Consider the following 123,879-nt stretch of genomic DNA (forward strand, 5'->3'; position numbering starts at 1 on the left):
TCAGAAGCTAACGGAGACTGGTTCAGTATCTGTGGAGGTCAGTCCTGTCCCCACTGTGAAGATAACAGAGACTGGTTCTGCATCTGTGGAGCTTGGTCCTATACCCACTCAGAAGCTAATGGAAACTGGTTCTGTATCTGTGGAGGTCGGTCCTGTCCCCACTCAGAAGCTAACGGAGACTGGTTCTGTATCTGTGGAGGTTGGTCCTGTACCCACTCAGAAGCTAACGGAGACTGGTTCTGTATCTGTGGAGGTCGGTCCTGTGCCCACGCAGAAGCTAACGGAGACTGGTTCTGTATCTGTGGAGGTCGGTCCGGTCCCCACGCAGAAGCTAACGGAGACTGGTTCAGTATCTGTGGAGGTCGGTCCTGTCCCCACGCAGAAGCTAACGGAGACTGGTTCAGTATCTGTGGAGGTTGGTCCTGTCCCCACGCAGAAGCTAACGGAGACTGGTTCTGTATCTGTGGAGGTCGGTCCTGTCCCCACTGTGAAGATAACCGAGACTGGTTCTGCATCTGTGGAGGTCGGTCCGGTCCCCACTGTGAAGATAACAGAAACTGGCTCTGTACACAATGAGAACACAACCTTTACTGGTTCACTATTTGTGATGTCCAGCCTCCTCCCTACTGCAAAGATAACCGAAACTAGTTCCGTATCTGTAGAATCCCACCCTGTCCCCACTGAGATGACAGAAACTGGTAATGTGGTGTTTAGTCCCGTATTTAGTATGACGCAACCAGAAAGTGGGTCTGTATCTGTGGAGGTCGGTCCTGTCCCCACTCAGAAGGTAATAGAGACTGGTTCAGTATCTGTGGAGGTCGGTCCTGTCCCCACTCGGAAGGTAATAGAGACTGGTTCAGTATCTGTGGAGGTTGGTCCTGTCCCCACTGTGAAGATAACTGAGACTGGTTCTGTATCTGTGAAGGTTGGTGCTGTCCCCACTCAGAAGCTAATAGAGACTGGTTCAGTATCTGTGGAGGTTGGTCCTGTCCCCACTCAGAAGGTAATAGAGACTGGTTCAGTTTCTGTGGAGGTCGGTCCTGTCCCCACTCAGAAGCTAGCAGAGACTGGTTCTGTATCTGTGGAGGTCAGTCCTGTCCCCACTCAGAAGGTAATAGAGACTGGTTCAGTATCTGTGGAGGTCGGTCCTGTCCCCACTCAGAAGCTAACTGAGACTGGTTCTGTATCTGTGGAGGTCGGTCCTGTCCCCACTCAGAAGCTAACGGAAATTGGTTCTGTATCTGTGGAGGTCGGTCCTGTCCCAACTCAGAAGCTAACGGAGACTGGTTCAGTATCTGTGGAGGTCGGTCCTGTCCCCACTGTGAAGATAACTGAGACTGGTTCAGTATCTATGGAGGTCGGTCCTGTCCCCACTCAGAAGCTAACGGAGACTGGATCTGCATCTGTGGAGGTCGGTCCTGTCCCCACTCAGAAGCTAACGGAGACTGGATCTGCATCTGTGGAGGTCGGTCCTGTCCCCACTCAGAAGCTAGCGGAGACTGGTTCTGTATCTGTGGAGGTCGGTCCTGTCCCCACTCAGAAGCTAGCGGAGACTGGTTCTGTATCTGTGGAGGTCGGTCCTGTCCCCACTCAGAAGCTAGCGGAGACTGGTTCTGTATCTGTGGAGGTCAGTCCTGTCCCCACTCAGAAGCTAGCGGAGACTGGTTCAGTATCTGTTGAGGTCGGTCCTGTCCCCACTGTGAAGATAACTGAGATTGGTTCAGTATCTGTGGAGGTTGGTGCTGTCCCCACTCAGAAGCTAGCGGAGACTGGTTCTGTATCTGTGGAGGTCGGTCCTGTCCCCACTCAGAAGTTAATGGAGACTGGTTCAGTATCTGTTGAGGTCGGTCCTGTCCCCACTGTGAAGATAACTGAGATTGGTTCAGTATCTGTGGAGGTTGGTGCTGTCCCCACTCAGAAGCTAACGGAGACTGGTTCTTTATCTGTGGAGGTCGGTCCTGTCCCCACTCAGAAGCTAATGGAGACTGGATCTGTGTCTGTGGAGGTCGGTCCTGTCCCCACTCAGAAGCTTGCGGAGACTGGTTCTGTATCTGTGGAGGTCGGTCCTGTCCCCACTCAGAAGCTAATAGAGACTGGTTCAGTATCTGTGGAGGTCGGTCCTGTCCCCACTCAGAAGCTAGCGGAGACTGGTTCTGTATCTGTGGAGGTCGGTCCTGTCCCCACTCAGAAGCTAGCGGAGACTGGTTCTGTATCTGTGGAGGTCGGTCCTGTCCCCACTCAGAAGCTAGCGGAGACTGGTTCTGTATCTGTGGAGGTCGGTCCTGTCCCCACTCAGAAGCTAATAGAGACTGGTTCAGTATCTGAGGAGGTCGGTCCTGTCCCCACTGTGAAGCTAGTGGAGACTGGTTCTGTATCTGTGGAGGTCAGTCCTGTCCCCACTCAGAAGCTAATAGAGACTGGTTCAGTATCTGTGGAGGTCGGTCCTGTCTCCACTCAGAAGCTAATAGAGACTGGTTCTGTGTCTGTGGAGGTCGGTCCTGTCCCCACTCAGAAGCTAAGGGAGACTGGATCTGCATCTGTGGAGGTCGGTCCTGTCTCCACTCAGAAGCTAATAGAGACTGGTTCAGTATCTGTGGAGGTCGGTCCTGTCCCCACTCAGAAGCTAGCAGAGACTGGTTCTGTATCTGTGGAGGTCAGTCCTGTCCCCACTCAGAAGGTAATAGAGACTGGTTCAGTATCTGTGGAGGTCGGTCCTGTCCCCACTGTGAAGATAATTGAGACTGGTTCAGTATCTGTGGAGGTCGGTCCTGTCCCCACTCAGAAGCTTGCGGAGACTGGTTCTGTATCTGTGGAGGTCGGTCCTGTCCCCACTCAGAAGCTAATAGAGACTGGTTCAGTATCTGTGGAGGTCAGTCCTGTCCCCACTCAGAAGCTAATAGAGACTGGTTCAGTATCTGTGGAGGTCGGTCCTGTCTCCACTCAGAAGCTAATAGAGACTGGTTCTGTGTCTGTGGAGGTCGGTCCTGTCCCCACTCAGAAGCTAACGGAGACTGGATCTGCATCTGTGGAGGTCGGTCCTGTCCCCACTCAGAAGCTAAGGGAGACTGGATCTGCATCTGTGGAGGTCGGTCCTGTCTCCACTCAGAAGCTAATAGAGACTGGTTCTGTGTCTGTGGAGGTCGGTCCTGTCCCCACTCAGAAGCTAACGGAGACTGGATCTGCATCTGTGGAGGTCGGTCCTGTCCCCACTCAGAAGCTAATGGGGATTGGTACTACATCTGTGGCGTTCAGTCCTATGCCCACTGAAAAGATAACAGCGACTGGTTCTATATCTGTTGGATCCAGTCCTCCACATGCTCAGGCTGAGAAGGTGACTGCATCTAGTCCTCCTGTGTTGAGCTTTGTCACACCCGAAAAACTAACTCTGCCTAGTACCCTCTCTAGCCCTCAGCCTTCCTTCAGTGCAGTTGCCAGGCCTCTGCCAGTTGAGTCAGCTTCCCATTCTGGTCAGTCCAGCTCTCACCATTCCAATGTAGTTTTGAAGAGGTTGAAGTCTCGTCTTTACCCTGGTGAACAATCCACTCAAAAGCTAATTGCATGCTTGCGTAAACCAGGCTGTGCATTTAAGGGTGTACGTTTCTAAACTTTGTTTTTTTTTTTTGTGTGTGTTTTTAATAAACCAGTCTACTTTCTAGAGTTGTTTTGGACTTATTTTTTTATTTTTTAATAATTAAGTTAAAGGATTACAAAAGTTTGCGTGTGCCTTAAAGTTTACTTTGCTCTCTGAACTCTAACTTTTCATTCCAGAAATGAGCTTGAGCAAGTTGATGTTTTAGTGTAAACAGTGTATCCTGCTTAGTTCGTGGTTTTTTTTTTTAATTTATTTTCCTCTTGCGAAAAGCCTAAATTACAGTATTTAATATTAAATGGGTTTTCAGCTCAAGAGGTGTGCTCAACCTGATTTGGCTGTAGGGTACTGGCTCAAGTTGTATTTTGCAGAGTGATATGCTCCTCTCTAGCATCCTGACTAGATTAGCCTTAAGTCAGAATGCTGACTTGTGTGCAATGGAAACTGCTGTCTGGAGAGCTCAAAATACTAGTTATACTAACCTGTTTAAAAAAAATCCTTGATTTAATTTATCTGTACAGCAAATTAAACCTAAATCAGGGTTATTTTCCTCTGCTTGGGCTCAGAAAGGAAAACTATGTTCACCGAGTTGAATGCTGAAGTTAAAATCGTGAGCTTTCCAATGAGGCATTGTTGACCTGGTCAACTGTACTGTATTTAATGTCTGTCTCTGAACCAAAAGCTCAGTTGATACACCAGAAATTCAAGTCCTATTTAAAGTCTGTGTGCACATTTCGGTCTAATCCTGTGTGATCACAATGTGTTGCAATTTGAAACTAGTTTAAGTATTGTCAGTTAGGATTAATTTGTGCAGTTTTGACATTTCCAAGACTTGCATTACCTCATGCATTACATTCATTAATCAACATTTTGACTTGTGTTCTTGCAGTGCTGACAGTGTTTTAATCAAAAGCTCTTATATCCAGCCTGTCTGATCACCATCTCCATGCCAGATAAATAAAATCCAGCCCCGGACACCAAAAATGTCAGTTTCTGCAGGTATCTGGACAAGTCAGCAGACTTTCCAAAACCCAAACCTATTAACTAGTAATTTATTGGTAGGACAATTAAGGAGTTGACTGAGAAAGCCAGAGAGGAGCAGGTGAAGTAATGATGATGATAAAGAGCAGAGTTTATTGAATAATTTTAGTTGCGTACGCTTCAAAGCTCAGACTTCGTCTGATCAGGATAAATCCAACTAGTGTTATTAAACCACAATCAACAGCAATGGAAAATTACTGCTTCACAACATTGTCTTCATTTCAAGGTCTGTATTGTCTCTGGATATTCTCTTACTCATGAAAACAAGTTTCGCTTGAATCCACAGTTCTAAGATTATAACAATATGGAAAAATAATATTAATAAAACAACAATAAAATGGCAAATAAAATCAACAACTAATGACCAAGTAAATTATATAATGATAATTATAGTCGCTGGTTCGAGTCTCGGCTGGGTCAGTTGGCGTTTCTGTGTGGAGTTTGCATGTTCTCCCTGTGTTGGTGGGTTTCCTCCGGGTGCCTCAGTTTCCCCCACAGTCCAAAGACATGGGGTACAGGTGAATTGAATAAGCTAAATTGGCCATAGTTCGTGCAAGAGTGTGTGTGTGTTTCCCTGTGTTGGGTTGCAGCTGGAAGGGCATCCGCTGCATAAAACGTGCTGGATAAGTTGGCGGTTCATTCCGCTGTGGCGACCCCAGATTAATAAAGGGACTAAGCCGAAAAGAAAATGAATGAATGACATCACATTATTGTTCAAACATATGTATATATTCCTCTTCCATTCTCCATGCTCAATTTTAGTAACATCTTACTATAAATGTCACAAGATAATACACCAGTTTCAAACATAAGTACAGCGAGTACTGAATTCTGTAGTACTGATAGTTCAATATTGCCCTATCCTAGCAAACCATACAACAATGCAAAGCTTATTTATTCAGCTTTCTGATGTATACTTTTCAATATCAAAAATATTCTTCCCCATCCCGTCATCTGTTTACCAATATTCCTCATTGAAGACTAAAATGTATAGCTATTTATAGTAAACATATTTATTGGACTAATAGTTTATACTTATTGCTTTTTTTTATTGTGGTTCCAGCTGATTGGTGTGCCTACAGTTTTGCAGCAGAGTGTGTGCACACCTGATGGCTGTGTTTAACCCATTGGTTCATGTGTGTGTTCATTTGAAGACCTTTGATTTGAAATTGCAAGGAAATGACATTGATAAATTTGTGTGTCAAAAGCATCCAATTGTGTTTAGTGTTTTGCAAAATGTGTGAAGCTGACAATGTGCTTACAGATGTGCAGATCCAGCCTTGTGTTTCGCTCCTCGAGTGTAAGGTTTTGCTAATTGTGGGAAAAGTTTCATTTTAGTGTGTAAGCAATCATAAAAAACTCTAAAAGTTCTTCCCAATTGTTTTTTTTTTTTTAAGCTTAATGGCATTTGGATGAGTTGTTCTTAAGCCTGAAGGTGGTTCTATTTGGTTCTATAAACCAAAGCACCCCGAGGAAACCCACGCCAACATGTGGAGAACATGCAAACTCCACACAGAAACGCCAACTGACCCAGCCTTCTTGCTGTGAGGCCACAGTGCTAACCACTGAGCCACCATGTCACCCCAGGCATAAATAATACAGCATAAACTATATACTTTTACACTAATCTTGCTTCATACTCATATTGTATGAGCACTGACTCAAACATACACACACACACACACATATACACACACATAGAAAACTCTTAAAAGGAGAGTAATGTCATAAAAAGAGTTATTTATTTAGATAAATGATGGTTTTTCAAACAATATTCAACACAAGTACGAACAGTGAGCAGTGATTGGGGAACAGACAGTGAATGTGAACAGAAGCTGGTGATGTTTTATTGTGATGATGAAGGGATAAAGGGATGTGGGCTCATGCAGCGCGCACACTGAAGAACGGTAGTGCTCGGATGAAGGAGTCCAGCTTGGAGTTGAAGAGTTCGCTCTGCAGAGACTCACCCAGAACACACAGCGGGTTCTTCACGATCAAATCCACATACAACTAGAGCAGACAGAAGAGGAGGAACAGTTACTACAGTGGAGTACTAAAGTACAGTGCCACAGTAACTACAGTAGAGTGAAATAGTATAGCACCACAGTTACTATAGTACAAGAGCAGAATACTTGAGTACTAAACTACACCAAGTACTAGACTACACTATCAGTTACTAGTTATTATATAAGACCAGAGTACTAAAGTATAGATCACTATCATAATTACTATACAAGACCAGAGTACTACGCTACACTAGTATTAGAGTACATTATCGGTTGCCTCAATACTAGTCTACAATGAGTACTAAAGTAGAGTACATTATGATTTACTATAGATACTATACAAGACCAGAGTACTAAACTGCACTGAGTACATTATCGGTTGCCTCAATACTAGTCTATACTGAGTACATTATCATTTACTATAGATACTATACAAGACCAGAGTACTACACTACACCGAGTACAAGAGTGCACTATCATTTACTATAGTGACTATACAAGACCAGAGTACTACACTACACTGAGTACACTATCAGTTAATATAGATACTTTACAAGACCAGAGTACTACTCTACACCGAGTACTAGAGTACACTATCATTTACTATAGTGACTATACAAGACCAGACTACTAGACTACACTGAGTACTAGAGTACACTATCATTTACTATAGTTACTATACAAGACCAGAGTACTAGACTACACTGAGTACACTATCAGTTAATATAGATACTTTACAAGACCAGAGTACTACTCTACACCGAGTACTAGAGTACACTATCATTTACTATAGTGACTATACAAGACCAGAGTACTACACTATACTGAGTACACTATCAGGTAATATAGATACTATACAAGACCAGAGTACTAGACTACACTGAGTACTAGAGTACACTATCATTTACTATAGTTACTTTACAAGGCCAGAGTACTAGACTACACTGAGTACTAGAGTACACTATCAGTTAATATAGATACTATACAAGACCAGAGTACTACACTACACTGAGTACTAGAGTACACTATCATTTACTATAGTTACTATTCAAGACCAGAGTACTAGACTACACTGAGTACTAGAGTACACTATCAGGTAATATAGATACTATACAAGACCAGAGTACTAGACTACACTGAGTACACTATCAGTTAATATAGATACTATACAAGACCAGAGTACTAGACTACACTGAGTACTAGAGTACACTATCATTTACTATAGTTACTTTACAAGGCCAGAGTACTAGACTACACTGAGTACTAGAGTACACTATCAGTTAATATAGATACTATACAAGACCAGAGTACTACACTACACCAAGTACTAGAGTACACTATCATTTACTATAATTACTATACAAGACCAGACTACTAGACTACACTGAGTACTAGAGTACACTATCATTTACTATAGTTACTATACAAGACCAGAGTACTAGACTACACCGAGTACATTGTCAGTTTCCTCAATACTAAACTACACTGAGTAGTACTAGACTACACTATCAGTTACCATAGATACTATACAAGACCAGCATACTAAACAACACTGAGTACTCCAGTACACTATTAGTTAGTATACAAGACCAGTGCACTATACTACAGTACACTATCAGTTACCATAGATACTATATAAGACCAGTGTACAAAACTACATGAGTATTAGAGTACAGAATCAGTTACTAAACATGACCAGAGTACAGCATGATGGTTTCAATTGTATAACACCTTAGTAACAGACTACACTTAGTAATGCTAATGTACAGCAACTGTCATGGTTACTATAGTGCTAGGCTACGCTAAGTACTAAAGTACAGTATCAGTTACTATAGTACAAGCCGAGTACTACAGTATCAGTTACTACAGTACAAGTCTAGACTACTAGAATACAGTATCATGGTTACAACTGTATAAGTCCAGAATACTATATTACAGTGAGTAAAGTGTCAATTACTAGTAAAAGAACAGAGTACTAGACCAATGTTTCCCAACCCTGTTCCTGGAGGCACACCAACAGTACATATTTTGGATGTCTCCCTTATCTGACGCGCTAACTTCAGGTCTTGGAGTCTCTTCTGATGTGCTGGTGAGTTGATTCAGGTGTGTTTGATTATAAAGATGTAGAAAATAAATGTGTTCTGTTGGTGTGCCTTCAGGAACAGGGTTGGCAAACACTGTACTAGACTACATTGTGTACTAATGTACAGTATTACAGTACAACAACAGAGTACTAGACTACACTGCATACTATTGTACAGTATTAAGGTACAGGAGCAAAGTAGTAGACTACACTGCATACTAATGTACAGTATTAAAGTACAGGAACAAAGTAGTAGACTACACTGCATACTAATGTACAGTATTAAAGTACAGGAACAAAGTAGTAGACTACACTGCATACTATTGTGCAATAAGTATTACAGTTATTATTGTACAAGACAAGAGTACTAGACTACACTGTATACTAATGTATAGTATTACAGTACAGAAACAAAGTAGTAGACTACACTGGATACTAATGTACAGTAAGTATTAAAGTTATTACAGTACAAGACTAAAGTAATAAACTACACTGTGCACTAATGTACAGTAAGTATTATAGTTATTACAGTAAAGGACGAGACTACAGTAATAAGTTGCTACAGTAGTAGATCATTACTGAGATCATTAGAGTAGAGCAGAGTCTTACAGTGCTGTAGATCTGCTGCAGGGTTTCTCTGCAGTTCGGCACACTGAGGTCTGTGTTCATCACCAGCCTGATTCCTGTGGGAGTTTCATAATAATGCAGTTTATAGCGGCTGGTCTGGAACGACAGGAATCCGTCTTTCCTGATATGCTGAGTTAAAGAAATACACAGATCCTGACGGACAAACACGCTTGTTGACTGGTTAATGAGAGGAAGGATACATGTCCAGGGGACTCATCTTACTGACGAAAGAGCGGATGGAGAACAGCATCCCGTACATCAGCTTAAACTCCTGACAAAGCACACATCATCATCATCAACAATGTCTTGGCCAGATTAGCAGGTAAAACATATTGTTTGGAAATAAATCGACTGTCATTTGGTGCTCTGATAAACAACCAATGAAACAACAATCTGAATATTCTCCAAAAACACTCTAAAGGTTTCAATAATAAATAATTATTCACAGTATTTTGGATGATCATTATTAGGATATATTGAATTACTGAATATCATGTCTCCTGAAGAAGTCATTATTATAACAAGGTAGGGTTGCACGGTTTACCGGTACTATGATGGTATTGTGATATTATGGCTCTAAAATACTGGCTGTGCCAGTGTACTTTGTAAACGGTAGTATTGTCATTAATTGTCTATCTATTAAATACATAATGTTGCATGTGGAAAAGTCACTAAATTGCTCACACGCTTGTGCAACAATAGACTATTTTATTTTAATAGTCTGTGGAGCCCTGTAAGGTTGCAAAACTGTGTAGAATTCACGCCTTCATGGTAACCTATCAAACATTTTCTAACGCAAATCTGAATCGGTTCATTTCTGTTCCTGTCAATATGATTTAGTAGCTACAACAATCGTGGCAATCTCTTAAAAAGAATGAATAACGATGTGAAATTTTGAATTACTTTGTATTCTTACCTGATAAAACTAAAAAACAATAGATGAAAAAGAGCAACATGAAAGATTGAAATTCATTTTTTATGAATTTTTGACCACTTCATATTGCCTAATTTAATCTTACATCGAATTTCATTCGATATAATTTGTATCTTGATTTTAATGTATTTTTTGTTGGTCAGTTATCTACAAAATAAACAAAAAGAACTAATGCATTTTAGGTGAAGTAATGTAATAAGGGAATTATGAATTCAATTCAAGTTGGCCTAACATAGCATATCAAATATAGTGTTTCTGACCATTTTCTTTATTTCATAGATTTAAGTTATGAATTACAGTCTCGCAATCCTGAGCTGCACGATGGCGCAGTGGGTAGAACGTTCGCCTCACCGCAAGAAGGTCGCTGGTTCGAGCCTCAGCTGGGTCAGTTGGCATTTCTGTGTGGAGTTTGCATGTTCACCCAGTGTTGGCGTGGGTTTCCTCCGGGTGCTCCGGTTTCCCCCACAGGTTTAAAGACATGCGGTATAGGTGAATTGGGTAAGCTAAATTGTCTGCATGTGTGTGAATGAGTGTGTATGGATGTTTTCCAGTGATGGGTTGCAGCTGGAAGGGCATCCGCTGTGTAAAACAAGTACTGGATAAGTTGGCGGTTCATTCCACTGTGGCGACCCCGGATTAATAAAGGGACTAAGCTGGAAAATAAATGAATGAATGATCGAGTATCGCAATACTACTTGGTATCATGATACCTCAGCTGGTATAGTATTGTAAAGTAAATTACTGGTATAGTGACAACCCTATAACAAGGATTTCACATCATGCATAAAATCAAGCAGGAAAACATCACAATGAAACAAATGAGTAACAGAACAGGCTAGAAAAGAATATGAAACATTAACATGCATCTATATATTATTCAATACCTCTTCTTTGGAGATTCCGGCCTGTTTCTTGCGGTTCCACTCGCTATAGTGAAGGCAGGTGCCATTACGATCAAATATATACAAATTATGAACAGTCATCTGAGAGAAATGACAGATCAGTTAGTAAGTTCATGTAATAATAAATAATGAGAAAATACACCATCGACATCTAGCAGGAACAGCACACACACATAGATCATCGGTATAACACACCATCCGTGAATTACACCAAACACCATTTCGGATATCTTTGTTATATTAATATGCTGTTTATAGAAGTTAATGGTAAAATATTTCATTATTTACCTTCCGCAGGGCTGTCTGCCTGAGACTGACGAGTCAGCTGCCTGATGCGGGATCAAAAAACCCGCAGAGACAATATACCCGTGTAATGAGATTCAAATGAACACGGATGAATAAAATAACAGTAATTTTAACAGCTTAAAAATCTCTACTGTATTTCTGCAGTTTTCTGGTCTGTCAGGCGGCTGTGGATGCTTAACACAGGCACATATGCGGACTCCTGCCGCGGGGTCCTTCAGTGAGTAGTTCATGCAAGATGGCCGCGACGTTGCAGTTTCCAGCTATGGCTTCAACTTTAAATAATTATAATGATTTATGTCCGGATTGGACGCAGAGAGAAGTCAGCACAGGGGTGAGAAGTAGTCATAATCATATTAATAATGTTATAATGCTAAGTTATGATGTAGAAAAACGCGTTTATCTGGTCGTAGACGAGGAAAAGGAGGCGAATGATGCAGCAGATCGTGACACAACAGAACCGGAGGATGAGCGCCTTCATCTTTCTTGTTTTATGCTGTATATTTACATCAGGTTCATGTTGTAAACATTTGTATTTGCAACATGAACAGTATTTTGTATTGTTTTATTGTGAAGCTGCTTTAAGTCAATCTGTACTGTAAAGCGTAATAAAGCAGATTGAACGTAAATAACGTTACGTTTCTTTTAAAAATAAAGTGTTGTAATTACACGTTAACTCTATAATAATACATTTAATATAAGTGAAATATATACGAGGGAATAATGCAGAAGAAACTAAACATTAAATTGAATGTTTATCTACTTTAAATGACCAAAGTTTAACGTAATGGTGCGAGAATAAAGAGAATTATTTGACAAATAATGATTTGTGTACAAAATACATTTATGTAAATACTTGTATATAAATATTATATTTTAATTTATATAAAATTATATTATCCTACATTATATATCATATTGTTCTAATATAATTTAGTGTATTTATATATATATATATATATATATATATATATATATATATATATATATATATATATATAGCAAGGTATATCACACACAACATCTCCACTGAATCCACTAGAAAGCCTAAATGCTTTGTAGCAATTTTCACAAATAGTTTTTAATAATTGAAACTAAATAATTTGATGATGTACTAGAAGACTAGCCTTAAAAGTTGGCCCTAAAATACTCATCAATTATCTTCTGAAGTCTTTATTCTTTGCCGTTGTCCCTCAAAAATTTGACTCTGTGGTTTTTCATCATTTCAAACAGAATCCCATTTAGTATCATCACTTATTTTTTTGCAATATACATCACTTATATTTCATAATAGTGCTGTAACTGTGGTTGTCTTGTGTTCAGACCACCATCATGGCAGTGGAGTTTGACGGTGGAGTTGTGATGGGTGCAGACTCCCGCACCACCACCGGGTGAGTTCAGTGGAGGCATTATTAGATGTTTTGAGTGTGTGTGTGTAACAGATGGCTGATGTGATCTGTGCAGGGCTTACATTGCTAACCGGGTGACGGATAAACTCACACCAATCCACGACCGCATCTTCTGCTGCCGCTCTGGGTCAGCGGCTGACACGCAGGCCATCGCTGACGCCGTCACCTATCAGCTGGGCTTCCACAGGTAAAGTGTAACACACACACACCTACAATGGAGACACACAGTTCACAATCAGATGATCAGAGCAGTAGAGATGTCTGGTGTTGTTTCAGTGTGGATGTAGACTCTGTCTCTGTGTGTTTTCAGCATTGAGCTGGATGAAGCTCCTCTGGTCCAGACCGCAGCCAGTTTGTTTCGGGACATGTGTTACCGCTACAGGGAGGAGCTGATGGCCGGCATCATTGTGGCCGGGTGGGACAGACGGAGAGGAGGACAGGTACGGCTTTAGCAGGAGACATATATCTGAATGAGCAGAGGAGAGAGAGAGAGAGTGTGTGTGCATGTATTTATGCATGCATGTGTGTGTAAATATATGTGTGTGTGTGTGTTCAGGTGTACACGGTGCCGGTGGGAGGGATGTTGACCAGGCAGCCGGTGTCGGTCGGTGGATCCGGCAGCAGCTACATCTATGGATATGTGGATTCAAACTACAGAAGCGGAATGAGCAAAGAAGAGTGTCTGAAATTCACTGCAGGAGGTCAGACCAACAAAACACACACAAACACACAAGTTGTGGCTAATTTTCACTAATCAGTATAGTAAGCATAGAGTTCCACTTCCACAGATCAGAGTCTCATTTATAAAACTGTGTTGAAACCTTCCTAAAAGTGAATGTACGGCAGAATAAATTATATTTACTAATGATTATGCATCATATGATGAATAAATGTGGTTTAAGTCGGTATTTAAAGTGTTTTAGCTGTTAATATCACTACGTTAGTTTTAAGGAAAAGCTAGTGTGCTACAAAACAGTGACAAAATTAGCATTTAGAGGATATAAACCTCAAAAGCTTGTCGTTTTATCACTTCCACCTAAATGGATCAACGTTTTTTTTTTTTTTTTTTTTTAACGTCACCTCATAGTTTAGTTTCCCATAGAATCTTTTGATCAATCAAATGCTCTCTTGTAGTTGGCGCCAGTGGTGTAGTGGTTAGTGCGTCGACACATGCACTCTAGTGCTCACGGCGACCCGAGTTCCATTCCTGCCTCGTGGTTCTATGCCGATCCATCCCCTCTCTCTGCTCCCCTTGATTTCCTGTCAATACTCTACACTTTCCTATCCATTAAAGGTGAAAACCCCGAAAAAATAATTATTAAAAAAAATGCTGTCTTGTATCTGACATGCTCCGCCCTCCTCAAGAAGCTTCTTATTTGTTCCAGTTAAGATTACTTTAAACATTAAATACAAAATGCTCATTTTAAAACACTTCATTGGATCTTTAAAGGCCCAAGGTGTTTTTTACATGCATTTTTTTTTCTTTACTATTTGGGCTTATTGGAACTTAATTAGAATAAAACCTAAGTATCATCTTTTGATATGATGTACTTTTAGAGAAAAGTGATGTCCATATATGTGGACTCGTGGTCCAAATTTACATAAAAAACTTTTTGCCTGATTTTTTTTAAGCATATTTAACATAGAATTTTTTTTAACTTGCTTTAACTATCAGAGTAAAAACAACATTTTTTTCCCATTTAGGATGACACTGTATGTCTGTAGCAAAATCTAAAATGTTCAAAGTATTTTAAATAGCCACTTAACAGCTAAAATTTGCCGTCCACATATGTGGCCACTCAAGCCCTAGGAGGTTAAGTTAAATATGTTCACATACAGCTGTGCACAACCTCCTGTCAACTTTGCTTGTTTAGTGTGTACGCCATATTTATAAACCAAACCCCTGTGCAGAACGCATTTAGACCCAATCCCAATTTTACCCCTTAGCCCTTCCCCTTACCCCTACCCCTTGTTTTGTGTGTTTCTGTGAAGGGGTAGGGGTGTCCCAATTCTGCCACATTAGATCATTATGATATAATAATATATGACTTCAGTGATTTCCTAAAGATAAAAACTAAAAAAAAAATAACCCAACTGGAATAACTACAGCAGTCACCATCGTCTGATCTCATATGAAGAAAGAGATCTCGATGACATATGATGACGTGTGCAGGTGCTGTAGTGCTGTCCCAATTCTTACGGGTAAATTTTGAAGCCCTTCACACTCAATTTTAAGGACGAAGGGGAAGGGTTAGGGGTACAAAAATAGAATTTGGATTGGGCCTTAGTTCCATTCCCACTGTCAAAAGTACCAAAATGGTGAACTGGACTGTCTGATTACTTCACTAATAGGTATGCAACGATTAACCGATTTCACAGTGCTTTAATTCGTCACAATTATTTAATTGTAAAGACTTCTCAACACCGCGTTCCTGCACAGAACAAAACATCTGCAACTAAACAAAGTTATGCCAACTGTGTGTTAGTTCAAAGTTCCAAGCTTGTACACCAAGGCGAATAGACACGCACACGATTAAACATGGCTGAGGCGATTAACTAAGGGCCGTTCAAATGTCACGTCTTTTGTGTGCGCAAGTTCATTATTTCTTTTCTTGCATGACGCACGACGCACTCGCGCTGGTTGAAAGAATGGTGCGAGCGCACCGCGAGTCGTGTGACAAGAACTGACCAATCAGCTTCGTACTTTGTCTGGAATACACACATTTTTACTCCAAAAATACAAAATGAAAATTGCCAAACAAGTTCATAATCTAGTTGGTCAAAAGTGCCTGTCAGACAGAGGTTCAGCAGCCTTTGTCCTCTTTTAAAAGGGAAATACTTAGCTAATATGATGATTAGATTTACATTAGACAAATGCTCTTTCTTTAATTTATTTTATACTTATTCTTTATTCATTGCTCTGTCATTTATTTTCAGTGTAAAACTATTACTTCTGTTCAAAGTCCAAAGGGAAATGGACTATTGTTTGCAGCAATAAATAACACTTTTAAATATAAGGAGTTTTCGTGTGATTTACTAAACTAGTAGTGTTTTGATGTTAAAATAATGAATGCATAATAATCATGATAACCGTGAAAACATGATTATTCCTTAGACTATAATCGTTGCATCTCTATTCACCACAAACTCCAAATGATTTAATACTCACCCTCATGTTGCTCCTGTCCCCCGAGACCTTCGTTCACCTTCAGAACACATATGAAGGTATTTTAGATGAAATCCTGGAGCTCTCTCATCCTCCATAGACAGCAAGGGTCCCGAGACGGTTCTCACAATAAATCAATCTCACATTTAAAATTTATAGTCCATGAGAAGCAAATAATCGAACTTACACTTCACACGGATTAAGCAATTAATTGTGAGTGATTTACATGTTAAATTTATGCAAAAATATGTATGTTCTGAAGTAAATTTCACGTGAGTGAAGTGAGTAAACTCAAAATGTTCAAGCTAATAACATGCGAATAGCACTAGCGCAAGCCTCATCCGGTGTGAATGTCTCATTACAAACACATTTAAAAGAATATGTCACTGATGTAAGCTACATTTTTAATATGCAGGATATATAGCGGAAAGGTTATTTTTAGGCCCACACAGAATCTGTGCGCAGAAATCTGCAGAATTTTCAGCCCATCATCGAGTTTATTTATTTACTTGTGTAAATGCGTGTAAATTTAGATGTTTATTCAGTTTTTATATTAATTTCAGTAATATTATTGACTAATATCTTGGCAGTGTATTTTAAACATGGCGGGTTTTTTGTTTTCATTCTGGCTTGTTGCGTAAGTGAATGACCTATCTCTGTAAACCAATAGTGTTCAGCTGCGTGTGTGGCTCCGCCTTTTGTTACCCGTTCTCGTGTTTGGTACCCTTTCGAAAGAGTGCTGAAAAAGTGGTTCGGTATGCCTTTTGACAGTAAAAACGGCCATAAAAGCGTACCAAACCGACCCGTACCGTACCACTCAGTGGAAACGGACCATAACACTACTCTTGAGCAGTGGTGTAAAGTAACAAATTGCATATACTCAAACCATACCTGCCAACATTTGACTCTGAAAATCCGGGGGTGGGGGGTTGAGGCAGAGGCCGAAGGGTGGGAATTACAAAAAGTGGGGGGTTGGGGGGGAGGGAGGGGTGGCTGTTATGCACCAAGTTTCACAGGCGGCCGCCTGTCTAAAATACGGGAGGCTCCAATGAAATCCAGGAGTGTTGGCAGGTATGACTCAAACTGTAGTTGAGTAGTTTTTCTCAGGAATTGTAATTCAAGTAGTTTTATAAATGTGTACTTTTACTGTCGCTTGAGTACATTTTTAATGCTGTATTGGTACTTTTACTCCACTACTTTCCTTCAACCTGCAGTTACTATATATTTTTTGTCTATGATAATTGGCTAAAGTAGACAAATCAGATCTGTTATTCCCATCCAATCAAATCGCACATAGAAAGTAAATGGCATTATACTGAACATCCTCTTGACATGGGCACTTTATAAATGCAGCAAACCATTTGGAAGTATTAAAAGTGTTCAAGAAGACGTTCAAAATCTTCACACACAATGACCCAGAGTGTTTAGACTGCATGTCACTGATGAGATGGCGGATGTTTACTTTATGATGACTGATGGCCTTAAACAATAATTAAATGCACTACAGAATGTTACGTTTACACATCCCTGCACAAATTGCATGTAAACACACAAGCTTCTCACAGCGTAATACTCACTACTGTTGAGTACTTTTAAAAGAGCTACTTTTTACTCGTATTACTTTGAGTAATATTTAACACAGATACTTTTACTCGCACTACATTTTTAGGCAAGTAATGGTACTTTATCTTTATTTAATTTATAAATTTGTTTCTTGTAATAGCCCCAGCATTTTCCTAATGCATACGCTTTACAAGTTTAAAGTCTGCATAAACAAGAAGTTGTGAAGTCTTTTACTTCAGTATGTTGATGTGCTTCCAACTGAAGCTGAATATTGAGTAGGGGGCGGGGCTTTCCTTTTGTGCATCATTCCCTCATAGCAAACTAATGTTAAGAGAGGGTATTAATATGCAGTTGCTATGGAAACCCTCAAATCAACAGAAGGAGCCACTCCAAATGCAGAAGCACATGATCAGACTTTGATTGAAGATTACCAAAACGAACACCCTTTTAAGTGGATTAACTTGCACAGAGTAATTATTCACCTTAAGATTAGCAGTGTGAGTTAGCACAATAAACATTGTACATTTTCATTTTGAGTGTTTCTTTACCCCTTGTGTGCTGTTGGGTCGTTTTTATCCACTCTGGGCCATTTTGAGGCGTAATTTAGCCACAGCTTGCTCTGTGTTTCAGCAAATGGAATGATTTTTGCTGACAAATCCTATTTTGACACATATTTTGGGAAAATGCTTTGAAAATGTTCAAAAACTCAACAACACACTGTTCAGATTGACTCTCCTTTGGTTATGTTGGGGCTGTTTTTACTTCATTGCTTCCATTATAATCACATGTATTGATTGTAAAGGCATGACACCATAATATAATCATGCATTCTTGATTGTTGCTGGTTTTGCCTGTTGAGAAGAGGGAACATTGGTCATTTTACTGTTGATCATCAGTTACAATGCAAAAAAAGCTTAGTTTCTGGCTTTTATATGGAGTATAGTGTGTGTGAGAGAGAGACCTTTGTGCACTTACCTTTATGTGTGAGAATCAAAATAAGCAGCTCATAATATATAGTAAACTCAGGAAGTGTGTGTACACTATAATCTGCTGTATTACGCCATATAAAAGCCAGAAACTCTTCAGCACAGGCCAATCTAAAGGGTTAATGCTGACAACTCATGATCAATAGTAAAAATGAGAAATTGTCCCTCTTCCCAACAGGGAAAACCAGAGAATGCATGATTATACGCTGCCACGGCTTTGCAATCAATAAATGTGATTAAAATGGAAGTCAATGGGGCAAAAATAGCACCAACATAACCAAAGGAGAGTCAATCTGAACAATAGGGTTAATAAGCATGTTGTTTTGCCCGTGACTGTGCTTTACTAATATCTCTCTGTCTCTGTGTGAAGCTCTGACTCTGGCCATGGAGCGGGACGGCTCCAGCGGTGGAGTGGTCCGACTGGCGGTGATCTCTGAACATGGGGTGGAGAGGCAGGCCATCCTCGGGAACCAGTTACCACAGTTCTCCACCGTCTGAGTCTCTACTGTCCAAACTCATAACCTGACCACGTTTGTCATACATCGTTTCAATAAACTTGACTTCAGTCTTCTCATTGGGTGTCTTACGGCTTTATTCAGATGTGGTTTTGGCTTTACATTTAATTCAGTGAGATGAGAAATGAGATAGAAAACATTTCAGGCATGCTTTGTTTAATGTACAGTACATGCTATTAACAAACCCTTAACTAAGACTTTTAGCTCAATAGACTATAGAATAATACTAATTAGCTGAATATTCATATTAAAGTATTAGCTGGGCTTAGTTATTCAGGAGGATTAAGGATGTAGATTGATTATAATTTATAAGGGCTAATAAACAGTTAATATGTTAATAATAGGCAGGTATTAACAGTAATTAGTTAAACAATGTCCACTATTAAAGTATGGACAACAGTTCTATTACACATTTACATCTGAGTGGAATTGGAAAGAGACAAAAAGGCACAGTTGGCTTGAACTGAATTGGCTCTTTTATTTTGTACAGCTGCTGCATAGTCTCATTGGATTTGATTTACACTTGATTTGACATTTTATTTACACTTATTTGACAATTTAATTCTATAAAGGGGCTTTGAAATAATAGGTCATGTATAAATTCCTATTAATGTGACATTATTAAGAGGACATAAATAAATTCACTGATAAATGAATCATTTACTCTTCCTCCACTAGTTTCAGACCTAATTGAGTTTCGTTCTGTTGAACACAAAGAAATGCTGTAATCAATATCTTGTTTTGAGTTCAACAGAAACAAAGATATTCATTAATGTTTAGAACCAATTAATTTGGACTAAAGTGTGACCAATAACTAAGACTTTTAGCTCAGTAAACTATAGAATAATACAAATTAGATGATATTAAGGTAGTTGGGCTTAGGTGCTCAGGAAGATTAGGATGTAGAATAAGATCATACTCTATATAAGGGCTAATAAACAGTTAATATGTTACTAATTGGCAGGTAATAAACTATTAATAGTTAATAGTGGAGATTGTGTAACTAAAGTAGGGACAACAGTTCTATTACACATTTACATCTGAGTGGAATTGGAAAGAGAAAAGTACAATTGGCTTGAACTGAATTGGCGCTTTTATTTTGTAAAGCTGCTGCATAGTCTCATTGGATTTGATTTACACTTATTTGACCATTTAGTACTAATACAATCGAAGAAATGCTGGAACAAATATCTTGTTTTGAGTTCAACAGAAACAAAGATATTCATTAATGTTTAGAACCAATTAATTTGGACTAAATAGTGAGAAAATTGAGATTTTTGGGAGATCTGTCCCTTTAAGAAAAATTAAAGACCCCTTCACAGCAAGTCCAATAACTATCACAGGTTTTTTTTTTTTAGAGACGCTGACACATTTCTCAATACTTGGGTCACATTTGCACACAACGAGCAGAAGTCTATGTGGGCTAAACCGAGGATCAATTCTCATTGTTTTGGCATAAATTCAATGACTACATCTCTCAAATTTAATCAATTCTATTCTCACTCAGACACAACAGCTGCCAAATATCTGTGTACTTACAGGATATTTTGCACATGCTTCCTGTTTTCAAACCTGTTAAACTTCTGTTCAACACAATAACATCATGCAGAACTGAACAAGACGGCACAATTCAACAGCAATATTTCACTGAAACATATTTCACATCTAAAAGTGCTGCTTAACCAGCCAGATCAGCATTACTGTTGAGTCTGTATCAGTGGATGGTGTGGACAAACTCTTGTATTTTAGAATTACTTTAAAATAAAATAAAGGACATAAAATATTGAGGAATTCAGCATCATGTCTGAATCATTCCAGTAACACATACTGCAGTTATAAACAGAGATGTGTGCTTGTTATACACAAGAAAACACTGTAATGCTGCATGTTGTTAGTGTATTTAGCTCATTGTTTTGTGGGTGTCAAAGTGTGTTAGTGGGTTGTCCACCTTTGCTAGTGTTCTGGAAGAATGACTTTATTTGAGAGCTAAATCAAGTGTTTTGGTAGTTGTAGTGCATTCTGAATGTGAACTGCTTTACCAAGCTGAGAGTCGGTGAGGAGAATTGTGTGAAGAGTTCTGCAAAAGTGACCTAAGTATTGAGAAATGTGTCCTAGCGTCTGTTTAAAAAAAAAAACTATAATAAATAGACTCTATGCCCTCCTTTCAAGATTATTTAAAGATGTCGATCACAAATAATGATTAAATTGGAGTTACGCGAGCCGTAGCAAAATGAAGCATAAATATAAAAGTACCTCAGGTGTTAAGTATAGTTTCAGTGTCTTTGTGTTGCGTATTTTGAAAATGCTGCAGAAAATAATAAATAGTTTTTATTCCATTACACCGACTGCGATGGCTAAATACCCTGTGTGATTAGTGAGATTACACGAGCTGGATTCACTGGTCAGATGTGCTAGAAACGCACACTGAGGACACCTGCTGGTGACAAGGGGGAAATGCAGAAAGAAAAGCATAAACCAAAAATAAACAGATCGCTATCGTCCGTCAGAGTAGACACACATATATTTATGTTTTGATAGATATCATGCTTGGTTTGAATGTGCCTCAAAAGTGGAGCAGAATGATTATTAAAGTTTGTATTGTGAAGTCCAAAAAGAAAAAACTGTGGTCAAAGACTATACACAAGACGTGTCGCTCGTATAGTTTGAAATGGGGAAAGTGTAACAGGCAATATGGCGAATGAAGCCCCGCCTTCTTGTACAGGAGCCAATCAGCTATCATTATAGACTGACGATTCTTCCAGGATAGGGGTTTAGACCAGACGTGAGTTTCTGCAGATTTTGTGTGACTCAAACGTTTAGAAATGAAACTAAAGAGACAGCTGTTGTTTAATTTTATTGGTTATTCATAATATGTAAAGTAATTGTAAGCTTGGCAAGGAGTTTTGAAGAATCTGATGTTTCTCCATTCAAACAAATAGCCAAGCATGCTGACGAGATGTGCTTCAAAGATGGTCGCCGAGTGAAATGACTTGCCTTAAAGGGACTTCACCCCGGTTCACTCTAGAGTGGCAGTTGTGGGCTGGCCAATCAGAGTGCTTGACCTCTCATAGGCCACGCCCCCTCTCTCCAGCTCCCACTGCCCAATGAGCCACTGCATCAGTGGACGTCTCCCTGTGTCCTCCCTTAGGATTAGACTGTAGTGTGTAGATGTTCCCTCACTAGTGTGCTCACAGTGTTCCTCCATCCACGCGCCTGCTTCCTGTTCACGGCTAATCACTCTGTACAGCGTCTTCCTGAACACTTGCCCACTCATCCTCGCTGCTTCCTCCTGATCACTCGCTCCGTCTGCAACAGACACCAGCTGTATCTGGGAAAAACCGTCAAAGATTATTTTAGTGAATGAAAACTGAAGCTTAAGAATAAAACTATTGGTTATGTTAATTAAAAATTAACAGAAAATGAAAAACTAAAAATGAATGAATTTTAAAACAGTCACTGAAAAACTTGTTAAAATAAAACAATAATTAGCAAAAGCACTTATTCTGTGGATGAAAATCTGACCTGAGGCTGTTTAGACAAACACCTGTAGATGCCACCGAACACATCATACCGTGCATCCGGAAAGCATTGATAGCGCTTCACTTTTTTCACATTTTTTTAATGCTACAGCTTTATTTCAAAATGGGTTAAATTGATTTATTTTCTCAACATTCTACACACAATCCCCCATAATGACAATGTGAAAAAAGAGTTTTTGAAATTGTTGCACATTTATTAACAATAAAAATGCTGATAAATCACATGTACATCTGTATTCACAGCCTTTGGCGTGAAGCTCTACATTGAGATCAGGTAAATTCTGTTTCCACTGATCATTCTTGAGATGTTTCAGCAGCTTCATTGGAGTTCACCTGTGCTCAATTCAGCTGATCTGAAAAGGCATACACCTGTCTATATAAGGGCCCAGGGTTGACAGTGCATGTCAAAGCCCAAAACCAAGCATGAAGACAAAGGGATTGTCTGTAGACCTCTGAGACAGGATTATCTTGAGGCACAAGGCTGGGGAAGGTTACAGAAACATTTCTGCTGCTCTGAATGTTCCAATGAGCACAGCGGCCTCCATCATCCATAAGTGGAACCACCAGGACTCTTCCTAGAGCTGGCCGGCCATCTAAGCTGAGTGATCGGGGGAGAAGGGCCTTAGTCAGGGAGGTGATCAATAACCCGATGGTCACTCTGTCTGAGCTCCAGTGTTCTTCTGTGGAGAGAGGAGACCCTTACAGAAGGACAACCATCTGTGCAGCAATCCACCATCAGGCCTGTATGGTAGAGTGGCCAGACAGAAGACACTTCCCGCCTGGAGTTTGCTAAAAGGCATCTGAAGGACTCTCAGACCATCAGAAACTAAACTCTCTGCTCTGATGAGACTCAAATTGAACTCTTTGGACTGAACGCGAGGCGTTACGTTTGGAGAAAAGCAGGCACCGCTCATCACCAGGCTAAAACCATCCCTACAGTGAAGCATGGTGGTGGCAGCATCATGCTGTGGGGATGTTTTTCAGCAGCAGGAACTGGAAGACTAGTCAGGATAAAGGGAAAGATGAATGCAGCGATGTACAGAGACGTCCTGAATGAAAACCTGCTTCAGAGAGCTCTTGACCTCAGACTGGGGCGACGGTTCATCTTCCAGCAGGACAATGACCCAAAGCACACTGCCAAAATATCAATAGAGTGGCTTCACAACAACTCAGTGAATGTCCTTTAGTGGCCCAGCCAGAGCCCAGACCTAAATCCTTTTGAGCATCTCTGGAGAGATCTGAAAATGGCTGTACACCGTCACTTCCCATCCAACCTGATAGAGCTTGAGAGGTACTGCAAAGAGGAATGGGCAAAAATCCCCAAAGGGGGATATGGGGGATATTGTGTAGAATGTTGAGGAAATAAAATAATTTAATCCATTTTGGAATAAGGCTGTAATATAAAGAAATATGGAAAAAGTGAAGCGCTATCAATACTTACCTGATGCACTGTAGGTGTCAAACTGGACTCCTGGAGAGCCGCAGCTCTGCACAGTTTTACTCCAACCCTAGTCAAACACAACTGATGCAACTAATCAAGGTGTTCAAGACTACTAAAGACTATTAAGCAGGTGTGAGTTGAAGGCGATTAGAGATAAACTATGTAGAGCTGCAGCCCTCTGGGAATTGATAATATTTGGTTAAAGATTATGAGGGCAAATTAATTTTTACAAAGTAATGAAGCGCACAGAATACACTATTTATAGCAAGCGCTACTATATGCATATAAAAATAAGAGTACATTTAGATTTATTTCGACTTTAAAAATAGTATCGAAATAAAAACTAATTTACAAATGCAAAATTATAATAACCTTGGAAGCATCTACGTCTGCAGTCATTCGCTGAGGTTCATCGATGAAGAGAACGCTCCGGTAAACAGCTTGAACATCTTTGATCTGTTCTAGAGCTAAAAAGCTCACTCTGTCAGTCTCCCTCAATGGTGTGTTTTCAGTGCGTCTGTACCCCCGTAGAGTCACCCCACAGTCCGACCGCCTCCAGGACTGACTCTTAAGCCGTCGGTAGACAATCAGGTAGTTTCTGAGGAGCCAAACGAATAGGAAACAGGACACTAGCGCCGACAAAACGCACAATAAGACAAAGCCAACAAACAACCACAAGCACCATGGGAGAGTCCTGCTGCCTTCATTAAAAGCGTCTGCCCAGTAGGGACCTGTTGGTGGATCAGGAATATATTCAGTTTTGAAAGTGTGTGGATTGGGACTGGATTGGCCAATGGTAGTGTGTGGATTTGGTGTGGATTGGCCAATAGTGGTGTGCGGACTGGGACTGGATTGGCCAATAGTGGTGTGCAGATTGGGTCGGGAAGGGCCAATAGTGGTGCGTGGATTGGGTCGATATTGGCCAACAGTGGTGTGTGGATTGACTTGGGATTGGCCAACAGTAGTGTGTGGTTTGGGTCGGGATTGGCCAGTGGTGGGCCTAGATGGTGGATAAGTGGTCTGAATCACCAAAGGTCTGCTAGTGGTCAGGACAGGGTGAAGATTTTGAGATCCAGCAGTTGTTGGGAGCATGCTAGTTTCAGGTTGTTTTGTTCTGGCTAGTGATTCAGTGGTGCCTCTAGTAGGAATATCTGGTTTTGGAGAACTGACAGGAATTGGCTTTGGAATTGAGATGTTGTACTCAGACAATGTCCAGAATTCAAACCATATTTGGGTCCAGGATTGAGTGACCCAAGATTTTCCAGTAGGCATCCAGGAATTGGTGGAAGCAAGTGGGAGGGAGATTGTAGTGGCATCGTGAGGAGTATTTGACATCTGAGGGTCTGATAGCGGTTTGTCTGTAACTGAAGAAAGAATAAAAGATTGATCAACTTCAACGTCCCCAGGAAAATAGGATGGAGGTGCTGGATCTGGTGGGCAGAAGTCATTTTCCTCCAGCTCCATAATGGGCTGATTGAGCAGGTGAAAAGGTCCAGAACACACCACTGATTCGGCGGCTGGAATGATGTCGTTGGGCCCGTCGTGTTTATAGACATTGTGCTCCTGGTCATTTAGGTAGGCATGGAGGTAACCAACCGCACAGCTGCAGAGCCAGGGATTAAACGACAGGTAAACATAAGGTAACTCGGGTTTGGACAAGAAGAATCCATCGGGCATGAGCGAGACACTGTTATTCTCCAGATCAAATGTCTTCAAGGCGCTGGAAGAGACTCGCTGTAGGAGCCGAGGTGGCAGGGCTGGAAGCTTATTATGGGATAGATTAATGACCTCTAGATGTGGCAGTTCACTGAAGGTGGCGTCATGAAGGGAACGAATCTGGTTTCTGTCCAGGTAGATCTCCATCAGACTGGGGGCGCAGCGGAAAACCAGTCCCCCCAAACCAGTTAACCTGTTTCCAGACAAACGCAGAATGCTCAGCTTCTCCAGCACTGGACCTGAAACACACAGATAGTCTTATCACAATTACAGCGGAAGTTTGTGTGTCTTTTCCCACATGTAAACACTATAGTAATTTAAAGTGGAAACTATGGAGTTTTTGAACCAAACTACAGTAAAGTACCTGAACTAATCTGTTGTTCTGATTCTGTAGTTGCTATGGTAACACAAAAACTACAGTAATATAAACAAAGATTAACACAGTGACAAAATGTATTGCTAATTGTTTGTTCATGTTAGTAAATGCACTTACTGGCCACTTTATTAGGTACACTTTACTAGAATCGAGTTGGACCCCTTTTGCCTTCAGAACTGGCTTAATTCTTCATGGCATAGATTCAACAAGGTAATGGAAATATTCCTCAGAGATTTAGCTCCATATTGACATGATAGCATCATGTAGTTGCTGCAGATTTGTCGGCTGCACATGATGCCAATCTCCCGTTCCACCACATCCCAAAGGTGCTCTATTGGATTAAGCTCTGGTGACGGTGGAGGCCATTTGAGTACAGTGAACTCATGACATGGTGCGTTATCCTGCTGGAAGCAGCCATCAGAAGATGGAGACACTGTGGTCATAAAGAGATGGACATGGTCAGCAACAATTCTCAGGTAGGCTGTGGCGTTGACACAATGTTTAATTGGTACTAATGAGCCCTAAGTGAGCCAAGAAAATATCCCCCACACCATTACACCACCACCACCAGCCTGAACCATTGATACAAGGCAGGATGGATCTATGCTTTCATGTTGTTGATGCCAAATTCTGTCCTGACCATCCGAATGTGGCAGCAGAAATGGAGACTCATCAGACCAGGCAACGTTTCTCCAATCTTCTCTTGTCCAGTTTTGGTGAGCCTGTGTGAATTGTAGCCTCAGTTTCCTGTTCTTAGCTGACAGGAGCGGCACCCGGTGTGGTCTTCTGCTGCTGTAGCCCATCCGCCTCAAGGTTGGACGTGTTGTGTGTTCAGAGATGCTCTTCTGCAGACCTCGGTTGTAACAAGTGGTTATTTGAGTTACTGTTGCCTTTCTATCAGCTGGAACCAGTCTGGCCATTCTCCTCTGACCTCTGGCATCAACAAGGCATTTGCGCCCACAGAACTGCCGCTCACTGGATATTCCTCTTTGTCGGACCATTCTCTGAAAACCCTAGAGATGGTTCTGCGTGAAAATCCCAGTAGATCAGCAGTTTCTGAAATACTCAGACCAGCCCGTTGGGCACCAACAACCATGCCACGTTCAAAGTCACTTAAATCCCCTTTCTTCCCCATTCTGATGCTTGCTATGAACTGCAGCAGATCGTCTTGACCATGTCTACATGCCTAAATGCATTGAGCTGCTGCCACGTGATTGGCTGATTAGAAATTTGCGGTAACGAGCAGTTGGACAGGTGTACCTAAAAAAAAGTGGCTAGTGAGTGTACATTAACTAAAATTAACTAACAGACCATTATTTTAAAGTGTCACCCATTATAAAAGAAGGCAAATACAAGTTACATTAACTGTATGCGTACTTACAGAGAGATAAATAAGAAAACTACAGAAGAGAAAGGGTAAATGAAATAGGGGTGAATGAGAAATAAATAAACGAATGTATAGCATTGTATGAGGGTTGACCTGGTGGCTCCAGGGCGGTGATGTGGTTGTGGCTCAGGTCCAGCTCATGCAGATCCGTGAACACTGAATATGCGGCCCAGGACAGAGAGCTGAAGAGGTTTCCAGACAAAACTAGAACCTGTGTATTGGAGCTGATGGCGTCTGGAGGAGCCGTCAGTCTTTGGTTCACACAGCTCACACGCACACGATGGTCCTGATTCCTGTCCGTCTGACAGTCGTCCGTCCAGACCAAACACAACCGCAGACCGAGGAGCAGCAGGAGGAACATGATGGAGAAAACACAACACCGGACACTCAATCTGCTGTGGAAATATGAAAAGTTAAACAACATTGGAGCATTTGGTGCTTAACGTTAACTCTTTACATTTACATTCAGCCTAGGGCTGCACAATATTGAAAAAATGTGACATTGCGAAATTTTACAGTACATCCGGTAAGTATTGATAATGCTTCTTTTTTCCACATTTGTTCATGTTACAGCCTCATTCCAAAATGGATTAAATTGATTTATTTCCTCAACATTCTACACACTATCCCCCATAATGACAATATGAAAAGAGTTTTTGAAATTGTTGCACATTTATTCAAAATAAAAAAGCTGTAAAATCACATGTACATCAGTATTCACAGCCTTTGCTCAATACTTTGTTGATGCACCTTAGGCAGCGATTACAACCTTAAGTCTTTTTGAATATGATGCCACAAGCTTGGCACACCTGTCTTTGGGAATTTTTCAAGCTCTATCAGGTTGGATGGGAAGTGAGGGTGTACAGCCATTTTCTGATCTCTCCAGAGGTGTTCAATAGGATTTAGGTCTGGGCTCTGGCTGGGACACTCAAGGACCTTCACTGAGCTGTTGTGAAGCCACAACAGCCTCCCTGACTAAGGCCCTTCTCCCCCGATCACTCAGCTTAGATGGCCGGCCAGCTCTAGGAAGAGTCCTGGTGGTTAAACATTTTCCACTTACAGATGATGGAGGCCGCTGTGCTCATTGGAACCTTCAGAGCAGCAAAAATGTTTCTGTAATCTACCCCAGCCTTGTGCCTCGAGATAATCCTGTCTCGGAGGTCTACAGACAATCCCTTTGTCTTCATGCTTGGTTTGTGCTTTGACATGCACTGTCAACCCTGGGCCCTTATATAGACAGGTGTATGCCTTTTCAGATCATGTCCAATTAGCTGAATTGACCACAGGTGAACTCCAATGAAGCTGCTGAAACATCTCCAGAATGATCAGTGGAAACAGAATGTAGCTGAGCTCGATTTAGAGCTTCATGCCAAAGGCTGTGAATACTGATCTACATGTGATTTATCAGCTTTTTTTATTGTTAATAAATGTGCAACAATTTCAAGAACTGTTTTTTCATATTGTCATTATGGGTGATTGTGTGTAGAATGTTGAGGAAATAAATCAATTTAACCCATTTTGAAATAAAGCTGTGACATAAACAAATGTGGAAAAAGGGAAGCGCTATCAATACTTTCTGGATGCACTGTATTTTTCACAAAATGCTTTAAAGTGAAATGAACATCAATGATGCTTTTCTACAAGCAGAAACTGCAAGAACAACTACGGAAACAATATTCTTGGAAATTGATCATGGTGAGATGGTCAAATCAATGCTATTGACAATCCCTCTGCATCTTCAGCAGGTACCACTGGGTCATGAGCATTTCACCCCTTAATTCTAGCCCTATTTGAGGAGTATTCAGATACAGAAATTGAATAATCACAATGCAAAAAGTGCGCTACCTGACAAAAGTCTTGACATCAATCCTAGTTGTAAGAACAACAAATAATAACTCGAGTTCTGGTTGATCACTTATAAAAGTGGCAGAAGGTGGATTTTTCTGATGAATCGTCTGATTAACTGCATCCCAATAATCACAATACTGCAGAAGACCTACTGGAACCAACATGCACCCAAGATGAAGGAAAAATCATGGTTTGGGGTTCCATTCAGTATAAGGGCGTGCGAGAGATCTGCAACATCAACAGCCTGAGGTATCAAGACATTTGTGCTGCCCATTACATTAAAAACCACAGGAGAGGGCAGATTCTTCAGCAGGATAGCGCTCCTTCTCATACTTCAGCCTCCACATCAAAGCTCCTGAAAGTAAAGAAGGTCAAGGTGCTCCAGGATTGGCCAGCCCAGTCACCAGACATGAACATTATTGAGCATGTCTGGGGAAAGATGGAGGAAGCATTGAAGATGAACACAGACTCTTGATGAGCTCTGGGAGTCCTGCAAGAAGGCTTTCTTTGCCATTCCAGATGACTTTATTAATCAGTGATTTGAGTCATTGCAGAGATGTATGGATGCAGTCCTCCAAGCTCATGATGGAGTCAGACACAATATTCATTCTGTTTCCACTGCAGCATGACTTTATAATATAAAATTTGAACTAGAGAAAGACGAAAATCCTTTGTTACAGCTCTAAACATCATCATTTTTGTGCTCATATGCTTTAAACTCGGAAACTGAAATGCCCAGTCATGGTTAACAAAGGTTTGGCGGCAAAACTACACCTTACTCTGTCTACTTAACCAATCACCTACTCTCTAAAACTTATTTAAGGCAGACCAGTCTCATACTGAGTCTCATATCTCCCTGATCAACTTACCTACCAGTTTATCCTCTTACTTCCCTTCCCCTTCAACCCACTGTTCTCCTGCCATCCCCTTCATCCCTACAATAAAGTCTAGCTCAAAGTGTGGCATGGTCCATGCTGAAACAGGCCTTTAATAACGTGCAAATGATAAAGTTTGACTCTATTATGGTTAGACTAGACAGTGACTGTACAGATCACTCATGTTCTGTATCTCCTGATCAACTATGATTCAGACTCAACATTGCATGACCATTTTGGATGCACACATCGCGATATCGATGCTGAACCCATATATTGTGACTTACAATCGAGGAGGCAATCGATACAAATATTCCTTTGCTCCTTTTTTTCAGTTAATTTGATTAATGAGCAATTACAACAGGTCGTTATAAGAATAAGATAACTGCATTAGTATAAATAATGTAGGCGTGCATCTCATTTATTGTATTTATAAACTAATGTTTTAATGGAATTGTATTTATACTAGGATGTTTCTAATGGTTTATGTTGTCTGTGGGTGTTTGTGTACAGCAGACCTCTCTTTCCAAGGCAAGATAAATAAAATAAAAGCCCTTAATCCTGAGCAACATTTTATATGCATATTAAATAATACGTGGGAAATGCTTTCATTTAAGTACCAATCCCCGCTATCAACTACTGCCTGATTACCTGTTTAATGCATATTTAACGTTTATTAGCACTTATTTTACATCTTTAACCCAAATACGACCTTACTAACTATTAATATATAGCAAATTAGCAGTTTTTGAGTTAAAACTCTTGGTTAATGAGTAAGAATTGCACATTAAAACATAATAAATAAAATATAATTTGCTATAATAGTAAATGACAGAACAGTTTGCCATTTGGAAATGTGTGAAGTGTAAAAAGTAAAGTAACGATACCTCAGAGCGCAGCGTCTCTCTCTCTCTGTGTGTGTGTGTGTGTGTGTGTGTGTCCAGCTCGTGTAGTTTTATCTCTTTTCCTCAAACACAAACGTCTCTCCATATATGAGCAGAAACTGTTTTCACATCTCTTCCTTGAACTGTTTCCTGGAAGACCATCACTATTGCATCAACTGAAAATCCTCATCATTATTAATATAAAACATATCAAGCAATATATACGAGCAGTGAAGTTAAGCGTTTATTAGAGTGAGACATCAATAATGATAAAACATGCAATCTGATATTCTCCAATTACAAAATACAGCAAAACCAAACATTAAAAACTATAGTAATTTACTGTAAACACTGTAGTGCTTGTAGTTAATTCATTTGTTGTGGTAACAAAACAACCACAGTAATATAAACAAATGAGCCAATACTGTTTTCTACAACTGTATGTTATGTTATATGAGCAATATCACATGAGTAGGGGTGCGATATGGCTGTATATAGGCACTGATGGGAGGCGTGCGTTGGCCGAGTGCCTTAGTGTCGCACCAGTGACGATATACAGCCTTATCGCACTGCTACTCGTGTGATATGACGTTTATACAACAGTTCAAGGGCATAATCGTGTATATAAAAAAACAATATCAAACATGGAGAGTCTCAAAAATCCTTGTATGAGGAACTACTTTCTTCTATCATTCATCTACATCTGCAGCTGACGTCAGAACAGCAGAAACCACTGCTCATTCACCAACATCACTGTAGAGCTAGTGCTTAAATGATTCTCTAGCGTAATGTCTAAAGTGATGATAAAACAGCTGATTTTGCTCACATTTTAAGATTATAAGGCTGAACAGCATCAAATGCCATCAGTCTACAGAGATTTCCCAGTATTTCTCTGTTGCAATCAGGATAACCACAAAAAGGCAAGGCAAAGCAAACACTACCAGATTACTATGGTATAAAAACAGCACTACAACATACAAAAGAGAGAGAATGACTTGGAAGGTCACTTGCATGATTTACAATGATTTGATCAGCTGTAGACTGAAATATGAAAAGAAAACACTGAGTTTTTCTCCTCTAGGCTCTCCTTGCCCTGCTCTCCAAACAAATAAGCAATTATGGATTGGCTCGACTGATGTCTGAATGCAATTGACACCATCTTCTCAACGAGAAGCTTGGGTTCGGGGGAACCCAACTGTCCTGCGGGGACGTTCGCAGCTGGCTACATGATGGACAAGTGGGAGAAGTGGCACGTCGTGTGCCTGGCTGCTCTATCCCTAAAGGGTATTGAAGATATCTATTTATTCTCAACTAACAGGGTTTCTGCTGATGGGCTTAGGCGGGGCCCTGGGGTCTCGACGATTGATAAAAGCAGTCAGTGCGGCTCAAAACCCTACCAAGCAGGCTGGCTGGATTGAAACGGTAGTGAGCAGAGTTGTTGGTACTCAGAATGTGGCATTAGACTGCAAATTGCAAAACATTGGGGTGAAACTAGCGGCTTTGCAACGTGATTTGGTCAGACTTGGAGACCAGTGACGGACATTAGATATCTGTGAAATACATAAGATATTGACCCAAAATTTTAAAACTTTTCTTCTCTTTCAGCTTACCTGTGACTCTCCTGCCAGACGTCCTCGACTGGAGACAAACAACTTCCCCCGGAGAGCAGGATAAGGAGACACTCTGAATTCCTGCTCCCTAAGGACACCTGTGAGACTCTACAGGTTTACACACACACAGTTACAGATAGACAATCACTGGCTAACCCCCATATCCCGCGCCTGCGTATGCTTTCACCCACCGATGTTGGTAGGCGGGTCTGTGATCAGCGCCCCCTGGCTGCAGGACCAGATTGCTGCCACCTTTATCGGACTATATCCACATCCCCAGGTGTACTGTTATGTGTTTATGTGCTTGTGCTGGGTATTTTTTCAACGGCAGTCAGAGAGGGGCTTTATTTCGCCTCCCTCTTCCCTAATGTATCTCATTTCCTCTTTGTAAGAGTTACCTCTCATCTGACAACTCTTCCTCTGAACTGTGTGAGGTTTGTGTATGGTCAGGGGGGTCCAGTTTCACTGCATGTAAAAGTGTATGTGACAAATAAAGACTTTTCTATTTTTTCTTTCAAATAAAGTCTTTGCTCTGCTCAGTATGACAGGCTGAAAATGGAAATATTTAAAATAGGCACTGTGCTCATAAACGGACTGCATAGTTGCAATCTAAACAACTACATTCTCGCCTATAAAAGCCTCAAAAGTGCATTATATTGTCCAACAGCTGCAATATTTGTCAGACTGTAGTGAGTTTATTGATCTGCTATCACTCTGTGTGGGCGGAGTAATACAGAAGGGTGAAGAGGCTGTAGGAGTTCTATATCGCACGGCTATCAGCCAATCAGAATCAAGAACCAGACAGAACTGCTGTACAAACTAAATCACTACAGTATATCACAGTATTACAGTTGATCAGTTCACTAGAGTTACTATTATGCTGGAGTAATCATTAACAAAGAGTGCAAAATACTGTAATATATACAGTATAAAACATTACTCTATTATGATTCAAAAACACTACAGTATTTACTCTAAATCACTGAAGTATTTATTATGCAGTATGTGCTGAAATCATCAAATGTGACAATGCAGATGTTTATAACTATACAAAAAATATATATTTAATATTAAACTTTACAAAACTGTTTAAATTATAATTAATAAACCATAAAATGGGGCATCACCGTGCCTTTGTGGTGTCACACTGTCGCCTCACAGCAAGAATATCACTGGTTCAAGTGCCGGCTGGGCCAGTTAGCATTTCTGTGTGGAGTTTGCATGCTCTCCCTGTGTTGGTGTGGGTTTCCTCCGGGTGCTCCGGTTTCCCCCGCAGTCCAAACACATGCACTATAGGAGAATTGATGAACTAAATTGGCAGTAGTGTATGAGTGAATGAGTGTGTATGGGTGTTTCCCAGTGATGGGTTGCGGTTGGAAGGGCATCTGCTGCGTAAAACATTTGCTGGATAAGTTCGTAAATCATAAAATGATAATAAATGATATTAAAATAATTTCTGAAGGATCATAAAAGTCGTAACTAATTACTGAAGGAATTATAGCAATAAACTACATTTTTAATTAACAGATATTATTTTACATTTTAATAATATGCACAAGTTGAAGAGACTAGTTTCAAAAACATCAGCTATTTAAGAGGAACAGACATCAACTTGCGTTAACAAAAACACTGGAAGCAAATGTTTTCATATATTGTCCTTTATTGACATTTTGCGGTTTTTAACCAGACATTTTTAAAACTCAAAAGTAACTCAAAATCCAGAATAAAAGAGCAACAGAAGAGCGGAAACAGAAGCGACAGCTCGTGTCCAATCAGACACAAGAGGCTCAAACGTCAAAGTCAAACAAAGCACACACACACAAAGTCACGCATGAATGTGTGTGTGTGTGTGTTTGTGCAAATGAACAGCGGATTCCTCATACACACGTGACCACGCAAACAGATTAATTAATTAAATTATAATCCAATAAAGCAAGAAGCAGCTAAACAAGTGTCATATTAAAGAAGGAAACAATCTGCGAGTGTAAACGAGAGACATCTTCATCATCATCGTCATCAAAACACACACACGACACAATCAGTAGATTGTCCTGAAGTGTTAATGGTCATGTTCAGAAAGCTCCTGTGCTGGTTGAGTGATGTCATGTCTAATCTCGCATAACTCTGCCCCAACATCCCCCCCCCCCCCCCCCCCCCCCCCCCCCCGCATCTAAACACACAAACAAAAAAAAGCCTCCGCAGGTCTCATTAGCTATCTGTTGGGATACAGTGAAAGTCCAAAAAACACTGGGAATATCGAATGGAAATCTCCTGTAGAAAACCAAACATGGGAAACTAGTGGAAATCTTCTACTGAAAACCTAAACATAAGTGAAAATCTCAGATGAAATCCATAAAAATCTGAGAATATCTAGTAAAGATTTTCAGTGTAAATCAACACAAAAATGTGAATATCCAGTGAAAATTCAAACAAAAAAAAATTGTCAGTCTCCAGTTAAGATCGCCAAATGGGAATCTAAACATAAGTGGGAATATGAAGTGGAAATCAAAACAAAAGTGGGAATTAAAAAATATCTGGAATTAAAAAATGTCTGGAACTAAAAAAATGTTGGAATCACCAGTGGAAGTACAGACAAAAGTGGGAAAGTCCATTGGAAATTGAAACAAAAGTGGGAATATCCAGAGAAAATTCAAACAAAAGTGTGAAAATCCAGTGGAAATCTAAACAAAAGTGGGAGTATCTAATGAAAATTAAAACAAAAGTGGGAATCTCCACTGGAAATTCAAACAAAAGTGGGAATATCCAATGGAAATTCAAACAAAAGTGGGAATATCGAGTGGAAATTCAGACAAAAGTAGGAATATCCAGTGGAAATTTAAACAAAAATGAGAATCTCCAGTTGAAATCTAAACAAAAGTGGCAATCTCTTATCGAAATTCAAACAAAAGTGGGAATATCCAGTGGAAATTGAAACTAAAGTGGGAGTTTCTAATGAAAATTAAAACAAAAGTGGGAATCTCCAATAGATATTTAAACTAAAATGGGAATCTCCAATGGAAATTCAAACAAAAGTGGGAATATCCAATGGAAATTGAAACTAAAGTGGGAGTTTCTAATGAAAATTAAAACAAAAGTGGGAATCTCCAATAGATATTTAAACAAAAATGGGAATCTTCAATGGAAATTCAAACAAAAGTGGGAATCTCCATTAGGATTCCAAATAAAAGTGGGAATCGCCAATAGACATCCAAACAATAGTGGGAATCTCATTTGAAATTCTAAACACAATTGGAAATCTCCAGTAGAAATCTTATTTTAAATTCTGATCTGCACTCTAATCTAAACATATGTGAGAATATCTAGTGGAAATCCCATAGGCGGGTCTCTCAGTAGATTTCCCCCAATTTCCCAGTGAATCTACACCGAGCATCCAGCATGATGCTCCACTGCAACCTTACGCAAACACAACTGAATCAAATCTGCCACTCAAAATAATGTCAAACCGGATCAAACGACTATCTGTAGCCTAAAGGCACAGAAATCATAGTTCATATAAGCAGCAAAACATTCTTGCCATCTGATAAACGTCTTCAGATCATTCGCTCACAACTTTAAAAATCCTGAAGTTTGGAAAAAGTCTAAAACTTGCACCTTCACTCCACATGTCCACTTCATTGACCTTTGAACTCCGTACATCACTTCCATCATCAGTTTAAACTCCTCCCTGTCCTGCACACTCGTGCTTTCTTCACTCCTGCTCATCGCATTTCTTTCCTCCTGTCTGAATCAATTCAAACAGTCAGTTAACTCGACTGTTCTGTTCAATGAACCGGTTCTTGATTCGAGTCTATCAGTGATTCAGTTTCCAGGAACATCAGAGTTAGTTTGATTCATTCATGATCATTACTTAAACAGTAAATAAAATGCAAATACTTTACAATTCCTGCTGGTGATGAACAGAATCCATATGAATATGATCCGTTACATCAAGACACTTTTAGTGTTTCTGATGTGAATCAGTCTGATGAATCATTTACAAAAACCAATTCAAAAGAATCACGAATCAGGTATCTGAACTTCCTGTGTGTCACACAGTTAATTAACATCTCTCTCTCCTTTGTTCTCTCTCTCACACACACACTCTCTCTCTCTCTCTCTCTCTCTCACACACAGCATTTCCTTCAGTGATCTCTGAGGTTATTGGAGTCTCATTAAGGCACATCGAGGCTGAACATACAAACATCCAGAACTAGTTTGAATCGGATGCTCAGCTAGTTCTCGGCAAGTCGTTGCTGAGGGTTTTGTGAATCTGAACACACACACAGAGTGAGTATTTTTATGTGATGGCAGTGTGTTTGGGTCAGTTTGGGTTAACTAGTCTCGTACAGCCCACACATGCATATTGCACTTAAATAACAAGAGCTTTCCAAAACGCAAGCTATTATCTGATTGGATGACCAGGAGTTTGTCTGCACAAAAACTAAATATCTGTTCGCAACAAATATGATCCAATGAGAACTATTAGGGATGCACTGAAATAAAACTCTGGGCTGAAACCAAAAATTCTGGATGCAGTTGGCCAAAAACCAAAACTATACTTTTATATATATTTTATAATAATATAAAGCAATTTTGTGCAATAAAATAACCAGATTTCAAAAGAAACCAAAAGAGTCGAGAGGTTTTATTTTAGCAGTGTTGCCATGATGAGACAGTATCGCTATTGCAAGCAGCAGGAACAAGTGTACTATGTAGAAATGTCCAGTCAGTGCATTATTTGGAACTTTTCTTTTCCAGTGAACATGTGCTGTTCTTTCATAGATAAATATACGAGTACATGAGCAGAATATCTATAGAGCAGAATGAGGAGCTGTTTTGAATGCTAGTTCGAGCTAGTAAACATTGTGCTCTGCTCTTGTGCTTTAGTCAGTGCAGGACCTAACTGGCATTTTGCAGTACAAGCCATTGAAACGAATGGGTTTTATAGCGAATCGCTTTCTGTGTCCGGTGTGAAAGTGGAAACAAGCATAGCCTTTATGTGGCACAAGCCATTGAAATGAATGGGTTTTATAGCGAAGCGCTTTCTGTGTCTGGTTTAAAAGTGGAAACAAGAATTGCCTTTAGGTGGCACAAACCTTTAAAATGAACGGGGTTTATAGCGAAGTGCTTTCTGCGTTCGGTGTGAAAGTGAAAACAAGCATAGCCTTTAGGTGGCACAAGCCATTGAAATGAATAGGTTTTATAGCGAACTGCTTTCTGTGTCTGGTGTGAAAGTGAAAATAAGCATAGCCTTTATGTGGCACAAGCCATTGAAATGAATGGGTTTTATAGCAAATCGCTTTCTGTGTCTGGCGTAAAAAGTTAAAACAATCTTTTTTCAGCTTACTACAGTCTGACAAATATTGCAGCTGTTGGACAACATAATGCACTTTTATAGGCGAGAATGTAGTTGTTTAGATTGCAACTATGCAGTTCATTCATAAGCATTAAGTGCCTATTTTAAGTATTTACAATTTCAGCCTGTCATACTGAGCAGAGCAAAGACAATTGCGCCACAGATGGTGACAGAGACTGCATAATGATGATAAAAAATGGCTGAAAATTCTGTGCATCCCTAAGTAATATCTATATTAGCATCCAAACCAACAGATGATAGCATTTATTAAACTGTTCTGTTGCCTTCACTTTAAAATGATCAAGCTCTTTAAAGCAGGATGGAAGCTGATTGGCTGTTGATTCAGCAAATGTTCCTTCATCTGTGCCATTATTATTAAAGTATAGAACTTCGTTTTCGGTGACATAAATAAAACTTGTTTAAAACCTCACAAGCTTAAAAACTCTGTTGACAACAGCGTAGAAATGCATTAAACACATTTAATGTGTGGTCAAATTAACACATTTAATTTCACATTTTAATTTGACCAAAAATTTGTCTTAAAAAGCAAAAAAAGTCACTTTAAAAACTAGCTGGTCATTACAGTAAATTCATATGACCAAAACAGCTCGTCTCATGTGAAGTTTCCAGCCAAGTAGGTTCTTATTAAAGGGATAGTTCACCCCAAAAAACTCATAAAGGTTAAAAATCACATGAGGGAGAGTAAATAATGAGGTAATTTTCATTATAGGGTGATATCATGAAACTTTGCAGAATAATGATGAATGTTATGCTTATTTGTAAGTCACTTAGGATCAAATCATCTGCTAAATGAATAAAATAAATGTGATCGCACCATTAAAATGATTATCCAAACCTAATCATTATTGATTATGCCCATATAGAAATATCATATTTGACAATATATGCAAATTAGAGATGCTCGCAATAACCGATTAATCGTTAACCGAAAGAGTGCATTTTTAACCAATTAATGGCATCAGTTTGGCTGTATAAATGTGTAACACATCTTTGTTAACTCGCGGGATGGTAACACGTGCAACCACACATGCCTACAGACCTACAGGTATATTGCCAAAGAAGCAAAATGAAAGAAGGACATTTCTGGTCACAGTTTGACACAGAGTTGATGCCAAACCAGGGCTGATGGTGATGCCTCTCTCTTAAACACCTCCGTTTATTTGCACAATTGGAGAAAAAAATCAGATTTAGTGTAAAACCAACTTTTTTTCCATTTGGAAAATTACAGTTACTAATACTGTAGTTCTTCTAAAATATCCATTTTTAAAATAACCCACATAGCCTAATCTATGAAACAAACAATTCCAATGACATGATAATGATAACTCTGTATGTTCTGTATGCTGTTGTTCGCATGTTAAAATAAATCAGGATTTTAAAATGCCATATTTAATGTGTCAGACACAAAATAGACACATCAACTAATATTTTTTAATTAAATATTTTAATATTAATCCGACCAGTTAACCGTTAATATTCAGTTAAAGAGCAGCAGTTGTCAGTTGATTCAAAATTAACTGAAATGAGCATCCCTAATGCAAATTCCATATATGACATACAAGTTTAGATTTCAAATTTGAATTTCACATATGCAAAATGTCATATATGTTATATATATATATATATATATATATATATATATATATATATATATATATATATATAAAATCATTTTATATTTGTGTTGATATTTTGGCATATATGAACATGTATATGTAATTACAGCGCATCCGCAAAGTACTGATAGCGCTTCACTTTTTCCACATTTTTTTAATGCTACAGCTTTATTCCAAAATGGATTAAATTAATTTATTTTCTCAAAATTTCACACACAATCCCCTATAATGACAATGTGAAAAAAGAGTTTTTGAAATTGTTCCAAATTGGTTCAAAATAAAAAAGCTGATAAATCACATGTACATCAGTATTGACAGCCTTTGGCGAGAAGCTCTAAATTGAGCTCAGGTACACTCTGTTTCCACTGATCATAATTGAGATGTTTCAGCACCTCATTGGAGTTCACTTGTGGTCAATTCAGTTGATTGGACATGATTAGAAAAGGCATACACCTGTCTATATAAGGGCCCAGGGTTGACAGTGCATGTCAAAGCACAAACCAAGCATGAAGACAAAGGGATTGTCTGTAGACCTCTGAGACAGAATTGAGGCACAAGGCTGGGGAAGGTTACAGAAACATTTCTGCTGCTCTGAAAGTTCCACTGAGCACAGCGGCCTCCATCATCTGTAAGTGGAAGATGTTTAACCACCAGAACTTTTCCGGCCATCTGCCGGCCATCTAAGCTGAGTGATTGGGGAAGAAGACCTTAGTCAGGGAGGTGATCAATAACCCGATGGTCACTCTGTCTGAGCTCCAGTGTTCTTCTGTGGAGAGAGGAGAACCTTACAGAAGGACAACCATCTGTGCAGCAATCCACCAATCAGGCCTGTATGGTAGAGTGGCCAGACAGAAGCCGCGCCCCACCTGGAGTTTCCCAAAAGGCATCTGAAGGACTCTCAGACCATCAGAAACTAAACTCTCTGCTCTGATGAGACTCAACTTGAACTCTTTGGAGTGAACGCCAGGCGTTACGTTTGGAGAAAAGCAGGCAGCGCTCATCACCAGGCTAATAGCATCCCTACAGTGAAGCATGGTGGTGGCAGCATCATGCTGGGGGGATGTTTTTCAGCAGCAGGAACTGGAAGACTAGTCAGGATAGAGGGAAAGATGAATGCAGCGATGTACAGAGACATCCTGAATGAAAACCTGCTTCACAACAACTCGGTGAATGTCGTTGAGTGGCCCAGCCAGAGCCCAGACCTAAATCCTGTTGAACATCTCTAGAGAGATCTGAAAATGGCTGTACACCGTCGCTTCCCACCGTCGCTGATAGAGCTTGAGAGGTACTGCAAAGAGGAATGGGCAAAAATCCCCAAAGACAGGTGTGCCAAGCTTGTGGCATCATATTCAAAAAGACTTGAGGCTGTAATCGCTACCAAAGGCGCATCAACAAAGTGTTGAGCAAAGGCTGTGAATACTGATGTACATGTGATTTTACAGTTTTTTATTGTTAATAAATGTGCAACAATTTCAAAAACCCTTTTCACATTGTCATTATGGAGTATTGTGTGTAGAATGTTGAGGAAATAAATAAATTTAATCCATTTTGGAATAAAGCTGTGACATAAACAAATGTGGAAAGAAGTAAAGCGCTATCAATACTTACCGGATGCACTGTAAATATAAAAATTTTTAAAATGTAATTCCAATGGTTGAAAAAATATACATGTAAACAGTCATTTCTGCCATATTTTAATATTTGTTGCATATATGACATGTTTTATATATATGAAATCAAAATATAACTTGAATATCATTTATCTAATTTGCATATACTTGCATAGATCCCATTTCTCGATGGGTGATGTGAACAGGTCTAAAGCGTAAGAATAAACTCTTTCAGTGATAGTCTGACTGTACGAGACTGCGTTAACGAACACACTGACCAATCAAAGCAACACGCCTCGGGTTTCATGACATCATCATTCATTGACAGTAAGAGTAGGAGCACACACACACACACACATCAGACGGGTGTTTCTTTGCTCTTCAGGTCGGGGGCGCTGTACTGCCGTCTCATGCGCGGCGGCGTCACGTAGCCCTGTGGTTTTTGGTTTCTGCCGTGCTGCTGATCAGTGAGCGTGTGCGGTAGCGTCTGGTAGGCTGGTCGCTGATGATTGGCGTATGTTTGTGCGTACGCCCCGTCGCCACGTGCACAGGGGCCTGGCGACTGTCGCCGATAACGACCGCGGCCTGAGGCGTTGTTATTGTTGTTGTGGTGGTATCCGTTGCCGTAGTAACCTTGATTTGCAGGCATGCTGGAGCCATCCAGCGAGTTGCGTCTGTAGCGCCACTGCTGTTGATGAGGAAACTGATTGCCGTTGGCATAGTTACCGTTGCTAGGGTGCCGAGGTTGCCAAGGGCGACTAGGTGAGGGTGCACGCATGACGACTGGCATTTGGAACGGTAAAGGAAGTAGTGGCATAGAGGGGGCGGGGCTTCGTCCGTCACTGCAATCTAGCTTAAGGTCGTCCACTACTACTGATGTGTTGGGTCCCCAGGACAGCCGGTGCTGTGGGTTACTCTTAAAGGGGAACTTCAGCTTGCAGTCCTGCGGGGGAATGAAGCGTCCCGTTCCAGGAAGGTGGATCACGCCCACGCCCCCGTCGCCACCCACAGCCCCGCCCCCTCTGCGCAGCCGCTTGGTGATCTGCTGCTGCTGCAGGTTCTGCAGACGCATCTGCTCCTGCTTGAGCCAGCGCAGACGGCCCCTGCGGAAGGAGGCGTCTTCCTCCATCAGCCGGGACACGCGCTCCTCTTTGGGGACACAGCCATGCCCAACCTCATCTAAGCCCCGCCCCTGATCACCGTCTGGGGGCAGATCCTCCGATTCATCGTCATCCTGCACAAACACAGTGATAGTAAACATTACATTCAATATTCACATTACAACTGAATTGATGGATTTGATTTGAATCGATATACAGTGGTCCCTCGTTATTCGCGAGAGTTACAGTTGGGTCCATAAATATATGGACATCAAACACTCGTGGTCATTAGTAAGTCATTTAAAAAGGCATCTCTTGACACAAAAAGCATGTTAGGTGTGATCCACTGAGTGGTACAGTACTGTACCGGTCGGTACGGGTCACTTTTATCAGGCTTGCGTTTCCACAACCTAAAGGGTATTAATGGTGGGCATGATGTACAACAGAAAGTTTCAGACAACGTCATTTGAAGAAATGTCACAGTAACGCTGTACGGGTCGAAAAACAAATGCTTTATACACATAACTACTTGTATATAAATGCATACCTGTACACATTGGGATGTGAAAATAAGAGATATGCCACCATAATAAGGGATATGCCCCCCCCACCCCTTTAAAAAATCCCCAAATTACTAAATATGTTCAGTTGGAGCTGCTTCATTGTGAATAAACAGTTAAATAGTCAGTAATATGCTTTATTATTATTATCTACAAAAGAAAAAATAAATGGCATACATTAGCAGCAAATACATTAGCAAACAGTTCAGCTTATTAAAATTAGCAGCTTTATAATGAAACAGATTCAAGTTATCAAATCTCATTAGCCGTTTCTTTACTGTATAACTTACTCATTCTGATTAAAGAGCAACGAATGAATCTCTTTTTATTAAGATTTTTTTCTTTTCATTACATTAAATAACAGAGGTTCCACTTTAGAAATGCACAGATCTAACGTTATAATTAAAGCTTTCGATTGCTTTTCTCACTTTTTATGCTCATTTAGGATGAAATTAGTTGTGTTTGAAAAACCTACCAAGATGGACATCTTTAGATATTATTATTATTAATTATGTGTAGATGTCTGTTTAAACACGCATCCAAAACCCAGACTTTCGCTCCGCTTCAAATCACGGGTACTGAATCCGTTTGGGAAACAGCGTCTATTTATCACTATGGAGCGCGTCAGCTGACAGTCACGCACTGCTATATGACTGTTTTGAGGATTGCATATGAAGGGGAGACAGCACCTGTAATGAAAAAGAAAGGGAATCCCGCCATAAACAAAGCGAAAACAGACTCTCATTTAAGAGCAAAGGGCGGCCCCAGGTGGTTTGGTGGTATGGGTTGTGTATAGGGATGCTCGGCTCTTTAATGTTTATTTGTCATTCTTCAGAGAAAGACTGAAAATATGGGAGAAATACGGGAAATTACTTTTACGGGACGATAGCGGGATAGAACTGTAAAATACGGGAGAATCCAGGTAAACCTGGAGGGTTGACAGGCATGATGAATGTTCATTACCAACCTTTCTATGAACATGATTTGATTATAACTGCACATACAGACCCTTACAGTCGCTGATAGGCCCACATGGAATCTGCGCGCGCAGAATTCTGCAGACTTTTAGCCCATCACTGATTCTGTTTATTTACTTGTGTAAATGTGTGTGGATTTACATTTATTCAGTTTTTAAATTAATTACAGTAATAATATTGACCAATATGAAAATATTCATCTGATTTATTTACAATACAGTTTGTACAGTACTATTTTCTGTCTTTTAGTAGAGATATTATATGAGAGACTTGCTTTGTTTACTAAATAAAATGGATCTAATTGGATTCGCATTGTAAACATTAAATACAAGTACTTTTTATTTCATATATTAAGGTTTTAGTTATGATACTCCCAAAATAATTTCGTCAAAATTCTGCGCAGAAATAGCAAAAAATGTCCGCATATTCCGTCTGGCCCTACAGAAAAACTACACACACACATTTAGTCCTTATTTGGCTTCAAAAACAACATGCAACATATAGCCCACAGTCAGTGCAGACCTCTCATCTGTGTCTGTAATCTTCAGCAGCACATGTAGCCTCTGTTAGAGAGTAATTTCATCATTCTGAGTTCAGAATAGTCCAAAAAGTGATGATAATAATTAAACATGGCAGTTTGTTCATGTTTTAGGTTACATGTGCATCATTCGCTGCGTTTTTTCTGGCTTTTCCTTTGTTGTTTCGCGCTTCACTCTCCCATTTGTCCCTTTCTGAAAGGTTCGGATGTCAGAAGCGCATCAATAATCACACGCACATTATTAATATGAGCTCAAGAAATTCATTATTTCAAATATAGACGCACAGCGAGCTCTCTGGAGAAAGTGAAACCGCTCGCACTTTTAGACAGGCTCGTAAAACAACAAGACACGGCAGATTTTGTTCTTCTTGGCTTTGTGGCTGTTCATCAAGACGATGACAAGGTTTGTTTGAGCTCGGGTCGACCATGGCTCGTTATTATAGCTATATATTATTACGGTGTAATGCCTCGGCTGTGTTTTTAAATGGCGGTTTCTTTGTTTTCATTCTCCTGCTTTTGTGAGTGACGTATCTCTGTAAACCAATAGCGTTCAGCTGCGCGTCTTGCTCCGCCTTTTGGTACTCTTTTTTTCGTGCTAGGTACCCTTTGCAAAGGGTGACCAAAAAGTGGTACGGTTTGCTTTTAGGTAACCTTTGACAGTGGAAACGGCCATAAAAGCGTACCGTACTGTACCACTCAGTGGAAACGTGTCCGGGGATGTTTGTACATGCAAGTATGCACATGTCTATGAGTGTGTGTATGTGTGTGTGTGTGTGTGTGTGCACCTGCTGTACGACCGGTATGATGCTCTCCATCTTCATCATTCTGTCTCTGAGGGCTTTGATCTCCTCGTCCTTCATGTTGTTCTGCTCTTTGACCTCCTGTAGGATGTCGGTCAGTTTGTGTATGTGTGCCTTCAGGTTGTAGACTCCGCTGCGTGCGCTCTCTGCATCTGCGTCTGCCGTGTCCTGCGTCCGCTCGTCCCCGATGCCCACCGTCTCCCACACGTCCTCCGCCACCTCCCTCCAGCCGTCCTTCTCGGCATCCCGTCTCCCGTACATGCGGCACAGCTCCTTCATCTTGACGATGGCCAGTGCCTCCACCTCCCGCCGCGAGTGTCTGAAGTCTCCGAGCGCCACCTCGTAGCAGATCTCCTTCACCGCCTGCAGCTTCAGGTCGCTCAGGGTCAGCTGCTCCGGGGCTTTGCTGATGCGTCGCCGCTGCGGGATCTGGTAGACGCGGAGCGGCTCGCGGCGCTTCCCACTGCTGGGCAAACCACAACGCTTCACAATGGACTGCACCTGAAACACAAGCAGGAGACACACACACACAAGGATCCAATGAAGTGCTGATAATGTGCAATTTCTATTCGATGACTGAATTAATCTCAACTTAATCTGAAGTAGCTCCTCCCCTTTTAAAAACAGCCAATAGCAGTGGTGTAGTCCTTGCTATACTCAAGTATACTCAGTATGCCTACTTTTTTCCACGAGCTGTTTGGGTATTACGACTTCTGATGATCATACCCTCAGTATACTCATTTGTTTTGGTGATTAAACGTCCCTAATTTATGCGTATTCGTGTCTCCTTTAACGGTATACCAAACTCACATCTTAATTTGTTGCAGTTGGTGCAGTTTTGTTTAACTTGCTCCATTGCGTATTAATTTTTTTTTCTATTATAACTAATATTATGATAGTGAAATATGTAAATTAGCCTTTAAGTTTTTAATATGTTTATATTTATGCTATTATGAATAAAAAAAAAGTGGCAGTTTTATTTAGTATCTGGATAAAAATGTACTTGAGTATAGGCTAGTATTTATATATATATATATATATATATATATATATATATATATATATATATATAGGCTCATATACATTTAATTACAGCTCAATATACTCAGCCAATCTCCGGGTCTGCTGGAGTCGCTATTACCTAAGCATAAATCATTGAATTAGGATTAAAATGAATAAATTTGTTTAAATATTTGTCCTTTTTAAATGAATAGTTCACCCAAAAAAATGAAAATTGTCATTATTTACTCAATCTTTACTTGTTCCAGACCGGTTTGTCTTTTTTATTCTGTTGAACACAAAAAGAAGATATTTCGAAGAAAGCTGGAAACCTGTAACCATTGACTTTTTCTGGAAGTCAATAGTTACAGGTAACTGATGTTTAGTATATATATATATATATATATATATATATATATATATATATATATATATATATATATATATATATATATATATATATCTATCTATATATATATATATATATATATATATATATATATAGCTAATAAATCAAAGAAATATTGATATTCGTTGTTTCTTTGCCTACTTTTAAACTTTGGATTGGGTGGGTATTAGTACACCCCCTTTTATTTTAGGATTGCACCACTGGCCTATAGTGTTTAGTTTTTCTCACAACTCTGCCAGTGAGAGTGGTTGAGCTCAAGCGCATCAAATGAAAAGCCAATCAGAAGAAGGGGGCGGGGCATGTCAGACACTACAGAGCATTTGATTGTTCAGAAGATTTGATGAGAAGTATGAGGAGACGTTAATAGCACACTAGATTATAGATATCCTTAAAACTAACAATACTGATACTAACATCAAACAGCAAAACAAAACTCACTGATATTCCATAACTTAAACAACACAATATAAAAAAATTCCTGACCTTCAATGTCTGGAAAACTGAAGACATTGAACTTTAAAATGCCATGATATTCCAGAAATTCTGTTGAGCATGAGACGTCTGTGTCATGTTGTGTAAGCTGCATAAATTAAGTTACGTTTATTTATAAACTAATTTCGAGAGGATCACGTGCTTATTATGATTGTTTGCAGCTGCTCCCGCATTATTTAATTAATGATTCACCAATCAGACGATTCCTAAACCACTATAAATACCCTCAGGTCCATATCACAGCCATCTTCATTTTGAAGAATCCCCCCTTACACCCCTACTCCTCCTCCTTCCTAGACCGGTGGCCCAGTGGTTAGCACTGTTGCCTCACAGCAAGAACGTCACTGGTTCTTGTCCTTACCAAGCCAGCCGACATTTCTGTGCGGAGTTTACACGTTCTCCCCGTGGGTTTCCCCCGTGTTCCCCGATTTCCTTCCACCGTCCAAAAACATGCAACTTAAGTTAATAGACTGATCCAAATCGGCACCATAGACATGCTCCTAGTAAGTAGTTATCTCTTAAGAGCAATCACTATCTGTTCATTAGCATCTACAGCAGGGGAGTTCTCCAGATCTACCTGAGCTCAAACTCCCCTCTCGCCTTGCAAACAAGAGGGAGCCCCGGGCTCGAGGATATTATGAGCTCAGGGCTCTCTCCCGGGACAAGCTTTATAATCAATCATCAGCTAAGTGTCAACTCTTGAACATAAACAGCGACAGAGAGCACACTTCACTTTACCTTGTTAGCCGGAAGTTTCTCTCTGAGGGATGAAATGAGTCTCCAGCTCTCCTCACAGGAGCGTTTGTCAGAATCATCACCGCTGTCTGAATCTGCATACTGAACACACAAAGCAAGCATCTAGTTTTAAAGTCTGTGTCAAATCAAAATATGCAGTGTTTATTTTGCTAACAGATTGTTATTCTTCAGGTGAACAATTAATCCGTGCAAGTTAATTCACTTCATTCAGGAGAAAAATGTGTGTTTTGCTAATCTTCAGCCTGAGCATCTGCTTCTGCGGTTGGATTGGCTCCTTCTCATCACACATTTTGACTTTTTTTACACAGATAACGTTAGTCCTGAATTGAATCTGCCACTATGCTGACACACAGGCATTTGTAGCTCCGCCCTTTTCTGAAAAGAGCACAATCTCATTTGAATTTAAAGCGACAGTCACCAAAACACCACAATTAGGATCAAAGCCTTTAAGGGTCAGTTTCTGAGAGTTATTTCTGAGAGTTATTAGCTATTTTCAGCTAAAACTTCACACACACACACCCTCTAGGGCAGTGTTTCCCAACCCTGTTCCTGGAGGCACACCAACAGTACATATTTTGGATGTCTCCCTTTTCTGACCCATTAACTTCAGGTGTTGGAGTATCCTCTGATGTTATGATAAGCTGATTCAGGTGTGTTTGATTAGGGAGAGGTTGAAAATGTGTACTGTTGGTGTGCCTTCAGGAACAGGGTTGGGAAACACTGCTCTAGGGACACAAATTTTACACCTGTCTGTCTCTTACCAGTCTCTGTTGCTCCAGCAGTAGATCTGCTTCCTCTTTCTCTCGTCGATACTGAATCTCCACATCCTGTAACCTGAGATTGGCAAAGACAAACCGAAGGTGAATACACTGTCAGCACACGTCTACTTAAATACATTCGTTTTAAGCCACTGAAGGCAGAATTGTGTATGATCAAATATAAAAAAATACAAAAAAATAAAAGAAACGATTTAATTTAACTACAAACACAAAATAAATAAACTGCTTTAACCTTAAAGGGACAGTTCACACCAAAAATAAATAAATTCTGTCATCATTTCCTCGCCTTATACTTGTTCTAAACCTTTAGATATTTTGAAGAATTCTGTAAACCTGTAACCAATGACATATTTGTTTTTCAGCATTCTTCAAATGATCTTCTTTTGTGTTCAACAGATGAAATAAACTCATAAAGGTTTGGAACCACTTAAAGTTGAGTTAATGTAAACAATGAGTCAATTTTTGGGTTAACTAATGCTTTAATTGTAGCACTTATTTATTTTAAAGGTTTCTAAATATTTGCTTTTTAATCAAATAAATCCATCTTTGGTGCAGCAATATTACAGCTCCTAAATTATGAAACCAGTACAGTAAGCAATAGTAATCTTTTTTACTTGATTACTAATTTTTTAGTAATCAAAAACTATGAAACCAAAACAATGTTTGTTACATGAAATACAATGAGTATTAAAATTAAAAACTTTAAAAAACATATTTTATTTCAGCTAGCGTGTAAGTAATTATACCAATTTTAATTTTGTTTAGTTAAATTTTAAACTAAAATAAAAAATAATATTTAAATATTACAGAAAGTACAAAATTTAAACATAAACATATTTAAAAAGCCTTTTTAAAAAAAGCAAAAACTGCAAAAGTATATTTAATAATACGAGGTGCATAAACCCAATTTAATTAAAGCTTCACGTGTATTGTTATTTGTTACCATGTCCTAACTTTCCTTATCAGACTATATGCTTGCTTCTTATTTTATTTCCTTGATTTCAGGTAAACTATCTGCTTCTGATTTCATTTTACTTCATAATCAGCACCTGAGGTGATCCTTGTCGTAGTTTATACTGTTGTTCAGCCACTTAGGGCTCTATTTTAACAATCTAGGCACAAAGTCTAAAGCGCAAAAGCATTAAGGGCATGTTCAAATCCACTTCTGCTATTTTAAAGATGAAAAATAAGCTCTGAGCCCTGGCGCATGGTCTGAGTTTCAGGTGTGTTTTGAGCATAACGTGCATTAAACCATTCAGAGTCTCATCTCCCATTCACTTTAAGAGTCAGTTGCGTTACTCCATGGTGCCTTTGCTATCTACATGCCAACTTTGTAAGTATAAAAACTGAACACTTCACTAGCGAGAAAACAGAGCATCTGCAGCGCGAGGATAAAGAACGAGCCTCCTCCATTCAGCCTCTTTACTTTACTTTTACTCTTTACTCCTTTACTTTGGTGGAGAAAGGAAACGGTGGAAGCTCACTCCACTGAACACATCCATTAGCCTACATATTTAATTTTGTTTGTTAAGAGCAAAGATTTGTTTAAAACTATTTCTAAATTCAGATCTAATCTCCAGCAAAGGAATAAATGAACAATAATAATGATGTGTGGTCAAAACACTGAGTTATATCCAAACACACGTCCTGTTCTGATGCTCCATATGGTGATGCAGACGTCTCCAAAACCCCACAGGTGGACAAATCTGAAGTTGTTTTTATTAAAACAAATAAAAATCTGCAGATAATAAACAATACTGCTAATGATAATAACATTAATTACCTGCAGATTGTCATGAATAAACTGAAAAAGACCTCCGAGATGAAGGCATGGAGGCAGTGGTTTTTATATGTATGCAGAAAATAAAATTTTTGTACATTTTAATCCTTTAATTGTTCTCATCTGTATAGATATTTGTGTATTGCTGTTCATCCGGTGTGTGTTCAGCTATGTGAAAACATTTGAACCCACATATGCGCATAACTAACGCACTCTACGCTGGACTTTAGAGCAGCTTTTAGTTGGTCAACGGCGTGGTTTATTTCAGTTCCTCAAAATAGCAACGCGCCAAAAATGCGCCTTAACAGACCTCTATTTGAGCAGCACACCCATGAGTCCACAAAGTGGTGCAAATGGATTTGCTATTTAAACAAAGTGGCACAAAACAGGGAAATTACCATTGCGCTTGTCTGAAAATAGCAAAAAATCACGCCAAACACATCTTGCACCTTATTGCACCAGATGTATTACAGCAGCCTAAGTTACAGAAACAGAAACCATTTCTAAAACAGCAGTTTTGCACATTGCTGTTTGGGATGGTTAGGACAAAAACTCCTTTAACATGGAAAAGATGGCTTTTATTGTGTATCGCAGTAGCATGTAGCTGGAACCAGTGTTATGATAAAGCTTAAACTAACAACTCTATAATCTGTCAGTAGGTATTAACTGTATTAGGTCACAGTGTTGATGTCTGACCTCCTCTCCATCTCCAGCTTGATGTCGATGCCCTGTTTCTCCAGCAGCTCCCTCTGGGCGTAGTTCCAGTCTGCCGGCTCCCCCTGCTGCTCCACACAGGTACTGCGCTCGCGCTCCAGACGCGCTTGCTCCGGGTGGTTGAACCTGAACACGTGACTCTTGCCCATCACGATACGGTTACCTGTAGCACCAGAGAACAAGCTCACAGTCATGTTCAGTTCAGTTCAAGTATATTTGTATAGCGCTTTTCACAATAACTATTGATTACTATGAGGACTATGCTTCACATTCACTGATGATTATTATTGTTTTGCAATTTTAAGTTTAATCAATTAGTTTTAGCGCATTGTTGGATTTGCTCTTCAGTGTTTGGGCTTCAGCAGTGACATTTATATCATTACACTGAACTGAACTTCATCTGGCCATAGCCATATCACTCTGCAGCCCAAGAGCGGTTACTCACTGAAGCTAAGCAAGCCTAAGCCTGGTCAGTAGTTGAATGGGAGACAACATGGGAAAGCTAGGTTGCTGTTGGAAGTGGTGTTAGTGAGACCAGCAGGGGGTGCTCAACCTGCGGTCTGTGTGAGTCCTAATGCCCCAGTATAGTGAAGGGGACACTATACTGTCAGTGAGCGCCGTCTTTCGGATGAAATGTTAATGCGAGGTCCTAATAGTCCCATGGCACCTCTCGTAAAGAGTAGGGGTGGCCAAATTTACTCCATCTGCCCTTACCCATCATGGCCTCCCAATCATCCCCATCCACTGAACTGGGTCTATCACTGTCTCTCCACTCCACCTATAGCTGGTGTGTGGTGAGCGCACTGGGGCTGCTGTCCCGTGGCTCCCGTCGCATCATCCAAGTGGATGTCAGGTGATTGTGAAGCGCTTTGGGTTTATGACCATACACAATACATGTGCTATATAAAATCAACATTACATTACATCTCTGAAAACTGGACTGGACGTTTGAATTTATTAGAACTTCATCTATGTTCAGCTGCTTTGACACAATCTGCATTGTAAAAGTGCAATAGAAATAAAGACGAATTGAGTTTTGATGCCATTTTTAAATGTTTTGTAAATTTCAGTCAGGATTTTAGTTTTGTTAGTTTTATTTTAGCTTTGTGAACATATTTCTGTTTAGCTTTGATATATTTTGCTTTAGTAATCGTAGCTCACCAGAGTCAACAGAACACGACCAGTGCAAAACTCTGCATCTTGTGCAAATCTCTTAGTAATAAAAGTAAAATGATAGTTTGAACATAAATGCACCTCAAAGCTTCAAGACACCCTCGAGTACTTTTTTTGAGATGTTAACAGATTTGTGTGTGTTGAGCATCAGTTAAGACAGCGTTAGCACCTGTCAGCTTTAATTGTGGGGAAACTGGATAATGTTGAGCTTTTGTCAGCTAATTTCATCTTCTGGGGTTTAAATGATTTTTGGGGCGGATCAAAATCGGTGACGTAGCATGAATCTGCTAGTGGAGTTATCCTATGAGAAGACGCTGCTTCTTAATTATTCATGAGAGCACATGCTTTCCGACGGCAAGGCAGATCTAACAAGCTGTAAGACCCTATGACTGGGTGAGACCGTGTCCGCGGACTCTGCATACGGCACGCAGTATTTAGCCGTTCATGAAGGGTCGTATGTGTTTGTTTCCACGATCCACAGGGTTTGTTGCATGTGTTTCCCAGCGATGCTGTCAGGGCTGATACAGTACAGCTGTTTGTGTGCAGCAAGCATTTATGTCGGGAGAGCTGGACTAGTATTGTAGAAAGAAAGACTTTGTCTTTTATTAGTTGAGTTTGTTCCCATTCAGACACATCGCCTATATCCGCGCTGCTGTGTTCACACATGTTTAAAATCCTCCAGATTACCGGCAGGGCTAATGCTTAGAATAGATAGGACAAGAGACCTGCTGCACTGCTATTCACTGTGTCTGCATTCAGACCCAGGGATTGAGGAGGAGAGAACTCCTTCTCATTTATAGTGTTCATATAAACATGATTATCTTTATGTAAATTGTAGTTTTGTGAATATGAAATTACGATTAGCAGGACATTAAATTACTTACTGTTTATTTCTTTGCATTTTAACTTTGGAAACTATAAAATCATGCGTCTCCTCACGGTTTGTGTCTCATTTTGTGAGCCGACTGACAACAGTTGCTCTTTCTCCCCTGCTCTGCTCCACGCCCATTATGATGCTTTTTTTTAATTCTTAGGTAGACTTAAACAGAAAGAGGGGGGTTTCATGAACTTTAAACAAATAAAAGTAAAACTTATTAAGAATTAAGACAAAACTTCATATTAAAACTCATGTAGCTAATCGTGTCTGGTTGACTTTTTTTTATAACATGCTTAATGTTGGGTGAAGAGGTGGCGCAGTGGGTGGCACGTTTACCCCACAGCAAGAAGGTCGCTGGTTCGAGCCTCGGCTGGGTCAGTTGGTGTTTCTGTGTGGAGTTTGCATGTTCTCCCCATGTTCGCATGGGTTTCCACCACAAGTTCAAAAACATGCGGTACAGGTGAATTGGGTAAGCTAAAACTGTCCGTAGTGTATGAGTGTGAATGAGTGTGTATGGATGTTTCCCAGTGATGGGTTGTGGCTGGAAGGGCATCTGCTGCGTAAAACATATGCTGGATAAGTTGGTGGTTCATTTCGCTGTGGCGACCCCGGACAAATAAAGGAACTAAGCCGAAAAGAAAATGAATGTTTAATGTTTATATAACACAGATATTTGTGTATATAATTGTGTTTGACTGAAGTGTTTGGCGCCATCTACTGGTGTTTCTCAGAATGAGAGCGACTGAGATTATTTTTTGCTAATTATGATTTTATTTCAGTTTTCCAGTGACTGTTTGTTAGTTTTGTTTCGTTTTCATTTACTGTGAACTTTTATATTTTATTTTATACTTTTTTTAAACAATAGTTTTAGTATTTAGTTTTCGTTTGATTTACAGCCCCAAACACACTCACCTTGTCTGAGCAGCACACACTCGCTGATCTGCTTCCCGTTGACGTATGTCTCTGCTCCTTCCAGCGGCTCCAGAGTCACGTCCACTGCAGACACACAAACAGTCAGTGATTCGCAGAAGCGTATGTTAATGAGATGGGCGGGGCTCTACTGTGATCTTATCAAGGTAAGAATGAGGATTCTTTGTGCAAAGTGTATGCTAATGAAGTGGGTGGGGCACTTCTGAGCTTTTCCTGAGGTAAGAATGGGCATACTTTTGTGCAAGTTGTATGTTAATGAAGTGGGCGGGGCTGTTCGGAGTTCCTCTAGGTTTCTCTAGGTTCAAAATGTATGCTAATGAAATGGTCTGTGTTCTTCTGAGCTCTTTCCGAGACAAGAATGGGATTATTTGTGCAAGTTGTATGCTAAAGAAATGGGCGGGGCTGTTACATGCCCATATGTACGTATAAATGAGGTTTCTCTAAATTCAAAATGTATGCTAATGAACGAGTGGGGCTCTTCTGAGCTCTTTCCAAGGTAAGAATGGGGATCTTTGTGCAAGTTGTATGCTAATGAAGTGGGTGTGACTGTTCGGAGCCCGTCCCTAGGTAACAATGGTGATTCTTTGTGCAAAGTGTATTTTAATGAAGTGGGTGGGGCTTTTCAGAGCTTCTCTGTAGGTATAAATTAGGTTCCTCTAGGTTCAAAATGTGTGCTAACCAAGTGGGCGGAGATCTTCTGAGATCTTCCCGAGGTAAGAATTGGAATTCTTTGTGCAAAGCCTATGTTGATGACGTGGGTGGGGCTTTTCTAAGCTCAATAGGAATAAATTGGACTTCTCTCTATTTAAATTGTATGCTAATGAAGTAGGTGGGGCTTTTCTGAACTTCTGCCTAGGTAAGAATGAGGCTTCTTTCTGTTCAAAATGTATGCTAATAAAGTAGGTACAGCTCTTCTGAGTTTCTCCCTAGGAAAGAATGAAGATTCTCTGTACAAAGTGTATGCTAATGAAGTGGGCAGGACTAACTGCTGCTGAAAGAAAACCCCCGCCTCCTACAGGTCCGCTTGATCTATTATGAATCATCACAAGTTTGAAATAAACGTTCTGTAACTTGCACTTGCTTCATGCACATATTGTCATTTAGGATGATATGAAATGTGATGAAAGATCGCTCTACTTCAAACAGGTACACAAGGAAATTCATCTGACACACACACACTTGACATAGACTGCTTGCATAGAGGGAAATATGAGGAGAAATGACACTGATAAATGCAGGAGTGTGTTGAGAACAGGAGGAAGAAGGACAGATGAAGAAAGATGATCTTTCAGATGATACCTGCGTCAAATCCCAGCAACTGTTCCACCGACAGAGAGAAAACCATCACAGGACATGAGTGTGTGTCACTGACACAATCACACACACACATGCACACATCTATATGCAGCTTAATTGCTTAAGCAATGCAGGCAAAACCATAGAATCCAACCATATATAAATGTAATTTATTGTAAAACAGAATGTGTAAATATCGGCAGCAGAAGTGTGGAAGAATTTAAACAGCGATATGAGCAGGAGTTTTTCTGAGTATTACCAGGGCTTGACATTAACATCCGCCAACCCGCCAATTGCAGGTAGATTTCAGCGGTGGCGGGTAAGACAGACACTCCCACTAGCCACTTTGGCTGTATGAGAATAATTTCCCCGGATAATAATTCTTAAAAGCAGGGTTCGACAATAAGGATGGCCCAATATGCATGCAAAGGAATATGCAAACAAAAATAACTGCGTTCGCGCGAGCAAGGTGAGTACCGAATGAGAGGATAGTCAACAGCTGAATCAACAGCTGAGGTAATGCGCGCGACTGTTTAAAACGTGTGCGCGCTCCCATTTCCTTGCGTGAAGCAACTGTGTCTAGAAACACAACTGATGTGATCGGTTCTCTTTCAAATAGACTAGACAAAGGCCGCATTTACACTGCACTGTTCAAGTGACTCAATTCCGATTGTTTTTTCTCCCATGTGGCACAGATCGGATTTGGTCCATGTACGTGTAAGCAGGAACAAATCACATGGATTCCGATGTACTCAAATCAGATTCAGGCCTTGTTCATATGTGGAAATGTATCCGATATGAATCGTATCTGTGTTCTCGTGTCTGCAGTGTAAGCAGGTAGATCAGATTTTCACCTGTCAATGCGAGTTGCGCGTCATTAAAAACCATAGAGAATGACGTCAAGTCTGACAATTTCTTTTCCGAATAGACTTCAGCAGAGTCCTAAACCTTAAATCTCATTCACTAGGAATAAAACAGCTTTTATATCGTCATATAGCACAGGTATTTAAGCATGTTAACGAGAGCGAGAGAGCACAATGTCCGCCACGAAACCAATATCAACTAACGTTAATATAAAACTAGTGCATACATCACGTGCATAAATCACGCCATAGACATTACATTAAGATGCCTAAAGGTTTAAAAGGCTTATATATCGAAAGAAGATGGACAAATGAGAACCTTTCTGTCATAAACTATAGTAAAACAGCTTGTCAAAAGCTGCGAACAGATTACATACAGGAATAGAGGAAAGAGCACTCTTTAATTATCAGCTGTTAGTCAGCGCCCGCTCTTTGTTTTCCTGGTCATTGCACCTTTGCCGTGTGCTGTGTAAATGCAGACGATTGGATACAAGTCGCTTTTAAAAGATGATGTAAGCAGGTCATCAAACAAATCGGATACAGTCACAAAATCCGAATTGAACATCAAGATCTGCAGTGTAAATGCAGCCAAAAAGTGATGAACATGCACCCGCAGTCTTGCTGCTTTCAAGAGTTCCAGTTGAATTGTAGGCAGCACCGGTTGCTTTTGCTTTAACCATTCTTTGAACAGATTATTTATGGGTCTAAAGTTAACCGTATGTGTGATCATCCTCTCATTATCACACGGTTTGTTTTTTACCTGCGTTCTTTTGCGTTAATATGGTTTAATTATCATTTTTTACAGTTACATTGCTTTAATGCGAGATTAACTCCCATTTATGTGTAGTTAACTGCTGATCTGGGACCTTTAGCCAGGACAGATTACTGTGCATATGTTTTGTTAAATAAAATGCATAGTATACAGCTATATTTTGCTTGTTTTGACACATTTAAAATTTGTGACTAAGAAATAGTTAATTGTTTATGTTTGGTGTGGTCAGAGATAAATTTAGTAAATCCTTTATTTTGAGCTCTGAAAATTATGTTAAATAAAAACTAATTGTAATGCTATGAAACCATGAGCCATTTGCTCATGATTATTGAGCAAGCTCATACACGACACACACAAAGTGAAATGAATGAGGAGGCATGTGGAGATAACGCAAAATCTAAATCAAGTCATTTTAGCATGTCAAAGTCATGTTTATGTGTAGAAAATATATTTTCCCAACAATAAAATTGTGGCTAGTGAAAATGCAGAGTGGCTAGTGATGTTGGAAAACTACTAGCCACAGTGGCTGGTGATCAAAAAAGTTAATGTCAAGCCCTGAGTTTTACCAAGTAATTTCACTCTGTGACCATCTTTGAAATACCTCTCTTTGGCACCTGTTTGAATGAGGACAACATCTGACTCTTAAACTTTTGTTTCTAAATGTTTGAATCAAACAAAAAATGCATCTTGCCAAAAGACTATCTCCAATGTTTAAGCAATGGCTTTTGTACCTTTTACACAACATGACCTAAAAAATACAGGCTATACCAATGTTTATATTACTTGGCTGGTAACTTGTTTTAGCTCGAATAAAGAAGATGAACTCTTCCGTTTCAGAAGTCTGATGGGAAATACCTCACATTTCCTACAGATTATATGGGTGTCATGTGTGCTTGTGTTTGTGGGAGGTTTAATAATAGCACAGATAAAAAAAAAATAATTAAAACAAGATGCTGTTTTATTCAGCATTAATCAGCATTGTGAGACAACACACCCATTGTATTGCACACACACACGCACACACTCTCTTACCTCCTCCATTGTGGTTCATGTAGCTGTAAAACACACAGTGCTGCTCTTTTATGAACTGACCACTGAGCTTAATGTCCACGTCCTTCTGACCAACCCTGACAAACACACACAATATCTCAGATCAGCACAGATTACCCAAAATCAGACACCAATTCAGTCACTCACTTAGTTAATCAATCAACAAAACAATCAGTCAGTCAGTCAGTCAACCAACCAACCAACCAAATAACCAACCAATCAATCAATCGACCAATAAATCAGTCAGTCAATCAACCAGTCAACCAACCAACCTGTCAATCAGTCAGTCAGTCAATCAGTCAACCAAGCAGTCACTCAGTGAGTCAGTCAGTAAGTTAGTTAGTCAGTCAACAAACTAACAAACCAACTAACCAGTCAGTCAGTCAACTAACCAACCGATCAATCAGTCAACCAACCAAATAACCAATCAATCAATCAGTCAACCAACCAACTAACCAGTAAATCAATCAAGAATAAAAATATTAAACAAACTGAGCTTTAAGCATCTTCACTGTAAGAAAAAACTTTAATTATAGCTACAAAAGTCCTTCAGTCAAGAGCAGTGAGTGATTTTCTCCTTTGGTTGTTTGATTAATGATATAACAGTCGGCAGCAGGAATATTGCGCGCTGTCACTTTAAGAGCAGTACGGTTCTGATTATAGTTTCACTTTCACATGTCTTTTGATTCTCAACTCGTTTGTTTATTACACAAATTTTTTACACAAATTTTTTAGTCATTTTCACATGAATTGGAGCTCTGCAGAGCAACAAATGTGTACAACTGGAAAGGGGGCGGTATATGATGCAATAATCGTTTTGTCTCGATTAATGTTTTTTCATAATCATTAGAAGCCGAAATTGAAACCGAATTCATGATTAATTGCACATCAGTCAACCAACCAACCAACCAACCAACCAACCAGTCGACCAACCAGTCAACCAACCAACCAACCAGTCAACTAACCAATCGGTCAACCAACCAGTCAACCAATCAACCCAGCAACCAACCAACCAACCAATCAGTCAACCAACCAACCTAGCAACCAATCAGTCAACCAACCAACCAACCAATCAACCAGTCAACCAATTAGTCAACCAGTCAACCAACCAACCAATCAACCAGTTAACCAACCAGTCAACCAACCAAACAACCAACCAACCAACCAATCAACCAGTCAACCAACCAACCAACCAACCAACCAACCAACCAACCAATCAGTCAACCAACCAACCAACCAACCAATCAACCAGTCAACCAACCAACCAATCAACCAGTTAACCAACCAACCAGTCAACCAACCAACCAATCAACCAATCAGTCAACCAACCAACCAATCAACCAGTTAACCAATCAACCAGTCAACCAGTCAACCAACCAACCAACCAATCAACCAGTCAACCAACCAACCAACCAGTCAACCAATCAACCAACCAGTCAGTCTTTTGGTCAAGTCAGTCAGTCAACCAATCAATAAATCAATGAATCAATTGTCAAACAAACAACAATTCAACATTAGTCAATCAATGAGTAAGTCAGTCAGTTAATCAATCAATCAATCACTGAAGCAGCAGATCAGAGAGATCATAACGATGGTTTAGATTGCGTCACCTGGTCACTCCCTCTTTAATGTAGTACAGCAGACACTCGGACATCAGCGGATCCTCATTCAGATTGACCAGATGAGGAGTCTGAAACACACACACACACACACACACACACACACACACACACACACACACACACACACACACACACACACACACACACACATGAGCATCTCTACACTGATTCAATTCAAGCTTATTTGTATAGCGCTTTCACAATATTTATCATTCCTAGGCAGCCTTACAAAATGCACACATTAATAAATTACAATCAAAATCATGAAGATGTTGGCAGTACTGCAGTCAAGCAAATATATAGTTTCCCTGCAGTTATACTGTGTAAAAAAGTGAGATCAATGTATATAATTCATTTTCAATGAAGTGATCTGATCAACAAAATGATTAAAAACAGTGTGTGCATTTGTGTGTGTGTGTTTGCAGACCCCTTTCGGTGAAAACACTCCCACAGTTCCTCCGTCCTCTTTAATAGACACTCCCATCTCTGCCAGAATCGACTCTCTGTTCGGGGAAACACACAGATTACATCAATAACACAGCGTTTACATTACAGACAGGAATGAGTTCATGATCGAGTCTCTTTCTTTGATCTTCCTTTGATGTCGGTGTGTGTGTGTGTGGAAGATGTGCATCACCTTTCCAGACGTATAGACTCAGTCTTTCTCAGTTTCTCCTCCCACGTCTCATTCAGCTCAGCGATGATCTTCTCTGTCTCCTGCACAAAGACACACACATGCACGCACAGTCACACACACATACAAATGCTTTTAGCAATAGAAGTAACCAAAGCAACAAAGAACAAAAATATGCAAATAATAAATAACAGAATAATTCCAGCTAGTCTAATGCATACACTCACCGGCCAATTTATTAGGTACACCTGTCCAACTGCTCATTGACGCAAATTTCTAATCAGCCAATCACGTGGCAGCAACTCAATGCATTTAGGCATGTAGACATGGTCAAGACGATCTGCTGCAGTTTAAACTGAGCATCAGAATGGGGAAGAAAGGGGATTTAAGTGACTTTGAACATGGCATGGTTGTTAGTGCCAGACGGGCTGGTCTGAGTATTTCAGAAACTGCTGATCTACTGGGATTTTCACGCACAACCATCTCTAGGATTTTCAGAGAATGGTCCGACAAAGAGGAAATATCCAGTGAGCGGCAGTTCTGTGGGCGCAAATGTCTTGTTGATGCCAGAGATCAGAGGAGAATGGCCAGACTGGTTCCAGCTGATGGAAAGGCAACAGTAACTCAAATAAGCACTCGTTACAACCGAGGTCTGCAGAAGAGCATCTCTGAACACACAACACGTCCAACCTTGAGGCGGATGGGCTACAGCAGCAGAAGACCACACCGGGTGCCGCTCCTGTCAGCTAAGAACAGGAAACTGAGGCTACAATTCACACAGGCTCACCAAAACTGGACAATAGAAGATTGGAGAAACGTTGCCTGGTCTGATGAGTCTCCATTTCTGCTGCCACATTCGGACGCTCGGCTCAGTATTTGGCATCTTCAACATGAAAGCATGGATCCATCCTGCCTTGTATCAACGGTTCAGGCTGGTGGTGGTGGTGTAATGGTGTGGGGGATATTTTCTTGGCACACTTTGGGCTCATTAGTACCAATTAAACATCGTGTCAACGCCACAGCCTACCTGAGTGTTGTTGCTGACCATGTCCATCCCTTTATGACCACAGTGTCTCCATCTTCTGATGGCTACTTCCAGCAGGATAATGCACCATGTCTTAAAGCGTGAATCATCTCAGACTGGTTTCTTCAACATGACAATGAGTACACTGTACTCAAATGGCCTCCACAGTCACTAGATCTCAACCCAATAGAGCACCTTTGGGATGTGGTGGAACGGGAGATTGGCATCATGGATGTGCAGCCGACAAATCTGCAGCAACTGTGTGATGCTATCATGTCAATATGGAGCAAAATCTCTGAGCAATATTTCCAGTACCTTGCTGAATCTATGCCATGAAGGATTAAGGCAGTTCTGAAGGCAAAAGGTGGTCTGTCCCGGTACTAGTAAGGTATACCTAATAAAGTCGCCTGTGAGTGTATAATAGTATAACTTAAAGAAAAAAAAATTAAAAATAATATATATATATATAGTGTTTTAATGTTTGGCTATAACAATGACAAATGTTAATATTTATTCAAAAAAACTAATATCTAAACTAATATCAGCTAAATATTTATACAAAACTCTAATACCAACACTCAGTTATTTTTATATAAAGAGACACAGAATAGATTATAAAGTTATTTTATATACAGTACAGTATATATCAAAGTAAAGGTAAATCAGTGAATGAACAAAGAAGTGATATTTGTGAAAAAAAAGATAAGAACATGATTATAAAGGTAAAGATAAATGAATGCTCCGCCCACAATCATAACTCCGCCCTACCTTCAGTCTCTCCGCTGCTTCCTCATTGGTGATCATCTCTCCCTGAAACTCCTCTAATTGGCTGTGGTCATCCAGAGCGGCGGAGTCACTCTCAGGGGCGGGGCCTTCTCCTGAGACAGGAGCAGAGGTAGGCGGAGCCCCGTTGGAGGTGGATTCAGCAGGCATGAGAGTGACGCCAACACTGTTATTATTGACTTCGGCAGCTAAAAGACAAACAGACAAATATTTTCAACACACTTTAACACATTTCCACAAGCGGTACAATACAGTTTAATACAGTGCAGTATGATTCAGGATGGGTTCTTGTGTTTACACTACTAATACTTGTATGTAACTTCATTCTGGTGGCAAAAGAGAGCCATAAACATTACTGAAGGGCTTACAACAGATCCAAGTTTTGCCTTTGAGTAAAGTAATGATTTACAAATACTAAAGCTACTGTAATTAAGCAGTTTTTCCTCAGGAATTGTACTTTACTAAGTAGTTTAAGCAATGCCTATTTTTACTGGAGCACGTTTTTAGCGCAGCATTAAAATTGTCCAAAAGATGCAAAAACATCACACACAGCGAGCGAGAAACTGTGTAGATGATGATGATGATAAAGATTGAGATGTTGACAGTAAGAGGAGTGAAATGGCTTTAAACAATCACTGAATTCACTACAGAATTTGATGTTTTCACACACACACGCACGCACACACACACACGCGTTTGTTTTTGTGAAAAGTGGGTACATTACATGGGTTTCCATTCATATTATGCAGCAAAAACCGTATATTGTATTGCCCTAACACCACCCTACTCCTAAACCCAACCATCACAGGAGACAGTGTGCAGCTTTACTCTCTGATTAAACTCATCTTGTGGAATTTAGAAGCATTTTGAGAAATGAGGACGTCACCAATGTCCTCATATTTCACCTCCTTTTTGTAATACCTGTGTCATACCTATGTCATTATACAGATTTGTGTCCTGATATGTCGCAAAACACGTAGACACACACACACACACACAAACTGCATGTTTTCCATCAGTGCTGCAGTAGTTTGGTTTGCAGCGCCATCTGCTGGACACTCATAGCTTTTTAATCAGGGTGCAAAAGTCATAGCGTTGGCATATCAGCACAGCTAGATTTTTAGGTTACACAAATCCTGCTAATCATGCAAACCTGCTTTCTGTGGGTTTAATATAGGTGTATATATTAATGTAAAGTGTTCTCATAGGTGTATATATTAATGTAAAGTGTTCTAATGTCAAATTAATCACACTTTTTATTTTTAATTCATGAATGAAAAATAATTAAACTCACACATAGAAAAACACATGCTACTTTTATAAAGTGGATTGTCACTCTTTCAGCTCTGAGTTCAGCTTTGAGCTGCTCCAACCAATAGCAGAACAGCGCCTACTAGGGAGCAAGGTTATAATAGTTCTGGATTTTTCATTAGTTTTAGTTTTTATTTCATTTTAACTTTTTGTTTTCAAATTCAGTCAGTTTTTAGATGTAGATTTACTAGTTTTTATATTTAAAAAATTTATTATTTTTAGTTTATTTATTTGTTGCAAGATTCAAAATCGTCAGAATAAATGTTGTACAATAAAAACTCAAAGATAGGCTACTATTTTTGACACAAGAACACTTCCATCTATCACTACTTAAATAGAAATACAACAGCCCACAAGATAGCAGGGCTAAGTGTATATGTGTGCAAGGCTGCTTCTGAGGTTAGACACACAGTAGTAATGAGAAGTTTAGATCTTTTATGCGAACCAGATCTCTCGTGACAATCCTCATAAGTTTGGACTCAAGATATCAAAAATATGTAGTCAGTCAGCAATCATAATTCAGTCAGTAAAACATCACCATGATCTGAAAGCTGTAAATCATAATGTTTTGCAACCCAACTGAAGCATGATTCACTTATTTAAATTCCATTATGACTTTCTGTTATGAAATAAACATACGTTTCGCCAGATTCTCTCATGTAAGCCCTCAGTTTACCGGCGCTGCACTTGTTCAAGTTTGCTTCAGTGACAGCAGGCTGTCATGTACTGTTTGCGTTCGAGTCACTGAATCACGCATGCGCAGTATTATCAGTTCAGTGTAGTGTCCTAATAACTGAATAACTCAGTATATACATTGGTTTATTTCGAGTCAGAGGGGGTATTAGGCATGTTAAAAAGTAAGTAGCTTGTGTATAAGTGCTTAACGTTACTGGAGACGTGAATTTGCTTCAAATGATTCAGTTCAATTCAGGGTTGGGCGATGTTGACCAATTTGGCATCATACGATGTCTAATGTGAAACATCATGATGGACGATGACAACATCGTTATAGGTGGGGGTGGTTGTTGCTAAATATTAATTAATTCATAACTAATTATTTAATTATAGCCTGCCGTTTTCACTACCTGACCCACATGGTCTTTGCTTTACCCATAACCACACCATGAATAAATAAAGTCACACACAAATCACCACCTGTCAATCACTTTTTCCACGGGACTCTGGCAGGAATATGCATGAATCTGGCATGAATTTTTCCCACAGCTGGAGGAGACGAGAGTCCGTTTGGGGTTCACTGTAATTTGTATTGTGATTGATAATAACTATTATTATTAAACTATTATTATTATTATTATGAGGAAATAATAACAAGTCAAGATGCTAGGGCTCGACCGTTTTGGTCGCATATGCGCCATAAATTTTATCTATGCAACCTAAAAATATATTTGGAAGCATTTGAGCGAGTGCATGAATTGTTGTCGTGCCTGTTTTTACTGCGAAATCCTCACGGCATGCGTGGATTTAGGAGACATTTCTGCAGAGTGCATCTTTGCACCTAAAAACGCCAAATGCAGCACTCGGGAACAGATTAAAACAGTTGTTATGTGAACTTGCTGAAGTAAAAAAGCCCGCAATGCTTGCCCCGCCTTTGTGCTCTTCTTATTGGCCCACTGCTCTATAGCTGAACGTGAATGGATTGGTTAATATCAGCTGTCAATCACTCATTCAACGCCTCCTGCCTTCAGATGACAGGAGATACAACTGCGAAAACGTAAAGCGCTGAAGATGAGAGAATGAAAATAACACAGACAGATTTTGTTTTAGAAACCACCTAAAGTTTCTAATAATGGCACATCTTATTAATGATCATGTGCTGAATGTTAATCCACCATTTACACTTTTGCAAGAGTGGATAAAAGACTTCCAGTGGCTTTAAGTCTGCTATGAAAATAACTAAAGCATTCACTGGAAAGTCTGTGGGATGGGGTTTGGTAACAGCGTTTGCACTGAATCTACACATTTTAAGCGCGAGAGGTACTGTATAATCCTTCATTTAATCTTCATGATGCTGTCAGCCATGCAAGTGGCAGCTTTATGTAAACACAGCTAATGAAAAGACTGTTATGGCTATTAAGATGACACGCAAACAATAAGTTATATATCAATATAAATGTGGGGCGGGGCGATGGATGGTGATGCTGGCTCAGCATCGTGAAGTTTATCGTCCATCGGCGATGGATGATGGCATCATCTATCGGCCCAAATAGTTCAATTTGGTGAATTAGCTCAACTGGTTCACTTAGAACACAGGTGTAAATTTCAGCTCCTGGAGGGCCGCAGCTCTGCACAGTTTAGTTTTAACCCTAATTAAACACACCTGATCAAACTAATTAAGTTCTTCAGGTTTGTTTGAGACCTACAGGTAAGTGTGTTGAAGTAGGGTTGGAACTAAACTGTGCATTTCTGCCGCCCTCCAGGAACTGGAATTGACACCTGTGACTTAAAATATCCGGTTAAAAAGAATGATTCGTTCGCTATCAGGATCACTAATACAGAAATAAAAGCCATTATTGGGCACAAATGTGTTAAATGAATACATTTAAGTCTCTGCTTGGTTGTATTTAATGTTGTCACTGTGCTGGTGTCATGTCCACTCATTGTTTTTGTCAGCGAGGATGACTGGAGGAGGATGGGCTTGATCAGGCCAATGGCAGCAGGATTAGAGACTCTGAGGTGTTGTACAGGTCAAACACCTGCAGCACGAAGCAAATATTTTTTTCTTACAGTAGGCTTATGCATTAAACACATTTACATAGACGAAAACGAAGGACGTTTCTGCTGTAATTTTAGTTAGTTTCAGTCAGTTTTATATGTACACAATACAGTTTCTGTTAGTTCTAGTTTTTTTTAAAGACTCGTTTTTATTTTTATTTCAGTTCACGAAAATGTTTTTCCAATTCTAGTTTTCGTTCATTTTCATTAACAAAAATAACCTTGCTATGGAGGCGGGGCTAAAGATAATAAGACCCAATTTGATTGGTCAAATTTAGAAAAACAACCAATGCATAATATAAATGTATTTTACTAGACGTGTTTGTGAAATATATATTGCATATACGCAACCCAGGCACATTCTGAGAACGTAGTCCTATGGACGTTTCTGGACACTGCGAAATACGTAGCCGGGGGTACGTACGGCTGGATTTCATTTTTTTAAGTGAACACTGCGGGGCGGTGTGACGTCGTTCCATTTGGCGCTTGCCGGCCGGCCACTCGCCTCCGTGTGGAGGGCTTTCCTGCTGCAACCAGTTTGTCCGGTTAGCTCTTCGTGTACTTTGGCGGACTCGAGGTGCAGAGAGGGGCTAACCACGACGATGACCAGGTTCGAGTCCGGGGAAGAGCGGTTCCAGAAATTAGGTAAGAAAACAAAAACAAAATCCAAAAAATGAAGCGAACAAGTTCGTCACAGGGTGAGAATGTGGTCAAAATTCGAAAACGTGGTAAAAATTAGATGAGGGCTTTTCTTTTTCTGGACGGCTTTTGTGAATCATCGTTGGTTGGGTTTAGGGACGGAGGAGGGTGGGTCAGCCGATTGGCCGGTCGCACGGTCAATCATTCTGTCATCCAGGCAGAAGGTTGTTCGACAGCGGCCTCTAGCGGGTTTACGCGAGAACGGCGCGGGAAAAAGTGCGCACAGCGGCCTCTCGCGGATTTGCGAAAACAAAAACTGCAAAAATACGTACCTCCCGGGACGTATTTCGCGGTCTCCAGAAACGTCCACGGGACTACGTTCTCAGAATGAGCCTGGGTTGCATATACTAGTATCACAATTACAATAATTTTGCAATATGTTGTGCAGCCCCACAATGTGGGATATGATTCAATAATCATTTTATCTTAAGTAATATTTTTTCAAAATTGCTGGAGGCCAACATTGTAATTAAAACTGAATCTTGATTAATTGCACAGTCCTAAAATAGTTTCATTTGTTTTGACAGCGCTTGAGACTACTCAGTAGTGATGTTCGATACTACAGATTTCCCTTCCGAGCCGATACAGAGTAAAACTCAGGATGGTATCTGTAATACCGATACCAATACTATGTGCAAATACACCTCATGTATCAAATAAATAAAAAATTTAATATTTCAGATGACATCTTCAAAACAGAAAATATTAGTGTGAAATCAGTAAACAAATCATGAAATGGCAAAACATTTAAAACCCCGTCTTGGCTGTTTGTGGAGCTGAATTAGCTGAATCCCTCTGGTCTAGTTGTTACTGGACTGACTGTGTGTGTGTGTCTGACTGATGATATATTACTTAAAAGGGTCACGAAACACCAAAACCCATTTGTTTTAGATGTTGACAATCATATATGTGTCCCACGCTGATATAAACACTATTAGGACACATATATTTCACAAAAAAAGTGAAAATTGGTTGTTTTTTGAGTTGTTTAAAGCAAATTCGTTCTTCCAGTTTGAAACAAATTTTTGAAGCTGCGTCCCGCTGATTAGATCCATGTGTGTAATCCAGCATGGAGACTGGATGCCTGTCCCAGCGAGTACAATGTGACGCATTAGAGTGTGCAGTTTTAATTCATGAGAAAGACTTGCTTCAAACCAATCAGTGCGCTCTATTGTGAATGAGGTGCAACTTCATTAATATGCATGATTTAGAAAGAAAGTTTTTACCTGTTACAGTGTTCAGACGGCAGAGAGACGCCACGTTGTGTTGCCAAAACAAGAGGAAGAACAAGAATAGTTTGGAGACATGGGTCGTCAGTGTTGTGTTTATAAATGTGCTGCAATGAAGGTTTTGTTTTCATTTCCTCCTAATGAGAGCGCAGCTGGACTCGCGTGTGGATTACAATGCACATGACACGCGACAGAAATATGTTTGTAAGGAACATTGTTTACCTGAGAGCTTTTTGCATCTGAAAATTGTGAAATCAGGATTTCCCGCTCATCTCCTTTTAATAAAGACGCTGCTCCAGTTCCTGTCTTTACAGATTTGGTAAGTGTGTGATCAGTGGACTTTATTTGTTTATTCATAGGCAAAGTCTGTTCGCATCGTCAGCAGAACTCTTTCAGTTTTTAAAGACATACCCATACCTAAGTTTAGAGTGCATTAATATCACTACAATATTACAGACTGAAAGATCTGCTGTAGATGCTGCTCTCCGAGTGTAAACATGTAAACACCGCAATCAAACCATTACCGTCGTGTAGGATTTTCACCATATTTTGTGACAGGACACTCTAAACACACACGGCTTTCTGACACTAACTACCGAGTGCATCTAAGTTACAGAGAAATGCAGAGGGTTTTTTCTCCCATTCGCCGTGCGGTATCAAACATTTCATTAATACTACACTCTTCCAGCACTTCCTCACATCCAATATCCCGTTTGTCACGGGGGCATGCACGAAATGTTCTTGAATGAAAGTGCCAAACTGCAGTCCACAAATGAATAATTTGCCAAATAATTTGATTACTGATGTCCATGTAAACACAGTCACTGTCATTCTCCCCTGCGTCTGTGTGTTGTTTTGCCTCTGTGAAAATCAGCATGTGCCCAAAAGGAAACTCCCATTTTTATGCAAAACCTTCCCTCTTTCCCTCCCCTGACACTCCCACCTAAACAGAGCTGGACACACCCACTTTACTGACTTTATTTCAAACTAGAGGTGTGAAAACACCTTTCTGAGACAGGGGGGTTTAGTGGCCCTTTAACATATATTATTTAAAGATCTCAATAGTTTAGTTACTTTCACTGTGTTCATTCATTCATTCATTCATTTTCCTTTGGCTTAGTCTCTATTTCAAAGGTCGTCACAGCGGAATGAACTATTTCAGCATATGTTTTACACAGCGTATGCCCTTCCAGCTGCAACCCAGTACTGGGAAACACCCCTACACTCTCATTCACACACACACTCATACACTATGGCCAATTTAGTTTACCCAATTGACCTACAGTGCATGTGTTTGTGAGGGAAACCAGAGCACCCGGAGGAAACCCACGCCAACATGTGGAGAACATGCAAACTCCACACAGAAACGCCAACTGACCCAGCCGAGACTCAAACCAGCGACTTTCCTGCTGTGAGGCAACAACTGAACTCAAATTACTGAAGTGTCAAATGTAACCAGGTTTTTATTTTGAGAATTAGAGCATAGGAATCTAGCATCGGAGGTGTCGATATTCCAGTCTCGACCCGCACATCACTACTACTCATTTGCTGGTGGGAATGATGTGTGATTATTGGAGCAGTACCTGGAGCGGTCATCAGTCGGCTCAGGCCCTGGGACAGCAGCAGGTCTCGGAGGCGGTTCACTTCCTCCTTCAGCTCTCTGATCAGGCGAGCGTTCGGATCCTCGTTAATTACAGCATTACAGCGGATCTGCTTCGCTCGGTCAGCATATCTGAACACACGAGAGGAGGCTCAGGGAAAACTCACACGCTACAAAAAAGGATGGTCCCACTGTATATCAGGTGGCCTTGACTACTCGGTACTTGCATTCAAAAATAAATACAATGCACTTACTGTGTTCATAATGTATTGCAGAACACTTGAGGTGGGATATCGGTCAGTTTACAGATAAAGTTTGGTGGTGTCGGTGGGTTTAAAGTACACATTAACTAACCGTATTGATTTTATTAGCTTGTTTTGTGCTGAACTATTCATCTGTGCATGTCATTAAGAAAAAAAAAGAAAGTTTGCTCTTGTAATCTAAAAAGGAAATCTGATTCTCAGATTAGGGCTGTCTGAGGTAGTGGGAGTGGCTAATATACTTAATCACGCCCCTCCAGCTGTCAGTTTTGACAACAAACAGAAACGGTGAGGAGCAGGAGGAGTCTGTTAGGTTGTAATAACTCTCCCCAAATCCTTTTCCCCATCTTTCTGAATGAAACGCCTACTTTACTACATCCAATCAGCTCGCAGTAGAAAAACAAGCCACGCCCACTGTTTACTCACTTAATATTCATTTCTCTAGGAACTGCATCATCTTATTGCAACTACCTTATTCTTAACCACTGTTTTATTCTATTGTTTTATTCTGTCTATCTATTATATGTTCTATTCATATCTGTGTTAATCCTGCTTCATTGTTTCATACTGTTTACGACCTATAATGACATGCTTTCTATATTTATATGTTAAATGTTTTCTTGTTTATACTCTTTGACCTGTCTACCCAGTTACCTTTACACACACACACACACACACGGCTGTGCCTGACTGTCTTTTTCATTTCTATTTGTTTTTATGTCGTGTAATTTGTGCATCTCTTTGCATACAAAAGTTATTATTAATAAAATTAAATAAAATAAGAAATAAAAAAGGTGTAAGGCATGGTCAACAGTGTAATTACAAATGTGAGTACAGAAATGAATCACAGATGTAATCACATGCATGTATTTAATCAAGCATAAGTACAATGTAAAACATGTGTTTACACTATAAGCACATTGCAGCAAATGATTAATTTCAGTGCAAGAACATATTCGTTAAAGCCAGCTAATATAAAGTGGGAGCTAAATCATCATCTTGAAATTATAAGGTTCTATCTGACATTTTTGTTAAAATTAAGTTATTCACATATTCTTATTAAATGACAACTTATTTAATACTTATTAAAAAGGTTTTATCTACAAATAAAACTTTAGCTTGGCTCTATGTTCTTTCTGTTAGCTAATCAGCTTTTCTAATGCATGCATGAGAACCAATCAGGATCAGCTTTCTTTGTCATTTCACCGGAAGCCCAAAATCAGAGTCGACTAAATAATGCCGAACCACACAACATTAAGAGGAAACCTGAAACTGAAAAGACGTGTGTAAATGTGATGATTTAGAAGCATGTTTTGACATTGAGATGAAACGTTCAATTTTACATTATGAAAAAAGCAACAAAAGCAACAAAACAACAAGCAACAAAAAATGAATATATTAAATGGGAAATACTTTTATTTGTGTATATATAGTCAGTGAAACATTTTTCAGTGTTTATGAAACTCATTTGCTCATTGTCTGCTTTTCTTTTTAAGTCTTTAAATTTGATATTAAGCCTTGAAGAGCAAATACTTCATTTAAATCATGAGACATTTAATTCAATAGTTCATATAAAGCATAAACGTCAACAAATATGACCGTATTAATTACATATAATTAACAGCTGCACTGGATACAATATTTAGCACGGCCTTGCATGCTTAATTTGAACAAGAAAAAAAATTCATCCTAAATCATTAATTAAATGCTATAAAAAAGCAAAATGTAACTTTCTCAAGCATCAACATATTGCTACAACACCAATTTTAATTTTTTGTGACTGTATTTCTAGATAAGTAATGCTTCAATTAACGATCTGCCAGACAGAACCTTAAAACTCCGAGTGGAAAATGACTATTGAGATTGAGAAGCTTCTATCTGCATTTGCCCTGTGTGTTTTACCCCAATGTGCAAATTTAAGAGAATTTTGATAATTTACATTTAGAGCACATTGAGGGTCTCTGTCATGTTAGTGTATGAAAAAGAACTGTTACACACATATTGTTTGCTATATGGAATGTCAAAACTTTAAAGCTTAATATCCTTTTTCTTTTTTAAATATTTCCCAAATGATGTTTAACAGATTCAGGAAATGTTCACAGTATGTCTGATAATATTTTTTCTTCTGGAGAAAGTCTTATTTGTTTTATTTCGGCTAGAATAAAAGCAGTTTTTAATTTTTTAAACACCATTTTAAGGTCAATATTATTAGCCACTTTAAGCAATTTTTCGATAGTCTCCAGAACAAACCATCATTATACAATAACTTGCCTAATTACCCTAACCTGCCTAGTTAACCTAATTAACCTAGTTAAGCCTTTAAATGTCACTTTAAGCTGTATAGAAGTGTCTTGAAGAATATCTAGTCTAATATTATTTACTGTCATCATGACAAAGAGAAAATAAATCAGTTATTAGAGATGAGTTATTAAAACTATTATGATTAGAAATGTGTTGAAGAAATCTGCTCTCTGTTAAACAGAAATAATAAACAGGGGGGCTAATAATTCTGACTTCAACTGCAATTCCAAGGTGACAAAATGATTTTCTTACTCAAGAGTTTTTGTCTTGTTCCTAATCCAAAATATCTAAAAAATCTTAAATCAAAAAGCATTTTCTAGACAAGTAAAAATGTTTTGTTTTCAGAAATAATGAAGTAAAAATGAAGTGAGTTTTGCCTTAAAACAAGTAAAATAATCTGCTAATGGGGGAAGCAAAATAATCGTGTTTTCGGTTTGAGATGCATTATTTTGTTTACCCCAATGGTAGATTATTTAGCTTGTTTTAAGGAAGAAATAAGGACATGTTGTGCTTGTCTAAAAAATGCTTCTTGATTAAAGAAATTTGAGATATTCTGACAAGAAACGAGACAAAAACTCTGAGTCAGAAATATATATCTTTTATTTTCAGCTGCTCATCCACTGATGGACATGTACCTGAGTGTGCTGAGCGTTTCTTCATAGTTAATATCTGCAGGACTGAGAGCAGCAATCATAGCGGTGCGAGAATTGCCACCTGAAACAAACACACACACACACACACACACACACACACACACACACACACACACACACACACACATTTTACACAGCTGTCTGGATTGCTTGACTCTGATTGGTCAGTCGTGACATTCCAAGGTATCTGAAGTGAGGGATAGTGTCAAGTCTGAAGTGTGTGTGTGTGTGTGTGTGTGAGAAAGAGACGATGGGTAGAGTGTGTGCCTATGTGTGTGTTTCAGAGAGAAAAAGAGACAATATGTAGTGGGGGGGGTGTTTCTGTGTGGAGTTTGCACGATCTCTCCGTGTTGGTGTGGGTTTCCACCGGGTGCTCCAGTTTCCCCCACAGTCCAAACACATGCGCTGTAGGGGAATTGATGAACTAAATTGGCCGTAGTGTATGAGTGTGTGTGTGGGAATTAGTGTGTATGGTTGATTCCCAGTGCTGGGTTGCATCTGGAAGGGCATACACTGTGTAGAACATATGCTGGAATCGTTGGTGGACTAAGCCAATAAGAAAATGAAAGAATGAATGAATGTACTGTGTTTGTACATGTGTGTGTTTAAGTGAGAGAAAGGGAGAATGTGTAGTGTGTGTGTGTGTTTATGTGTGCATCAGTGTTGTGTGAGTGTGTGCATGCTACATTTTAAGGACCAAAAACCCTTTAAAAAATCATTGTCTATTTGTGGTGGAGATTGTGTGTGTATGTGTGTGTGTGTGTGTGTGTCTCACCCAGGTTCTCCTTCAGGATCCAGGTGAGCACAGAGTCTCTATAAGGGATGAACTCACTCTTCCTTCTCTTGCTGCTTTGCTGTTTGTCACAAATAAATATACAAAACAAACATGTGTAACTGAACAAACGAGCACGACTAATGGTTTATGTTTGAGTGTAAAGTATTATACTGTATTGGTCTCACCATTTCAGCCAGAGCAGAGATGACCTTCCCCAGCGTGGTGAGGGACTTATTAATGTTGGCTCCTTCCTGGAGGGCAGACAGAGATTCTGTGAGTAACACTAGCTGTGTTTTCCTCCAGTGATTCAGATTTATGCGCTAAGCTGTAATATTGCATACAACATCTGTGAATAAAGCAGCTTTTCCACCCAATGAGAAACAAAAGAGAACAAGATCACCACTTCCTGATAAACTGGAGCAAATGTAAGTCAGAGAAGTGTAGTTTAGAGCATTGGGGGAAGCCACTGTGGTGTTTTATTCTTCTCTAATGATTGAAAAAAAGATGAAACGCAATGAGTGAGGTGGCTTTTGGAGGCGTGAGACGCTCTTTGGGAGCGCAGACAGATGCTCAAGACAGTTCTGGAGGGAATAATAATTGAAGACTAATAATACTGAAGCACTGTGATGATGGACTGACGGAGGGCTGAGGCCTTTTACAATCAGCAGAACAGCATTTCAGGTCTGCAACAATGGAAAGCTGGAAACACGGAAAGCTGCAAACCAACATTAATGACGCAAAGACCCTCACACACACATTTATATCTGTCAAATCATCTTGAGAGAGAAATACATCACAGGATGCAGACTGATAAAGCACATGAGCAGATTTGACTTAAGTTACTACATGTATTTCCAGCAGAGTTTATATGTATATAAAAATAAAAGGTGTATCTTACTAAGTTGTGCGTACATTTTTAATGCGCATTATAAACATTTATGCACATCTTGTTGTTTCCATTAAGCATTTTTGTATGTGATATTCCTAAATGCGCATAAAAATAAATAGATGCTTAGAGGATGGGATTAACAATGGATAATATATTACCGTTTACCTCTCTCAATATTTAATACATACATATTAAAAGACAAAACAATTCTCCATCACAGGTGATCTTTACCTTCAGTCTCAGGCCTTTGGCTCCTGATGAATCTGCCCGCTCACTTCCTGCCAGGTCCACCAGACTCACCTTACTCACCTGACACACATGAAACAGCAGGTATACTCACAGGTGCATCATCAAATACAGGAGACATGTCCACACACACACACACGCACACACACACGCACCTTCTCTGTGTCAAGGTTGGTCAGCTGATCTTTGCGGTGCTGAGTGAAGACAATAGTGAAGACTGCGTGCGATCGACTGCTCGTCTCGTTCATGTTGGTCGCTGCCACCGTCCTGATCAATCAATCAATCAATCAATCAATCAATCAATCAATCAATCAATCAATCAATCAATCAATCAATCAATCAATCAATCAATCAATCAAATTGATAAATAAATCAAATCGATTAGTGAACACAACTGATCGGTCAGACCATAAATCAGCCAAAATAATTTTTTTTTTAGAAGTTTAGAATATGCAAGTAGTACACAAAATGGGATAACATACAAAGAAAACAAAACAACAACAAAAACATGAAAACACAATGAGCTCTATTTTAACGATCCATGCACAAAGTGTAAAGTGCAGGGCGCAAACGCATTAAGGGCGTGTCAGAATCCACTTTTGCTATTTTAAGGACAAAAAATCCGCTTTGCGCTGTGGCGCATGGTCTAACAGGGTTGAGCTTATTCTTTAAATTAGTTATAGGTGTGTTTTGAGAATGAACCAATCAGAGTCCGATCTCCCATTCCCTTTAAGAGTCAGTTGCGCCATGCCATAGCGCATTTGCTATTTACATGGCAGACTTTGTGAGTGGAAAAACTGAACACTTCACTAGAGAGAAAACAGCTAAACAGAGCATCTACAGCATACGTAATTAATTTCGTTTGTTTCAAAACTATTTCTAAATTCAGTTCTAATTTCCAGCAAAGGAATAAATGAACAATAATAACGAAGTGTGGTCAAAAAACTGAGTTATATCCTAATACACATGCTGTGCCCCATATGGTCTAAAACCTGACAGGTGGGCAAATCTAAGCTTGTTTTTTAATAAAACAAATATAAATACGCATATAATGAATAATACTGCTAATAATAATAACATTATACAAAAGCAAATTGTTATGAATAAACTGAAAAAGCCCCCCCGAGATGAAGAAGGCAGGAAAGTATGGTTTTATATTTATGTAGGCTACAAAATAATATGTTTTGTAATATTTTAATCCTTTAATTCTTTTTCATATGTAAAGATATTTGCGTATTGCTGTACATTCTGTCTGTATTAAGCAGTGTGTAAGCGAGGCACATAACTAACGCACTCTGCGCTGGACAATAGACTGGCTTTGATTTGGTCTATTGAACCGTCTATTTAAGTACCTCAAAATAGCAACGCGCCAGCAATGCGCCTCAACACACCTCCTTTTTTAGATCAAAACGCCTATGGGCGCACGTATGAGCGCAAATGCATTTGCTATTTAAACAGCGTGGCGCAAAACGTCAAAACGACTCTTGCGCCAAGCTGAAACTTGCAAACAACTATTGCGTTGCGCCTTGCGCCGGGTGTATGATAGGGCCCAATGTGTGCGTGTGTGTGCATGTAAAGGTAACTAGGTGGATGGTCAGAGTGCATACATAAGGGGAAAAAATTAAAAATTATATATATATACATATATATATATATATATATATATATATATATATATATATATATATATATATATATATATATATATATATATATATATATATATACACATAAACAACATGTATAACAGTCATTACATAAAACAAATAGCATAGATATAAATAAAATAGAAAGAGGAAAAAAAAACAATCAGTGTTAAGGAGTGACAATAATGATAATAATGTAATGATAGTAATAATGAAAAGGACAACTGTAACAATGACTGACAACAACAATAATAATAATAATAATTACAAGTACTACACCAACTACTACAGAAAATTACTAAATTTACAACTACTGCTGCTACTACAGCCACAACGATGACTACTAATACTACTACAACTGATACGACTACAACAATGACTACTACTGATACGTCTACAACAATGACTACTACTATTGACACTACTACATCTGATACTACTACAACAATGAATCAGTTAAATTGATGAATGAGTTTAATGGATGAATCGTTCAATCAGTCAAATCAATGAATCAGTTAAATCGATGAATCAGTTTAATGGATGAATCGTTCAGTCCGTCAATCAGTCAAATCATTGAATCAGTTAAATCGATGAATGAGTTTAATGGATGAATCTTTCAGTCCGTCAATCAGTCAAATCAATGAATCAGTTAAATCGATGAATCAGTTTAATGGATGAATCGTTCAATCAGTAAAATCAATGAATCAGTGAAATCGATGAATCAGTTTAATTGGTGAATCATTCAGTCCGTCAACCAGTAAAATCAATGAATCAGTGAAATCGATGAATCAGTTTAATTGGTGTATCATTCAGTCCGTCAATCATTCAAATCAATGAATCAGTTAAATCGATGAATCAGTTTAATGGATGAATTGTTCAATCAGTAAAATTAATGAATCAGTTAAATCGATGAATCAGTTTAATTGGTGAATCATTCAGTCCGTCAATCAGTCAAATCAATGAATCAGTTAAATTGATGAATCAGTTTAATGATTGAATCGTTCAATCAGTAAAATTAATAAATCAGTTAAATCGATGAATCCGTTTAATTGATGAATCATTCAGTCCATTAATCAGTCAAATCAATGAATCAGTTAAATTGATGAATCAGTTTAATTGATGAATCATTCAGTCCATCAATCAGTCAAATAAATGAATCTGTTAAATCGATAAATCAGTTTAATTAATGAATCACTCGGTCCCTCAATCCCTCAAATCAATAAATCAGATAAACTGATGAATCAGTCAAATTAATCAATCAAGCGGTCCATCAATCAGTAAAATCAATTAATCGGTTAAATCAATGAATCAGTTTAATTGATCAATCATTCAGTCCACCAACCTGTCAATTTAATGAATCAGTTAATCTAATGAATCAGTCAAATTGATCAATCATGTGGTCCATTAATCAGTCATTCATAAATCAGTTACATTGATGAATCAGTTAAATCAATGAACCAATAAATCAATGAATCAGTCAGCTCTTCGACTAATTTAATCATTGAATCAGTCAAATCAATCTGTCAGTCTACCAGCCCATCAATCCATCAGTCAATGTGAAGTGAGTGCAGTGTGTGTGTGTTAAAGTGTGTTAACGTACCGGGCCTTGTTGCCAGCGTCCATCAGGTCTCGGATGTCATCATATGAGGTGACGGCGAGTTTGGACAGATCCTCCACATACGGCCCCATGATGGGATGCTCTCGCACCCGCAGCGCTCCTTTACTCTTGGGGTTTAGCAGATCACGCACACGCTCACAGTAGATTTCCATGAAGGACACCTAAAAACACACACACAACCATGTACAGCTATCTTTATGGGGACTCTCCACAGCTGTAATGATGTGTGTAGTGTACAGACTGTATATTGTGTCCTCTTCCCCAACACTACCCCTAAACATAAAACATTCTGCACTTTTACATCTTCACAATACTTCATTCTGTCTGATTGTCAGCAATCTGGACTTTAATGGAACTAATTAATGAACAGTCAAACTGATCGATCAGTCAAATAAATTATTCAGCCTCAGTCAAATCAATGAATCAATCAGATTCAAATAATGATTTAGTCTGAGTCACATCAATGAATCAGTCAAACTGAACAATTATTCAGTCCATCAATCAACTAAAGTGATGAAACGAATAAATCAATTGAACCGTCATTCAATCAACAATTTAAATCAATGAATCATTCAAATTGAACAATCAAATCAATCAAAATGCTGCTTTGACACAATCTATTGTCTGCTTTGACACAATCTATATTGTGAAAAGCGCTATATAAATAAACATGAATTGAATTGATCAGCCACTCATCACGGAGAACAAAATATCAAAGGTCAAAATAACTGGTATTACTATACTTGTGGGGACATTTGGTCCTCACAATGCAAGGCATACAATGCACAAACACACACACACACTGATCGAATTCTTCCAGAACAGCACGTCTCGACTCATTTGACCTAAACGCCCTCAAAACCAGAGCTCTTCCAGAACTGATGGATTTCACAACACTGAAATCACAACATCATATTGAGCTGCTGTACAACTGGAACTAATTAACTACCTAACCTGTTATTGAAGCATTGCTAAACTATCAAAATCATTTTTCAAACTGACTTGTCTTCAAATATGTCGATAATATATGTATATTTTTTTAGATATATGTGTGCATATATATGTATGTATATATATATATATATATATATATATATATATATATATATATATATATATATATATATATATATATTATATTTTACATTCTATACATACAAGTGAAGTCACAATTATTCGCCCCCCCCCCCTTTTTTTTTTTTTTTTTTTTTTCTTCCTTTTTTAAATATATCCCAAATGATGTTAAACAGAGCAAGGAAATTTTTACAGTATGTCTGATAATATTTTTTCTTCTGGAAAAAGTCTTATTTGTTTTGTTTCGGCTAGAATAAAAGCAGTTTTTAATTTCTTAAACACCATTTTAAGGTCATTTTAAGATTCTGGCACCACTCCTGTTCAACCTTTATATGCTCCCTCTGAGCCAAATAATGAGAAAGAACCAAATCTCCTACCACAGCTATGCTGATGACACTCAGATCTACCTAGCCTTACTGCCTAATGACTACAGCCCCACTGACACCCTCTTTCTTCAGTCAAACAAAGAGAAAACTGGAGTGATTGCGTTTGGGAACAGAGATGAGGTTCTCAAGGTGAATGCATACCTTGGCTCTATGGGTCAAACAACAAAAAATAAGGTCAAGAATCTTGGTGTGACTCTGGAGTCAGATCTGAGTTTCAATAGTCATGTCAAAGCAGTTAGTAAATCAGCATACTATCATCTCAAAAACATTACAAGAATTAGATGCTTTGTTTCCAGTGAAGACTTCCTGAGAAACTTTTTCATGCTTTTATCAGCAGCAGGGTGGATTACTGTAACGGCCTCCTTACTCGCCTTCCCAAAAACACAGTCAAACAGTTGCAGCTCATCCAGAACGCTGCGGCCAGAATTCTGACCAGAAGCAGGAAATCAGAGCACATCACACCTGTCCTCAGGTCTTTACACAGGCTCCCAGTTACATTCAGAATAGATTTTAAAGTATTATTACTGGTCTATAAATCACTAAATGGCCTAGGAGCTCAATACATTACAGATATGCTCACTGAATACAAACCTAACAGATCACTCAGATCTTTAGGATCAAATAAACTAGAAAGAGTTCCATCAAAGCAGGGTGAATTGGCTTTCAGCTACTAGCAGCGCCCCCTGCTGCTGGAATCAGATGTGCTCCAACATTAGGCACATTCATATCAAGACTGAAAACACATCTGTTTAGCTGTGCCTGTACTGAATGAGCACTGTGCTACGTCCGACAGATCGCACTATTGTGTCTTTCTCTTCTTATCATTCTTTTATAACCTGTTTTAACACATTTTAATCTGTTTTTAATCATTTTTATTATTAGTTTTTATTTTTCTTACACGTGTCTCTTTTATTCCTGTTTGTGTAAAGCACTTTGAATTGCCACTGTGCATGAAATGTGCTATAGAAATAACCTTGCCGTGCTTGTAATTCATTTGTTATATATTATTCGAGATTCACTCCTCTACAAAATCCCCACAATCAATCCAAATAAACCTGGTGAAATTGTATTCACATCGCATTACATATTACAGAAATACAAAATATGGTAATATCAGATTTTTCCAATATTGCGCAGCCCTAATTCAACTATACAGATATACAGATATTTGTTCAACTAATTTACATGACTTTTCCAAAACCTTGTGGGTTTTTCCAAAACTTTTCGAGGCCTGGAAAATGCCATGTCAAAATTCCATGACGTTTCCTGGTTTTCCATAACCGTATATGCCCATATATGACCATATATATGGTATATATTTCCAGCAAATAAATCAGAATTTGTGTTTTATTGATGCATCACCTGCGACTAGTAGACGCCAACTCGACTTTCATAACATAAAAGACAACTTCCAAAAATCTAAATACGTTCAACCCCTCGTGTGAGACAGACAGAGTGTGTGTGTGTGTGTGTGTGTGTGTAGCAGCACCTCTACAGAGTAGGAGAGCTCCGAATCGATGTTCTCACTGGTGCGTTTGAACAGATCCTCACACATCTGCGAAGAAAGAGACGCACACATGTCAAACACACACAGAACAACACTGGACATCGCTGTGTGTGTGAGTGTGTGCATATGACTTTGTGTGTATGTGTGTGTATGTGTGTATGTACCTGAGGAATGATGCCTTGCTGTCCAGGCTCTTGTTTCCCCATCATGGTGTAGGATTTGCCAGCTCCAGTCTGACCGTAAGCGAATATACACACGTTGTAGCCCTCGAACGCGTGAAGCAGCATCTCCTCACCTATATCCAGATACACCTGACGCTGGGACACAAACGCTGGGTCGTCCTCCTAAACACACACACACAGGATTGTTTTTGTGAATTGTGGGGACATCCAAACATTTTTCTATTGCTTTAATACTGTACAAACTGCATTGTTGATCACCCAACACCCACAGGAAATGGTGTGCAGAGAAAAATAATACATAAATAAAACTGGCTCAGTGGTTAGCACTGTGGCCTCACAGCAAGAAGATCCCTGGTTCGAGTTACGGCTGGGTCAGTTGGTGTTTCTGTGTGGAGTTTGCATGTTCTCCCTGTGTTGGCGTGGGTTTCCTCCGGGTCCTCTGGTTTCCCCCATATTCCAAACACATGCACTGTAGGGGAAAACCCACGCCAACACGGGGAGAACATGCAAACTCCACACAGAAACACCAACTGACCCAGCGATCTTCTTGCTGTGAGGTCACAGTGCTAATCACTGAGCCACCGTGACACCCACCGCTAATATAACCTACTGAACACTCTGAAAAGCAGTCTAAAAGTGTAAATAGTTGACTGTATTTTGAAGTGCCCGCATTATAGATATTGTGCATGTCCACACTATCATCATATATTGAATTACTGTATATCAATATGTTCACTTCCAGCCCAGCATTATTTTGGTGCTACTTCAGAACCCCTTTTCCTGGTTTAGAGCTGTATTTTGTGTGTGGGAAGACAATGAACCAGCACTCAAAACTCAGCGAACAAGACTGTGTATCTTACCGTGCTGTGAGACCAGTAGGAATAGTCGAAGCTGAAGTTCTTGGCTGATTCTTTGGGTTGTTTGGGGTTATAGATGCCTGTGAGACGACAGACACAAAACACTGACACACTCCAGAGCTTTCAGAACATAAATATGTGTAGCACTACATATAATAGCCCTGCTGTGAGTTTTTGTTCCATTATTAAGTATTTCCCAAATGATGTTGAGCTCCAGATTCAGGAATTTTTCACAGTATTTCCTCTAATATTTTTTCTTCTGGAAAAAGTCTTATTTGTTTTATTTCGGCTAGAATAAAAGCAGTTTTTAATGATTTTAAACCCATTTTAAGGTCAATATTATTAGCCCCTTAACAATATTAGTTTTTGATTGTCTCCAGAACAAACCACTGTTATACAATGACCTGCCTAATTACTCTAACTTTACCCTAATTAACCTAGTTAAGCCTTTAAATGTCACTTTAAGCTGTATAGAAGTGTCTTGAAGAATATCTAGTCTAATATTATTTACTGTCATCATGACAAAGAGAAAATAAATCAGTTATTAGAGATGAGTTATTAAAACTATTATGATTAGAAATGTGTTGAAATTGGTTGGTGGGGAAATTCGTTGGCGAATAATTCCGACTTTAACTGTATATTGCAGAAAAACTAAACATTGCCACGTTACATTTTTCTAATGTTGAGCAGCCCCAGCACAATATAACGTTTTAGCATCGATATCGCAATGTGCGAATCCGCAATAGTCACGTCACAAGATCTGCAATTTTGAGTCTGAATTATAGTTGACCAGGAGCCACACAACACAGGTGGTTTGTAGAGTCACTACTAAGTTTAACCATACTAGAGTGATCATTTGCATGCGTTTTTAAGGCCTGCGACTGAGCATTTCAAGAGAGTTTAAAACATTTGGGCACAAAACAATTATGTTTGGAAGTGTAACAAAGATTAAATGTATTTAATCATTTATATTATTTAATTTTTGTATTGTTTCTAGCCCAAATATATACATTTCAAAGTAAAAACAATATTATTTTATTTACCTCATTGGCAGATATTTTTATTATACATTTCCTTTGTTTTAAGGGAAAACTCTGAATTCTTCTGGATGTGAAAACAAAACAATATTTGAAGAGTTCAGATGCAAAACCCTCTACATCCATCAACCCTTTTCTTGTAAATGAGCATTTTCTATCAGCCTCCTCTGATTAGGTTCAGAAGGTTAATTTTATAGATGATGATAAGGTTATTAGCTGGTGAATAAAATACAGTTTTTTCAAAATGTCACTTTAGACAATTCTTTGCTTTTTAACAAGGTAGATTTTCTTTTGAGTCAAAACCAGCTAAATCCACTTTTCATGCAAAAACCTCTAAATCCACCTATCGGGACAAGACAGGGTAATGAGTTAAAACATGACTAAAGATGCAATTAGAAATTATTTTACCAAACATAAAACACCTGAAATTAAAAATATATAAATCTGTCAAGTAAGTGGCGGTTCATTCTGCTGTGATAAACGAGGGAACAAGCAGAAGGAAAATGAATGAATGAAATCTGTCAGGTAAGAGCATTATTCAATAACATTAAAACTGACATTAATTAAATCTTAACAATCTGTTGTCATTTCTGATGTTTAGGATTTAGATTTAATATAAGTAGAGCAATGTAAACATTGTAAACATTGTAAACTAAGGTTGGTAGATTCAAATAATGTAGTGTAAACACATTGTGAAACATCAATATCTGTGCATTAATATAAAAGGTTTATCAGACGTGTAGGTAATGTGAAGTAATATAAATAATGTGTAGTTTTATATATTATATTTATCTTAAAAAATAGCTAAAATTAGCAAATAAAACACAAGGTAGACTACTGGGCAAAAAGGGAGATGTATCTCAGACAATATTAGAAGCTGTCATTCGTTCATTCATTCATTCATTCTCACCATACTCAAGGTCTTGGTCTCTTGTTTATCCTCACAGCACCACGTTATAAAAGAACAACATCTTAACTCTGTCTTTCGTGAAACACAGTTGCCGTTTAATGTATAGTAAATCGGACTCATTCAAAGTAGCACTGCTGCACAGAAGCGCATTATGAATGTATGCTACACTTCCCACTGTACTGTGTGTTTTCTTATTCTTATAATGCACAGAGTTTTGACGTAAGGGACATTTTCATTTGGCATTCACTGACAATCAGACAGGCTCATGCAGTTCATCAAACATAAATGCCAGCGTATTAGCGCGCTGCTACATTAAAAACATAATTTGATTTGCGCCTTCTGATTGGTTCTCGGGATATATCGGTGTCGTTTAGTGGCTTTTGCAAACAAACTGTTATTTCTGATAGCTCTGATGCTGCGATTTACATGAAAGTGAAGTGGCGTTTAGCGGCTTTTGCATCTGAACTCTTCATTTCTACTTGATCTAAGAATTGTGACCATTGTGACTATTCAATTTATGTACTTGAATACTATTAGACTACTAAGAAAACTGTCAAATAGAGCTAATAAAACCATCTTGTGAAACTATATCCATATCAAAACATTTATCAAAGAAAGAAAAATATCGCAATATCGTGCAGCCCTAGTGTGTGTGTACTTACAGGTGGTGTTTCCCTGCATCTGGATGACACATTTAGCATCATGGTTGTTTTCCCGGGAGTTGAAGGGCCGAACTCTCACTGCGACCTTCACTGAGGCGGCCATCCTGAAACACAGCAGCCAACCACAGATCAGACACACTGCAATACTGACCAATACAGACGCCAGCAGCCATCAGAGCGCCACTGTCAATCAAATCAAATCAAAATCGGATGTAAACAACAGGACGGATTATACAGTGTGGAGAAAGCACGTGGAAGCTGCTCAATCATACAGAGAATGACTTAGTAAGACAAACTGACTTTAATAGGTGGTAAAAGATACATATAATCAGTAATAATGAAGATATTAGACTAATATTTCATCTACTTCAGCAGAAATGATAAGAACAAACATGAATGTTGTCAAATATTCTCTTTCTGGAAGTCCTGCTTCAGTTTGGCCACAAAACACCTTTGTTCCTCAGTTTTTTTCTCGTTTCTGCTTGATTTGTTATCGTTTTTGTCAGTATATATTAGTCTAAGTGTGTTATTCTGGTCTGACTGGTTAGCAGAGCCCAAAACATGACAATAATTGATCATTTTCAGCAGCAATAATCAGCGAAATATGCAAGTTTCATTCCGTTCAGTGGCTTTGTTTACGTTCTGCTCTCCAATATGGCTGACTGATGATGGGTTGTGAAATATAAGTATATATTCACATAGAAGGCAGCTGTTTTGAATTGTCAAATTTTGACTTTTTTTAACAAAATTTTTTATTAAAATAGAAAAAAAAAGTACAACCAATACTTTACCCTGCTGAAAAATCCAGCTTAAACCAGCCTAGGCTGGTTGGCTGGTTTTAGTTGGCTGGTTTAGCTCAGTCAAGCTGGATTTAGCTGGATTTAGCTGGTCATTTTCCAGCCTGACCAGTTAAGACCAGGCAGGAAATGACTGGAAACCAGCCTAGAAATGGCCAAAACCCCTCTAAAACCAGGCTGGTCAACCAGCTAAAACCAGCCAACCAGCCTAGGCTGGTTCTGTAGGGTAGTTTGAAAAAAAAAATTGCAGCAAATGTTTTGTCAGACTCTAGTCACTAATTATGTGGTAAAATTATTTCGTTTCTTTCGTCACACTGGATGTGGAGGAATATGTACAGTGTAATGCAGGATTTTGGGATGTAAAATCAAACAAACACACAAAGACAGAATCATAAACTCTCTGATTCCTCCATATAGTCAGTTTCGATCTGAGTTAACACATTCCAGCTGTGTGTGTGTGTGTGTGTGTGTGTGTTGTCTTTATGCCAACAGCACTAAACTCATAAAGAGAAAGTTCAGTCAAAAATGAAAGTCCTGTAATGAATTACTCTACCTCATGTCATTCCAATCTTCTGAGAGCTTCGTTCATGTTCATAATCCAAATTCAGATATTTTAGAAGAAATCCTGGAGCTCTCTCATCCTCCATAAACAGCTAGGGTCCCGAGATATAAAGAATATTGTCAAAACAGTCCATGTTGTCTTCAGTGGTTAAATTATAATTATACGAAGCTCCAAGAACACTTTTGTGCACCAAAAAAATTGTAAAAACAAATTTGTTCCCCTATATCTTCTTGCTCTTGTTGTCATAAGGGTGTGTGTTTAGCATTAGCAGTCCAACATATTGGCATTTTTACAGTTTATTAGAGTTTATACAGAATATTGTATGATTACAGTTGAATTACTGAAGACACATGTACAGTTTTGACAATGTTTTCTGTCTTTTCTGGACATTATGGGTCTCGGCACTAGGGATGCTCATTTCGATTAATTTTGCAAACCGACAACCGCCGCTCGTTAACCGAATATTAACCATAACCTGGTCAGATTAATAATAAATTATCATTTAACCTCTTAAACCAAAATGCTATTTTGGGATTTCCACCTGGATTTTGCCTACCTAAATTTAAAAGCTTCCCAAATCCACATGCAGAGGAGTAAATGCAAAAATTTGGTATCATTATAAAGAAAACCCTTTGAATTTTCATAAAATACTATTGAAAGTGTTTAAAATCACTGTATATGTTGTCTGTGTTATAATAAACACCTAAAAAAGAGGCGCTTTTTGTATTTTTTTTTAATAAACTCACATTTGAAAGTGGATTTTTTAGGTTCTGTGTGCTCTAGCTTGCTGTATTTAATTGTAGTGATTTCTGCACATGTCTGTAATCAAAGGAAAAAAAGAAAAAATTTCTCTCCCATAATCCATGCTTTCAAAACCATTGTTTTCATATTTCACTATTCTTTTGTTTGATCAAACATAATTCACTGTGTTTGGACCACGTCAGACATATAAAATGATTACTTATGCACATCACCTCAAAAACAGAGGAGAAATGTCCCTGAAGCGCACAGAATAAGGTAAGAGATGACAGCTGTCTGTGCTATCTGGGGCTGCTTATTGATCATAAATGTATTGTTTTCACTTCTCCGCCATGGAAACACCGCGATTCATGGTGCAATGCTAGCCCTTTAAATCTTAAAGCGAAAGTTGATGACATCACGGACATGAGTGGTTAATAAATAATAATAAAATAATAATAATAATAGCTGACGTGTCTATGTTGTGTGACAATTTAAATATTGCATTTTAAAATGCTGATTTATTTTATCATGCGAACAGCAGCACACAGAACATAACAGAGCATCTTCACGCACCTGTAGTGTTTCCAACAGCATAGAAAAAAGAATAAACTAAATAAAAAGAATATAATAAATAGGCCTGCCATAGATATTTTTCACTTAAATGAAAAACTTGAAATTAGATTTAGATTACAAAACAAAAACACGGACTGAATCCTGAAACTTAAGGCTCATATGTTGACTTTTTTTGTAAAGTATAGTCTACTATAGCATATAAGGATGTTGTTGTTTACATATGATGTGGCATTAATTTGCATACATGTTTTAAAAGCCTCAGTAATTTGAAAGCCTCAGTTTGGTGCGAACTTATTATTCGTAGATTAGGCTATGTAGGCTATTTTAAAAATGTACATTATATAAGAACTATTAATAACTGTATTTTTTCAAATGGAAAAAAGCTTGGTTTGTTGGTTGTACACTAAATTATCAAAGCTATAGCCTATTTGTTGAGTTTACAACGCAGATTCAGGACAGCGGCGAACAGCATCAGCGCTGGTTTGACATCAGCTCGTCTGTGTCAAACTGAAATATTCTTCTTTCATTTTGCTTCTTTGCTTCAAACTTGTTGTAGGCACGTGTGGTTGCACGTGTTACCGTCCCGCGAGTTAACAAATATGTGTTGCACATTTAGGGGCCGATCACAGCGAATGTGCCTTTCCGTTCTAAAAACGCGAGGCGCACCGCACTGCCTATTTTGTTGACAAGAAAAAAGAAGTGCAGTGCTCTTTTTATGTCACCAGGTAACGACTGAATCAGCTGACTCGTACTGTGCGCAAGTGTTGCTGTCTATGTTGTTATAATTGTAATATTTAATAACATTGTGATATTCAAGATCTGTAAAGTCATACAGCTCTGGATAACTTGAAACAGCGACCACTAGTCTCTCCTCTAGCTTTAAAAGTCTCCGTAGTCGTCTTGACAACAAAAACTCTGCTGTCACCTCAACGGAAACCCCGCCTCTGCTTTCATTTGATTGAAGAATGAAAAAGACGCGAGTGATGTAACGCACTTTTTCCGCTCAGGGTTGACTGTGAGCACACAGTGTGTAACAGCAAAAGCGTGAGGCGCGCATAAGCAGCGCGTAAAACACTCGCGGCCATTAGTAAACCATTCAAAAGATGCGCCTCTCAACATAAAAAGCGCGTTCGCGGTGTTCGCGCCCTTATGCAGCCAAACTTTAAAAATATACAAAATTAGATTTTTTAATCGTTTAACTGATACTATTAATCGGTTACAAACGCACCCTTTTGGTTAACAGGTAATCGACTATTTTGAGCATTCCTACACTGGATCCTTGCTGTCTATGGAGGACGAGAGAGCTCCAGGATCTCATCTAAAATATCTTTATTTGTGTTCTAAACATGAACAAAAGACTCAAAGCATTAGAATTACATGAGGGTAAATAATAGAATATAATATTTTTGGCTGAATTAACCCTTCAGAAATAAAAGTGCCAAGAAAATAAAAAGTTTTTTTTTTTTTTTACAGTGATGCCCTAAAAAGTGTTTCTGGTTTCCCCAAGACCCTGCTACTAGCTCTGCTTCCATCCAAAGATGAGCAATAGATTTGAGCACAAAACTGGAATAAGGCATAAAACATTCACAAATATTTCCCAGTGTTGGGTTGCAGCTGGAAGGGCATCTGCTGCGTAAAACATATGTTGGATAAGTTGGCGGTTCATTCCGCTGTGGCGACTCCAGATTAATAAAAGTTACGACTATTAATAAAATTTCGACTAAGCCGAAAAGAAAATGAATGAATGAATGAACATTCACGAACAAAGCAGCGTTTCCATTTAATGACAAACAAAACAACAAAAATCATCACTTCCTGCTAAACTGGACCAAACATTAGGGATGTGTAGTTTAGTGCGTTGGAATTTGCCAGTGTGATGCTTTTTCTTCTGTAATAAATGAGCTGTGTCTCAGAAGATGAAGACGAAACGCAATGAATGCGTGACTTTTATAGGTGTGAGACGCTCTTTGGGAGCGCAGACAGATGCTCAAGACAGTTCTGGAGGCAATAATAATAATACAGCATTTCAGATCTGCAACAATGGAAAGCTGGAAACATGGAAAGCTGCAAACCAACATTAATGACGCAAAGACCCTCACACACACATTTATATCTGATCGGCATCTGAGAGAAAACTACATCACAGCATGCAGACTGATGGAACTCATACAGTGTTTATTCACAAAGTGTGTTTACACTGTAGTTCATGTGCACTTTTTTCTTATTGGATAAAAAGTTTATCCTACTCAGTTGTGCAAACATTTTTATGCACATTTTTAAAATGTACGCCCATCTTGATGTTTCCATTAATCATTTTTAATGCAATATTCCAAAATGGGAACATTTCTGATGTAAAGTTCTTTAACGAAGATTTCTTTTCATAATCTAAAATATAGGGGTGTCCAAATTAATTGTTTCTTCAGAGCACCGCAATGCAGATGGGGACAATATTGGTTCAGTAATAGATCATAACCGGTTATTACGTACTGACGTCATTCATCTCCTACAGTATGTGCGGATACTATGGTGAAGGAGGCTAGGGTGAGTAAATAAAATGCTTCTACTACTTAAAAGTAGATAATTATGCACAGTTCAACTGCTTGTGAGTTTGCTGGAAAGTCTTTCATTGACACTGAGGAATGGTACAGCACAAGCTGCTATTTCACTACTAGGGGGAAATACTGTAAAACTCCATCTCTGCCTCTCTCTCTCACTTTGAGCATTTGACCCGCTGGTGTGTTCGTGAGGTGACTTTTCCTCTCCTCTCGGCTCTTAAAGCGATACTTATGGATCCTGACATGAGCGTGCCAGTGGTGCGAGTTTTCTCCACTGTGTCTATTATGGATTACCTGTGATAACCGTGTATTATGTGGCTGTTCTTCCTGCGTCACTCATCGGTGAACAATGCTTTCATTTCTAAAGCACTTTCTGTTGAGCGGGTGAAGACAATAACCAATCAAAGGGGTGTAAGACCTCGCCTGTCAGCGCTCAAAAAGCAAGCGGGATAATATTCACATTAGTTTATTTGCTCTAAATCAGGGGTGTCCAAACTCGGTCCTGGAGGGCCGGTGTCCTGCAGATTTTAGCTCCAACTTGCCTCAACACACCCGCACGGATGTTTCTAGAAAGCCTAGTAAGTGCTTGATTAGCTAGCCCAGGTGTGTCTGATTGGGGTTGGAACTAAACTTTGCAGGACACCGGCCCTCCAGGACCGAGCTTGGACATGCCTGCTCTAAATGCTCATGCTGTCTTCTGTGCAAGAGTTTTGTTTGATGCATTCAGAAAGAGTGTTTTGCTTGAGCAGGTCAAATTAAGAGTAAAGTTCATATGTTGTATTAAAGAACAAAATTGTATTACAAATAATATATAAATATTAATATATTTAAAGATTTTAATAATAAAAAAGATTCTTGTGTTGTGAAGAAAAAATCTAAATTATGTATGGAAAGCATCGTCAATGCACCGAGATATCCAACTGAACCCAATCGATGGCATGATAATCGTAACCGAACCGAACCGTGAGACCAGTGTAGATTCACACCCCTAATAAAATAACCTTCTTCTCTATAAAGAATCTTTTGTGGAATGAAAAGGGTCCAATAATATTCCAATAAAGAACTTTTATCTTTTATGGGTGCCATAAAGTGCTTTGAAATGTGCATTTGTTTTTTGTTCAATGTTTTGACAATCTCAACTGAAACATAAAGAGAGGGTGGGGCATAAAGTAGCCCCTCCCCTTTGGAAAAAAACAGCCAATAGTGTTTAGGAGAGTGGCTGAGCTCAAGCGCATCAAATGAAAAGCCAATGAGCAGAAGGGGCGGGACATGTCAGGCACTAGAGAGCATTTGATTGGTCAGAAGATTTAATGAGAAACTAAAGTATGAAGGCAAAGAAGTCATTGATACATTTAGGTGAAAGAGACAAACTTTACATGTTTATATCAGGTTTATTTTTTCTAAACGTGAATTTTGACACTGATTTGGAGCTAATAGAGATTTTAAAAACTAATATACTGTTACTAACATCTAAAAATATATTTATTATTAATTTCACGGCACCTATCAGAGGTCCCACGCTCTCCTGCATGTCATGTACAGCTCTGATCTCTCAGATCTCACATGTTCACAGAGTCTTAAAACTCATTCATTCTGCTCCTCACACACACACACACACACACACACGTCATATGACTCTGAACTCTAGCAGAAACTCATAAAAGCTCAACTAAACATTAATTTACATCAGCGCATTTGGTAGATGTTTTCTCCACAGTGACTATGTACACTTTTTAGTCATATTGTTTAATTAAAAGCATCCTTTAATTACTTTTTTTTTTTTTATTCAAGTTTGGTTTAATACAGTAAAAATTGCAGTGTTTGTTTTTAAACTTTTCCAGATTGTAATTGTAACACTTAATATTAGTATTTATTAATGCTAAATATAAATACTTAATATCAATACATTGTTATATTTTTACATTTGTTTAAATTCTGTATTATTAAAATAGTTTATATTATATTAATCTTTTTTGTTAGTTTTTTAGGCATATTCTTTGTCAAGCAAGGAATTAAAGAAACCTCCAGCGAACAGAACAACATCAAAACAACTGAGACTTGTTTTTAAATGGTTAAAATAATAATAATTGTACACAAGTGTCCATGATATACTTTTGTAAAAGTGTATTCTGAGAGTCTTAATACATTTGCAATACAAGTTTGATTTCCTTATTCGAAAGCTATGCATTTTAACTCAAAGTTTTAACAAATTCATCCTCAATCAACAACACCGTAATAGTTTGAGTTAACAATAATAATCCATAAACAGTGTGTGTCTTAGGCATGGGACGATAACCGCTTTCAAGGTTTACTGCGGTTTTAAAAGTCAAGGTATTAAAACCGCAAAAATGTTTTGTTATACTGTTTCTAAGGTATATGTAGAGGGTTTTTAAAGCGTTTTTATTTATAGTCTTGTAGGGAAATCTGTGTTTTTGAAGCTAATGAAGATACTAGACGTCAATGGTTTATTTTAATTATGTAGCCTGACATTTTCAGTGTTCCAAAATATATTGTATAAAATATAAAATATATAAAAAGTGTTTCCTAAAGTGTAATATATTGTGTTAAATGGGGAAAAAGTTGTTGCTTTTTATTAGTTGTTTATTTTTATTGTTATTTTTATTGTTATACTGTGAAACCGTGATATTTTTATCCAGGGTTATCATAGTCAGAAACTTGTACTGGCCCATGCCTAGTGTGTTTGTGTAAAGACCAAAAATATCAATCACAATTGATTAATTGAGCTCGTGTCACATGATAAAATCTTCCCAAGTTAAAGATTGACATCATCAGATCAATAGAAGAGAGCTCAATGAATGAATGAATGAATTATTGAATTAATTAATACATGAACGAATGACTTTGACTTGATGAATCCTTCCTCAAACACCTTAATGTTAAATAGTCAAAGCATCCACACACACACACACACACACTGATAAACACATTCTCTCTCTCTCTCTCTCTCTCTTTCTCTCTCTCTCTCTCTCACACACAGTCAGTCAGAGGGTGTTTAAAGGGCAGAGAGGAATGTCATGTGTGTTTGCTGTTTAGCTTCCCCAGCTGTCACAGTGAACACACACACGCACACACACACACGAACACACACACAGTCTGTCCAGACATGTTGTGTCTCATATTACAGGAGGAATTGCAGGAGCGCCTTTAATATCAAACAAAGTTAATCCTCATGACCCTATTAAATCATTAACACTATAAATCACACGCTGAACTCAATCAGCTAATCAAGCTCGTTTAGATCACACTGGAAAAATACAAGTTGATTAATTAATTTGACATAAATCGCAATTTTGATTGTTTTTTTATGGTTGTGAATTGCATTATGGGATGTTGATCTCTGCTGTGTCGACTTTTGATGTTGAAATTTCAACTCTGCACTTCAACAACGTGACTTTTAGTGACATTTTAGTAGTTTTTGAAACAATATCTTGTATAATAATAAAATATAGAGTCTGTAAAATAACAGAAAATGTTTTAGCATCATAATTTACATAATTGATGGTATTTTTATCTTTTCTCCACCAAAAATTGATGTTGAAAAGTATGAAAAGTGACTTTTATTAGTTTGATAATTAAATTTAATAGTTTGTGTGATTTATACAGACAATACATCACTTCAAACTGCTAAAAATGTCAATAAAAGTCAAATATTTAATCTTTTCATGATGAAAATTTGTGGGAGAAAAGATCAAGATTAAGCCTGTCATGATATCTGTTTTTGTCAGCCTGATCTCATGAGAAAACGTAAGTATTTTACGTTTTGTCAGTTTAGTGGCTAATTCGTACGAATTCGTATGAGTTCAGTCGCACGAAATTGTACAATTTTAAAAAGGAGGCGTGGCACCTAACCCCACCCCTAAACCCAACCGTCATTGGGGGCTGAGCAAATCGTACTAAATTGTACGAATTAGATCATACGAATTCTTACGTTTTAGCCACTAAATCAAAAAGTTACGAATTGCCGTGAGATTGTGTTGGTTTTTGTTGTAGGATATATTGCACTAAAATATACGGCGATAAACAATATTATTATTATTTTAAGACCATTTTATATAATGGCAGAATGACAATACAATATCAGCAGCACAAGTAAACTCTTCCTAAGAGCACATCATATTTTATTCTTTATTTTAATTTTAATTATAGTCATTTTAACTGTTTAATAATCAGGCATTGGATGTGAAACGCATCTCCTAAATAAAGAATAATAAATGTTAACAGCAAAGTGCAAGGTAAAGAGTAACAGAGGATGTGATATCTGCTACCTGATCTATTTTCAGCTGTCTGACACCCACATGAGGATATACTATAGTAATGTATAGTAAATACTACAGTGTTTTTAACCATACTGACACCTTCAATAGAGATGGAGATGATCACAATCAGCTGAAGTGTTGCTAGAATTGGTGTTTATGTATGGATGATATATATTGCATCACCAAAAATGATTGAATGTTCATGTGTTGTGCGATTAAGTCCATATATTAATTATTCTGACAGGCCTAACTGAGATCCCATAATGCAATTCAAAAGCATAAATGGTAAAGAAAAAGATGTATTAAAAACTGTTAATTTACAGGTTTGTTTTACAGTGTATTTAACTGTATAGTCTGGTTTTGTGTAAAGAAAGCAAAAATATAACTGATATCTATTTTGTAAAATAGACCACAACTTGCTGGACTGAATCACCTCAGAATCATGACTTAATTATTATGAATATCTATTTTTTTTCACCCAAATATTAAAATTCTGTCATCATTTGCACATCCTTTACTTATTTCAAATCTTTATGAGATCCTGAACACAAAAGAGGATATTACGAAGAAAAACTAAAACCTGTAACCATTGACTTCCATTGTAGAAAAAACAAATACTATGGAAGTCAATGGTTACAGGTTTTCAGCATTCTTCAAAATATCTTTTTGTGTTCAACAGAAGAAAGAAACTCCACTTAATTTCCACATGGGCGTGAGTAAATAGTGGGTACATTTTCATTTTTGAGTGACCTATCGCTTTAAGGAAGATTTATTTCCAGAACCTTTACTCCCTTCGTTCCTCAGCGGTGGAATGATATTATCCATCCTCTAAAATATTTTGAGCAAGCTTTATGGGTTTCTTTCTTCTGTAAAACACAAAAAAAGATATTTTGAAGAATGCTGAAAACCTGTAGCCATTAACTTCGATATTATTTGTTTTTCCTACTATGGAAGTCAATGGTTACAGGTTTTCAGCATTCTTCAAAATATCTTTTTTTGTGATCAACAGAAGAAAGAAACTCATAAAGCTTGCTGAAAACATTTTAGAGGATGGAGGAGATCATTCCACCACTTTTTGTGTTCAGCAAAAGAAAAAAAAAACTCAAAGATTTCCGCTTGAGGATGAGTAAATTATAAGTAAAGTTTCATTTTTGAGTGAACTATCACTTTATGAGAGATTTATTTCCAGAACCTTTACTCTCTCCATTCCTCAGTGGTGGAATGATCTTCCACAGCCTCTAAAATATTTTACACAAGCTTTAGGACTTTCTTTATTGTGCTGTACACAATAGAAGATATTTTGAAGAAAACTGAAAACCTGTAACCATTCACTTCCATAGTATTTGTTTTTCTAGCAGCCAATGATTACAGGATTTCAGCTTTTTTTCAAATTATCTTCTTTTGTGATCAACAGAAGAAAGAATCAGAATCAGAAAGAGCTTTATTGCCAGGTATGTTCACACATACTATATACAACGTTATATGTGCAGCTGTTATGTGCAAATTGGCATGTAAAGTGTGTGGTTAAGTGTATATGTGTATAAAGTGTATAGCAGTAGTGATGTTGGTTCCACAATTATTATCATCAAGTGTTCATGAGATGGATTGCCTGAGGGAAGAAACTGTTTCTGTGTCGGGCTGTTCTGGTGCGCAGTGCTCTGTAGCGTCGACCAGAAGGTAACAGTTCAAAGAGGCAGTGTGCTGGGTGTGAGGGGTCCAGAGTGATTTTGGTAGCCCTTCTGCTCCCTCTGGACCTCATGAAGGTTTAGAATAACCCAAGAATGAGTAAATAGTGAGTAAAAATAAAGTTATTACTATGTTATAATAATTAAACATAATTAAAGTAAATAAACACATTAAAGTTATTATTATATATGTTATTATACAATTATTATTCTAAATAATTAACCTTAAATGTAACCCGAAAATAATCATTTAAGAAATCTTTTGCATGAATATTAATGTCATTTGAATGAAATTCTATAAAGACAATTCTATTGAAAACAAAAGAAGATGTTTTATAAAATGATCAGTTTTTTTAGACTTGACACGTGGCAGAGAATCAGCTTTATTAAGTTTTACCTCCCTGACTCGTCATCACTTCCTTCATACTAAAAGAATCTATCAGGAGGCATGCTTAGAAAAGATCACCATCATATTATTTAAACTTTAGTTTTGTCGACTGCGTGCCGACACCTCCGCATAAAAGACTGTTAATGCCGGTTTTGCAACGCATGAGCAGCGCGTTGGCAGCGGGTGTTTTTTTTCGGCATGCGTGTTAATAGCCGGGACTCGCACCGGGAGAAGAGCAGCGCGTCAGGCTCTAGCAGGAGCCAGGAGGGGTGTGTGAGGCGCGCGGGTTTGGTTTTTTCTGCGTGCATGCAGAGTTTGCTTTTTGAGTAAACTACATTGCTTTCAGCAGTGTTGTTTCGATTGCACATAGAGAGTAACGTCTTTATTCCGAGATTACCACTCTTAATAAATACACTTGCATATGAAGCGATTCATATCTCGAAGCATTTACTGGGGCACTGGTAATGTTTGCTGGGGCACGTGCCCCAGTCAATTGGGTCTAGCGACGCCCCTGTGGTGGTGGAATGATCTTCTCCATCCTCTAAAATATTTTACGCATGCTTCATGATTTTCTTTCTTCGGTTGAACACAAAAGAAGATATTTTAATCAACACTTTCCAGCATTTTTCAAAGTATCTTCTTTTGTGTTTAACAGAAGAAAGAAACTCGAACAGGTTTGCAACCACACAAGGATGATTAAATAGTGAGTATCTTTTAATTTCTGGGTGAATTATCCCTTTAAAAGTTTAATTTTAAGTTTACAGTGACATTTAAAGTGACAGTTCAGACAAAAAGTGAAAACAGTCATCCTTTACTCATCATTCACTTCTAAACCTGTTTGAGTAGTTTTTTTTTATTCCTGTTAAAAACAAGAATGTAGCAAAAACAGTCATTGACTTCCACAATATCTTTTGCTCTTACACTGGACGTCATTGGCTGCTTTCTCCAGCATTCTTCTGAGTATCTTGTTTTGTGTTTAACAGAAGAAACACAATCACCTGAGTGTGATCAAATGATGAAGACGTTTCAATTTAGTTTGAACTATCCCTTTAAATACCATCTCACGAAGACATTACTGAAGACATCTTTGTATGCAGTTCACACACACAATTTTAATACCTTTTTTACAGTTTTGTGTTACTGCTTGTCCCTATAAATACTTTAGTTAGTTTTCTTTTTGCTCAGTTTTTCTCCATACTCCTGTTAAAGAACTGAAACTCGATAAACTTACATGTGAACCTTTAACTGCAGGTTCAATAAATTGATCTGCACACACACACACACACACACACACACACACACACACACACACACACACGTGAAACTATGGGGACACTACTTGGGTATATCAGCAATGTCCTCATAATTCACCAGCTTCTCGTAATACCTGTGTCATACCAATGTTGTTATACACATATGGGTCCTGAGGTCACAAAACACGCAAGAGACACACACACACACACATACATACATAAATACAGCAAAAGACACACACTAACACAGACAGACCCAAACACAAACACACACACAGCAAGAGACACACACAGTTAGCAAGACACACACAATGAGAGAGAGAGACAGACAGACAGACAAACAGACAGACAGACAGACAGACACACACACACACACACTCTCTCTCTCTCCCTCTCGATATGGTTGAGGGGTTTGCTCGCTCACCTTCTCCGTGCTCCGCCGGTGTGTGTGTCCGGATGAGAGAGTTTCCCGTGAGTTTACCGGAGGACACGGGCGGGGGCGCTGCGGCTCTCCGTCTCCGACTTTCACTCTATTTATATTTACACGCAAACTTTGTCAATACTTGACGGTATCCGTGAGCTGTTTGTGAGAGTGACCGGTGAATCTCCGTCTAATTAAACCCGCGAGATTCCCACCGCTGTCCTTTCGCCGCTGTCACGCGCGCCGGTCAGAAACTTTCCAGCGGAGGCCGCGCGCGCCGATTCCCCGCAATCCCGCCGGTGACGGTGTTTTCTGGCCGCTGGATGCCGGCCTGGGTGTGTTTCGGGGGCGATGATTAGATTATTTGGGAGAATTAAAGAAAAAATAAAGAGAAAAGTCGCCGCTGGCCGCGGGAGTGTGCGCGCGCCCCCCACCCCGTCCCGTCCTCGCGCAGCCGAGAGTCCAGCGCGTGACGTCACGACGGCGAACCGGACACCGGGGCGGAACCTTAAACACACACACACACACACGCACACACACACAGTCAGACAGAGATATTTACACAATGACGATACCTCAGCACACACTCAACTAGCACTATTTTACATAACACACAGATTCCAGGTCCGTAGCCAGCTTGGTGAAAGGGGTGGTTGTTTTTTCTCAAAAAGTGGACCTATTTGCTGTTATACACCTCATTTTCTACTTAATTGTGAGATTTAAATACATTTTAAGCACTATTTTAGCTGGATTAGCTTGTCGGATGGTCATCATAACCACACTTTTTGATGTACCAAAAATATTTCCTAAATTTAGAATAAAGAAATCTGAAATAAATACTTATTTTTAAAATACAAAATTATTTTATCCTATATCGTTAGAAAAAAACTGTTTTAAATTAAAAACAAGCCCATTGTCATTTATTAGGCAACTTATAAATAAACTGGCCAGCACATTCAACTTTCCCCAGTCAGACTTGGGCCTTTTTATTATTAATAATAATAATAATAAATAATAATAATAATGATTAAAAATTATAATAACAATAAGGTAGAGCTTCACAAATTTTCTAGCCTCTCTTGTAAAAAAAAGTACATTTGAAGGGTAACAGCAATTGTATTTAGATTAATTTTAATTTCATGGGTTTTCGATGGATTATTTTTACTTTTATGATGGCATAGCAGTCAAAATAGGACAAATGAGCTCATATATGGGACAAATTCTGGACCTCTTTCAGTGAGGGCTGGTCTTTCGAACCTCAACCCCCCCGGCTACGGGCCTGGATTCATGTGTAATAACCGGATATCAGCAGGATAATAGTCTACATATGCACATATAATAGTCTAACTATAGACATAAATCATCCAGATGTCTTTATAACTTTATAATTTTTATTATTTACTTTATTTTCCACGTAATTAAATGTCTTTCTGTCTTCTTGTGTTGATATTTTGTAATTAAACAATAGTCAGGTTTAAATACGGTCTAAAACTTAGTCAGACATATTTAAAACAATAATCACTTGATGGCATATTTACAACTCTATTTGGATCACGGCCCATATTATAGCCTGTTTATTAATTATATATTTAGTATTGAGCGTGTCTTTGTGTGAATAAAAGGCCTATATATTTCATTATATTACACAATGGCCTTAAAACTTAAGCCTATTTAAATACCAGTATTTTTCAGACTACTTGAGCAGAAGTTAATTCAGACATCAAACGTATTCAAAGCACACACGCGCACTGCAGGACCGTCTGTCACACAGTGTCAGTGATCCTGCATGTCTGAATATTATTGACGGTATTTCTGTGGTGTTTTTCTGACTGTTTGTTCATGATAACGATTTTACTGAAGCGCATGACAGTCACATGCGCGCGCAAACACCGGAGCTGAGACAATCACAACGCATGTGTGTGTGTTGGTTTAGGAAAAACCTGGATGCAGGTGTTTCCTGATTATACCACAGAGAGAGAGAGAGAGAGAGAGAGAGAGAGAGAGAGAGAGAGAGAGAGAGAGAGAAAGGTGTGTTCTTCTAGCGGCACAATACATTATTGCCTGTCACAAAAAGAGAGAGCAGACCAATAAAAACATCAGTGATGCGCTTGATTATTATAAATGAATCATTGTAAATATACTATTATTGATTTTATTACTGTTTTATCCTAAAATGTTGATTGTTAAATGTACAGATTACTCTGATATATTATTATTTTATTGATATATGTGAATAATATGATATATTGAATAATAATATCATATAATATTTGCTTTTATTTAATTATATATATATATATATATATATATAATTATATATATATATATATATATATATATATATATATATATATATATATATATATATATATATATATATTTTTTATATATATATATATATATATATATATATATATATATATATATATATATATATATAGTTATATACATATATAAATATATATACATATATACATATATATACAAATATATATATACAAATATATATATATATATATATATACACAAATATGTATGTATGTATGTATGTATGTATATATATATATAATTAAATAAAAGCAAATATTATATCATATTATTATTCAATATATCATATTATTCACATATATCAATAAAATAATAATATATCAGAGTAATCTGTACATTTAACAATCAACATTTTAGGATATTGTATTATTGGCATTTTTTTATTGACAAATCATTTACATTATGGGATGTTTTTTATAAGTTTTTTATAAGTTGTTTACATTTTAAGACTTTATTTAAAAACAAATGCTACACACATACTGTTTGCTATGGAATGCAAAAATGTTGAAGCTCAATATCTCAAAATCATTTAGAATGCAGATAGAACCTTATAATTCCAAGGTGACAATATATATGAATGCCAATAAAGCCAATAAAGCAATTATTGAATTGAATTGAACTGAATAGAGAGAGAGAGAGAGAGAAGAGTGAGAGAGACAGACACACACTCAATTCAATTCAATAATTGCTTTATTGGCATGACAAATATTACAAATTATAAATTTTACATTAAAGATAAAAGAACATACATATAAAAAACACAGCAAACATAGTAGGTAGTAGAAGCAAAAATAATAATAAGAATAAAAAGATATATACATATAATAATAAAAAATAGATAAATAATATATCATATTATTTAATAAATCATATTATCATTCAATATATCATATATATATATATATATATATATATATATATATATATATATATATATATATATATATATATATATAATATTATTTGTATGTATCATATTCATATCAATAAAAAATAATAATATATCAGAATAAACTGTACTTTGAACAATTAACATTTTAGGATAAAACAGTAATAAAAACAGTAATAATCAGTATATTTACAATGATTAATTTATACTTATTTAAAGAAACACTATTTCACACAAATTAATATTTTGCACCATATATCTAACTGTTATTACGTGTTTTTTTATTTTTTACTAGCTATTTATGAAAAGATGCTTTATGAAATTAAAGCTGAACAAAATATGTCTGAATGCCTTTTTTGGGAAACTGCTGTAATTCGTATACATATGATAAAACGAGGCTATATTAGTCTATAATTAACTGTTTACGATGTGAGAGAATGTGGACATAATAATGATCTCTTCCGTTTCACGACGCGCAATAAATCTGAAATCACTGAATATAATGTGCTCCATCATATGATCAATTCTAATATTCGTCATTAATCTAAATAAACGGCGGGAATGTTTTGTAGCAGCACGTGACAGCGAGAGGGGCTACCGGACACTGGCCGGTTACCGTCAGCAGCGCGTGACCGGTGACAGCAGCAGCGAGACGCGCGTGCGCGTGCAGGAATAATCGGTTGCGTTATTTCCCCATCATCACCCCCAGTGAACCGAACACACGACCTCCCGCACACACCCGGCAGGAGCGGCGGGTCCGGATCAATCCTCACGCGATGAGCGGCGGCGTGTACGGCGGAGGTAAGAGCGATCACGCATCACCATGACAACCGCGAGCCGGCAGCATCAGCATCAGCGCCGCGACGGTATCACGGTACAGTGTGGGGAAAACGATCCGACAAACCCTCGAAATACACGCTTTTACCATGGTGAATGTTCACCTCTGAGTCTTTAGACACTAATGATAGGATGAGGACTTGTTCTTCCAAGTTGTAGACACAGGGGTATGTTTAACAGGAAGGCTCTAGCTATATTTCCGCTTTAGTATTTAAAAGCTGGACCTTTCATTAATAAACTTCACTTGTGCTGATTCTTCTTAAGATACAGGAGGAACACCAGAATAAACCCGTTACTCATCATTTTAATCATGCAATCTAAAACATGCTGAGATGTCAGCCATGGGTCTAACATGGACAAACCCAACCACTGTATTATTCAATTGAAGAAACGCTGGGTTTGTCTATATTTGACCTAATGTTTTCAAACACCTGTGATAAAAATCTCATGTACAGGAAAATAAACAAAGCACTTCAGCTGAAACTATTCTGCTGTCTCCCCACACAGACTCACACACACACACACATGCTAATTTCAGATAATATCAGATCAGGTCTGGTTGATGGTTTATGCTGCACAATATATGATTTCAGCATCGATATCACCATGTGTGCATCAACAACAGTCACATCACATACACTGTCAGGAAAAAAAGGTACAATGTTGTACCAAAGGAGGTACAAACCCTTGTCACAGGGGCAGCACCTTTTTATGGGACAGAATTGGACCTTAAAACAAAGAAACACATGTGTAGCATTGCAGTTTGTACCTTTAAGGACTTGATTTGTACCATGGGAAACTAAAACCTGCAGATACAATATTGTACTTTCATCAAAGGTACAAATCTGATCCATGAAGGCACCCCTACAGTGACAAGACACTTTGTACCTTAATAGTGTTGACTGTGTTCCTATTTAAAGGTGTTTTGCTTTATCCAATTTATTTTCAGTAAATAAAAAACATTAATTAATAAATAATAATAACTATTTATTATTAATAATAATTATTAAACAATGTTTTTAAAATAAGTTTCTTATTGTGTAAATGCACGTTTTCTATTTACAATAAAGAATAAAAATACTTTAAGATCAATGAAAAGATCTGTTTTTGCTAAACATTTGACACTTTTCACAGTAGTGTTACAGAAACACACTCTCCCATGAACAATAGAAAACACTTTTCTCTAGTTTTCACTCAAAACCTTTGTAAACACGTAAAAGTTCATTTAATTTGCTTAATTTTAGAACAGAAATAGAATTATGCAGAAGTATTGTAATGAGATGCACAATGTCTGATGAGTTTTACAATACTGAAATGTCTGCATCAACACTGCATATGCAGGACTTTTCTCAGCTCACCTGTAGTGGAAAACAAAAGCCAAAAGGTGCAGTTATCAATAATGAAATGTATTTATCAGAAAATGCTCACCAGATGTGCATTAAAAATACCTTAAATGTTTAGTTTACAATACAGATTCTTTTGTTTTGCCTATTTTGGATTATAGAATTTAATAATGAATGATTATGAGTTTCTTTAAACGTATGACTTTAAATGATGATTCATGTTTTAATATAGAAATTATTCATAAATCACTTTGCCTTTCCAGTCAAAGATATTGTTATACACGCTCAGAAATGAAGGTATGTAAGCTGTCACTGGGGTGGTACCTTTTTAAAAGGTACACATTTGTACTTAAAGGGTCCAAATTGGTACCTCAAAGGCATATTAGTTCCTAAAAATTTCAAGAGGAACACTTTTGTACTTTTTAGGTACTAATATGTACCTATGAGGTATTAATAATACTATGATCTTCTATGTGAAGCTGCTTTGACACAATCTACATTGTAAAAGCGCTACACAAATAAAGGTGAATTGAATTGAATTGAATTAATAAGGACCCTTTAGTTACAAATGCGTACCATTTGAAAAGGTACCACCCCAGTGACAGCTCTCGTACCTTTATTTCTGACAGTGTAAAGGAGTTGTCCAACACTTATGTACCTTTTTTATGAGAACAGTTGTGTACCTACATTTCAGTTGTACTATAAAAGGTACAGCACAGCGTCATAGAGGTCTTTTCTGTAAAGTAAAAGTTCTTTAATAATAAAGCACAAACTGAATCGGTGAGATTTTGAATCATATCAGTTCAACCTACAAATGAATGAATCATTGCATGTTACGTATGAACCGATTCAACGGGTTCACTAGAAAGAATCAGTTTGTTCATAAATCTGTTGTCACTATTACTACTTAACAGCAGTGATTCCTTTCATTCAAAATAACTGCTACCAATACGTTTTTGCAAATTTGGTGGACTAAAAAGTGCAATATTATACTTTGAAAATTAGTAAAACACAAGTTACATTAATAACAAAACACCCTGATCAATTAAAAACTGAATCAGTGAGATTGTGATTCAGATCAGCTCAACTCAAAAAAAGAGTCAATCTATGTTATGTGTGAACCGATTCAACATGTTGACTAAAAAGAATCAGTTTGTTCATGAATCAGACACTACCACCTAACACAAGAATAAATTTCTTCAATTAAAAATAACTACTAACATTGTTTTTGAGAATTTGCTGGACAGAGAAACTCAATATTATGCTTTGAAATGTGGTAAAGTAAAAGTTCCCCAAATAAAAAAAACACCCTTATGAATCACAAACTGAATCAGTGAGATTTTAAATCAAATCAGCTCAACTCACAAATGAATCCATTCAATGTAATGTGTGAACCGATTCAACCAGTTCACTAAAAAGAATCAGTTTGTTCATGAATCAGACACATATCTTGACATGAGAATTTCTTCAATTCAAAATAACAACTAACATTATAATTGGGGGTCACCACAGTGGAATGAACCGCCAACTTATCCAGCATATGTTTTACAAAGCTGCAACCCAGTACTGGGAAACACCCATACACACTCATTCACACACTCACTACAGCCAGTTTAGTTTATTCAATTCACCTATGGTGTTTAGACTGGGGGAAACCGGAGCACCCGGAGGAAACCTACGCCAACACGGGGAAAACATGCAAACTCCACACAGAAATGACAACTGACCCAGCCTGAGCTCGAACCAGTGACCTTCTTTCTGTGAGGTGACAGTGTTAACCACTGAGCCACCGTGACGCCTAATAACTATTAATAAGTAGCAAATTAGGAGTTTATTGAAGCAAAAGTCAAAATGGTTTGCTAAGAGCAAGAACTGAACCTTAAAATACTTACACATCGCAGAAAAACGAAATATCGCAATGTCAGATGTTTTCAATATGGTGCAGCCCTATAGTTTATAATAATATCTTCTCCAGACTGACATGATGATCTAGATAGATAGATCAGCTAGATCTAAACTGAAGACACCACAGACATTATCAGTGCTGCTGTGGAAGAGTGTGTGCATGATTGTGACTGATAAACAGATGTGTGTTGAACTGCAGATGAACACACATAATAACGTCAGTGTGTCTCTGTGTCAGATGAAGTGGGCGCACTGGTGTTTGACATCGGCTCTTTCTCCACCAGAGCAGGATACGCTGGAGAGGACTGTCCCAAGGTCAACACACACATACACATTCATCCTTCTGTTCATCTGTCCATCCGTTCCTCCATCCCTTCATCTGTTAATGCGTATCGGCCCATCTATCCACCAGTCCATATAAACTTCCATTCATCTGTTCATCCATCCATACAGTATATATGTTTATTAATCTGTCAATCTGTCCATTTACTCTTCCATTCATCTGTCTATCTATCCATCCATCCTGATATCCTTTTTTCATTTCAGCCAATCCACCTGTCTGTCTTTACTTCCAGTCATGTCTATATATTCATTATATATCTATATATTCATATATAAATTCCATCCATCCATTTCTCCTCTTAATGCTTATTCATGAGCCAATCCATCCATCTGTCCATCCATCCATCCATCCAAATATCCTTCTGTTAATGTCTATCCATCAGATAATTCATCCATCTGTCCCTATATCCTTCAGTTCGTCCATCCATCCATCCATCCATCCATCCATCCATATATCCTTCTGTCAATGTCTATCCATCAGATAATCCATCCATCTGTCGCTATATCCTTCAGTCCGTCCGTCCATCTATCAATCCATATATACTTCTGTTTATCCATCCATCCATCCATCTATCCTTTTGTTAATGTCTATCCATCCATCTGTCCCTATATCCTTCTGTTCATCCATCCATCCATCCATCCATTAATGTATATCCATCCATCTGTCCCTATATCCTTCAGTTCGACCATCCATCCATCCGTTAATGTCTATCCATCAGCTAATCCATCCATCTGTCCCTATATCCTTCTGTTCATCCATCTATCCATCCATCCATCCATCCATCTATCCTTCTGTTAATGTCTAGCCATCCATCTGTCCCTATATCCTTCTGTTCATCCATCCATCCATCCATCCATTAATGTATATCCATCCATCTGTCCCTATATCCTTCAGTTCGACCATCCATCCATCCGTTAATGTCTATCCATCAGCTAATCCATCCATCTGTCCCTATATCATTCTGTTCATCCATCCATCCATCCATCCATCCATCCATATATCCTTCTGTTACTGTCTATCCATCAGCCAATACATCTATCTGTCCCTATATACTTCTGTTCATCCATCCATCCATCCATCCATCCATCCATTCACTAATGTCTATCCATCAGCCAATCCATCCATCTGTCCCTATATCATTCTGTTCATCCATCCATGCATCCATCCATCCATCCATATATCCTTCTGTTAATGTCTATCCATCATCCAATCCATCCATCTGTCCCTATATTATTCTGTTCATCCATCCATGCATCTATCCATCCATCCATCCATATATCCTTCTGTTAATGTCTATCCATCATCCAATCCATCCATCTGTCCCTATATTATTCTGTTCATCCATCCATGCATCTATCCATCCATCCATCCATCCATCCATATATCCTTCTGTTAATGTCTATCCATCATCCAATCCATCCATCTGTCCCTATATTATTCTGTTCATCCATCCATGCATCTATCCATCCATCCATCCATCCATCCATATATCCTTCTGTTAATGTCTATCCATCATCCAATCCATCCATCTGTCCCTATATTATTCTGTTCATCCATCCATGCATCTATCCATCCATCCATCCATCCATCCATATATCCTTCTGTTAATGTCTATCCATTAGCCAATCCATCTATCTGTCCCTATATCTTTCTGTTCTTCCATCCATCCATCCATCCATCCATCCTTCAGTTAATGTCTATCAATCAGCCATCATTAATTCATCCATCTGTCCATCAATCTATCCATCATCCATCCAATTGAAGTGTTAACTGAAGAGCACATGATTGCCGTTATGCTCTATATTCCTGTCTTTGCAGGTGGATTTTCCCACTACTATAGGAGTGAACGCCGAGGAGGAGGGGCCAGCGGACATGGGGGCGGAGCAAGAAAGCAACAGTGGGCGGAGCTACTACATTGACACCACAGCTCTGCATGTGCCGCGGGCAGGAGTCGAGCTGATCTCTCCACTGAAGAACGGCATGAGTACGACACACACACTATTTAACAACATCTACACGTTTATTTTCAGCATAACATCTCAGATTCTACTTTGTTCATCTCTAATCTCTGCTAGTTGAGGACTGGGATGCTTTCCAAGCCATTATTGACCACATCTACAGCAAACACATCAAATCAGAGCCCGGTTTACACCCTGTTCTGATGTCTGAAGCTCCTGTGAGTACATCAGTCTTGAATATAATTTCATCACTGGATGAAGCAAAACATTAAACTTCAGTAAATTCATTCAATTTGTCAAATACTAACTTCTCTATTAAAAATGTAAAGACTCACTCTGATTGAATCACTGAATTGGTGAGACGTTGAATCAAACTGAAAAATGATTCACTCTGATTCATTCGAACAAATACAACAGGTAGAATGAATCAGTTTGTTTATGAATCAGACATTACTAATAAATCTTAGCATGAGCATTGATTTCTTCAATTAAAAATAACAACCAGCATCATATGTTTGTGAAAATTGCTGGACTAAATGTAGTACTAAAATGTACTTTCAAATGTGGTAAAGTCACTTCCCCAAATAACAAAATATAGTGATTAATTACAAACTGAATCAGTGAGATTTTGAATCAAATCAGCTCAACTCACAAATGAATCATTTCATAATATGTGTGGACAGATTCAACAAACACAATATATTCATTCAGTTGGCAGAAACAGCTCTTTCTGTGACAGGAGATGATTTAGTTCACAAATAAACAACATTAATTTACATTTACCTATTTGGGAGTATTAAGTTCTCAAATAGGAACCGAATCACTAAATCAGTGAGATGTTGAATCAAATCAAATCAACTCACAAATGAATTATTCCATGTTGCGAGAGAAACAATTCAACAAATTCACTAAAATTATTATTTTGTCCATGAATCAGACATCTGATTTATTAAACTCAAATATTAACATTATATTTTTGTGAAATTTACTGAACTAAAAAATAGCTGGACATAAATAACAAAATAGCCTAATAAAGTTTAAACTGAATCAAAATGAATCATTGCATGTTACATGTGAACCGATTCAACAGATTGACTAAAAAGAATCAGTTTGTTTGTGAATCAGACATTACTACATCTTAATGCGAGCATAAGCCATTTGCTGGACTAAAAGGTGCATTATTATCAAGTAAAAGCTCCTTAATGATGAAGCTGAATCGGTGAGATTTAGAATCATTTCAGCTCAACTCACAAATGAATCATTCCATGTTATGTGTGGACAGATTCAACAAACAATATATCCATTCAGTTGGCAGAAACAGCTGCTTCTTTGACAGGAGATGATTTAGTTCACAAACAAACAACATTAATTTACATTTACCTATTTGGGATTATTAAGTTCTCAAATACGAACCAAATCCATTTAACATCCAGATTTTTTGACTAACTGCATCTCTGTTTAATGTTTATCGTCTTTTTTTCATATTTATTTTGTGTTGTCACTTGTAACTTTATGTACACTGGAAGCTTCTGTAGCCAAAACAAATTCCTTGTGTGTGTGAAGCACATTTGGCAATAAAACTTCTGATTCTGAATCACTGAATCAGTGAGATGTTGAATCAAATCAATTCAACTCACAAATGAATCATTTCATGTTACAGATGAACAAATTCAACAAGTTCACTAAAAAGAATCAGTTTGTTCATGAATCAGACACCTGATATATTAAATTCAGCTATTAACATTATATTTTTGTGAAATTTGCTGGACTAAAACATGCAAAACTACACTTTTAAATGAAGTAAAGTAAAAGTTCCCCAAATAACAAAATACTCTGATAAAGTTTAAACTGAATCAGTGAGATTTTGAATCAAAACGAATAATTCCACGTTACATGTGAACCAATTCAACAGATTGACTAAAAAGAATCGGTTTGTTCGTGAATCAGACATTACTACTAGCAGCTTAACAGCATCTTAACAGCAGCATAAAGCCTTTGCTGGACTAAAAAGCGCAATATTATCCCTAGAAATGTAGTAAAGTAAAAGTTCTTTAATGATAAAGCACAAACTGAATCGGTGAGATTTTGAATAAAATCAGTTCAACTTACAAATGAATGAATCATTGCATGTTACGTATGAACCGATTCAACAGGTTCACTGGAAAGAATCAGTTTGTTCATAAATCTGTTGTCACTATTACTACTTAACAGCAGTGATTCCTTTCATTCAAAATAACTGCTACCAATACGTTTTTGGAAATTTGGTGGACTAAAAAGTGCAATATTATACTTTGAAATTTAGTAAAACACAAGTTACATTAATAACAAAACACCCAGAAAAATTTAAAACTAAATCAGTGAGATTGTGATTCAGATCGGCTCAACTCAAAAAAAGAATCTTGTTATGTGTGAACCGATTCAACATGATTCACCGAATGTTATGTGTGAACCGATTCAACATGTTGACTAAAAAGAATCAATTTGTTCATGAATCAGACATTACTACCTAACACAAAAATAAATTTCTTCAATTAAAAATAACTACAAACATTGTTTTTGAGAATTTGCTGGACTGAGAAACTCAATATTATGCTTTGAAATGTGGTAAAGTAAAAGTTCCCCAAATAAAAAAAACACCCTTATGAATCACAAACTGAATCAGTGAGATTTTGAATCAAATCAGCTCAACTCACAAATGAATCCATTCCATGTAAATGTGTGAACCGATTCAACCGGTTCACTAAAAAGAATCAGTTTGTTCATGAATCAGACACATATCTTGACATGAGAATTGATTTCTTTAATTTAAAATAACAACTAACATTATATTTTTGTGAAATTTGCTGGACTAAAAAGTGCAATATTATTGAATGTAATAAACTTAAAGTTGCCCAAAATAACAAAATACAGATTCATTACAAACAAACTCACTGAGATTTTGAATCAAATCAGCTCAACTGAAAAATGAATCATTCCTTGTGAACTGATTCAACACATTTACTAGAAAGAATCGGTTTGTTCAGGAATCAGACATAAAATAAGCATGGATTTCTTCAGTCCAACATAACTACTAACACTATATTTGTGTAAATTTAGTGGAATACAAGGTCCAGTATTATGCTTTGAAATGTAGTAAAGTAAAAGCTATTATAGTACAGTAGCAATGAAGGAATATACTAACATGCATTGTAAGCTATTTTGGATAAAAGTTATTCTCTGACATCTGAAAGTGCTCGATCATCATTTACTCATCCTTAACTTGTTAAAACCGTATTTTTAACTGCTTAACATAAAAGAAGATATTTTGAAAAATGTTGGAAACCGGTAACCATTGACTTCCATGGATTTTTACTACAGTGAATGTCAATGATTACCGGTTTCCAACATTCTTCAATAGATTTACTTGTGTTCAACAGAGAAAGAGAAACTCAAACTAGTTCATAACAATATATTTCAGGCGAACTGTCTTTTTAATGTCTTTCTATTTGAGATTTGCATGAACCGAGCGATGCATTTGCAGTACTTTCGAACACTTTCTGACCGCCGTCTCTCTTTTGTGACAGTGGAACTCGCGAGCCAAGAGGGAAAAACTCACAGAGCTCATATTTGAGCATTACAACATCCCCGCTTTCTTCCTGTGCAAAACAGCTGTGCTCACCGCGTATCCAATCAGAGCGCAGCACTCAGGGACGTCAGCCAATCACAATGCAGTTGCTCATGTATTAAAGGCAGGCTGATGATGTCATGATGTTTGTACCTCACCTTAACCTGATCGACTGCAGCTTCGCCAACGGTCGAGCCACGGGCCTGGTGCTGGACAGCGGAGCCACGCACACCACCGCCATCCCAGTGCATGATGGGTACGTCCTGCAGCAAGGTAAACACCTTAGTCATAACCTTGTTATTTTAGTCACGGAAACTACACATATATAAGGAGGATTCTAGAAGTGACATTTGTTTGTACAAACATGAAGGAATTCAGTTAACTTATGAGTGTGTACATATTTATGTGGATCAAACATAAAACAATGACGTTGTCTCGCAAAAAATTGTGTCATTTGAAAAAGCAGCATTTTTTGAGGGTACACTGTTATTATTTATTAATAATAAAATAATAATACCTTACATTGGATCAAAATAAATATTAAAAGTATTGAATTAAAAAGCTTGATTAAACTGAATAAAAATAATACACAGAATTAACAAGTTCTTAATGACTTGAATTCCAGGTTTTGGTCCTGAAATTTAACATATCTGTTTATTTAAGCTGTGAATATTTTAACTAAAAACGTTTTCATACATATAAATTCAACAAGTCATATTAAATTTCCAGATTTCACTTACAAAATATTCAATACCCTTTAAAAATATGATGGATTATACTCAAAAGGTGATTTTGAGTTCATTTAATTTCAGTTCAAATATTCGCTTCCTTAAATTCAGTGGCTCAAATTCGACTGTTAAAATTCGACATGAACTGCAGGAAAAGCAATAGATTGAAGATCGCCAGCAGGGGGAGATGGAATAATGTAAGATTTTTAACCCAGTAAATAGGCGAGAAAAAAGCTAATAAAGGCACAAAAGTAGCATTTATGTTAATATCAATATGCGCAAAACTGGATTATCGCATTAAAGACGTGCGAATAAAGCAGCGTTTCCATCCAACGAGTCAAAGCGAACAAAATCGTCACTTCCTGATTAACTGCCGCCAAATATCAACAGTAAGAAATGAATTTACTGCGGTAAGAGAAACTGCGTCAATCTTCATCTAATTAATGACTTGCGCCTCAGTAGGCAATCCTGACGCCTCAAATACGGTCAAGCTGCGGTCACACTTGACTTTTCCTCCCTTAGACTTCCATTCATACGCACGTGACTGCGTCAGACCGAAAACGCAAGGTCATGCGTCAAGTTTCGCATGTCGCTGCGGTGCAAAGCTCAAGCTTGGTGAACTCTGACCTGTGAAATCGCATCACTTGACTGCGTGAGACCAATCGAGGATCAAAACAGGACCTCTCTGGACAGAAATTTAAAACATGGAGCAATCGCTCGCTTTAATGTCTAATCATCTTGTTTAATCCCGCCTCTTTTCGCAGGGCCGTATAACAGAATTTCGCACACACAAAGCCCAGTGTGACTGTAGCTTCACACTGGGCTTTGTGTGTGCGAAATTCTGTCGTGCTCGCTGCAGAAGTTGGGATTTGCTCAACTTTTCAAGTGCCAAAGGAAGCGTCAGCCAATCAGATCGCTGTATGCAAATACACCAGCTCAGGCAGTAGCCGATTGCTGACTAATTTCATTGGCTGACGCTGCTATGATTATCACGTCAGCCCCAACTTCAAACACGCCCTCTGTCAAGTGTTGACGCTGAAGCCCTGTGTGCATGGGGCGTCAGACACGGAGCACAGACGCTCTTGATTCTGGAGGTCATTAATATAATAACACTAATACTTAAACGCTAAGGTGTTTAAGAATGACCAAAACAACAGTTCAGATGGTTTACAGTGTGCTCAGCCTGCTGGTTTGTCCATTTACACACATTTTGATCATCACATGATCTCTTATAACACAATCACATGACCTTTTTTAATGCGCATACTGAAATTTATACAGTAAAAGTGTTTCCATCGCAGTTTATGCGCATCTTTTCCTATCGAATAAAAAGTTTATCCTACTCAGTTGTGTGCTTAAGTTTTTTTACGCGATTTTTCTAAATTTATGCTCATCACGGCGTTTCCATCAACCGTTTTTTATGCACATAAGAATAGGTGGATGTAAAGCTACTACATAGCTACTGTCTTGGACGTTATAAATAATAAAACGAGTATGAGTAAATGATGTTTTGGACATTTATATTTGCCATTATGTAAAGGAAGCTAGCTGGTGATCGCGTAAACCGCAAACCTTACTCCTCGAATCTTAAGAGGGGATTCAGCGACAGACGATGTTCTGCTCCTTAGAGCATTTGTCTCCTATGCCGGTATCGCCGGTTCGCGCCCTGCTCGGACCAGTGGGGTTACATGCACATAAACCATCTTTCGACTAATATGATGTTACACATTCTCTATCCTTATTAACTCTTTCTTCTATAGACGTAAAGTATTATTATTATTGACTGCTAAAGAATATAAACGTAAGAGAAACAGGAGAGGAAATATTATAATAATACAAAATAGATAAACGTAATTGCCAGGGCTAAGAACAATTAAGATATTAGTTACAAAACCAGAGAAATTTGATGAGAATATGTCACACGAAAGGTATGATTCAGGTATGTTCAGGTATGATTTATGGTTGGGTATGGATGGGGCGTGTAATTTAAAATAATTTAACATAACAGGTTGAGCGCCCCCTGCTGGTCTCACTAACACCACTTCCGGCAACAACCCATGTGGTCTTCCATCCAGGAACTGACCAGGTGCAGCACTGCTTAACTTCAGTGGGTGACCCTGTGAGAGTTGTGGAGAGCTAGCTGCCGGCTATTTGTGCTGGTACAACATGAAGGAATTAAGTTAGCTTGGGAGTTATTATTAATTTAAGTGGATTGAACATATAATTATTTAGTTGTTGTGTTTTAGCAACTAGCAGAAATGGTGAGCAGGAGGAGTCTGTTAGGTTGTAATAACTCTCCCTAAAAACTTTTCCCCGTCTTTCTGAATGAAATGCCTACTTTACTACATCCAATCAGCTTGCAGCAGGAAAAAACAAGCCACGCCCACTGTTTGCTCATTTAATATTCTGCTTCTTTATGAACTGTCACACAATATGACGCACACACAAAAAACAGCCTCAGCTTCTGGTTCATGCGGACTTTAAAGTTGTAATTTTTGAAACATAATAAAAGTTGTATGTAGAAGATGTGAAATGTTCTAGAATCCTCCATACACACACACACACACACACACACACACACACACACACTGTGGGTCTGTGCTTTTTGTGTGTTCAGGGATCGTGAAGTCGCCTCTGGCCGGGGACTTCATCAGCATGCAGTGTCGAGAGTTGTTTCAGGAGATGAACATTGACACAGTTCCTCCATACATGATCGCATCAAAGGTAGTGTGTGTCCTGTCATTGTGTCTGTGTGTGTTTGAATTCTGAAAGTGTGTGTGTGTGTTTATCAGGAGCCCGTGAGGGAAGGAGCTCCGCCGCTGTGGACCAAGAAAGACAAACTGCCTCCGGTCAGCAAGTCGTGGCACACATTTATGTGTAATGTAAGAGTCCAGAACACTGTGTGTGTGTGTGTGCGTGTGTGTGTGCGTGTGTGTGTCTTGCTGTGACAGTGGATTTAACTCTTTCAGGAGGTGATTCAGGACTTCCAGGCGTCTGTGCTGCAGGTGTCTGACTCTCCGTATGATGAACAGTGAGTGAAACACACACACACACACACACACACACACACACACGCACACACACACACGCACACACGCACACGCACACACGCACACACACGCACACACACACACACACACAAATAGTTTGCCCTCCTGTGAAATTTTTTTCTTTTGCAAATATTTCTTAAGAGCTATTTAACAGAGAGGTGATCTGGCGACACTTTACTTGAAGGGGTGTTCATAAGACTGTCATTAAACCCTTATGATCATGACATGACACATGAATGACGTCATGAATGTAAAGAAGTTTTAATGCATGCTTATAACAGCTGTCATCATGTGTCATTCGCTCACTTACCAGCTGTTATAAGCCTGCATTAAAACTCATTTACATTCATGACGTCATTCATGTGTCATGTCATGATCATAAAGGTTTAATGACAGTGTTGGTGGTTCATTCAGCTGTGGCAACCCCTGATGAACAAAGGGACTAAGTCAAAGGAAAATGACTGACTGAATGAATGACTGTGTTTCCTTGTTCTGAACAAAACAAAAAGTTCCCTTGCTTTGTTAAACAGCACTTGGGAAATGTATAAAAACTATTAAAAATTCACAGGAAAGCTAATAATATTGACCCTAAATGTGTGTGTGTGTGTGTGTGTGTGTGTGTGTGTGTGTGTGTGTGTGTGTGTGTGTGTTTGTTTAGGGTGGCTGCGCAGATGCCAACGGTGCATTATGAAATGCCGAGCGGATACAGCACAGATTTTGGAGCGGAGCGTTTGCGGATACCGGAGGGTCTGTTTGATCCATCTAATGTGAAGGTGAAATATAGACCAGCGTCTGCTCATCTGCTCTTATCAGGGACCAAACCAAACCAAAAACCCAACCAAACCAACCAACCAACCAACCCAAACCAAACCACCAAAAACCAAGCAAACCAACCCAAACCACCAACCAACCAGCCAATCAACCATACCAACAACCCAACCCAACTAAACCAATCAACCAACGAAAACCAAACAATCAACCAAACCAAACAACAATCCAACCCAACTAAACCAATCAACCAACCAACCAACCAACCAAACCAAACCAAACTAAACCAACAACCCAACCCAACTAAACCAATCAACCAACTGAACTAATCAACCAACCAAACCAAACCAAAAAAAAATCAAACCAACAACTCAACCAAACCAACCAACAACCCAACCAATCAATTAATCAATCAACCATCCAACCAAACCAAAACAACCCAACTCAACCAAACCAATTAACCAACCAACCAACCAACCACCAAACCAACCAATAACCCAACCAAACCAAAAAATAGACCCCACCCAACCCAACTCAACCAAATCAATCAACCAACTAAACTAAACTAAACTAAACCAACTCAAACCAACCAACAACTCAACCAAACCAAACCAAAACCACCAACCCAATAAATCAACCAACCCACACCAACCAAGTTAGTAATTAGTAGTGAGGGGTTACCCAATCATGAAAAAAATAAAAGAATCTGAAGACACAATGATATTGGATTTCCGGAATTCTGGTGGTGAATTGCTTAATATTTGCACAGCTTTCCAATTAGAGCAACTGGAATCACAAATGTTGAAAGTCACAGATGAGAATGAAGAGTGAGAGAGAGAGAGAGAGAGAGAGAGAGAGAGAGAGTGTGTTTGTGATGCTGATATGCGTGCTGTCTGTGTGTTCTCAGGGATTGTCTGGTAACACCATGCTGGGTGTCGGACACGTGGTCACCACCAGCATCGGCATGTGTGACATCGATATCAGACCGGTAGGAGAGAGAAAAAAAACTCCAATAGATAATAGATGATGTGAAGAGACTTTGTTAGTGTTTCATATTGATGTTTGTGTGTAGGGTCTGTACGGCAGTGTGATCGTGACAGGAGGAAACACACTTCTGCAGGGCTTTACAGAAAGACTCAACAGAGAACTGTCTCAAAAAGCACCACCGGTGAGTTCCTGATCTCTGTCTGATCATAATCTCAGTCTGATTTATCTCAAACTAATCTCAAACTGAACTCAATCTGATCTCTGTCTGACATTCAATTTGAACTTTATCTGATCTCTGAATTTATTCTGATCTCTGTCTGATCAAAATGTGATCTTGATCTGATTTCAGTCTGAACTCAATATGACCTTCAATTTGAATTTAATCTGATCTCTGTCTGATCTCAATATAAATGTATTCGGATATCCTTCTGATCTCAATTTAAAGTTAATCTGATTTCTGTCTGATCGCAATCTGATCTCAATCTAAAATTAATCTGATATCTGTCTGATCACAATCTGAACTACAATGTGATCTCTGTTTGATGTCAATCTAGATGTATTCTGATCTAATTCCAAAATCAATCTGAGCTCAGTCAGATCATTTAATCTTTGTCTGATCTCCGCCTGATCGACATGTCAGTCCAATCTCTGTATAATCTTAATTACAAATAAATTTTAGCTTTGTCTGATTGCTGCCTATTTTTAACCTGATCACAATCTGATCCCAATCAAAACTCAATTTGATTTTTATCTGACCTCAATTTGAATTTAATCTGATCAGTCTGAATTTATTCTGATCTCAATCTAAACTCAATGTGATTTCCATCTAAACTCAATATGATCTATGTCTGACCTCAATCTTAAATTAATCTGATATCTGTGTGATCTCAATTTGAACTTTTTGAACTAAATCCAAACTCTGTCGGACCATTTGATTTTGATCTGATCTCTGACATCTGAGCTCAGTGTGTTCTCGGTCTAAATTCAATTTGATCTAAATCTGAATTCTGTCTGATTGCTGTCTGTCTTCAGTCTGATCTTATTCTCAACTTAACCCCTAATGTCCATCTGTGTCTGCAGAGCATGAGACTGAAACTCATCGCCTGTAACAGCTCCATAGAGAGGAGATTCAGCTCCTGGATTGGAGGATCTATTCTAGCTTCATTGGTGAGATTTGAAGTGCAAGTCAGGTTTTGATACGCAACATCGTGCAATGGAACATTTTTATCTCGCAACTATGACTATTCTTCTTAGATTTGCAATTACCTATTTTAATTTTGTATTCTGTGATTTAAAAACAAGCTTCCATGACATTAGTTTATAGTTCTCCAGTGCCATAATACATTTGAACTTGAGTCTGAACTCAATCGGATCAAAATCCAATTGCTGTCTGATATTAATCTCAACTCTGTCTGATCTCAATTTAAGCTCAGTCTGATCTCACTTTCAACTCAGTTTGCTCTGTTTAGTCTCAGTCTGACCTGTCTGATCTCTATTTAAAGTCTATTTAATCTCTGTCAGGTCTTAATCTAAAAATTATCTGATCTTAATTTGAACTCAATCTGATCTCAATTTAAATTTAGTCTCATCTCAGTTTGAACTCAATCTGATCTCTGTCTGGTTTTAATATGAACTCAATCTGATCTCTGTCTAGCCTCAATATGAACTCAATGTGATCTCTGTCTGGTTTCAATTGGACCTTAATCTGATCTCTGTCTGGTGTCAATTTGAACTCAATCTGATCTCTGTCTGGTGTCAATTTGAACTCAATCTATTTTTCTTTCTGATATCAATATAAGCTCAGTCTCATCTCAATTTGAACTTAATCTGATTTGTCTGATCTTAAATGAAACTTGAGCTGATCTCTGTCTGATCTCAATTTGAATCTTATCTCCATCTGACCTCCGCCTGGTCTCAATCTGAACTAGATCTGATCTGAATTTAACTCTATCTCATCTCAATTGGAATTCAATCTGATCTGTCTGATCTCAATTTGATTTCGATTGGATCTTTGTCTAGTTTTAATCTAAAATTGATCAGATCTCAATTTGAACTCAATCTGATCTCAATTTAAATTTAGTCCCATCTCAGTTTGAACTCAATCTGATCTCTGTCTGGTCTCAATATGAACTCAATCTTATCTCTGTCTGGTGTCAATTTGAACCCAATCTTTTCTCTTTCTGATCTCAATTTAAATTTAGTCTCATCTCAGTTTGAACTCAATCTGATCTCTGTCTGGCCCCAACATGAACTCAATCTGATCTCTGTCTGGTTTCAATATGAACTCAATCTTTTTTCTTTTTGATCTCAATATAAGCTCAGTCTCATCTCAATTTGAACTTAATCTGATTTGCTTGATCTTAAACTGAACTTGATCTAATCTCTGTCTGATCTCAATTTGAACTCAATCTGATCTCCGCCTGGTCTCAATCTGAACTCGATCTGATCTGAATTTTTAACTCCTCTCAATTAGAACTCAATCTGACCTAGTCTTAATTTAACCTAAATCTGATGCCAGTCAGGTCTCAATCTGATCTCTTTCTGGTCTCAATATGACCTCGATGTGCTTCTCAATATAAACTCAGTCTGATCCAATTTGAACTTGATCTGATCTCAATCTGAAACAGCAGATACTCTGAGATGCACAGAACAAACAGACTCACACACATCTACAGATTGAGAGTTAAGCGGATCTGCATTGACCTGAGCTGTGATCATCCACAGGGAACCTTCCAGCAGATGTGGATCTCGAAGCAGGAGTATGATGAGGGTGGAAAACAGAGTGTGGAAAGGAAATGCCCCTAAACCCACACACATTAACACACACACACACACACACACACACAACCAAACAAAAACGCATGCGGTCTGTGGAATGGTATGCCCTTCACCCTGAACTGCTGAATTATGTTTGTAAACAAACTACACATCTTTACAGTAACTCCGTGTCGCTTGCTCTGTCAGATACCCAATAAACTCAGAAATGTCCCAGTGTGTTCAGGACACTTCATTCATGCTGAGAAATGAGAAACCACTAAATCTAAAGTCATCTCTGGCTGATCAATCGTTGTTTATTTTAATCAATAAATTGATTAATAATTCAGTAAAATCTTAATAACTGACTTATAGTAATATCTGGCAATTTAAAGAATATTAAGATCATGTATATCCTAAATTGCAATAAAGTATACTTGCGCGCACGCACACACACACACACACACACACACACACACACACACACACACACACACATACACACACACACACACATATTAGATGTATACAAATACACATAGCCTACATAGTAGGGCTGCACAATATATCGTTTCAGCATCGATTTCACAATGTAATCATTCGCAATAGTCTCATCGCGAGTATATGCAATGTTGAGTCAATGTTGATGCAAAGTATTTTTTGAGGCCTGTGACTGTTAACGGTGCATTCACACGGGGCTTCAGCGTCAATGCTTGACCGAGGGCATGTCTGAAGTTGAAATGAAATTAGTCAGCAATCGGCTAGATGGGGTATTTTTGGGGTAGTTGGTTGATAAAGCAATCTGATTGGCTGATGCTTCAGTTGGCGCCTAAATTGAGAAATTCCCATCTTCTGCAGCGAGCAACGCCACTAAAGCAGTGCCGGCAGATCCACAATTCAGTTAGGCAATGCCTGACGTCACCCATTCAAAGTGAATGGGAAGCATTGACACTGATGCCCCTTGTGAATGTGGCGTAGAGGGTTTAAAAGTATTCAGGCCTTAGAAATTGTACCGTTTAAAACTTAGAAAAATTAATAACGATTGAATTGTTTATAAAACGAAGACTATGCAGCATTATTTTACACTTGATTATTCAGTTACTTTACACCTGAATTCAGATTGACTCATCGGTAAACAATAAAATAATGTTTATTTAATTTGTATCTTTTTTATTGAAATTATCTACGCTTGTAGATTGTTTCTTATATTTTATGCATATGTACTCCCCTACAAAATCATCCCAATCAATCCAAGATGATACTTTTTTTTTTTTCAAATAGTTATACAACTCATCTAGTGAAAATGTATTCATATCACAATATACAGATGAAGTCAGAATTATTAGCCTCCCTTTTTAATTTTTTTCTTTTTTAAATATTTCCCAAATGATGTTGAACAATTCCCAATCCCAATTTTCACAGTATGTCTGATAATATTGTTTCTTCTGGAGAAAGTCTTATGTTATTTTGGCTAGAATAAAAGCAGTTTTTAATTATTTAAACACCATTTTAAGGTCAATATTATTAGCCCCTTTAAGGTATATATTTTTTTCGATAGTCTCCAGAACAAACCATCATTATACAATAACTTGCCTGATTACCCTAACCTGCCTAGTTAACCTAATTACCCTAGTGAAGCCTTTAAATGTCACTTTAAGCTGTATAGAAGTGTCTTGAAGAATATCTAGTCTAATATTATTTACTGTCATCATGACAAAGAGGAAATAAATCAGTTATTAGAGATGAGTTATTAAAACTATTATGGTTAGAAATGTGTTGAAGAAATCTGCTCTCTGTTAAACAGAAATTGAGGAAAAAAATCGACACGGGGGCTAATAAATCAGGGGGCTAATAATTCAACTGTATTTTGCAGAATAAAAAAATATCGCAATGTCAGAGTTTTCCAATATCGTGCAGCCCTACTACATAGTATATAAACAATTGTTGAATGACATTTTAGTGAAATTATTTTTTAATATATATATTGAGTTATTAGAATTATTAGACCTGTAATTTTTTTAATGACTTTTTCAGATATTTCCCAAGTGCTGTTTAACAGAGAACGAAAAGTTTTCACTGTGTTTCCTATTATAGTTTCTTTCTGGAGAAAAACTTATTTCTTTTAGTTTGACTGGAATAAAATATCAATATAATATATATAAAATAGAGGATAAGTTGGTGGTTCATTCCGCTGTGGCGACCCCAGATTAATAAAGGGACTAAGCTGAAAAGAAAATGTATGAATAATTTACTGTAGAATAATATTCACTCATTCATTTTAATTCGGATTAGTCCCTTTATTAATCAGGGGTCGCCACAGTGGAATGAACTGCCAACTATCCCAGCATATGTTTTACACAGCGGATGCCCTTCCAGCTGCAACCCAGGAACACCCCTACACACTCATTCACACACACACTCATACACTACAGCCAGTTTACTTCATCAATTCCCCTATAGTGCATGTGTTTGGACTGTGGGGGAAACCAGAGCACCCGGAGGAAACCCACGCCAACAAGGGGAGAACATGCAAACTCCACACAGAAATGCCAATGGACCCAGCCGGGACTCAAACCATCGACCTTCTTGCTGTTAGGTCACAGTGCTAACCACTGAGCCATTGTTTCGCCCCTATAATATAATATAATATAATATAATATAATATAATATAATATAATATAATATTTTTAGCCCCCTTATAATGTTTTATTGTTTACTCCAACACTAAATCCAACACTCACAGTAAACACAGTAATTATTACACCAAGTAATATTCTTATTATTTATTAAATTAACCATTAAATAGTATTTTATTAATGTCTACCTCTACCCCCACCCCAAACTCTACACCTCTCCCTCACAGTAATGTAAAAATATTAATTATTATTGCTGTACAGCGTCACAATAGTGATGCTATATTGATGCGAGTATCCGCAGCTGTATCTCTTCTAGACGTTACTATAAATACGCCAGATGAAGGTTGGCTGCCATGGTATGGAATAAAATCACTGTCATTAATATTTCGTGCATAAATAAAATTCACGCATCCGTAATTATAAAATCGTAAAGGAAAAGGAGCGTACTCGTAATTTTACGAGGCTACAATTAAAAAATCTGCGATTAGAACAGACACAGATACGACATTTTGTTTTTCTGTTTGTTTATGACTGATACATTTACGATCGGTGTACTTTACAAACACGAATTACAGTTTCTCTACGGACACGAAGTTCTGATTACGAGTACGAATCAAACAGCGAGACTTCACTGTCAAAATTACGTCACCGCTTCCACAGGCATTAATAAACAAGCGAGAGTCATCGATCATAACGGCGCGCCTGCTGGACGTTCGAGCTTACACACACCGTTTCAGATAAGATTTCTGTTATTCCCTCTTTGAGAAATGTCCGTCATGAGCTGTAATAAAGGTTGAGACTCAATGAGGTCCTATTTCGCTGTGTTTCTTGGACATTTTACTGAATCAAAATTAAGAACGGGCCGAGGATAGAGAGCTAGCATAATGTCAGTTAACGTTACTGGCAGCGAGCGCAGAGTCTCTCAGTGAATCACTGAACAGTGTTCAACTATAACAGGACATCTGTTGATCAAGTCACCTTTTTTAAAGCCAGATCGAATATTGATTTATTATGTAATGAAGATATCAGCAAAAGGCAGTTTAAATAATTGAGGGTTTGTGCTCACCAGAAGTTTGTAACGTTAAACATATTTATGAGACTATGAATCAAAATAAATAAATGTTAAATAGGTGACCCCGGACCACAAAAGCAGACCTGTATGTCATCTGAAAGCTGAATAATTAAGCCCCTCATTGATGTATGGAGAGGAGATGACATGATCAGATATATATTTTTATATTATATTTAAATTTGTACAAAGTAAGGTATTAGTAACTATTGATATAAATGTTTGTTATGTTAATTGTTATTATCTGTTTGTTATATTACTTGATTAAACTGTTAGTTACATTATATTGTATTACTATAATTAATAAACTATTACCATAAACATTTATATTACCATTTAGCCTTATACTATTCTGTGTGTTTCTCTCTTTCCGTGTGTGTTTGTTCTATATTGGTGATTGTTTAATTACCACATTATATTTTGCTTATTCTGGTTTATTTAAAGTTAATTAATTGATAAGAGTAAAACTTTTCTTTGATTTATCTACCTATACTGGATAAATCTGTCTAATTTAATTTGTGT

The 123,879-nt window shown here is 38.3% G+C and overlaps 5 protein-coding genes across 5 annotated transcripts; 2 read left to right on the forward strand and 3 right to left on the reverse strand.

Moving 5' to 3' along the window:
* Positions 1 to 6,350: 6,350 nt before the first annotated feature.
* Positions 6,351 to 11,652, reverse strand: trappc1 (trafficking protein particle complex subunit 1). Its single transcript, XM_056449138.1, has 5 exons — positions 11,471 to 11,652; positions 11,165 to 11,263; positions 9,547 to 9,617; positions 9,329 to 9,467; positions 6,351 to 6,640 (listed from the first exon to the last, which is right to left on the reverse strand). Exons 2-5 carry the CDS (start codon positions 11,261 to 11,263, stop codon positions 6,512 to 6,514), a joined length of 438 nt encoding a protein of 145 aa, XP_056305113.1. The 5' UTR covers positions 11,471 to 11,652; the 3' UTR covers positions 6,351 to 6,511.
* Positions 11,653 to 11,701: 49 nt separating this feature from the next.
* psmb6 (proteasome 20S subunit beta 6) lies at positions 11,702 to 19,183 on the forward strand. Its single transcript, XM_056449137.1, has 6 exons — positions 11,702 to 11,819; positions 12,809 to 12,876; positions 12,950 to 13,081; positions 13,205 to 13,334; positions 13,451 to 13,595; positions 18,980 to 19,183. Exons 1-6 carry the CDS (start codon positions 11,724 to 11,726, stop codon positions 19,105 to 19,107), a joined length of 699 nt encoding a protein of 232 aa, XP_056305112.1. The 5' UTR covers positions 11,702 to 11,723; the 3' UTR covers positions 19,108 to 19,183.
* A 2,822-nt stretch (positions 19,184 to 22,005) lies between these two features.
* On the reverse strand, positions 22,006 to 27,967 carry LOC130217444 (platelet glycoprotein Ib alpha chain). The gene is made up of 3 exons (XM_056449556.1): positions 27,677 to 27,967; positions 24,477 to 26,059; positions 22,006 to 22,452 (listed from the first exon to the last, which is right to left on the reverse strand). The coding sequence occupies exons 1-3, from the start codon at positions 27,942 to 27,944 to the stop codon at positions 22,141 to 22,143; spliced, it is 2,163 nt and encodes a 720-aa protein (XP_056305531.1). The 5' UTR covers positions 27,945 to 27,967; the 3' UTR covers positions 22,006 to 22,140.
* A 13,648-nt stretch (positions 27,968 to 41,615) lies between these two features.
* On the reverse strand, positions 41,616 to 98,626 carry si:ch73-375g18.1 (kinesin-like protein KIF1C). Its single transcript, XM_056449204.1, has 23 exons — positions 98,162 to 98,626; positions 84,907 to 85,010; positions 82,301 to 82,377; positions 81,423 to 81,602; positions 81,241 to 81,306; positions 78,274 to 78,452; positions 75,183 to 75,294; positions 75,013 to 75,090; positions 74,078 to 74,143; positions 73,893 to 73,971; positions 73,100 to 73,178; positions 69,887 to 70,035; positions 62,317 to 62,519; positions 60,528 to 60,607; positions 60,318 to 60,393; positions 59,879 to 59,958; positions 58,251 to 58,345; positions 54,270 to 54,353; positions 51,290 to 51,470; positions 48,796 to 48,868; positions 48,017 to 48,115; positions 45,364 to 45,879; positions 41,616 to 42,637 (listed from the first exon to the last, which is right to left on the reverse strand). Exons 2-23 carry the CDS (start codon positions 85,007 to 85,009, stop codon positions 41,762 to 41,764), a joined length of 3,531 nt encoding a protein of 1,176 aa, XP_056305179.1. The 5' UTR covers position 85,010; positions 98,162 to 98,626; the 3' UTR covers positions 41,616 to 41,761.
* A 3,430-nt stretch (positions 98,627 to 102,056) lies between these two features.
* Positions 102,057 to 119,964, forward strand: actl6b (actin-like 6B). The gene is made up of 14 exons (XM_056449357.1): positions 102,057 to 102,176; positions 105,699 to 105,775; positions 107,622 to 107,787; positions 107,879 to 107,979; positions 111,325 to 111,422; positions 111,544 to 111,638; positions 114,711 to 114,817; positions 114,886 to 114,975; positions 115,063 to 115,124; positions 115,802 to 115,916; positions 116,819 to 116,899; positions 116,984 to 117,079; positions 117,979 to 118,065; positions 119,623 to 119,964. Exons 1-14 carry the CDS (start codon positions 102,152 to 102,154, stop codon positions 119,701 to 119,703), a joined length of 1,281 nt encoding a protein of 426 aa, XP_056305332.1. The 5' UTR covers positions 102,057 to 102,151; the 3' UTR covers positions 119,704 to 119,964.
* Positions 119,965 to 123,879: the final 3,915 nt, after the last annotated feature.

The sequence above is a fragment of the Danio aesculapii genome, chromosome 23 (assembly GCF_903798145.1).
Source record: "Danio aesculapii chromosome 23, fDanAes4.1, whole genome shotgun sequence".
NCBI lineage: Eukaryota > Metazoa > Chordata > Actinopteri > Cypriniformes > Danionidae > Danio > Danio aesculapii.

What these genes read in the sequence shown, in the direction of transcription:
- trappc1 (XM_056449138.1), bottom strand. Translation starts at nt 11,263, where the DNA reads ATGACTGTTCATAATTTGTATATATTTGATCGTAATGGCACCTGCCTT. An exon ending in AAGATGAGTCCCCTGGACAT is followed by an intron (nt 9,468 to 9,546) that starts GTATCCTTCCTC and finishes TCAGCATATCAG; the next exon opens with GAAAGACGGATTCCTGTCGT. An exon ending in TGCAGCAGATCTACAGCACT is followed by an intron (nt 6,641 to 9,328) that starts GTAAGACTCTGC and finishes TGTCTGCTCTAG; the next exon opens with TTGTATGTGGATTTGATCGT.
- psmb6 (XM_056449137.1), top strand. Translation starts at nt 11,724, where the DNA reads ATGGCCGCGACGTTGCAGTTTCCAGCTATGGCTTCAACTTTAAATAAT. An exon ending in GACTCCCGCACCACCACCGG is followed by an intron (nt 12,877 to 12,949) that starts GTGAGTTCAGTG and finishes TGATCTGTGCAG; the next exon opens with GGCTTACATTGCTAACCGGG. An exon ending in TCTGAAATTCACTGCAGGAG is followed by an intron (nt 13,596 to 18,979) that starts GTCAGACCAACA and finishes CTCTGTGTGAAG; the next exon opens with CTCTGACTCTGGCCATGGAG.
- LOC130217444 (XM_056449556.1), bottom strand. Translation starts at nt 27,944, where the DNA reads ATGTTCCTCCTGCTGCTCCTCGGTCTGCGGTTGTGTTTGGTCTGGACG. An exon ending in CACCGCCCTGGAGCCACCAG is followed by an intron (nt 26,060 to 27,676) that starts GTCAACCCTCAT and finishes TGTGTGTTTCAG; the next exon opens with GTCCAGTGCTGGAGAAGCTG. An exon ending in CAGACGTAGATGCTTCCAAG is followed by an intron (nt 22,453 to 24,476) that starts GTTATTATAATT and finishes GGTTTTTCCCAG; the next exon opens with ATACAGCTGGTGTCTGTTGC.
- si:ch73-375g18.1 (XM_056449204.1), bottom strand. Translation starts at nt 85,009, where the DNA reads ATGGCCGCCTCAGTGAAGGTCGCAGTGAGAGTTCGGCCCTTCAACTCC. An exon ending in CCAACCTTGACACAGAGAAG is followed by an intron (nt 75,091 to 75,182) that starts GTGCGTGTGTGT and finishes CATGTGTGTCAG; the next exon opens with GTGAGTAAGGTGAGTCTGGT. An exon ending in GATCCTGAAGGAGAACCTGG is followed by an intron (nt 73,179 to 73,892) that starts GTGAGACACACA and finishes TGTTTGTTTCAG; the next exon opens with GTGGCAATTCTCGCACCGCT.
- actl6b (XM_056449357.1), top strand. Translation starts at nt 102,152, where the DNA reads ATGAGCGGCGGCGTGTACGGCGGAG. An exon ending in TTCTGATGTCTGAAGCTCCT is followed by an intron (nt 107,980 to 111,324) that starts GTGAGTACATCA and finishes CTTTTGTGACAG; the next exon opens with TGGAACTCGCGAGCCAAGAG. An exon ending in GTGACATCGATATCAGACCG is followed by an intron (nt 116,900 to 116,983) that starts GTAGGAGAGAGA and finishes GTTTGTGTGTAG; the next exon opens with GGTCTGTACGGCAGTGTGAT.